At 40.6% G+C, this 144,179-nt stretch overlaps 1 protein-coding gene, 1 long non-coding RNA gene and 1 pseudogene across 2 annotated transcripts; 1 reads left to right on the forward strand and 2 right to left on the reverse strand.

Moving 5' to 3' along the window:
- Positions 1 to 47,287: 47,287 nt before the first annotated feature.
- Positions 47,288 to 49,663, reverse strand: GAS1 (growth arrest specific 1). The gene has a single exon (XM_070795075.1). The coding sequence runs from the start codon at positions 49,661 to 49,663 to the stop codon at positions 48,620 to 48,622; it is 1,044 nt and encodes a 347-aa protein (XP_070651176.1). The 3' UTR covers positions 47,288 to 48,619.
- Positions 49,664 to 50,659: 996 nt separating this feature from the next.
- LOC139184605 (uncharacterized) lies at positions 50,660 to 116,222 on the forward strand. Its single transcript, XR_011568152.1, has 3 exons — positions 50,660 to 51,656; positions 72,823 to 72,887; positions 115,487 to 116,222. It is a non-coding gene; the product is annotated as an uncharacterized lncRNA (long non-coding RNA).
- Positions 98,454 to 98,556, reverse strand: LOC139184700 (small nucleolar RNA SNORA70; annotated as a pseudogene).
- Positions 116,223 to 144,179: the final 27,957 nt, after the last annotated feature.

A 144,179-nucleotide genomic window follows, 5' to 3' on the forward strand; every position in this document is an offset into this window, starting at 1 on the left:
AATTCAGAGCCCATATCTACTCCCACCCCTGCCCTCACCTCCACCTTTATTAGATTCTTACACTCCAGGCCACTATTTCCCTTCCCTAATCACACCAGAGCCAGGTTATGGACAATGATAGATACTCCCTACCCCCCTGTGTCCACTGCAATTACTCAAACAAGCCAATCGTAAACTTGCTTGTACTGCCTCGCCCATTCCTTCCTACAGAAACCTCAGTGAAGGCCCTTGTCCACCTTTTCCTCCTGCTTCCCCTGCCTGCAGCCTGACCCTGGTGCTTTCCCACATGGCCCTGGGTAGTGTGGCATGCCCTCTCCTGTTGGGAACTGAGAGTAACTATCTATCCATTGATACTCATTATCTGATCTGTTGACCTTACCATTCCTGAAAGACAACCAAACTCACATTTTAAAACACCAACTCCAAGATGTGCTGAAGTTTCCTGGACCAAGATAATGTAAGGACTTCCTTTTGGCGCTACCCTTGCAATTTCCCGCCAACAAAAGTGCGTATAATTGTGTAACTTCAACCCATCTCAAAGTAGGGAGCTAGGGACACTTTCTAACATCAGACTCTCCTCTGGTAAATGTTGTTGCATACACTCTGAAATCTGCCTTTGAACAGAGTTGAGGGTACTAGCACTAACACCAGGAGAGGATCCAAGGGCCCTTCTTGGGTCAAATCCTTCTCCTGTTTAAAATTTCTGTTGTCTTCCCATTAACCTCATCAGCAGCTCCAACTTGTGTCACTTAAACAGAACACTTTTCATTCTAGTATGTAATCTAACAGAGCCTCTTAGAACATTTTTAATCATTACTTGATTTTTTTATGAAAGTGATAAAAGTGATCAAGTAAAATATTTATTTTGTATAGAAGTATATTTGTACAAATCATAAAATTCATTTCTAACATCAGTAGCATGTTAAGATACGGTTTGACTTTTTCCCAGTTAATATGACCCAAGTCCTCAGATGACTATAAATTAATTGTAAGGAAAAACATTGTTTGTTGATGAATACATTACTAAATTATGTGCTATATTTGATTTGGTTTGGGTACAAATACATCTTACATTGCAGATTAAACTGAACTAACTTGTCACAGCTTCACAATTGACATAAAAGTCTCTTGCTGCTGCTGCTGCTGCTAAGTCGCTTCAGTCATGTCCGACTCTGTGCGACCCCACAGATGGCAGCCCACCAGGCTCCCCTATCCCTGGGATTCTCCAGGCAAGAACACTGGAGTGGGTTGCCATTTCCTTCTCCAATGCATGAAAGTGAAAAGTGAAAGTGAAGTCGCTCAATCGTGTCCAACTCTTAGCAACCCCATGGACTGCAGCCCACCAGGCTCCTCCATCCATGGGATTTTCCAGGCAAGAGTACTGCAGTGGGGTGCCATTGCCTTCTCCAAAAGTCTCTTAATGGCCTTATATTTGGAACTCTTGAATTTTGCAATTAAAATTATGATGGTGTTGATTTTTAAAACAATTTTTCTGTTTGACTTCTAAGATATGAGAAAAGAAAAGGTCTCGGATCACTGTCTACAACCAGTATATAAATGAAATGCTATGAGTGTCAGGAATCTTTAAAGCTAAATTGGATATAAACACCAATGTCTTCTTTCCACAGTGTATTCTGAAGGGTGTTTTTTTTTTTTTTTTTTTTTTTTTGTCAGACCGAAAAAAACTGACATGGTGATGATCATCTGGAGGTGATTTTTGAGAATTTTTTTCAAATTTATGCTCCTCACTAGTCTGTCATGTTTTGATACCTTTGTTCCTTATAATTCCTCCTCAAACCAAAAATCCATAGACTTTGCATGACTAAAAGCCAAACAACTTTCAAACCAAGTGACAGTTTTCAGCACAGTCATTGGCCTCCACTAATTATCAGTCATGCTCACCACCCTTTTAAGAGAATGAAAGCAATAGCACATTTGTTGGTTATTTTTAATAAAACTTTAAATGTATCCTATAAAGTCTTTAATGACTTGATCTCCAGGAACACCTTCCTGATTCCCTGGAGGAGTCTGTGATCCAACTGTTAGAAAAGGGCTAAAGTTTGAGCTAAGTTACTTAATAAAGCATATGAAATCCTCATGCTCTGGCCCTCTCAAGCTCTCCCCTAGTAACACGTGCATTTGCTCCCCAAACAGGCTGCTTACAGTCCCCAGAATATACCTTGATGTTTGATACCCCTCAGACCTGTGCAAATATGGGTCCACCACACTTCATCTGAGTCCTACACCATGGTCACCTTCCTTGCCACCTGAGTGCATGTCTGCCAGTGTCTTATTCATTTTCGTAACTATATGGGTGAGCCCAGCTAGCACCCTGCAGAAAGCAAATATCCACTAAATTTTGTTTGAGTGAATGAATGAATAAACAAGTGAATGAGTTGAAGGCCAAAAAATAATAATAATAATAACTGCTGAAGTGGGATGCCTGCCCAATGCATCCACGCCATTGGGAAAATGGCTAAAGAGATAGCTTAAGTGGCTGTGTTTATGCCTGGTGACATTCTTGGCCATATCAGATTAGACCAAAGTGATGTGTCGCTGTATGGAACCAGGCATCAAATCTTTATACCAAGAGTCTGAATTAAAAGGTCTAGAAGTTGTAGTCAGGGTGGTGTTGGATATTGGAGCTACAAAGTCTCATATAAGTGGGTCCATAGCCATTGCCATTGGAAACCACTGCTAGAGGCAAGCCAAGGTCATTGAGAAAAGAGCCCAAGAGATGCCGAGGAAGCGCTATCCCAGAGACGCAAAAGGAGGTGGCTCAGAGGGGAGACTAATATTAGAGATTCTAGGGCTCCTGAGACTGAGTCAGTGCTCTGCCTCTTGATCCAGAAAATCTGTGAAAACAGAGCTCCACACCAAGTCTAAGATCTCTATGTAGCATGAGAAAATTCCAGAAAATCTGAAAGGAAAGGAAGCAACTCTCAATGCTTTTGATTACTATCTCCTCAACAGACAAGTCCTGTTATAGTGCAGCCAATATCTCCAGAGAAAAGACTGAGGACAACCACTGGTCACATGTTCTTTAATAAATACCGTGTGGTCCATTTCTAGTCTAGACAAATTCTGCCCTGATACAAATTTACATGGCTCAGCAACTGAGCACACATTCACGCATATTATAAAACAGCCGAAAGAGGTAAACAAATGTAAATATTAGCTACACATAAAAGTATATAGAAAACAATAGTATCTGCAAGGAGAGCAAAATTTTAAATGTATTCTATCATTGCAGTAAGTTAAATCCACATAGGTGCATAAAAATCCAGAGATCATAAAGAAATTTAAATTGTTGCTGTAAGGTGGATTATAAAGTAAATGGAATTATTAATTATTTTGTGGTTGATGTGTAAAGTTGTTTGATAATAATTCAAACTGAAAACTTTTCAAAGAAAAAGCTCTCTCTATCTTTCCAGGGACCATTGTGAGTCCTCCGGCTGTAACACATCCCTTCTCACATGTGAGAAGGGATAGCATAGCCCTGAGTGTGAGTCACACGACTCACACATACCTGAGTCAGATGCAAAGCATCACATACTGTATGATTCTATTTCCATGAAATACTCAAACTAGGTAAATCCATAGAGACAGAATGCAGACTGGTGGTTGCCAGGGGCTGGAGGGAGGTGGAAAGAGGAGAAAGTGCTTAATGGGAGCTGGGTTCTATTTTGGAGTGATGGAATATGTTGGAACTAGATACAGGTGGTGCTTACTAAATGTACTAAATGAACAACCGTTCATCTAACTTTAAATTGGTTAATGTTATGTTAATGTCACCTCAGTACATTAAAAAAATTTTCAGTGATGCTGCCTTGGCCCCACCCTAAAAGACCTAACCCAGTGTGTCTAGATCAGGCAAGGCTCTATATTTATAGTTTCTTGAGTAAGTCTTATTCTCCATCAGGAATAAAAACCTGTCATCAGAGATCTCCCTCATGCTGCCTGCCTAATTTGCAATGCAAACAGAATAACTATGAAATCTATATAAAGTGCATAGAGTCTTCATCAATGTTGTGATAGGACTGGAGCTTATAAATGCAAAATTGAAATCATCAAACCCTGACTGGTGGTGGACAGAAGGAAGTGCACCCCCACCCATGACAGTCATCAGGAGATGTGCCACCTTGCTGACAACTCAGAAGCATTAGGGCGTGTCTGAGGATGCAGGGCTATGCTATCAGTGGCACCATGCTCGAGCATTCCACAAGACCAAGAGTTGTTGCCACTGCTTTTGTTCTCTCCCATCATCTTGGTGTATGAGTCTTAGAAGTCTGTTAACTGTGCCCAAACTTTAAAATATGGACCAATGCCATCTTTTAAGAATAGTGGGGTGGGTCAGATCAGATCAGATCAGTCACTCAGTCGTGTCTGACTCTTTGTGACCCCATGAATCGCAGCATTCCAGGCCTCCCTGTCCATCACCAACTCCCAGAATTCACTGAGACTCACGTCCATCGAGTCAGCAATGCCATCCAGCCATCTCATCCTCTGTCGTCCCCTTCTCCTCCTGCCCCCAATCCCTCCCAGCATCAGAGTCTTTTCCAGTGGGTCAACTCTTCACATGAGGTGGCCGAAGTACTGGAGTTTCAGCTTTAGCATCATTCCTTCCAAAGAACACCCAGGGCTGATCTCCTTCAGAATGGACTGGCTAGATCTCCTTGCAGTCCAAGGGACTCAGCCCTCCCTTTTCCAGGGGATCTTCCTGGCCCAGGATCAAACCCAGGTCTCCTGCATTACAGGCAGATTCTTCACTGTCTGAGCCCCCAGAGAAGCCCCAAAACCAACTTTTAAGAAGGGTGTTTTTTCTAATCACTGTCTAGAGACGAGATACAACATTTTTCCGACGATAGGGAGAACAGACTGACTATCTGCTGTCCTCAAAATTGTTTCAAGCTGGATCTGATTTCTACCAGCAGAAAAAGTTTTATGGAGGGGCAGATCATTTAGGATCTGAATAGTTTTCACTACATCAGAAGTCATTGGAAGGCAGTCAGTTGGTGAAATGGTAGAAAGGCAAGAGGCTCCAAAATGTGTTAAAACACAGCACTCCCTGACATAGAGAATAGGTAAAAAGGTAACCCCCAAGTGGAATCAAGGGAGAGTGTTGTGCAGGGTACTCACTGTAGACTCCTTTGTCCTCTGCAGAGCTTATTCAGTTGCCCAGAGAAAACTCAAAGATTTGCAAAGGTGTTTTGAGGCAAAATGCAGTATTTTGCTTGGTGATATCAAGTTAAAGAAAACCTCTAATCATGGGATTCTTTACTTGGATATTAGGGCTAATTATTTTAGGGTTGTCAGTTCTCCAAAAGGTCCCTTTTGGGGAAATACATCTTTGCCAGAACTTAACTAAATGTATGCACATTAAGACAAGATTTTTTACCTTCTGATTTCAGAAATATGTAAAATGACGAGGATAAAGTGGGTCTGGTAATACTCCACTTTTCCTTTCAGCAGTTTAATCACACGGGAGGTCTCGCATTTCATCAGGGTGTGAAATGCCTTATATTTCTCCTGGTTTCTTTTTTCTTCTTGCACAATGAATGCAAGTCCAAGAACGTGAATAAGGCCTCTCCCCACCACACACATGCCCTCCTCCCACCCCCTGCCAGCTACCCCTGCTCTGACCTCCCAGCCTCCCAAGGACACTGTGTTCCTCCTTTGCAAGTTACAGTGCCTGCAGCCCCGCTGTCCCCTCTGCGCTTCCCTGGCCACCGCGGGGGCGCCAGTCTCCTTTCGGGAAAGCAACCACCGAGAAAATCCTCTCTTCCACCACCTTCACCTCTGCAGCCTCTTATCACCTCCACCTGTGCCATCACCGACACCACCTCCACCGGGGTGGAGGTGGACCGGCTCTCAAGGCCACTGCAGGCACAGCACAGAGACCCCGATTTCTATGCACCCTGGAAAGGGTGATTAATTTAAAGTGAGTGGAGTCTGTTTCTTTAAGACAAGCTCATAAATCGTGAAAGATCACCACTTCTTTTCAAAAGCCTCTCCACGGTCTGAGTTTCCCTTCTGGGTCAGTAAAGTCATTGAAGCTTTAATGGCATGCCATGGCAGATTACACGATACAGCTGTCCCAGCACCGTGAAAATTAAGTTATGCCCCGTGTCAGCAAGGGGGTTTTCCCCTTTCTTTTCTCTCCCCTCCCCCACCCCTTTCTCTTTTTTTCTCCATTCCTTCCCACCCCTGTCCCTCTCCCTACTCTTCTCTCTCTCTCTTTTCTCTCTCTCTCTCTCATTTTCTCTCTGCCTCTCCTCCTCCCCACTCCCTGCCTTTCCTCCTCTTTCCTCTTTCCTCTTTCAGGGTCCTCCTGAGAAGTGCACATCCCATACCCGGGAGAGATCCAAGTTGGCCTGCTATTGAGCCCCAGTAAATGGAGATGATGGGCCTTTCAAAGAAGAGCTATCGAAATGGTGCCCTTTGTTCTCCACCCCACCCCCACATTTTTTTTTTTTTTGCTTCCGTTCCCCTCCTCTTTATCCTCTTCCTCCTCCTCTTCTCTCTCCTGCCTACCCTCTGAGTTGAACTCCCCAGTTTGCGGTAGCAGCTCAGGTATTAACTCACACTTTCTCTGGGCAGCCCTTGTGCTTGCGGATGACCCTCCCAGGTCAAGAGCAGTGGTCAAACCTTAGTTTCCTTGCAGAGTTAACCACTGCCCTAGCTGTGGCTGCTGCTCTTTTCTCTTCCCGGGAGAGGGGATGTAAAGAGAATTGGAGCAAACTCTGAGCATCATCTCTCCACTCACACTCCCTGACGTGTAAACACAGCACAAGGAGCATACCAGATACCTATAGGACCTCTCAATAGCACTCTACTTCTCAACAGTAGTATATATTCTTATCCAGAGGCACAAAATTACATCCTAACTTCATTTCAATATAGGCTCCTCTACTAAAAATAATTTTAAATGCTATCTGAATAAAGAAACCCACATTCTTCTGTTTGCATATTCACAACATCTCCCTGGAAGGTGGGGGAAATGTTTACAATGTGAGAAATCAGATCCATCATGTTTCTCCAGTGAGGTGAAAGGCAGGAAGGAGCAGTCATTTTAGGGAGAGCCTGGAGAGCAGTGTCTATTGGTTAAGGGGCCCCCTCCTCCATGGGACCCCTGTGCCCACACTCCTTAGTCTCCATACCACCTGGGTCACACCTGAGGAAAAGTTTTCCCACTAAAGAGCTATGAATTAAATAAAGCTACCTCATGAAGTTGAAAGAAACTGTTGACATGGAAGCAGTGATCACTCTACAGTGAAAAACAAAAGAGTTTTATAGAAACTCAGCTGTGATGGTAACATTTAAAGCTGTCACATTTTATATAGTTATTAGTTTTTAATTAGGTGCTTTTGAGGGAACATCTAAAACTAGAAAGAAGTTTTTATTTTCTTAGTCTATGAACCAAACATAAAACAATAATAATTGGTTAGAAGCCTATATGAAGGTTGCAAAGTGACTCCTTATTTCTTGGAGGACAATGGGTACCCTGGCATTGGAGAGTCCCCTGAAGCTCAGCCTTGTGGGTAGAGACATGGTCATCCATGTGTGCAGACCAGGACCCCTACCCTTTATCTAAGTCTCAAGGAAGCAGGGGGCTTCACAAGCCCTAACCTTCCTTCTCCTTTCCCCAAAGAACTAATTTTTATGCAAAGTACATCATGTGAAATGTCAGACTGGATGAATCACAAACTGGAATCAAGAATGCCAGGAGAAATATTAGCAGTTTTAGATATGCAGATGATACCACTCTAATGGCAGAACGTGAAGAGGAATTAAAGAGCCTCTTGATGAGGGTGAAAGAGGAGAGTTAAAAAGCTGGCTTGAAACTCAGCATTCAAAAACTAAGATCATGGCATTTTGTCCCATTACGTCATGGCAAATAGAAGGGGAAAAAGTGGTAGCAGTGGCAGATTTTATTTTCTTGGGCTCCAAGATCACTGCAGATGGTGACTGCCACCATGAAATTAAAAGACTCTTGCCCCTTGAAAGGAAATCTATGACAAACCTTAGACAGTGTATTGAAAAGTATACCTGTGGTGGATTCATTTCAATATTTGGCAAAACCAATACAATATTATAAAGTTTAAAAATAAAATTAAAAAAAATTAAAAAACAGAAAAGCAGAGACATCACTTTGCTAACAAAGATTCAGATAGTCAAAGCTATGGTTTTTCAAGTAGTCATGTATGGATGTGATAGCTGGACCATAAGGAAAGCTGTTGCTGTTGTTCAGTCACTCGGTTCTGTCCAACTCTTTGCAGCCCCATAGACAGAATCACACCAGGCTTCCCTGTCCTTCATTATCTCCCTGATTTTGCTCAAACTCATGTCCATTGTGTCAGTGATGCCATCCAGCCATCTCAACTTTTGTCGTCCCCTTCTCCTCCTGCCTTCAATCTTTCCCAGCATCAGGGTCTTTTCCAGTGAGTCAGTTCTTCGCATCAGGTAGCCAAAGTATTGGAGTTTCAGCTTCCCCATCAGTCCTTCCAATGAATATTCAGGACTGATTTCCTTTAGGATTGACTGGTTTGATCTCCTTGCAGTCCAAGGAACTCTCAAGAGTCTTCTCCAGCACCGCAATTCAAAAACATCAGTTCTTTAGTGCTGAGCCTTCTTTATGGTCCAACTATCACATCCATACATGACTGCTGGAAAAACCATAGCTTTGACTAGATGAACATTTGTTGGCAAAGTAATGCCTCTGCTTTTTAATATGCTGGCTAGGTTGGTCATAACTTTTCTTCCAAGGAGCAAGCATCTTTTAGTTTCATGGTGGCAGTCACTACCTGCAATGATTTTAGAACCCAAGAAAATAAAGTCTGTCACTGTTTCCATTGTCTCCCCATTTATTTACCTTGAAGTGATGGGACCACATGCCATAATCTTCATTTTTTGAATGTTGAGTTTTAAGCCAACTTTTTCACTCTCCTCTTTCACTTTCATCAAGAGGCTCTTTAATTCCTCTTTGCTTTATGCCATTTGGGTGGTGTCACCTGCATATCTATGGTTGATATTTCTCTCAGCAATCTTGATTTCAGCTTGAGCTTCATCCAGCCCAGCATTTCACATGATGTACTCTGCATATAAGTTAAATAAGTAGGGTGACAATATACACTTTGAGTGTTTGAGGGTCTCCTGAGGAGGCATGAGTCAGCAGTGGCCTGCCGTGGGGACAAGGGCTCTGGCAGCAGTAGTCCTGGGAGGCTCAGCATGCGGCATAAGTTCTCTTGAAGGAGGTCACCATTAGCCCCACTATAGAGCCACAGGGCAGGTGACTCACAAACTGGAGAACAATTACACAAAAGAAGTTCTCCACTGCTATGACAGTTCTAGGCCCCACAACAGACTTCCCAACCTGGGGATCTGGCACAGGGACTGAGTATCCCCAGGGAATCTAACTTTGAAGGTCAGCAGGATTTGATTACAGAACTTACCCAGGACTGGGGAAACGAGAATCTCGGGCATGAACAAAACACTGTATGAACCCCAGGACCAGGAGAAAGGAGCAGTAACCCCAGAAGACACTGAGCCAGACTTGCCTGTGTATGTTTGGGAGTTTCTGGTGGAGGCATGGGTTGATAGTGGCCTGCTGTGGGGTCAGGGCCACTGACTACAAAGAAGGCTGAGCACTGAAGAATTGATGCTTTCGAATTGTGGTCCCGGAGAAGACTCTTGAGGGTCCCTTAGACTGCAAAAAGATCAAACAAGTCAATCCTAAAGGAAAACCACCCTGAATACTCTTTGGAAGTACTGATGCTGAAGCGCCAATACTTTGGCCACCTGGTGTAAAGAACCAACTCATTAGAAAAGACCCTGATGTTGGGAAAGATTGAAGGCAAAAGGAGAAGAGGGTGGTAGAGGATAAGATGGTTAGATAGCATCACCAACTCAATGGACATGAATCTGAGCAAACTCTGGGAGATAGTGAAGAATAGGGGAGCCTGGCATGCTGTATTCCATGGGGCTGCAAAGAGTTGGACATGACTTAGTGAATGAACAATAGCAACTATGATCCTCAGGCTGCTGCAAAGCAGGTATGAAGGCTTTCCAAAGAGGGAATCGAACTAAAGAATGGTGTGAGCTACCCAGAAGCGCACGCAGAGAAGGGGAGCTTCTCAGGCAGACACCATAGTGGTACTCACGTTCAAATGAATGTGGTCTTCCAGGATTTCATTGAAGTCTACTAATTGCATAGCGGTATCTCAAATATGATGCTACCTTAAAAAATTCCAACTCACCTGCATTAGTGTGGATTCTCACCAGTAGAAGATGCTGAAGGACATGGGTGCAAGCAGATAATTTGGGGTGTGACCCTCAGAAGGAGGGCCAACATAAGGGTGAATTGTCAAGGTCACCATTGTGGGCAATGTAGATCAATTCCACCTAGATTTCCTGAGAAGTGTTCCAGGTACTTCTGCTTGAGGACAGGGGCATTGATCCGTGGGCTCCATCTTTTCCACTGGTCAAGGGTGTCTCTCACGTATTAGTCTCTCTGCTCTTCTGAGCTGGGCATTCACCAAGAAAGGTATCATGGACCAGGGGGAGCCCAGAGCAACCATCCAGATGTGCAGAGTGTGCTGGAGAAGGGGCATCAAGAATGGCACACCCACTGGGAGTCACTCTCCCTGTAAACACATATTTTCTAAGGACTCCCAAGCAGAGGCACTGTCTACGCTTTAGAAGGAAGGCTTGGTAAAGGAGCCTTTTGCCCATGGTGTCTGCCTAGTAAGGAATACATGCAGAGTTTTAGCTCAGGAAAGGTTTTTTTCTCACAACCCCTACATGGTGTAACCCAGTCCTCCAGTCCCCAATTTGTTTCTAATCTTCATTTTTTACCTTTCTTTATATCCCATTTCGAGTTACCACTTGAGGACTAGGGAACCAAATCCCGCTTTGTAATGATTCTAAAAGGTTCTCAACTATTAGTTGGGTTCCTCTGAGAAGCAGAACCTGAGATGTGGTTTAAGAGCATATAGTTTTTGTTTTTGACTTTTTGAGACGTAAGGAGATGCAACAGGCATGGGGAGGTGACACAGGAAAGGGAAGGAACCCACAAAAGGTTGCATTAGTAAGTCAGCTAATACCAAAGATAACTGATTCATAACCTCATCATAAGGCTCTAGAAATGGTATAAAACATCTACTGCAAAATGACCCCAACTAAGGGGAGAAAGGATAGTGTTACTCATGACCCACATTGTGTGCCATGTTTAAAGGGCACCAAGCTCCGTGGTTCCAGCAGCTCCCCAGCAAGGTGCTGCCCTGGGTATCAGGCTGAAGTACTTTGACATAGAGGAGGCTGAGGAGACACTTGGTGGACCCATCAAGTCGGCTGCAATCTCCCATGCACCTTGACCTTCCAAGAGACAGACTTTTGGGGATTGAAGCTCATTGGGATAAAATTCCTCAGGGTTCTTCTCCTAATGAAAACCTAAGCTGTCAACTGCTCAGTGATACTCTTGATTACCCCTTTTTCTTCCCTACTTATTTGCTTAGCTCTTCACTCTCCTCTGTACTGTTGTGCTTAGCCAGCAAGTGACAAGGTTCTACATTTCTAAGGCATGATATTTTTCATATATTGCCTGTTATGTATAAGCTCCCAACTGCCTGTTCATCCTAAAACACTAAATGTTTTAAATCTAGCATTTTCTGCTTAAGCTTAAGATGATATTGGAAGAGATTCGTCTGTAAATGTCACAAATGACAAAGAGCCTTCACCACCCGAGGGCTCCTTCTCACAGGTACTGTTTTGATCACATCTCAGGAGTCATAAAACAGGCTCTGGAGACGCACCTGTGCTTGTTACATAGATTCTGAGTGACTGCGATGCCGCCCACCTGCAACAACACCCAGACTCCTCATGCCCATCGGTTTTTGCTCCCAAGCCTAGATTATGTGGCTTTGTTTGTGTAGCACATAACTTCACAAATTACCTTATGGGTTGTAATTTGAATCAGAGAACATAAATTACCACCTTTGTTCTCTGGCAAGTGCCAGCAGAAGAAAAGGGAAGTGACTTTGCTGAGTAACTGGCAGCTACCAGAAATTTAACATCTCTTTAAGGTGCCATTAGTAAGCTACTAATATCAAAGGCAAATTATATGACGAACGATATTTCTGTCTTGCTGAGAAAATGAACACAATGTAACTTTAGACAAAGCTTTTTTTAAATTCAGAATTTCACTAGCTATGGTTGAAGAAGCTTGCCATTTTCATTCTTTTATTCTCACATAAATGTTTTAAGTTATTACAAAAATATCTCTCATAATCTCAATCATTAAAAAAAAAAAAAAAAAACAACTTTGTCACCCCTCTCTGAAAGGCTTAGCTTCAGGTTTATTTTCAATAAGCCCTGTTTTCATCTCTATTTGTTGATCCTGGTAGAGAAAGGCAGCGTTTTGTCACTAAAGTACACCAATAGTTACAGCAAGGCTGGTTTACAGAAAACATTCTTTCCCTGATTTTGTTCAAATGCAAGTGCTGATACAATTTGATTAAAGTAGCTGTAAAATATGCTGGGTATGTGGGAGGTAAGAGTATGGAAAGAGTTTGAGAAATCCTAATCCTGCAGCTCTCAAGACTGTGAGAGTTGGACTCCATCTGGTGTAAATGGATTAAAAATCTTCTCTCATTTCAAAGGTTTGATCTCAACAAGGGCTTGATTTGATGAAATCAAAGTGGCAGCTTGGATTTGAAAACTATTTAGAGTGGAACTTCCTAAAGTTTACATGTGAGGCAAGAATTGGCAGAGGTATGAATGTGGAGTGACCATGTATTTATATGTGTGTTTCACTGGAGGTCTGTTTGCAGAGAGAAGGGGCGAGGGGGGGGCGGGGCGGAAAAAAAAGTTGAGAATGAGGATAAGTGTAAGTATCAGGTTATTTGCTTAACAGAAGGATACAGAAGGATGTTTTTATAATTCTTAGCTTGGAAGGTGAAAAAGTGTGTTAGCTTTTAAAGAACAGAGTCTCCTTCTGCAAAAGCCATTTTTTTCTATTATCTCTCCTTTCTTCTTATTCAAGCCCTGATATTTACTCTCAGGAATTTGTACTTCAAGTTACCTTCCTCTTGACTGTGTGCTATCTTTAGTGACTAATACCCCAAATAGGCACAGGAGAGAAAACAAAAACAAAAAAGTGGTCCAATGATACATGGTAAATGGAGTGTGGGACATGAAGACAGCCTACATATGTGGTCTTTAAAGCCTAAATCTTTAAAAGTTGCAAAGAGTGATTTCTTTAGAAAGGGACTTCACCTTCTTCCATTGAATTGGGGCAATTATATCTCACTAATAATGTGCATACAACCCTGTCTCTCTGGGATGGTGCAGAAGTATTCTGCATAGTCTCCCATCCCCCACTATACCACGCACAATATTAACAAAAACTCTGGCGATTTCTACTGTTGCCAATAGGCAAATTCTACACAGTATTTGCAATGGAAAAGGTATTGGTAAAAAATCTGGTTCAATATTCTGCATAAATTTTGAAATGATAGTAGAGGAGAGCAAGATGGCAGTGGTGGGTATGATTCCTGGTGAAACAGAAAGCAGCAACCCAAAGTGGCTTTGCTACTCAGAGTTAGCAAGTGAATGCAGAAATCTCTGAGCAGGATTCTTATACATAGGCATAAGAAACCACCAAGATGTAAATAAAGTACCTCTGTACATTTTATAAACTGTAAGTTCACACTGTGTTCTATATATACCTTGAACAAATAGAGGTTATTGAAAGCAATACTCTACCAGGAAAAAATAGAATGCATTTAAACTCTACAATCTGCTTTCATCCTTGCTGCCTTTACAAGTCATTCAACTCTCTGCTCTCCCTTTCATGCTTGCTTTCCCCTACAGTTATTTTATTACAAGCATATGGGACAAAAACTATTGTAAAGCAGGTAAATTTAGAATTTCCTGCATAAAGCAAATGACATAAATGTTTGCAATCTGTCTTCTATTGGTGCTACAACAAACTGTCACAAATTTAATGGCTAAAAACAACACAAACATTATCTTATGGTTCTGTAGGTCAGAAATCTGAAATGAATCTCATGAAGTTAATACTAAGGTTTCATTTAGTTGGTGGAAGAGAGATTCTATTTCCTTCCCTTTTTCAGCTTCTAGAAACTGTAGGCATTCCTTGGCTCATAGCCCCACCTCCTTCTATCTTCAAAGCCAGCAATTGGATTATTTCAACCTCCTTTTCAGACTCTCTCCCTCCTGCCTCCTCTCTCACTTATAAAGACCATTGTGATTATATTGGACCCATCTGGATAATCCTGGATAATCTCTCCATCTCAAAATCCTTAACTTAATCACATCTACAAAGTCCCTTTTTCCATCTAAGGTAAATAGTAACACATTCTGGGATTAGGATGAGAATATCTTGGCTATCTTTTATGTATCTATCACAGGTACATAAAGTAAAACACACATCCTGACAAAGCACTACTCTAAAATACAGGTTTTAGTATGCTAAATTTATTCTTTGTTACCTGAATTGAATTAGTTCTACTGTCTAATTTGTTTTCAATAGAAGGAAAATAGGAATGTGCTAACTTTCAAAGCTGTTTAATGAGTTACCCAAGTGGCTCCAAAGTAATGCTATGGTCTTCAAGGATTTAGGATTTTTTTTTTTTAAGTTCACAGTGGTAAGTGGACTGAAGGTGATATTCTTTGTAGTTATTTCCAATTTTGGTACATAAGGACAAAGTGAACAACCTAGCACTTTTGGAGAACTCTGTTTATGGAAATAATTAAAAAAATGAGAAAGTCAGTGTCAAGGAACTGGTTGGTTATTACAGATATTTGTGTCTGACTCATCTAATTCCATTTAATTATGAAAGAACAACTTTCAGAAGTTCAGTGGATAGTGGGATTTACAGAATGTTCCTCCATAAAAGTAACAGAAACACTGGCAAAATTTGTCAAAATCAACATTTTCATAACCCTGGAAATTAACCAAAGGCTGCAAGAATCTAACGAGGGTTTTTTCAAGAAAAACTGAAAAACATTATTAAGAACAGCAGAGATTGTGTTATTTTTAATTTGACTTACTGTCATTCCCTTCTCCCCAGCTCCACAGTAGCCTTAAAACCAACAGAGCACAACCATGGTGGCAGCTGTGAAGAGGCTGTGAATGAGACATCCACAGTGGACTTTGAAAAGCTCTGACATATTCCCAAGATCTACAAGGCCGTAAATATGTAGAGCCTGTAGGGTTGTGCTCATGACCAAGAAAGACCTGAGGGAGCCCCACACTCTCACTCTGGCTGATCTTGAAGCTGTACATAAGCAGGAAGTGAAGGCTAAGGCAGAGCCATAAAAATATTGGGACATCATTGGTATACCCCAACACAAACACTTTGAAAAGAATGGAAGATTTATTGGTTAAAAGGCTCTAAGGAGTCTCTAGGGAAATTGCTGCTGCTGCTGCTGCTGCTAAGTCGCTTCAGTCGTGTCCGACTCTGTGCAACCCCATAGACGGCAGCCCACCAGGCTCCCTTGTCCCTGGGATTCTCCAGGCAAGATCACTGGAGTGGGTTGCCATTTCCTTCTCCAATGCAGGAAAGTGGAAAGTGAAAGTAGGAAGTCACTTGGTCGTGTCCGACTCTCAGTGACCCCTTGGACTGCAGCCTACCAGCCTCCTCCATCCATGGGATTTTCCAGGCAAGAGTACTGGAATGGGGTGCCATTGCCTTCTCCAGGGAAATCTCTAACCAATCATTATCCAACCACTAAGCTAACTGAGCAAAGACTTGAGTGACTGCACACTACAAAGAATGCAAATTTTACAGAATTAGTCTAGGAAATTACTTACTTACTGAAGCAAGTAAGCAGCATCAGTAACAACAAAGCAATAAGACAGCGTGGGTTGGGATGGGGGTAATCTGATTTTTAGAGTTGCCACATTATATTATTTAAAATGTTCAGGGGCTTCCCTGGTGGCCCAGTGGTTAAGAATCTGCCTGAAAATGCAGGGGACACAGGTTAGATCCCTGCTCTGGGAAGGTCCCACATGTCAAGGAGCAACTAAGTCTGTATGCCACAACTACTGAGCTCGTGCTCTAGAACCTGTGAACTGCAGCTACTGAGCTACTATTAAAGTCTGTAAGCCTAGAGTCCATTCTCTGTAACAAGAGAAGCCACTTCAATGAGAAGCCCATCAAGCACAATGAAGAGTAGCCCCTGCTCAGCACAACTAGAGGAAGCCCATGGACAGCAATGAAAACCCACCACTCTCATAAAACAAATTCTAAAAATAAAATAAAATGTTCAGTTTTCAACAAGTTATAAGACATGCAAAGAAAGACAAAAGTTTGGTCTACATTGGAGGGTGGGGAGCAGGGGAAAACAAACCATAGAATGTGCATTTGAGGAGACCCAGATGTTTGACTCACTTGACAAAGACTTTAAATGAACTATTATAACTATGTTCAAAGAACTAAAAGAAATCATGTCTAAAGAATTAAAGGAATGTTGGACAACAATGTCTCACAAAGCAGAAATATCAGCAAAGATAAATTACATTAAAAAGTACCAAATAGAAATTCTTGTTTTGAAAACTAAATAACAGAAATGGAAAAAGTCCTAAAGAGACTCAACAGCAAAGATAAACTGGAAAAAAAAGATCAGAGAACTTGAAGACAGGTCCATTGAGATTATCTTGTCTAATGAATAGAAATAAAAAGAATGAGTAAAAATAACTGAGCCTCAGAAACCTGTAGGATATCACTGAGTATACCAATATATGTATAATGGTAGTCCCAGAAGGAGCTGAAAGAAAAGGAGAAATAGATGGAATATCTGAAGAAATATAGTCAAAAATTTCTCAAACTTGATGAAAAGAATAGTTTTTAAGAAGCTCAAAACCCCAAGATAAGCACAAATATATTTGTACCTATACACATCATAATCAAACTGCCAAAAGTCAAAGAAAATCTTAAAAGCAGCAATTCCTTCTATGAGGTCAGTATTAAACTGATACTAAGGTTACACAAAGACATCAGAAGAAAACTATAGGCCAATATCTGTTATGAATATAGATGCCAAAATCCTCAACAACTAGCAAACTGAATCCATGAACATATTAAAAAGGATTATACATTATGACTAAGTAAAATTTATCTCAGGATGCAAGGTTTGTTTGACATCTGAAAATTTAGTTTTATCAATAGAATAAAGAACAAAAGCCACATGATCATCTGAATAGATGAAGGACAAGCATTTGAGAAAAATCCAGCAGGTTTTCATGATAAAACACTGGACACACCAGGAATAGAAGAAAACTTCCCCAACCGGAGAAAGGCCATCCATGAAAAGTGCAGAATTAGCATCATGTTTAATGTATATGTTCTGAATGTTTTCTTCTAAGATCAGGAGCAAGAGAAGAATATCTGTTCTTACCACATGTAGTTAATATTGTATTAGAGGTTCTAGCCCAGACAATTAGGCCAGAAAAAGAAATAAAGTCCATCTAGACTGGAGAAAAGTAAACCCATTTATACTGATAGAAAGTATAATCTTGACTATATAAAATCCTAAATAATCCACAAAAATAGCATTTCATTGGGGTTGCAAGTTATAATGTCAATGTGAAAAAAGTCAATTGTATTTTTCTTTAGTATCAATGAACATTCTGAAAATGAAACATGAAGTTGAGAAAATAATTCCACTTTACAATAGCACTAAAAATAAAATGCTTAGTAATAAATTCAACAACAGAATTTACACACCAAAATATGCAAATTTATTAAAATAAATTAAGAAATCTAAATAAATGAAAAGACACACATGTTCATGGATCAGAAGACTTAATACTGTTAAAACGGGAATATGCCCCCAAACTGATCTACTGATTCAGTACAATTCTTATAAAATACCAACTGACTTTGTTTTAAAAGAAATTGACAGATTTTTAAAATTTCATGGAAATGTAAGGAATCCAAAATAGCCAAAAACAATATTGAGAAGGCAAAGGTTGAGAGATTCCAGAACTTAGTATTATTGTTGTTTTAGTTACTAAGCCTTGTCTGACTCTTTTGCAACCCCATGGACTGTAGCCTGCCAGCTCCTCTGTCCATGGGATTTCCCAGACAAGAATACTGGAGTGGGTTGCCATTTCCTCCTCCACAGGATCTTCTTGACCCAGGGATTGAACCTGAGTCTCCTGCATTGGCAAGAGGTTTCTTTATCACTGAGCCACCAGGGAAGCCTGGTGTAGTAATCTGTAGTAATCAAGACATAACAAAGGACATATAGATTAATGGAATAGAATTCAGGGTCCAAAAATAATCTCTTATATATTTATAGTCAATTGATTTTCTACAAATGTTCCAAGATAACACAATGGAGGAAATAATAGTCTTTCAACAAATGGTACGATATCCTTTGTAAAAGATTGGAGATGGATCCCTACCTCACACTACACACAAAACATAAATCAAAAAGGGACCGTATACTAAACATCTAAAGTAATAGCTAAAACTATTAAAACTTTTACAAGGAAACAAAGTTAATCTAATGAGTTTGGGTTAGGTAATAGTTTCTTAGATATTACAACAATATGAAAAAAAATGGACTTAAATTTTTAAAACTTTTGTGCTGTGAATAATAATATAAAAAGATTGAAAAGACTACTCACAGGATGGGAGAAAATATTTGTAAATCTAGGTACAAGGGACTTGTACTCAGAATATATAAAGAATTCATAACTCAACAATGATAAATAATCCAATTTAAAAATAGGCAAAGGATTTGAATGGATATTTTCCAAAGAAGGTACAAAAATGATCAATACACATGAGAAAAGATGCTTGATACCACTAGTCACTGGGGAAATTAAATTAGAATCACAGTAAGATTCCACATACCATTAGCATGACTGAAATAAAAAAGACATAATAGCAAATGACAATGAGGATGTACGTAAGTGGAACTATCTAAATCACTGGTCTAAATGTTAAGTGGTACAACTCATTTAGAAAACAATTTGACAGTTCCTAAAAAAGCTAAGCATAGAGTTACCATTTGAGTTAAACATAGAGTTACCATTTCCACTCCACTTATCACCCAAGACAAGTGAAAATATATATTCACACAAAAATGGATCTTCCCAACCCAGGAATCAAACCGGGGTCTCCTGACTTGCAGGAGGATTCTTTACCAACTGAGCTATCAGGGAAGCCCATAGTGAAAATTTATATTCACACAAAAAATGTGTATGTGAATGCTCATAGCAAGATTTGTAAGCCCAAAAGTGAAAAGGAAACAACCCAAATGTCTAAATGATGAATGGGTAAACAAAATTGGGTATATGTATATAATGAAAGAAGTAGACAGACACAAAAGGTCACATATAATATGATTCCATTTGTGTGAAAAGTCAATAACATGTAAATATATTGAATCAGAAAGTATATTAGTGATTCCTTAGGACCAGATAGAAAAGGAGTGTTGGGGCAAATAAGGAATGACTGCTACTGGGTACTGGGTTCCTTTTTAGGGTAATGAAAGTTCTAAAATGAGATAGTGATGATGATTGCACGATTCAGTGAACACTAAAAGCCACTAAACTGTATAGTTTGAATAGGTGAATTCATGATATGTAAATTGTCTTAATAAAGCTATTTATATATATGTTTCATATATATATATATGAAACAATGTATTTTACTGAGAAATGTATATACATATATATTGGAAAAATACCAGGTACAAGGAGCTTCTTAGCTTGTATTTCAACTCAACCATCAATCTTACCTGAAACCTTAGGGCAATCAGTTTTTCTCTCTTGGACTCAGTTTTCTTATCTGAAAAATGGGCTACTAGTAACATCCATTCTTCAGGTCATACAGAGTTGCTATGAGGCTTGAATGAGATTATTAGGGCGGAAGCAATGGTCAACTAGGTAGAGTTGGACACCACATAATGTTTTTAGGTGTATCTTAGACTGTAGAGTGTCGAGGTCAAGAACATGAAATCTAGGGCCAGGCCGCCTGTGTTTACTGACTCACAATGATAAAGAGCAAGTAACTTTACCTTTCAATGTGTGGTCTTCTGTAAAATGGAATCACAGTAGGGCTGCTTTCACAAGCTTGTTACAACAAAGAAATGAATTAATAAAACACATACAAACTTACAAACAGTGAAATTCAGTGGACTATGGGATGGATATGGATTCTGAGAATGTACTGCTCAATCTCTGAGTGTTAGAAGGAAGAAGAGGGAGGGAGAGGAGTGGTAAGAAGATGTTGGAGGGACCGAGAGAGAAAGCTGTTACATCAAATTGACATCATTTGAGATTATGAAACAAACTGTGATGGTGAGGAGTGACTTCAGTACATTAATATCATTCATTAATCAGCTATAGACATTTCTAGCAAAGAGAAGGAAAGTACTTCTTTGTCCATATCCTAGATTATTCCATGTTACCATATTGTTAAAAACAATGGTAAGAAGTATAAGAAAAAACTAGTCAAATAGCTTTGTTCTCATGTGACTTTGCAAATGTCATTCCTGAGAAAATCTGGAGCTTATAAAGAAACCATTCACTCATTTGAAGCTACTCATTAGGCACCTAGGTGGGCTGCTGAGGAGTAAGATGACTTTAACTTGTGGGCCCTAAGGCAGATGTCCAAAATGAAGTTTGACTCTCCTCCTAGAAGGATAAACTCACCAAGACCAGTTTAATGTTTCCTATGTTGTCTGGAATATAATGGAATGAATGAATGCATTTTTCATCATTGCTGGGAAATTTACATTTTCATATTGAACAGGCCCTTTCAGAACTCCATCTGTTTCTGCACATTTCATATCTTGAGCTAAGTGTTTAGTAAATGGGTCTTCAACAGAACAGCCTTTGCAGAGGAAGGCTAAAGCAGTCTCAGCCTCCACTTTGGAAGAGTTGAAGGTCCATTAACAGATACACGCATCATGGCATGAGGTAGAATGACACCAAAATCAACCCGAGGGTCTCAGAGAATCATGGAGAATTAGAAAGGAGAGCAAACTAGAAGAGGGAACTAGGGAGAGACCTAAGGAGATTGCAGTGCGGCTGGGGAGAGGCATTCCTGGCAAGCATGGGATGCATGCAGACCCGAGATGCGGGGGGTAATTCTGTTTGCCTGATATGCAAGGAACATACGAGGGAGGGATGAGAGGAAAGACTGAAAGATAACACAGTATTTAGCCATTCACCCAACCTCAGGTTGCAGTCTAAGAAGTCTGGAATTCATTTTTCAATTTATGGGAGGATAGTTTTTAAAGTTTTAAACAGAAAAATATTGTGATTGGATCTATGCTTTAGAAAAACTTGTTCCCTTTAAGACACTTTCATTTGGAAACGTTATTCTCAAATGAAGTGCCAGACACATTGTTGCTTCTGAGAAACTATTCAGTTTTGTCTTTATAGAGAAGGGAATCATCTGATTGTTTTCTTTTTCTATTTGGCTCCCAGGACACAAAGTGCAAACTGCCATTTGATTTTTACTAGGTTAAATGCATGGCCTGTATTTCTGCAATGGCTTTCTCCTAGATCTTGATCTTCCATTCTCATGTCTGTGTGCCATGATTCTGACTTTTATCCTTTACATTTTCTCTTTCATGTTATGGATTCAGGAAACTTATTGCAAATCCTCTGGTTAAAACGAAGTAGAGATGTCTCATTTTACATCTGCATCTACCAGTACGTACACTGGCATATAGTTTGTGGGAAGGATTGGATAAGCATGCATTTGAACCCAGTACACCAGTGAGGCAATAGCAATGTATGATGAGATCTGAGTTGGAATCACAGCAACACAAATGGATGGTGTACAGTGTGAGTCCTTAGAAATGTCAATGTTAGTGAGAGTTCAGTTCAGTTCAGTTCAGTTCAGTCGCTCAGTCGTGTCCGACTCTGTGACCCCATGAATTGCAGCACGCCAGGCCTCCCTGTCCATCACCAACTCTCGGAGTTCACTCAGACTCACGTTCATTGAGTCAGTGATGCCATCCAGCCATCTCATCCTCTGTCGTCCCCTTCTCCTCCTGCCCCCAATCCCTCCCAGCATCAGAGTCTTTTCCAATGACTCAGCTCTTCGCATGAGGTGGCCAAAGTACTAGAGTTTCAGCTTTAGCATCATTTCTTCCAAAGAAATCTCAGGGCTGATCTCCTTCAGAATGGACTGGTTGGATCTCCTTGCAATCCAAGGGTCTCTCAAGAGTCTTCTCCAACACCACAGTTCAAAAGCATCAATTCTTCGGCACTCAGCCTTCTTCATAGTCCAACTCTCACATCCATACATGACCACAGGAAAAACCATAGCCTTGACTAGACGGACCTTTGTTGGCAAAGTAATGTCTCTGCTTTTGAATATGCTATCTAGGTTGGTCATAACTTTCCTTCCAAGGAGTAAGCGTCTTTTAATTTCATGGCTGCAGTCACCATCTGCAGTGATTTTGGAACCCCAAAAAATAAGTCTGACACTGTTTCCCCATCTATTTCCGATGAAGTGATGGGACCGATGCCATGATCTTTGTTTTCTGAATGTTGAGCTTTAAGCCAACTTTTTCCACTCTCCACTTTGACTTTCATCAAGAAGCTTTTTAGTTCCTCTTCACTTTCTGCCATAAGGGTGGTGTCATCTGCATATCTGAGGTTATTGATATTTCTCCCAGCAATCTTGATTCCAGCTTGTGTTTCATCCAGCCCGGCGTTTCTTATGATGTACCCTGCATATACGTTAAATAAGCAGGGTGACAATATACAGCCTTGACATACTCCTTTTCCTATTTGGAACCAGTCTGTTGTTCCATGTCCAATTCTAACTGTTGTTTTCTGAACTGCATACAGATTTCTCAAGAGGCAGGTCAGGTGGTCTGGTATTCCGAACATCTCCTTCAGAATTTTCTACAGTTTATTGTGATCCACACAGTCAAAGGCTTTGGCATCGTCAATAAAGCAGAAATAGACCTTTTTCTGGAACTCTCTTGCTTTTTCATGATCCAGCAGATGTTGGCATTTTGATCTCTAGTTCCTCTGCCTTTTCTAAAAGCAGCTTGAACATCTGGAAGTTCATGGTTCATGTATTGCTGAAGAGCATGGCTTGAAGAATTTTGAGCATTACTTTACTAGCATGTGAGATGAGTGCAATTGTGTGGTAGTTTGAGCATTCTTTGGCATTGCCTTTCTTTGGGATTGGAGTGAAAACTGACCTTTTCCAGGCCTGTGGCCACTGCTGAGTTTTCCAAATTTGTTGGCATATTGAGTGCAGCACTTTCACAGCATCATCTTTCAGGATTTGAAATAGCTCAACTGGAATTCCATCACCTCCACTGGCTTTGTTCGTAGTGATGCTTTCTAAGGCCCACTTGACTTCACATTCCAGGATGTCTGATGTCTGGCTCTAGGTGAATGATCACGCCATCATGATTATCTTGGTTGTGAAGATCTTTTTTGTACAGTTCTTCTGTGTATTCTTGCCACCTCTTCTTAATATCTTCTGCTTCTGTTAGGTCCATGCCATTTCTGTCCTTTATCGAGCCCATCTTTGCATGAAATGTTCCTTTGGTATCTATGATTTTCTTGAAGAGATCTCTAGTCTTTCCCATTCTGTTGTTTTCCTCTATTTCTTTGCATTGATCGCTGAAGAAGGCTTTCTTATCTCATCTTGCTATTCTTTGGAACTCTGCATTCAGACGCTTTTTTCTTTCCTTTTCTCCTTTGCTTTTCGCTTCTCTTCTTTTCACAGCTATTTGTAAGTCCTCCCCAGACAGCCATTTTGCTTTTTTGCATTTCTTTTCCATGGGGATGATCTTGATCCCTGTCTCGTGCACAATGTCATGAACCTCATTCCATAGTTCATCAGGAACTCTATCTATCAGATCTAGGCCTTTAAATCTATTTCTGACTTCCACTGTATAATCATAAGGGATTTGATTTAGTGAGAGTTAGTGAATGCCAATGTTGGTGAGAGTCTTAGATGTGTGGTGTGGGCAGACCAAAAAGTCAAAGCTGCTTGATGTCATGAATCAAAGACCAGATGACTAGATTTCTTTGAGAATAGTGGCAGCCTTAATATAAGCAAAAAATATATAAGAGGAAGAAAAGATTTTTATGTGAGGGTGATGAGGAGGATTCTAGAAATGTTGACTCAATTGGACACACCCAGTGGGCAGACAGAAGTGGGGGGTGGGGGGCAGTCATAAGGGCATCTAAGCTTGTGGCATAGCTTGGGAAATCACTTGCATAGAGATGGGAGTTGAGGGAATGCAAGGTGGTGAAATTTCTGAAGAGGAGTGAATAATGAGTGAAAAGCAAAAAGCTAAAATTGGGTCTTGGTCAATATTTACACTACAGGATGAGAGAACTGAGAAGAATCAGAATAGTACACCCATAAGAGAACCAAAATGAACATGTGACAAGACAGGCAAGAGTGGAGACAGTAACAAGGAGGAATCTGTGATCAGTAAGAAAAACCACTGGATTTATTCATGAGCAAATCACTGATAACTTTTAAGAAAACTATTTCAGTCAAGTGATGAGGTAGGTAGAAGTCAACTTCGAGGATTTAAGAAGTGATTGGACCTTGAGAAAGTAAAGTGTGTAGGTATAGACCAGTAGCTCTCAAACACAACCAGCAGGCTGGATTGAGTATGTGAGACACATGGGCAGGTGAGTGACAAGAGTACTAAATCTTCACAAAAGCCACAGCGAGACAACCAGAATTCTGCATCTGCAATGGGAACATGTCTCGTGTGTGCACATGTGAGCATGTGAGCATGTGTGTGTGTGCGCACATGTGGGAGTATTTTGTGTGTGCGTGCTTGCACATGTGTGTCTGGTGGAAGGCAAAGGTTCTTTATTCACCTGCTGTGCTGCAGTTCATGGGTGTGCAAAGAGTCAGACACGACTTAGCCACTAAACAACATGAACGTGCGTACATGGTCTCACTTTTATTAAGATGGAATGTCATTCATAAAAGGCTACCTTATGGTTTCAAACGGTCCTGACTTTCTTGTTTTGAATGGCTTTATTTTTTAAAACAATTTTAGATTTGTAGAAAAATTAAACAGATAATTTAATTTTACTCATATACCCACTCTCATAGTTTCCCTTCTTACTGACATCTTACATTTGTATTACATTTGTTGTAATCAATGAACCAACATGGATAAATTATAGTCCATAGTTTATTTGAGCTTCCCAGGTGGCACTAATGGTAAAGAACCCACGTGCCACTGCAGGGTAGGTGAAAGAGATGTGGATTCAATCTTTGGGTTGGGAAGATCCCATGAGGAAGGCATGCAACCCACTCCAATATTTTTACCTGGAGAATCCTATGGACAGAGGAGCTTGGCAGGCTACAGTCCATAGGGTTGCAAAGAGTTGGACATGACTTAGCAACTAAACAACAACAACAATAGTTTATTCCGATTTGCTTAGTTTTTGCCATATGTTTTCTTTCTGTTTCAGGATCCCATCCAGGATATATTACATTTACTTGTCATGTATCCATAGGCTCTCCTTGGCTGTGACAGTTTCTCAGAGTCTCCCTGGTTTTGATGACCTTGACAGTTCTGAGGGAGTAATGGTCAAGTATTTTGATGTTTTACTTTTAACATGGCAAAAAAAAAAAAATCTAACATAACACTTGCTAAACATTTTTTTCCATGTGATATCTCTTAGTACTCACAGTACTTCCTGTCTGTGTAGTATTATATTGTCATGATTCTGCAGGTGGGGAAACTGAGGCTTTTTCTTTCTCATGAAACATTTAACAAAGCTGAGTTGGGATAGGAAGTTGAGGACAGAAATGTACAATTTGAAAACTGGTGAACAAACCTTTACTACCTTGCACTGCTTTTCTGGATGTTTCCAATTCCTCCCAATCCAGGAAGGCAACTGAACTTTTTCTGATAGGTTCACACTTTTAAAAGTTGGTAGATTGTATGATGGCTGATCTTTAGACATCTGCTTCTCACTTCTCCAAACAGGTCATTCAAAGTCCACGTTGTAACAGAACATATTCTGCAGAGACCTAGGAAGGCTGTTGCCGTGTCAGATCCTAGGGTGTCTGCAGAAAGCCACTCTCTGCAGGCTGAATCTGGGCTCAACACCCTTCTGTCCACACTCATACCCAGCATCACAGTCAACTCAGTGTCTGACCATTTTTTCAACAGCGAGCATATAATCATTCAAAGGCCCAGCCCAAAGCAACCTCTCTGAAAAGATCTTATGAAATCATTTCTTTTTGCAAATCCATAAAAATCACCTCGGACTCTTTATCAATAGGGAGGCTTAGAGGGAGAGCAGAAGTCATTGGATTATGATGTGCTCATTTTAATGAAATTCCTCTCCTGCTGAGATGTTCCCTGCAGATTTTCCATATTTCTGCCTGGGAAAGGTTTGATGCTTTCCTGCTAGTGCCAAGAGTTAATTGAAAACATTTCAGGATAAATTCTACTCAGGGGCCAATGCTTCCAGTCCATCGTTATTCCTAGCAATAATAGAGGAGTAATACAATTATTAATAGGCATGCTGTATCCTCTTAAAATGGCCGTGATTTAGGAACCGTGTCTTCAATATTCTTTCTAAAACTCCACACAAAACCCTGAAATAAGAGGCTGGGAACTTAGAAGAAAAGTAAGCTTGGCTGCTAAATTATATATAGTTTGGATCTTCCTGTTTGGAGTGCATGCCTGGTGGTACATGGTTGCTGTTTTAGTCTCAGAGTTCTATTTTCAAGTCTAGTATTGGGTTTTGAGCAATACATACTTATGGATATTAAAAGAAAATGTCTGTAAACATTGACAAAACAATTTAAAAAAACAATTTGTAATTGTGTGAGATTTTGTGACAGTGCTGGTCTGGGCAACTTACATTGTGGTAACCTCTATCAAAATTGAATTCGATTTAAATTGAAAATACAGCCTGTTTTATTCTCTATCTGCTATTTGACGGTCTCCAAAACTTTATTGAATAATATGGAAAACTAATAGTAATTGTTGTGAACAGAAATTTTTATTTTCTTTACTTTTCCATGTGGTTGAAATGTTAATTCCTTTATTAACACCTTTCCATCTTGTTTGAAAAACCAGTGGTCAAACCGTTTTTTTTGAAACTTGATCTCTGTGGCCCTTCTAGAAATGCCAGGATAACTGAGCAAATTAGAAACACATCTCTGCCCTTGGTGTTGCTTGTTAAAAGGAGCAATTAACAGCATCCAATCTTCAAATCTTTTCCTTTTTTAGTGAGGATTCACAGACAAAATGTCTATGAAAGAATGGGTAAATCATAGAGTATTAGCAGCACAGTTTTTCAGAGTGATACTATAGCTTTAAATCAATATAGGACATTGAGTCAATCAATCATTGTGCCATCTTTTTGTTCTCAAAAACTGTATGAATCTTACACATATTCATAAATTTAAGAAATCTTTTAAAATATTCTCATGTAATCATTTTCTATGTAGGGAAAATTGAAACTTGTGGTATAAGACAGTAAGAGACAGTAGGGGCTAGAATTCTCGTCTGTTCTTAGATATTCTTGTTTGCCTTCCCTTCTAGAGTATAAGCTCAGTGGAGGCAGGGACAGTTCAATCACTGCTTTTTTCTCCTATGCCTAGAAGGGAGCCGAGTATTCATTGAATCAGTGAAATAATTTTCTGGCTCTTCTTGACTCTTGCCGTTACTTGGGGAAATAAACCCAATCAGAAGTAATTTTCTCCTTCATTAAATTATGATGGTGTGGTTTTTGTGGAGAGGAGGTCTACAACAAGATCATTTTAACTAATGATGCATAATAAGCACTTTGGGGATATTCTTAGATGTTAGCTAGAAATGTTATTGCTTCTACAGTGAGAATTTTAGGCTCTCCATAAAACTACACCAGAAGATGCCTCTACCTCATTCAGTAGATTTTGCATGAAGTCCCATCACTCCTTTAACTCATATTGATGTTCCTCAGAATGTAATCAAGAGATGCCTGTCAAAAGCACAGATTGTCATTCTTCTGCCTTCAGTGATTCTGGTTGGGTCAGTATGAGAGTGGAGCCCAGGAATCTGCACTTCAAGCAAGTTCCCCCAGATAATTGTTATGCATGCAAAGGTTTGGGGAACACCAGATGAGTTTTGACACCTGTTTATGTCAAAACTTTGGAAGGAGCTACCGTCATGCATAATGTAGTATCATGATATGATATGGTATTTGTGTTAGAGGAAATAGACTTTCTCTAAAATGAAGCCTAACTAAAGAGTTTACCAACTGTACCAGAATTCTCAACAAAAGAAATCAAAAATTTAACCACAACCCTGTCACCCTCTAAATGCAACTTCCTTTCTTTTAAAATTTCAGGTTTATTAAGATATAATTGATAATCAAAATTATAAAGTATTGCAATGTTCATAGTGGTGTTTTGATACACAGACACATTTTGAAAGAATTCCCTTCACTCAGTTAATTAACATATCCATTACCTCATGGATATACCTGTATGTATATATCTATAAGAAAACATTGGAGTTCTATTCTTGTATCACATTTCAATTATACCATAAAAGTGTTATCAGTTCTAATCACCATTACATTAGATGCTCAGGTCTTATTCATCTCATAGCTGGAAGTTTGTATCCTCTTATTAAATTCAGCTCCTTTTCAAATACCCTGTATTAGTTCGCTAGGACTATCATAACAAAGACCACAAAATACGTGTCTTAAAGAACAAATTGTCTCAGGGTTCTGGAAGTTGGAAGCTAGAAGTCTGAGACTGAAGTGTCTTCAGGCTTGTTTCTTCTCAGGGCTATAAGCAAAAGTCTGTTCCATGCCTCTCCCCTGATTTCTGGTGGTTTGCTGGCAATCTTCAGATTTCCTTAGCTTGTGGTAGCATGACTTTAATCTCTGCCTTCATATTCACATGCTCTCCCTGTATGTGTGTGCCAGTATCTAAATTTCCCATTTCTATAAGGACACGAGGTATGTCAGTCCATTCCAGTATGATCTCATTTAATTTCACTACATCTGCAACAACATTCTTTTTTTTTTTTTTTTCCAACATTATTTCTAAATAAGCTTTACATCCCAAGGGACTTGGGGTTAGGATTTCAACATATGAATTTACGGAAAAAGCAATTCAACCATAACCTCCCATCCTGGATAAGTAGGCACCAGGAACACTTAAACTTGGGGGGCCCATCTCAGGCCCAGGACAGCTTGTCACCTTCCACAGCCTGGATGCACAGAAGTGTCCCTGCAATGGGAACCACATCAAGAGTGGGACAGACTGTCCAATAGCATTACAGACTCAACAGGTGGGTAAGAGCCATCACTGGGGAGTGGAGTCAATGGAAGAGGAGTTATGGAAAGCAGAGGAGCAAAGACTGAACCAGAGGAACTAATGAGGAAGTCGGAGAAATTGCTGCTACCAGTGACATCTCCGAATTTCTGGATCTAGAACTTTAGGGGTGCCAATGACGAGGGAGATGGGGAAATTTGCCTTGAAATTATGGTGAATTAGAAAGTACATCTTCATTTTCATGTAGCTCATATTAATATTTATTTGGATAGTTGGGAGAGAACTGTGGGGTAACTCACACCACCTCCTGGCCATCCCTCTATTCTGCTATTCATTGTTGACCAATGATGAGGACAATGATGATTGTGCCATTGTCTTCATAGTATGTAATATAGTTCCTGGCACATAGAGACACTTAATATTATTGGTTGCATAAATAGCCCAAAAGGGCTAAGACTTCACTTAAGACCAAGTATGTTTGTTTCCTGGGGAAAACATTCTCACTGGTGGCATCACAAACAAATTAAAGTCAGATGGCATGCCTGGAATGTGCTTAGTTGACAAAAAGAGTGTATGTATTCCAAAAGGTCTGGCTTCGTTCTGGGATGTTTTATACAACCTCAAATGAAAAAGGAATGTTTAAAATGAAACTCACCAAGGGAAACTAAATGTCAGCGCCATATATAAAGAATCCTTCAACTTTATCACTAATGAAAGCTACATCTGCCTCCTTCCCAGTGGGCAATGTTTATATCCAAAGGTGGAAAAGAGAAGTTCTAGAGACCTGATACATTTGAAATGGACTCTATTCCTACCACTGGGTAGCCTGGTTTGTGGGTCCAATAGTCATAATATAGCACTTCAGATTTGATGGGCATCTATAGTATATTATCCCCTGGTGGCTCAGGGGGTAAAGCATCTGCCTGCAATGCAGGAGACCTGGGTTCGATCCCTGGGTTTGGAACATTCCCCTGGAGAAGGAAATGGCAACCCACTCCAGTATTCTTGCCTGGAGAATCCCATGGACAGAGGAGCCTGGTGGGCTACCATCCATGGGGTCGCAAAGAGTCGGACGTGACTGAATGACTTCACTATAGTATAGCATTAACTTCATAGGATGAACTCATTTGGTTTGCATTTTTCTGTTCGGCAGAGGTAGGGTTCAAATCATCCCCATTTCCTAGTAATAGTAACAGCTGCCATTCTTTGACCATCTGCCCATATTCTTGTACATTAAGATATGGAACCTCCATTCCTGTTTCTATAGGGAGTCCCTGGGTTTTCTATAAGAATCCATCAATTCTCATGGCATCATTTTTTTTCTAGTCCCCTTAAAGTCTAATTTCCTATGTTTTCTGTATTCTCATCCCCTTCTCTGCATCTTGGATCCGTTTATTTACACCAAGGCTAACCTGCAGTGACAAAAATCTCTTTCTTCCTGAATCACATTTCCATCACTTAACAAAAACCAGGAGCATCAAGGAGAGTATATTTTTATGGGAGTTTTATAAATAACAGCAAAGAATATGTATGTAAGTTCCATGTGCTGTGCTGTGCTTAGTTGCACAGTTGTGTCAGACTCTTTGCAACCCCATGGACTGTAGCCCATCAGGCTCCTCTGTCCATGGGGATTCTCCAGGCAAGAATACTGGAGTGAGTTGCCATGCCCTCCTCCAGGGGATCTTCCCAACCCAGGAATCGAATGGGGGTCTCCTGCATTACAGGCAGCTCCTTTACCAGCTAAGCTACCACGGAATTTAAAATGAATAACAGATATTCCTTGTTGTCTGTAAGTCCATCCACTGTTTCTGTGACACCATGTTCCATCTTTTGCCAGGCTGCTGTGTCTTACCTTGGTCTCCACTTATTCTTTTCTCCTCTAACTTCTGATTTCCTCACTACACATTACGGTTACTTCTCATAAAAAACATTTGAATTACCTTTTTATGTTCTCAGGTCAAGCTTTCCATTCTGAAGCCTCTTATTCTACCCAACAACTTATCCCAGTTCTCCCTAAATAGGCCATTTCTTCCCTAAGAGGAATTTTGGTTCTAGCTGGAAAAATAAGTTTTCTTACTTTGCTTTTATTTCATAGCAATTCACTAATGGTAGATATAATTGATTACCTAATTTTTCTATTTTCCCCCCAAAGCCAGTGGTATGTATTGTTAATTCTAAGAAAAGATGGATTGAAAAGAAAGATATGAGTAGCAAAACAGAGCAAATGATTTATGACACAGCTTGGAAGTGGTGGAGGGAAGAAAGTATTAGGAACAGTGATTTTTTTTTTTTTAGGAGGATAATGTAGACTAACTTTAAACATTGAGAAAAACTAATGAATATATGGGTTAAATTTTAAGATAAACACTAGGAAAAATAGAAATGAAATGTATAACTTTCAAACAATTAGGAGAGTTAGGGCGGGAGGCGGGGCACACAGCAAAATGACAGACACATGGTAAAATTAAAACATAGGGTTTCCCTGGTGGCTCAGTGGTAAAGAATCCACCTGCCAGTGCAGAAGCCACAGGTTCAATCCCTGATCCAGGAAGATCCCACATGCTGGGGATGTAGCCCATGTGCCACAACTAATGAGCCTGCGCTCTAGAACCCAGGAGCAGCAACTACTGAAGCCCAAGTGCCCTAAAATTGTGCAACAAGAGAAGTCATCACAATGACAAGCCAGTGCACCACAGAAAAAGAGTAGCCCCACTGTCCAAAACTAGGTGAAAGTTAACATAGCAATGACCCCCCAGCAGAGAGAAAAACAAATTTTTTTTAAAAAGTGAGCTAATAATTTAGTTCAAGAACTCAAAAAAGTAAGAAAGAAAAATGAAGTAGAAGTAGAAGTAAGAAACCAACAGTGATACAGCAAAAATTAACAATAGAAGAAACAATCCCAGCATGAATTTCACAGATGAAACTCAAGAAAACATTGTTTGAAAAAATAACAGTATGAGCAAAACATCAAAAGAAAGAAGGTGCATAAAAGATTAATACAGAAGGAAGACATAAACATAAAATTTAGAGACTAGAAATCTGAAAGGGACTAATGTATACAATGCAATATTAATGTTTTAGAAATCTAGGTTAAATTGATTTTATTTTGTAAAATTATAAATCACCAACAATAGCTCATCAAGTATAGTAGCTCAGTCATCAGATCAGATCAGTAACTCAGTTGTGTCTGACTCTGCGACCCCATGAATCGCAGCACGCCAGGCCTCCCTGTCCATCACCAACTCCCGGAGTTCACTCAGACTCATGTTCATCGAGTCAGTGAGGCCATCCAACCATCTCATCATCTGTCGTCCCCTTCTCCTCTTGCCCCCAATCCCTCCCAGCATCAGGGTCTTTTCCAGTGAGTCAACTCTTCGCATGAGGTGGCCAAAGAATGGGAGTTTCAGCTTTAGCATCAGTCCTTCCAAAGAAATCCCAGGGCTGATCTCCTTCAGAATGGACTGGTTGGATCTCCTTGCAGTCCAAGGGACTCTCAAGAGTCTTCTCCAACACCACAGTTCAAAAGCATCAATTCTTTGGCGCTCAGCCTTCTTCACAGTCCAACTCTCACATCCATACGTGGCCACAGTAAAAACCATAGCCTTGACTAGATGAACCTTTGTTGGCAAAGTAATGTCTCTGCTTTTGAATATGCTATCTAGGTTGGTCATAACTTTCCTTCCAAGGAGTAAGTGTCTTTTAATTTCATGGCTGCAATCATCATCTGCAGTGATTTTGGAGCCCAGAAAAATAAAGTCTGACACTGTTTCCCCATCTATTTCCCATGAAGTGATGGGACTAGATGCCATGATCTTTGTTTTCTGAATGTTGAGCTTTAAGCCAACTTTTTCACTCTCCACTTTCACTTTCATCAAGAGGCTTTTGAGTTCCTCTTCACTTTCTGCCATAAGGGTGGTGTCATCTGCATATCTGAGGTTATTGATATTTCTCCCGGCAATCTTGATTCCAGCTTGTGTTTCTGCCAGTCCAGTGTTTCTCATGATGTACTCTGCATAGAAGTTAAATAAGCAGGGTGACAATATACAGCCTTGACGTACTCCTCTTCCTATTTGGAACCAGTCTGTTGTTCCATGTCCAGTTCGAACTGTTGCTTCCTGACCTGCATACAGATTTCTCAAGAGGCAGGTCAGGTGGTCTGGTATTCCCATCTCTTTCAGAATTTTCCACTGTTTATTGTGATCCACACAGTCAAAGGCTTTGGCATAGTCAATAAAGCAGAAATAGATGTTTTTCTGGAACTCTCTTGCTTTTCCCATGATCCAGTGGATGTTGGCAATTTGATCTCTGGTTCCTCTGCCTTTTCTAAAACCAGCTTGAACATCAGGAAGTTCACAGTTCACGTATTGCTGAAGCCCGGCTTGGAGAATTTTGAGCATTACTTTACTAGCGTGTGAGATGAGTGCAATTGTGCGGTAGTTTGAGCATTCTTTGGCATTGCCTTTCTTTGGGATTGGAATGAAAACTGACCTTTTCCAGTCCTGGGGCCACTGCTGAGTTTTCCAAATTTGCTGGCATATTGAATGTAGCACTTTCACAGCATCATCTTTCAGGATTTGTAATAGCTCAACTGAAATTCTATCACCTCCACTAGCTTTGTTCATAGTGATGCTTTCTAAGGCCCACTGGACTTCACATTCCAGGATGTCTGGCTCTAGGTGAGTGATCACAGCATCGTGATTATCTGGGTCATGAAGATCTTTTTTGTACAGTTCTTCTGTGTGTTCTTGCCATCTCTTCTTAATATCTTCTGCTTCTATTAGGTCCATACCATTTCTGTCCTTTATCGAGCCCATCTTTGCATGAAATGTTCCTTTGGTATCTATGATTTTCTTGAAGAGATCTCTAGTCTTTCCCATTCTGTTGTTTTCCTCTATTTCTTTGCATTGATCACTGAAGAAGGCTTTCTTATCTCTTCTTGCTATTCTTTGGAACTCTGCATTCAGATGCTTATATCTTTCCTTTTCTCCTTTGCTTTTCACTTCTCTTCTTTTCACAGCTATTTGTAAGGCCTCCCCAGACAGCCATTTTGCTTTTTCGCATTTCTTTTCCATGGGGATGGTCTTGATCCCTGTCTCCTGTACAATGTCACGAACCTCATTCTATAGTTCATCAGGCACTCTATCAGATCTAGGCCCTTAAATCTATTTCTCACTTCCACTGTATAATCATAAGGGATTTGATTTAGGTCATACCTGAATGGTCTAGTGGTTTTCCCTACTTTCTCCAATTTAAGTCTGAATTTGGTAATAAGGAGTTCATGGTCTGAGGCACAGTCAGCTCCTGGTCTTGTTTTTGCTGACTGTATAGAGCTTCTCCATCTTTGGCTGCAAAGAATATAATCAATCTGATTTCGATGTTGACCATCTGGTGATGTCCATGTATAGAGTCTTCTCTTGTGTTGTTGGAAAAGGGTGTTTGTTATGATCAGTGCATTTTCTTGCCAAAACTCTATTAGTCTTTGCCCTGCTTCATTCCGTATTCCAAGGCCAAATTTGCCTGTTACTCCAGGTGTTTCTTGACTTCCTACTTTTGCATTCCAGTCACCTATAATGAGAAGGACATCTTTTTTTGGGGGGGTGTTAGTTCTAAAAGGTCTTGTAGGTCTTCATAGAACTGTTCAACTTCAGCTTCTTCAGCGTTACTGGTTGGGGCATAGACTTGGATTACTATGATATTGAATGGTTTGCCTTGGAAACGAACAGAGATCATTCTGTGGTTTTTGAGATTGCATCCACGTACTGCATTTTGGACTCTTTTGTTGACCATTATGGCTACTCCATTTCTTCTGAGGGATTCCTGCCTCAGTAGTAGATATAATGGTCATCTGAGTTAAATTCACCCATTCCAGTCCATTTCAGTTCGCTGATTCCTAGAATGTCGACATTCACTCTTGTCATCTCTTGTTTGACCACTTCCAATTTGCCTTGATTCATGGACCTGACATTCCAGGTTCCTATGCAATATTGCTCTTCACAGCATTGGACCTTGCTTCTATCACCAGTCACATCCACAACTGGATATTCTTTTTGCTTTGGCTCCCTCCCTTCATTCTTTCTGTAGTTATTTCTCCACTGATCTCCAGTAGCATATTGGGCACCTACTGACCTGGGGAGTTCCTCTTTCAGTATCCTATCATTTTGCCTTTTCATACTGTTCATGGGGTTCTCAAAGCAAGAATACTGAAGTAGTTTGCCAATCCCTTCTCCAGTGGACCACATTCTGTCAGATCTCTCCACCATGACCCATCCATCTTGGGTTGCCTCACGGGCATGGCTTAGTTTCATTGAGTTAGACAAGGCTGTGGTCCTAGTGTGATTAGATTGACTAGTTTTCTGTGAGTATGGTTTCAGTGTGTTTGCCCTCTGATGCCCTCTTGCAACACCTACTGTCTTACTTGGGTTTCTCTTACCTTGGGCGTGGGGTATCTCTTCACGGCTGCTCCAGCAAAGCACAGCCATTGCTCTTCAATGTGGGATAGCTCCTCAGTAGACCAATAAATAAAGTGAAAAAACTTTTCCTTAATTTCATAAAGCATATACTAGAAACCTATATCAAGCATCATAATAGAAACAGAACTATTTCTCCTAATGTCAGCAAACAAGGAGAATGGCCACCTTTTATCATGCCTTCCTATTTAACATTATACTGGCAATTCTAGCCAGGTAAATATGACATAAAAATTAATTACGAGGCATAAATACTATAAATATTAGAAGGGCTTCCCTGGCGGCTCAAACAGTAAAGAATCCACCTGCAGTGTAGGAGACCTGAGTTTGATCCCTGGGTTGGAAAGATCCCCTGGAGGAGGGCATGGCAACCCACTCCATTCTTGCCTAGAGAATACCCATGGACAGAGGTGCTGTCCATGGGGTCGCAAAGAGTTGAACACCACTGAGTGCCTAAACACAGCACAGCACAGAAAGGAAAAAATTGTATTAGCAGTTTTCAAAAGTGGCATATGAATTCCTGGAGGGCCCTCAATAACTTTCAAGGTTTCCATGAGGTAAAAATTGTTTTTATAATAATCCCTAGGCACTATTTTCCTTTTTCACTGGATTGACATTTGACTGTTGGAGCAAAAGCAATGGTGACTAAAACGGATACTGATTTGGCATACGTCAAGGCAATAGTACCAAACTATGCGAGTAGTCAGACTCCTCACTGCCTTGCACTACTACTAAAAAAATTTGACAGTGCCACCTAAGAACCTCTGTAGTGAAACAATAGAAATTTTGTTTAAACTCAACACTACACTACATGTCTTTTTAACATTCCGTATGACAAAATGGGGAGACCATGTATTTTTGCTTCGTTAAATGTTTTACTCAAGGAAAAACACCTGTTTGTTTGTGTGGCTGTTTGAGATGTGAACTGAAGTAGCCATTTTCCATTAAATACTGCTTTTATGTGAAAGAATGAAAGATAAACTATTTTTATTCAAACTTGGATATTTGGCAAATATTTTTGTTGGAAATAAACACTGTCATAGGAAAATAACAGGATTTGTTGTCAACATAACATTAGATCTTGCATGCAAAAATGAGAATTTTGGAAAACTTGTATCTCTTACTATGAACCTAATATATTTCCACTAATTAGAGAATTTTATGATGAGATTGGTGATGATATTAACAAGCATTGTTTATTTTATACTATAAATTAGTGTGTGTTGATATTTGAATTATCTTCATAATTCAGTAACAAATATTTTTCAAAAGGGGCTTCCCTGATAGCTCAGTTGGTAAAGAATCTGCCTGCAGTGCAGGAGACCTGGGTTTGATCCCTGAGTTGGGAAGATCCCCTGGAGAAGGGAAAGGCTACCCATTCCAGTATTTTGGCCTGGAGAATTCCATGGACTATACAGTTGAAAGAGTTGTAAAGAGTCAGACACGACTGAGCAACTTTCACTTTCATTTTTCAAAAATCAAATAAATTTAAAATCATGCATAAAGGAAAGTTTCATTAAAATGGCAAGATAGAAGAATTAACATCATAGATTATGAAATATTTATGGATATGATTTCAGATTCTACCTAACAATTAAGCTTTAAAAATCTACCACTTATTGAGTATTGTAGTATATCAAAGAAGAATGTCCATAATTATCTGAAAAGACAATTAAATTATCCCTGTTTTACATATATATACACACACACATATATATAGTGTATCTCTTATATCATATAAGATTAGATTGAATGTAGAAGCAGATATAGAAATTTAGCTGCCTTTTCACGACTTTTTAAAAAAAAAGACATTTTTCATTAAAATATATTATCTTAACATGTATAAGTTTCTTATTCTTAATTACTTATTTTGCATTTTTAAAAGGCATTTGTTTTGATTTATAATATGGTAAATATGAGTATGGGGCTTCCCAGGTGGCTCAGTGGTAAAGAATCTGCCTGCCGACGCAGGAGACGCAAGTTTGATTTCTGGGTCAGAAAGATCCTCAGGAGGAGGAAATGGCAGCTCACTCCAATATTCTTGCTGGGATAATCCCATGGATAGAGGAACCTGGCAGGCTACAGTTCATGGGGTTGCAAAGAGTCAGACAGGATTGAGCAACTGAGAACAGCACAACAGCAAATATGGATGTACAGAGCCCGTGGGGTTTGCCCAAATAAGGTCTGGCCTTTGCCCTCAGCTTCTGGAGGTTTTTATTTGCTTGGAGGTCTTGGATTAAACAGGTAGTAAGGAAGTTATTTAAGTTGGGGATCTAGCCACATCTTATAGTAGGAGCTGGTTTTACAAGAAAGGCCAATAATGTGATTCATGGGTCACATGGAATCAGTCGACCTGGAGACTGATATCAACCATTTGGGCAATCAATCAAGCAATCATGTATACATAATGGAGCCCCAATAAACACTCTGCACACGGGGCTCAGGCACGCTTCCCTGGTTGGCTGTAATCTATATGTATTTTCACATATACCCTGACCCCATGAAGAGAGAGCATGGAAGCTCTGCTGACAACTTGCCCTGTTTCTGCTCTATAAACTTTTTCCCAGTGAGAAACTGTGAGCATAACAGCTCTCAGTGAGTTCTGTGAGTCCTCCCAGTGAATTACTGAATCTCAAAGTTGCAACTGATATCAGAAATCATAGCAGGGTTAGAAATTGTGCCCCCCTAACTCTTCACACCCACATAGACAAAAATCTCAGTAATTTTTAAAAGTATAAATCTTCCTTAAACCAGAAAGTTTGATAATCATTAATACAGTTTTATATGTTTAAAATATCAAGGAGCATCTCCTCCCAATAACTAAAGCCCATAAGAGCTCAACAGGTGATTAGATACAAGATCAATGTTCAAAACTCAAGTTTTCTACATGCCAGCAATAATGAATTAGGCAATGTCATTATCATCATCACCATCATCCAACAAAAACTACGAAGTGCCTAGAAATAAATCAGAAAGAAGTAAAACCTGAATAAAAAAAGTTGAAAATGTATAGTAAAATCTGTTTATGGATCTGTATAATATTTATCTAACTGGAAAGATGGAAAGACTATTATAGAGCTACCAGTTGTCTCTATATCAATCTATGAATTACACCCAATCCCAAAGTTTCAATGAAAGCTTTTGAAAGAAATATCAGAAGCTAATTCTAAATTTTCTCTGAAAGGCAAAAAGTACAGTATTATGCAAAGTAAAACATTTTGAAGCAGAAGAAAGTGAAATAATGGTCCTACTATGTATCATATCACATTGTAAATTTTTTGTGAATAAAAGAGTCGGCTGGTATTTCAGGTCTTTTCTTGCCTTTTGGATCTAACATTCTATAAATTCTGAAAATTAAAGCTATAAACTACTCTCTAACCTTTCTTTCTTCCTGTCATTCCTGCAGAACTCAAGGGCCACATTTGTAACTGTGGGAGTGTTTACAAATTGGTTTCCATAATTCTTCCCATCTCTGAGTGCATGCTCCTTGGCAATTGGACTTTGCCTTTCTTCTCATCAAGACGCAGAGTCTACCTCTCTACCCTTGAAGCTGGGCCTGGTCTTGTGACTTGCTTTGTCCAATGGGACACTGGCAAATGTGATGCAGCTTGAAAAGTGCTTGCACTTTGGTGCTTTCTTCTCTTGCTGCTTTTGGAGTACAGCTGTCATAATAAGAAACCTGGGCCAACCTGCTAGATGTAAGGAACACATGTCTCAGCTGCTTCCATCACACCAGCCAATTCCAAGTCATGTGAATGAGGCCATCAGGAATATACCCTCCCGCTATCTGATCCCAAGCTAACCACAGCCAAGAGAGCCCAGAAAAGGTCAGCAAAGAACTGCCCTGTTGAGTCCACCGTCTAAATTGCCTACCAACAAAATCATGAGCAAATAAATGATAACAGCTGTTAAGTCACTAAGTTTTGGGGTGGTCTATTGTGAACAGAAGCCATGTAATAACCAGTTTCCTGCGAGCACCCTAAATAGCAGTCCTTTTGAAAAAAATACTATTTGTTACAGTAGATTAATTCTGGCAAAAATAAAAAAATGTCAATTGACAATGAGACAAGGGGCTTCATTTGACCATTTAAGTGATGTGTATCTGTTGTCTATTTATAGAGCTTACTATGGTTATTTAAAAAATAATATGTAGTACGCAAGTTTGTGATTGATTCATTTACTTGCAGATAATTTGTTCTGCCAGCATATAATCATATGTTTTCATTTAGGCACATGTCAAGAATTAAGGTATGTTTTAGTTCCTAAAAGTGCTGTAATAAATTTTGGCTTAACTTTTCTATCAGAACTTTGCTAGAAGACAACCATACAATGAACTGAAAATTATGGGATTTAATTCTTCCACTTGTAAAACACATAAAAAACCCAGAATGATTAGTCATACATATAAAAGTTTGTATTTTCCCACATATATCTGTGAGGCACGAACACATTTTGAGAAAGGAAAGATAAACAAAACGCTTAGTGAACAGGTATAGAGAAAGAAGAGGGTGTGGTCATTCTTTAATACAGAAAGAATGATCTTGTTACAAGACCGAAAAGCACAGGGAACAAGATTCAGAAAACAGATTTATATGTTGGCCCACACTCCTTGTGGGCAGGCAAGTTCACTTTTTAGTTCACTGCTATATACCTTGTATCTAGAGTGTCACTTGGCACATTGTAAGCACTCAATAAACACTGATTGAATGAATGAATGAATCAGTGAATGAGTTGAGTGAATAAAAGATCTCTTGAGACAGTTCTTGTTCTAACAAGAAGCAATGTTTTTATGATTTATTTTCATTTGTCATGTGTCCCATTGGACAAATTACTCTGCTTTTTGAAACAGAGTAATTTTACAGTTTGAATTATTTTAACCTTAGAAAAAGATCACTTCATGAGAATTTGAGGTAGACTGAGCGTAAGGGTAGGGAGGTCATAGTCCTCTGAAACATAGGTAACACTGCTAGCTATCAAAGGTGTGAAATTACTTTTTCTTATTTCTTCTATAGGGTTCTGAATATTACTAAACAACATTTAAATTTGAAAATAAGTAATATATATTCATTGATAAAATTTGAGAAACATATAATTATATTGTTCTTACTAGGAGGTATTGGGGGCAGGAGAAGGGGATAACAGAGGATAAGATGGCTGGATGGCATCACTGACTCGATGGACATGAGTTTGGGTAAACTCCAGGACTTGGTGATGGACAGGGAGGCCTGACGTGCTGCAATTCATGGGGTCACAAAGAGTCAGACACAACTGAGCAACTGAACTGAACTGAACTTACAGCGTCAGACTTTAACCACCAGACATATCCATAACTGAGCATCATTTCTGCTTTGGCCCAGCTGCTTGATTCTTTCTGGAGCTGTTAGTAATTGCCCTCCGCTTTCCTTAGTAGTGTATCAGAACCTTCCAACCTGGGTCGGGGGGGAGTTCATCTTCCAGTGTCATTTCTTTTTGTCTTATCATACTAAGGAACAAGAAGAACTAAAGAGCCTCTTGATGAGGGTGAAAGAGTGTAAAAGCTGGCTTAAAACTCAACATTCAAAAAACTAAGATCATAGCATCTGATCCCATCACTTCATGGCAAATAGAAGGGAAAGAGTGGAAATAGTGACAGATTTTATTTTTTTTCTTGGGCTCCAAAATCACTGCAGATGGTGAGTGCAGCCATGAAACTAAATGACTCTTGTTCCTTGGAAGAAAAGCTATAACACACCTAGACAGCATATTAAAAAGCAGAGATGTTACTTCGCCAACAAAGGTTCATCTAGTCAAAGCTGTGGTTTTTCCAGTAGTCACTCATGGGTATGAGATGTGGACCATAAAGAATGCTGAGTGCCAAAGAATTAACGCTTTCAAACTGTGGTGTTGGAGAAGACTCTTGAGAGTCCCTTGGACTGCAGGGAGATCAGACTAATCAATCCTAAAGAAAATCAACCCTGAATATTCATTTCAAGGACTGATACTAAAGTTGAAGCTCCAATACTTTGGCCACCTGAGGCGAAGAGCTGACTCATTGGAAAAGACTCTGATCCTGGGAAAAAACTGAAGGCAAAAGGAGAAGCAGGGGCAGAGTAGTAGATAGCATTACCAACTCGATGGACATGAATTTGATCAAACTCTGGGAGATAGTGAAGGACAGGGAAGCTTGCTGCAGGCCATAGGGTTGCAAAGAATTGGACACATCTTAGTGATTGCACAAGAACAACAATAATTATATAAGAAAGAAAGTTATAATTACCTGCAATGCCACATTTTGAGAATCAGTGTGATACAAAAAGTATGATTTCAATCTCTTGACACAAGCAGACCTAGATTGTATATACTGAGCACACACACATGCACTGGTCTCAAGCATTTTCATATTTAGGTGTCCATGTCCAGAAGCTTTATCATTCCATGCTTCTGCTTCTATTACGATGCCTCTGCCCTTCTATTTTCCCTTCTGAGATTCCTTTCCTGGGCACTTGTTCCTCTGCCCACTGCCCTCTTCTCTCTATACTTTCTTTGGGTGCGTCTCTCTTAGAGTCTTAACGATGACCACTCTATAAGTCTGACTCCTGCCTCAAGCTTCAGCCCTGAAGCTGGTTTTCTGTAGTGCACTGCCAAATGGATATTCCTTATATCCCCAAACACAACTAGCCTCTGAATCTTTCTTTCCTGAGGACTGCTAGCCTGAAACCTAGTAGTCCAGCGGTTGGTCTTCTTCCCTGAATGTTCCATGTTTGACCCATCACAGTGATCTGACTTTTTTTTTAACTGGACCTAGCAGTAACTGTTGTCCCTGTCTCTGGTCTTCATGCTTTAAAACCACCATGTACTCTGTTCAAGAAGGTGAACTTCTGGAACCTTCAGCTGGGAGTTTGCAGAGGTTTCCTATAATGGACACTGGGCAGGATAAAGTCAATGCCTAGAATGACTTTCAAGGCTCCTATGACCTGGTATTAGCCCTTCTTCCAAGCCCTATCCTTGTTACTTCCCACTTTACATTTTGTTGGTGACACAATCACACATATAAACATAAGCAACCATGCGCATGTGCATGCATACACACACACACACGTGTGCACGCTGTTGTTCAGTCCCTCCATGCCTTAGGACGTGTGGTTCCCTCTGATGGAAATGTCTTCTCCGCTATTCTTGCTAATGTCCATTTCTGTCTTCAGACTTAGCTCCAAGCTTGTCTTTTTCTCCAAGCTTTCCTTAAACCCAGGCTAAGTCATCTGATCATCCTCCTCTATGCTCGCCATGTGATGTTGAAAGGACATGGGTGTCTGTATCCCCATCCTGACTGTCAGCTTGTCCAGGGATGAAAGTACATCATACACACAATGGTAGCTCCTCAACAGATATCTGTAACATTGAAGCAGATTCTTTTTGTTCACCCTCCACTCCCCTCACTTGTTCAGGATTACAGGCAAAGGTCTCCATCATCCTAAGAGCTTACATCAATGTTCGCTATAGAAGGATGCACCAAACAGGCATAACTACTTGACAGGTAAGAGGAGACAAGGGTTAAAATTAAAGGTTAGATGACTGGAACTTTCATAAAAGAGGTATCTATCTAAAAGTCCTCAAATCTCACTGAAATGTTCCTTATTATGATACTTGGTAGTTGTGAGAAAATGACTCCATTCTAGCACCCGAGAACCCACAAATATCTTATATTTAAATATAGAAATAAACAGAAAAGTTCATAGTGATAACCAGAGAATATAAAGATGTCCATAAAGTCTGGAAATAGATAATAGGACTTATTTTTTTTGGTAATAGATTGAAGATGTCCTTGACAACGTGTGTTTACACCTGTTTGCAGACTTACCCTGCTTGCTTAAGGGGAACTCAGTAAAGCTACTACAGTATATATCAGCACCATCGAGAGAAACTGTCTTTGATCCACATTCTAAAACTGGACTTGCAGCACTACCAAATCACCCAAATATAAGTTTGACAAATGCCATGTCAAAAAAATGTAGATATATGATTTTCTTAAGGAACCGAAGCTCCCGAAATAAGGTAAGGAAACTTTCAATATGTCAGCAGCCTTTCTTGCTTCTATTGCATGCATATTACACAGGGTTTGGAGGTAGCCCTCCAAAATATTAGCTGAAAGCTTTCTCGCAAAGCAAATCTTTCCCACATCCTTCCCTGCAGTTCCTCTTTAAGAGGTGTCAGCATGGCTGAAAGAATGAAGTGGCTGCACATTGTTTGGCAGTGCTATTATGTGCTTAACATTTCCATAACAAAAGTGCCACTCGACTTCTCCCCGATTAATGCAGCTGGAGGGCTCTTGTCGTCCTTTAATAAAACATTGTTGAAATCATTTATTTAGAGCCCCTGGTTACTAGTGGGAGAATGACCATCTTTGTGCCAAAATATAGTGTATACAGTCCACTATTTTGTAGTAGATCATTCTGTTATTTAAGAAATTGATTAAATGGATGACTTAGAAGGTATTTATGCTAATAGCACATTACTTATGTCATTCAAATAGTCAAGGGTGAAGCTTTTCAACTGTCCAGCAGAAGCAATCTCTCCAACAGAATACAGTAACTTCTGACTTTACTTAACTCACAAGGCTGCTAGACCCACTGGAAGCCCAAGCCTCCTGGAACTGTTCCTGGGCCATGGGCATTGTAACAAGATGCTTCCCAACAACCTTGCTTTGGGGAGCTGGGAGAGACCAGGTCAACTGACCCTGTTTCCGAAGGTCCTTGGTGTAAAATGTCAGAAACCAAATCATGTGTGCTTTTCTTTTTCATGGGATCAAAAAGGGTCACATGAGGAAGTTGGAGAACTTCCACTGTTGAAACCTGTGAGCTAATCACGCAAAGGCAAAGTTGAAAGTGGGAAGATTTTCAGTGCTGAGTCTGCAATCTTGGAAAGTTCTCAGGGTACACTCCTCTCTTTTCATTTTATACAACACAGCATTGCTGGGAGGAATCGGGGTGCTGGAGTGGTGAGGAAGGAACCTCCCACTCTACATGGTTTCTCATGACTCTTCAATCCAGAGAGACTGCTGGTTATGAGTTGTCTTCACCCTTGTGGACTCCCCTGGGAGAGCTGCAGTGCACCCCAGACGTGTCAGAGCATGGTGGTCCCTGAAGCGTGTGGTTTCCTTCGTTATGGACATTCGTCAGGACCCTGCCCACGCTAAGGGATATCCTGCTACTTAGTGCAAGAATTTAGTTCCCTCTGGCCATTTCCCACTTGACACACGTGTATTGCCCGCGTACATTGCTAGATATTGTTGAAAATAAACAGAGACCTTATGTTATGTCCATTGTGGTCATACACAAAAGCGTTGCCGTGTGCTTGGGTGAGCAGTGAAGCCTGAACCTCCTTCCATTTACTGTATGGTCACTGTCAGCTCAATGAACTGCCCCCTTGTTCTCCACCATTGTCCCACACTCCCTTAAACATTTGTCACTGAAGTGCCTCCAAAGACAAATCAACTGTCACGGAGAATGCAAACCTGCTAACAGGGAAATGGGAGCGGCCGGGAGGACACAGATTTTCCATGAACTCCAAAAAGCAGTTGCTCTCACCCTGGAAGACTTCTGTTAGAAGTCGGGTGCTTTTTAACACTACCCTGGAAAAGCCAAGGCTCCCTTGCCTTCAGTAATGGTACTTCCAGGCATTCTCCATGAGACATTTGGCCTTCTCAAATGTCCAAAATTCCAAAGGCTCCCCTGAGAGCGTGAGATATTACAGATGTCAACATCTGTAAAAATCTTTTCTGCCCAGGAGCAGATGGCAACCTATAATCCAGGAACCTAACATCTCAGCAACCTGTTCTGGAATTCACTAGGTCTGCAGAGGGCTGAGGGGGGCTCCTAGGCTCCAGAGTAGAACTGTTTAAATTAAAATGGACCACCGATCAATGTTCACTTTCTCCAAAGAAGAAAGCAAAAAGCCTCGAGTCCTCGCGCTCCCCAAGAGTGAGTTGTGTTGATTTACTCCAGGCAGATGCTTTTGACAGGACCCTGTAAAATCAAGTCGTGAGTTTATTGTAGCAGTTAATTATCAGGCCTTTTCTAGTGCTAATGCCTTTTACTTCGTACTGGGGAAAACTGGGCCTTTTACTGGGACAAAGACTTAACTTTTAGTCAAGAATGTGTTAAAATAACAGGAGGAGATGATTTAAATATATTTAAGGACAAATGCAGAAGCATTTGCTAACTCTTGGTTTTGTAAAGAAAGCTGATTTCATTTACAAGTCTCTTGGAATACTCTTTGTTCACTTACCAAAGAAACAACGCTTTCAGCTTTATTTTAACAATATGTTTACTCAACCATTCAGGTGACCCGGTTCTAGCCACACACCACTCTCCTGGGCTGACTGACACCACAACTATCTCAGGCTTTCTAATGCCATACATATATGAATCTTGGTTTTAGATGAACTAAGAAATGCCTCGAAGCCGAGCGAGTTAGAGGCAAAAGAAACTTCCAATGTAGGGGTGGGAGTGAGTGGGAGGAAGTTGGAAGGGGGCATAGCTTTGTTAATTACTTCAGGCAGCAGAGAAATCTGGTTATGTTTTCTCAGCACATGTTAATATCATATAAAGAGACAGGAGATCTTGCTAATCTGTCGACCCCTCAGACAAAGTTTATTTGTGGTGACTTTTAAACTCCTGACTTGCCTTCCAATCACCGAGTTTAAAATGAAAAGCTTTAAATAAACACCAGGAATAGAAGATAAATAAACTTTTTTTCCCCCTTGCAAGTGCCTAGCTTGGCGAGGTTCAGACTCAAATCCCCAGAGGACAGAGCGCTCTCTTTTGTGTTAATGTTTAAAAGATTTTCCAATGCCGGAGTTTATTCCTACTGCAAACATTTCTATTTACAAGGTCAAGTGTATCAGCACTCGACACAGCTTAAGAGTGTAATTATTTATCTAAGGGCGTTTGAGTGTAGATCAGTAGCTCTGGCAGGAACCCAGCCTTCAGCCCACTGCTAAACAACTCCTCACAACAATATTACAAGTTCTGGTAATTGTTCCTCTCCCCAGTGTGTTTACTTTTGCCCGCCTGAATGTTTTGTAACAAAATTTTGTACTTTTTCACCCAAAGTGTGAAAATGACTTTGAAGTTGAATCTCCCAGGTTTCCTAAGACCTATTGGTAACAGATGTTATTGGCATGTTTGATTGTAGGAGGACAAGGACTTCTAGTAGCCAGAGAGGAGACTCCAGAGGGTGGGGGTGAAGAGGGGGGGTCCCAGTGGAAAGGAAGGAGGGTAAAGAGATGTGTGGGTTAGCCCCAAACTATGCCAAGCCTCTCCACAAATGTAAATACCAATGGAGACCAGTCAAATTATATCTTTTTAGCTGCCTCATTTACAGATGTTTAATTGTTCATTAAATTGAAGGCAGAAATAATAGCCCTCATTTCTAGTCTTGTACTGTATTTTAATTTCAGTTGATGGTTGATAGATTCCCAGTGGCCCCTCCACCCTGCTTCTCACCCATTATTGGGTTAACCACAATGTGACTCTGGAAAGTAACTACACCATATTCATTATTTAAAACTCTTTACTGATGTACACATTTTAATAAAATCAAATAACCAAAAAATAAAAATACACAAAGCCACAGTTACTTAAAACATAGGATTTTTTTTTAAGTCTATAAAAATACAATGTTTAAGGCAGTTTGGAAATGCATTTATACATTTCTACAATGTTCATAAATTCTCTTGAAAATAAGAATGTTAACTTCAAATCTATAAAATACACTGTACATTTTTAAACTGTTCTAGATAGAGCAAACTTCACAATTGATGGTGGTTCTGGATCCCTGGTGACAAATGGATTCTTTACATTTCAGGCAAGAAAGGTGTACCATGGATGTGGATTTAAATTTTTTAATTTCTTTTTAAAAAATAAATTATTTCTGAAGCATACAATTTATAAAAATTCTATATACAAAATACAGCAACTGGTAACAAATCCCAGTTTTAATACATTTTATATACGAAGTACCAGGGGTGAGCGCCCTGATAAAAGCAGAGGCAATATATGTTCTCTGCATATTTGTACATACAATTTCTTGGTGTAAAGAACAAAAATGACAACAAAACAAACATCATAAAGAGGCTTTCATAAATGGCAGTGCAGAGCTCTTTTAAATAAAAACTTGCATTGTTCAACACCACTAGCAACTCTCTAGATAGCATTTTTGGATCCTTAATCCTAAGCAATGTGCTAAGAGATTTGAGTGGTGGCAATGAAATTAAAGTCAAGGGCTCAAAACTATCCAAACTCAGGAAAATTAACCCTTCTCATGCCCTCACCTCCCCCGCCTCCCCCCCCCCCCCTTACAAAACCAATTCTGGGCGCGGAAACCAAGAGTAAACGAGAATCAATTACGATTGCAATGTCCTCACTGGCCACAATAAAAGTCGATACCGGCACACCCCGACCCCCCCCCCCCCCAGAAGAAATACTAATAAACAGTCCCTATGCAAATATAAATCCTTCTTCAAAACTCCCGCTCCAAACCCAGTCCCTTGAAACTCTTAAGGCCCCACTGGTCATCATCCTCTCTTCGGAGTCCAGGACTACGGTTCTGTCCCCCTGCCAGGCCAGTTTCATCCCAGGGGTCTGGAGCTAGGCCGGCTTCTGCGGGGAGTTTCTGGAGCCTGGAATGGGGGCAGGGAAAGATGTCCAAAAAATCCTGCTCCGGAGAGGAGGCAAGGATCCTGCGACAAGTCGAGGGCGGGAGATCAGCTAGGCAGAAACCACCTAGAAAACGTTTTGGAAAAAAATCCCCGACCACCCCTCTGTCCCCGAGCCACAGGTGCCCCGTCGCCGACCCTCCCGTGGCCGACGGCGGGGGGCGCGAAGGCTAAAAGAGCAGCGGGAGCAGCAAGATGGAGGCGAACAGGGTCCAGGCGCTTCGGGGTGCCGAGCGGCAGCCGGCGCCGCTGCTCCTGCGCCCGGGCCCGTAGGGCAAGTCCCCGCGGCCGCCTGCCGCAGCAGCGCCGCCGCCCGGGCGCGGCGGGTGCGGGACCCCGTCATCGTCGTCCAACGGCTGCTCGCCGCCCGTGCCCCCGGTGCGCTGCTCGTCGTCGTACTCCTCGTCGTAGTAGTCGTCCAGGCCCCCGTCCGAGCCGCTGCTGCCCGGGCCATTGCCCAGTTCGGCGCCGAAGCACAGGCGGGCCATGTTTTCCTTGACCGACTCGCAGATGGGCCGTTCCAGGCCGTCGCACACGCAGTCGTTGAGCAGTGCCGCCTTGGGCATGGCCAGCATGTCCTCGATGACCGTGCGGCACTCGTCGGTGCAGCGCAGCCCGTTGAAGAGCTTGCCGCAGTAGGTCAGGTAGCGGCTGAGCGCCAGGTTGCAGCGGCTGTCGCGGTCACAGCGCCTCCGGGCCTCGGTGCAGCCCAAAACCCCGCCCGCGCCCGCGCCGGGGCCGCCTGCGCCGCCGCCGCTCGTCCGGGGCAGGCACGGCTCAATGGCGCGCTTGGTGGACTTGCAATTCTCGTCCTGCGCACAGTCACAGTCCTCCAAGGCGGGCCCGCGACGCGTGTGGTTGAGCTGAATGAGGGCCGAGATGCAGTGGCTGGGGCAGCGCCAGCGCGAAGAGAAGGAGGCCGCCGAGGCCGGGAAGGCTGCAGCTGCGGCGGCGGCCCCCGGCACGTCGCTCCCGCCGCGCTGCGCTAGCACCGGCGCGCACGCCTCGGCGTACTGGTTGTAGGCGTAGCTGCACTCCGGCTCTCCCTGGCACTGCAGCAGCGCCTGCCAGCAGATGAGGCGGCGGCCGTGCGCCAGCCCCGAGCCCCGCGGCGCCGAGCCCAGCAGCTGCAGCAGCGCCATCAGGCACAGCCAGGCGCCCGGCACGGTTCCCCTGCGGGCCCCGCCGCCGCCGCCCAGCAGCCCTGTGACCATCGCGGGCAGCGGCGGCCGCCGGGCGAGGAGCGGAAAGGAGACGAGGCGCGGGGAGCGGCGGACGCAAAGCCGGCGGAAAAGTTTGCCCCAGTCCTGCCAACTTCTTGCATGAGTGTTTTCATAAATCCATGCGCGACGCCGGCTGTTGCCCCACTGCTTGCAGAAGGTCGGCTCTCGCTTGGGCTGCGGGGTCTTCCTAGAAGTGCACGGCCGTGGAGAGCCCCTCCGGTCGGCCCCCGGCAGTGGCGGGAGGCGTTCACTGCCGCCCTCGGAGGTTGCTGGCCGCGGGGCCGCGGCGGGGCTGCGGGACCGCGCGGCGCCGCGGGTGCATTTTGCTTTGCCCCTGCAGATCCGTTGTGCGGCCGCGGCGGCTCCTTCCTCCCGGACTCAGTGCCGCGCCGCCGCCGCGGGTTCTCGCATCGCGCCGCTTCCTGGCTCGCGTCCGGGCGCTGCCCGCCTTCCCGCGGCCCGGCCGCCCGCGTCCCCTCCCCCTCCGCCCGCGGCGACCCCGGCCTCGGCTCCGGGGAGCTCTTTCCGGGCGGCACGGGGAAAACGGGAAACTCGGCGCGGCGGGAGGGCAGCGGCTCCCGGGCTTCCCTCGGCGGCGGCTTCTCGGGTGACAAGGAGCCCGGGGAGCGGATCCGCTGAGCCCGGCTGCAGACTCGCTCGCTGCGAGGCTTTAAATACAAAAGTGGGCCGGGAGCCCCCGCGTGGTGCCGCGGTGCCCCCTCATTATGCATGCATGGAAAAGCAAACAAACAAAAACATTAGCAACGCTCCTCCGGCTCGCCGAGCCCCGGCCCCGCGCGCTCCAAGCCTGCCCGCTTTCTCCTTTCTCCACTCTCTTTCGCCCTTTGCTCGGCCCCCTTTCCCGGCTTTTCGAGATGCTATTGGTCCCGCCTGTTGTTGTTGAAACTTTTTTTTTTTTTTTTTTTACGAGCCGCTGGAGTGGGGTTGCGGAGTGGGGGAGGGCGGGGAGGGTGGTGGGCAGCTCACATTCAGGCATTCAGGGCTTGAAAGGAACGGCTTAAGGAGCCTGACAGAGGCCCGGGAGCTCCTCCTACTCTTAAGGAGGCTCGGATGTGGAGCCCTTGCCCGCGCACGGAACCAGCGGGCCGGGCTCAGGGGCAGCTGTTTGCATCCGGCTTGGCCACGGTCCTTTTTGTTTGGTTCTTCTTTTTTTCCTTTCTTCTTCTTCTGTTTTATTTATTTATTTGGTACTTTTATTAATTCTGCCTGGCCCTCATCTGTGCTTTCGACTGAATTCAAAATTCAGTTTGTTTTCCGAGTTCCCCATCTTTGCCGGATCATCACGGCGGGGAGGAGAGAACCCAGAGAATTTAATGTGGAACTCTGAAACTTAAAAAAAAAAAAAAAAACCCAGACACACACAAGAAAGAGGCAAATGCTTTAGCTAGGGGGATATCAATATTCACCACCCTTTTCAGCCCCCACTCAGCACCCTGGTTCCCATTTACCGATCTGGCAGGTATGGCCCTGGAGCCAGGCATTGTCATTTTCAAGACAGAAATCCAATAAGTCAAATTAAATTTTTTTTTTAAGAAGGAAAGTTTCTAACGGACGGTGATGAAAAAACAACACATTAAAAATATTTAGGGATGTTGCGCAGTACCTTCTGGCCGCAGTCAGAACATAAGAGGAAGGGGATAGTTTGGCATCCTCTAAGGTTTCTATTCAAGCGTATGTTTCAGTCTCCCTCGGTTTAAGGGAAACCGCCGCCTACAGCAGCCTCTGCGATCCAGGCGCGGGAGTTTGCAAACTACCTTAACTGCGGCGCAACGCAGCCTTCGACCACCAGAGGCACCGGGCGTCTGCAGCCTGTCAAAAACTGGCGCTTTTTTCCTCCCCTTTCCGTGGAGAGACTATCAACTCCATCTGTCACAAAACTTCAGGCTAAATCTCTGGTGAAGCCGAGGCAGCCGGGGCTCCAGTACACACAGCGTTCGGCTGTCCGCCTCTCCCCAGGGTCCCGGTGAGTTGGAAATGGCAAAAGTTAGAATAGAGACACAGCGTCTGCAGACTTATCAGTCTGCAGAAAGCCTCCTGTTCCTGCGGAGCCTGCTGCATTCCTCAGAGGCTCAGGGTCTGCATTAGGAAGCTGCATTTCAGCAATTCCCCAAAACAAAACGAAACCAAATAAACCTTAAAAAGCCAGGGTGAAGTAAGACAGACCTCGTTGCTCTGACTTGAATAATGGAGAACGCACAAACAATAGCAATCTATATTTAAATATATTAAGTCTGCAACTGGATGGCCCATTGGAACAACCACTTCCCAGATTCTAGGGCATTTTTTGTTGTTTTTATTTTGTTTTGGTTATTTGGAATTGTAATATCCGTCCTGCCGGGAGGGCTTGGACAAGTCACACTCCCTTGACTTGAACCTTTCACATGTAAGGTACAAGGCCAGATTGGACCCTTGAAGAAGTCTTTTCACGTTTAATGCGCTGTGACTTAAGGCTCATAAGAACAAGGTCGGCAGTCAGCTGCATTTTAAACTGATGTTTGGTTTGTTGAGTTCCTTTGGAATAGTGGGTCTCAAACCTTAGTGAGCTTGAGACTCGCCTGGTGGCCTAGTTTAAAGCCACACTGCTGGGTCCTCTCCTGGAGTTCCTTATGCAGTAGGACTGGGGTGGGGGTGGGGAGCAAGACTCTGCATGTCTAACAAATTCTCAGGGAAAGCTGCTGCTGCCTGTTGGGAACCAGCGTTTGAGAACACCCTTTCTAGAGGTCCACATGTTTTGTTGTTTTTTTGTAAAAGTAGCCCCCATCCTGGCCTTGATAGAGCTCAGTGGGATTTCAGAAAGGCAAAGAGCTTTGAGAACTTTGGGGGAATCACCTCAGCACCTCTGCCTCATGGCATTTCAGGCCAGCATGGCTTTCAGCAGCTGGAAAGACCAAACTTTTGAAAAGGAGGCTATGATGATGAGATAGAAGGAGGAATGAGCCCCCTCCCCCATCGGCCCCAGAGACTGAGTACCTCCTTGCTTCACATCCAGGTTTTCATCGATAGCCACAGCCACCAGACCTCCAAGCCCTCTCTCATCACCCCCACACTAATCCCCATATCACTCTGTACATCCCTTAAGCTGACTTAAGCTTAAGTCATGATTCCCATTTTGAGCTTTTACCCCCACACCCCACCCCCTCAAATCCCACTTCAACTGGAGTCTCAATTTGTTCCTAGCAAAATCTTGCATATTCCCAAGCTGCTTTCTGAGCTGAGTCTCCACCTTCTTGCTCTAATTAAAACCAGCTGGAACATACAGAATAGGAGAAAATATTTGCAAACCCCATATCTGATAAAGGATTAATATGCAAAATATAACAGGAACTCATACCATTCAATAACAAAAAAAAATAAACAATTTGATTAAAAAATGGAGAACTCGAATAGACATTTTTCTAAAGACGACATACAAATGGCCAACAAATACATGAAAAGATGCTCAATGTCACTAATGATTGGGGAAATGCAAATCATACCACAAAAGCTATCCCCTGACACTTGTTAGAATGGCTGTCCTCAAAAAGACAAGAGATAAAAAATGCTGGTGAGAATATAGAGGAGAGGGAACCCTCATGCACTGTTACTGGGAATATAAACTTGTGCAACCATTATGGAAACCAGAATGGAGGTTCCTCAAAAAATTAAAAATAGAACTGCCATATGATCCAGCAATTGCAGTTTGGAATACTTTATCCAAAGGAGATGAAATCACTATCTTGAAAAGATATCTGCACTCCCATAGTCATTCCAGCATTTTTCACAGTAGCCAAGATAGAAAACTACCTAAGTGTACATCAGCAGGCTAAGAAAGGATCAATAAAATGTGGTTTTATGTATATACATATAATGGAACATGATTTAACCATAGGAAAAGAAAGAAAAAAGAAGGAAATCTTGTCATTTGTATCAACATGAATGTCCCTTGAGGGCATTATGCTGCGTGAAATAAGTCAGACAAAGAAAGATAAATATTATCTGATTTCACCTATATGTGGAGTCTTAACCAAGTTCATAGAAACAGAGTAGAATGATGGTCGACAGAGACTGAGGGTTGGGGGAAATGAGATGTTGGTCAAGGGGTACAAACTTAAAGTTATGAGATGAGGAAGTTCCAGGGATGTAATGTATAGCATGGTGCTGTAGTTAACACTACTGTGTTGTATACTTGAAAGTTGCTATGAGAGTAGAACTTTAATGTTCTCACCTTAACAACAACAAAAAAATGGTAATTATGTGAGGTGAAGGATGTGTTAACCAATCTTATTGTGGTATGCATTTCACAGTATACATGTTTATTAAATTGTCAAATTGTAAACTTTCAACTTATACAATGTTATACATTAATTATATCTCAACAAAGCTGGAAAAAAAATACATCCCAGCTAGCCTTTTGAGGCAGCCTTCCTCAAAAACGTTCTTCATTTCTGGCTGATTTTTCTTCCATAACCCATTTCCCACCAGCCCTGGAAATGGAGTACATGGGCTGCTGTTCCTCCCTTGTTCCCATTTCCAAACTATTCTCTCCCCTTCTCCCTGGAAACCTTCATCTTCCTTGAGTGGCTGTCTGCTACTCCAATAGTCACCCACTGACTCTTCCTCCATCAATAGTGTCTCTCTGGCTTCCCTTGTGGCTCAGCTGGTAAAGAATCCACCTGCAATGCGGGAGACCTGGGTTTGATCCCTGGGTTGGGAAGATCCCCTGGAGAAGGGAAAGGCTACCCGCTCCAGTATTCTGGCCTGGAGAATCCTATGGACTGTATAGTCCATAGGGTCGCAAAGAGTTGGACACAACTGAGCAACTTTCACTTCACTCACAGCGCCTCTCAACCAGGACTGCTCCTGGAAACCACAGAAGACAGAAAATGAGTAGAGTATCTCTTTCCTCCTCAAGTATGGTGTATAACCAGTACTGAAACTGAGGGTCATACAATAAACCTGTAACCTGGCTTCACTGACCAAGCTCGTTTTAATTTTTGCTACAGAAAACTTACATGTCCTCCAAGTATCACGTTCCATTCTAAGTCACTTCAGTCTTGTCCGACTCTGTGCGACCCTATGAACTGCAGTCTGACAGTCTCTGTCCCTGGGATTCTCCTGGAAAGAATACTCGAGTGGGTTGCCATGCCTTTCTCCAGGTGATCTTCCCAACCCAGGAACTGAACTGGTGTCTCGTACATCTCTTGCGTTGGCAGTCGGGTTCTTTACCACTAGCACCACCTGGGAAGCCCCAGGTGTCATGTAGCCCAAACAATAAGATGTTTGCCCAAGCTGTTTTATAGGAACTTGGAGTCAGCTGTGTACAGTTAGAGCTGTAGCCAGCTAAGACCACCCAAGCATCAACTGAGCATGCTCGGTTGTCTGCCTTGTGACCTCTTGACATCAAAGAACCAAAACTCTACCTAAGAACATACTAATGTGCCATTTTCTAAACACTTGTCTCATGAAGACACCTGTAGCTCAGATGTACCTGGGTAGAATGATGATTCCTCCCCCTTTTCTCACTTTCAACCCCCTTTCCCCATGCTCCCCACACCTCAGCTTTATCCCTTAAGTACCCTGAACCTTCACCTTTGGAGAGGCACATGAGAAGTGTTCTTGGGTCCCCTCATTTGACTGCCTTGTGAATACACGCTTTGCTATAAACCTTGGCATGTCAGCGTTTGCCTTGCCGCATGTCAGGCAGATGAACCTGGTTCTGCAACGGTACCACCCTGGGCACAGAGGAGAAGTTGGTCCATCACAGTGGATGCTGTGTCAGCCAGAGCTTGACCAGAGCAGGATTTGTGAGCAAGACAGACGGATTTATTATGGAGAGGGGAATTCCCACAAGGGTGATAGGTGGGCAGTGGGCGGTATGGTCTGTTGTTTCTGTATCTGGTGTTCAGCCTGAATTCACTGGAGTTGGCCAGATTGGTGGTTGGAAAGGAAAACTGGGACTTCAACTTGTGAGGAAAGCTGGACCCAGTTGGGGTGAACTGGAACTAGCGTCTTCCTCATCACTTCCAGTCTTGGTACCTCAGGGGGTAACTTGTAGGGGAAGGTGGTGGCTTCAAACCTGGAGCTGATACACACTTTGTCCAGGACTCAGAGAAGCCGACGTAAGAGAGTGGTGGGAGCTTGGGAAGCTCAGGTCAGGTGCTGACCCATCCCAACTAAGGGGAGATTTAAATCAGCAAGGAAGGGTGCCAGCTGCCACAGAGTCTACAAAGAATGTGGTGCTGCTGCTTCACTTCCTTCTTCCAAATCTAGTGCAAAATTCCCCTCATGGCTGACACCAACAGGGAACCGTGTCGGGGGAGGAATTCTGGGAACATAGCTCCATCTCAGCTCAGCAGACATGGTATAAAACCATTCCTGGTGCATTTGGGCATTCAGGCTTAATTTCCTCAGGGGTGCATTTCCTCATGGTTTCAGCATCTTACTCCCTGGTTTCTCTCCAGTCTACTCTTCATGACAAACTTGACCTCTTGAGTTCCTTGACTTCTTCACATAAATGCAACAGCTCTGAACTGTATCCTAGGCCTAAGCATTACCATAACTGTGTCACCTTGAGAGTTTCCAGTTCCGAATCTGTAATTGGAATGTCATTTCACTGGCTATCAACTCCTGTCTTTCCAGTCTGGCTCAGTGTTGTCACTTCTCACCTGCTCAAAATGTTCTTTATAATTACTTCTGCTGCTTTCTTAATGCACTTTCTACTGGATCATGCCCATCCACTTGCAATAGGCTATACTTCATTCTATCTTAACAAAACAAACCCTTCCTAGACCACAACTCCCCACTCAGTAACTACCCCATTTCTATTAAAACTTCTTATAAAAGTTGCTTTTACTCACTTTCTCTGCTGTCTCCTCAATTCACTATAATCAAGATTCATCACAGTATTTTTCTCATCAAGGATGACTGAAATCTTGCTCTATCCAACAATCACTTCTCAGTCCTCATTCTATCTGACATTTCAGTACCACATGACATGATGATAACCCTTCTCTTCAAAGTACTTTTTTGTTTGGCTTCTGAGACTCTGCATTCTCCTGTTTCCCATTGTACTGGCTGGGGGGCTCCTTCTCTCTCAAAACTCACTCCTTAGGTGATCTCATCCAGTGCCTAGATGCTGAGTTACATCCCTTGATTTGATCATTTCAATCCCAGTCTTCCTCTGATTCCCATGTATATTTATTCACTTGGTTGCTTAATGAGCATCACAAACTTAGCTTGCTCCAGGAGCACTTCTGTTTTCCCATCCCCAGAACATGTTTGTTGCCTGGTCTTTCTGTGGCTTGTATTTTCCAAAATTCATCTCCATCAATGTCCTCCATCCTTTTATGTCTGTGCTACTTATATCAAGAGGCAGAGTCTAATTTCTTTTCCCTTAAATCTTGGGCAGACATTAATGACTTTGACCAATATAATGCAATATTGGTGACTGACATTTCTGGGACCATCCAATGAGGGCGCAAAAAAACCCTGCAGCTTCTCCCTGGGCCTCTCAGAATGCTTGCTCTGGAGAAGCCAGTTACTGTGTGGGAAATCTGACTGCTTTCAGACCACCATGCTGTGAAGAAGGCCAGGCTTGCCATGTAGAGAAGATGTGTGGAGAGACAAAGGGATGGCTGGGGAGCTCCCAGCTTTTTCGCCATGTGAGTGAGAAGGTACAAGATGTGTGAGTGAAAAGGCCATCTTGGATATCTAGCCCTGTGGAATCTTTAGATGACTCTAGCTACAGCTGCCATGTGATGGAAAGCATATAAGAGAAATCCCAGCCCAAGGTCATTACTAGGATAAGGGGAGGTGAAGCAGCCAGATACAAAATTTAAGGAAGTGTTCACTTTCATAGTGATGCTGCAGGGACTTTGAGAGAGTGACCTTTACATCCTGTACACTAGACACTTCATTCACCTCATCCTAGTTCTGATCTTGCCCCATGAATGGACCACGCAGCTTACCCTGGTCAACCCAAAGAACCATAATAAAAAACCCAAGATGTTGTTTCAAGCCAGTAAATATTGAGGTAGTTTGTTATTCACCAATAGTTAATCATATATACACTTGCCATCATACTCAATTGCTTGAGTCAAAGATTTTCCTGGATTCTTCCCTTTTCTTTACATCCCACATCCAATTGATGGCCCATCAAAGGCAGTCAATAAAATATTTGATGGGTTTAATGTGTGAAAATCAAACTTATTGCTTGTCTTCTAAATTAGCCAACTTCAGAACTTCTAAACCATTTATACTATAGAAAAGAGAACAGAGAACCAGAGAAGTTAAAAGAATCAGTTCTGAAGTCTTGAAATACAAAATAATATTCCCAGAGTGCTGTGTGGTTCAGTGTAAGAAAAAAAGGTTCAATGTTAAGCATCACCTACCTGTTGGTGCTTAGCAATATGGCAGAGAGAAGGCCATGAGAAGCAGAACTCTGCCCTTTCAGGGACTTAGCAATATGTCATTGGGGAGCGTCTAGGATGCTTACCTCTTAGCTGAAGGCTTAAGTCATAGGTCCCCACTCACCTGTTTTAATTTATTTTTGTTTTTATAAGTAGAGAATGTGAGTACTTGGTAGCAGACATCCAGTAGAAACCAACAACATCTACTCTAGAATTCTATATGCTACCTTACATCCTGAATGTCTACCCCTTTCTTCCTAAAAGTCTTCTCTGTCTCTCTCCATTGCTTTCTTAAAGAATGAATTCTTGGGAACAAAATAGGATGGGAATCTCATATGGATGGGAATCCCATTCATGCACAATAAAGTTGGATTATTCCCACAGCTGAAGATGCGGGGCCTTTTCCAAAACTCCATCTTTCCTTCTAACCCCCTCAAAGACCGTCTTATTGATTTCATTTAAGAAAACGTCTCTCTCATCCAGCCTTTCTGTGTTCCCATTACCCTGGCTTCTTAGAAATTTTCACCATTGCTGACCACTAGGTGCTTCCTAACTCTTTCTCTAAATCAGAGGTTCTTAACCAGGGAAGTGTCTCAGAATCACTTGGGAGGTTTCTTAAAAATACATATACCCATATAAGTTCCATTACACTTGAATTCTTCCCTAAGGGCCCAGGAGTGTGTATTTTGAGGAAAAAAATTACAAAGGTTTATTTCAGGTCAAATAACCCTGCAAGTGGTTCCCAGATGGGGGAATTTCATAGATCGGTTCACTTTTAAAAAAATTGGATTGTCTTTGAAAAAAAGATACCAACTTTTGAATTCTGTCAGATATTAACAAATAAAAAAATCCTTACTACCAACTTTTAACATTAGTGTTTTATTAAATAAAGACAACTTTGAAACCCCCAAAGCAGTGTGGGAATAACTTGAGAATGAAAGTGAAAGTGAAGTTGCTCAGTCGAATATTCTTGAGAATAGAAGCTTTTAAATTGAATGCATTTAGATTTTTTAAAAGCTTAATACATTGTTCTATATTTTCTTATTTTCCCAGAAAGTTTTGACACAAGGGAAACCTCAGAAGTTTTTGCGAGTCAGCATTTTGGAATCACTACTCTAAAGTAATCTTCCATGCTGCTGCTAAGTCTGACCAGATCACTACTCTACTTAAAGACTTCCAGTACTTCTTTGGGCTTACCTGGTGGCTCAGGCAGTAAAGAATCTGCCTGCAATGTGGGAGATCTGGGTTTGATCCCTGGGTTGGGAAGGTCCCCTGGAAGAGGGCATGGCAACTCTTTCCAGTATGCTTGCCTGGAGAATCCCCATGAACAGAGGAGCCTGGTGGGCTACAGTCTGTGGGGTCACAGAGAGTTGGACATGGGCAACTAAACACAGAACACAACTCTAGGAAAATGCCCAAGGTCATCACCATCACTACAGTTAGTAATAGTTTGGAGAAATATATTTGTGTATATTTGTGCAAAAGATATAAAACATTTAGGAATAAATTTTATAAGGAAGACTTTGGATGCATGAGTAGTTATAAGATATTACAATGAGAATGAAAATAAGACCTGAATATATACATAAGGTATTCAAAAAATAAAATGCTAATTTTTCTAAATAATATATAAATTTAATGCAATCCCAGTTGAAATCTCAACAGGGTTTTTCTTAGAACTGGATGAAATTATGTTAAAATTCATATAGGAAAGTTGATTACAAATACCTAAGAAAATTACAAAACTCAAATGAGAGGTATCATAATGTTGCAGGAAGGGGGACCCCTTCCAGGGCCTGAAACTGGGATCTTGTCTAACACTTGGAAATGAATTGTCCAAGGAGACACATGTGCTGACAAAGCAAGAGATTTTATTGGGAAAGGGCACCCAGGTGGAGAGCAGTAGGGTAAGGGAACCCAGGAGAACTGCTCTGCCACGTGGCTCACAGTCTCAGGTTTTATGATGATGGGATTAGTTTCCAGGTTGTCTTTGGCCAATCAGTCTAATTCAGAGTATTTCCTGGTGGCACACGCATCGCTCAGCCAAGATGGATGCTAGCGAGAGGGATTCTGGGAAGTAGACAGACACATGGTGTCTCCTTTTGACCTTTCCCGAACTCTTTGGGTTGGTGGTGGCTTATTAGTTCCGTATTCCTTACCAGGATCTCCTGTCATAAAACAACTCATACAAATGGTTACTAAATTAATATCAGGTATTTAATACTGAATATTTACCAGTTTACATGAACCTGGAATTTATTGTTTAATTTAGAATTATTTGATTTGTAAGCACTTATCTTTCTTTAAGCCAATTAAATAGAGCTCATTTACAAATTAATCTCAAAAAGATTATCCAGAGATAAAGACATACTGAGACATATTTAGACAGACACAACTGCAAGATCTAGTTTCATTTTCTAAGTTTAGTCATGAATTAGATATTATAATATAAATTTTACTAGTTTATAAAAAACAGTTGGAATAAATAAAACTTTTAAAGGCTTTCCATTTTTCCTCAGTGTCAGGGGTTAGAGATGGTCTAGATAACTGTTCCTGAGAGCCCTGGTCTCAAGGCACAGAGAAAGAAAATCAAGTTCTAACAAAATGGTGGCAGGTCTAAACCAAATGGTGGCCAGACAAAGCAAAATGGCCATCAAAAATTACAACACAGAACACAAAGTTAAAACATACACATATAAACCTGGCAGTCCTCACCAGACACTCCCTTAAATACAAGAATACAGTCTCTCAGAAAACCTCCTATAGAGACACAGAACTTCAGATCCAAGTACTAACATTTTAAGGAAACTATATCAGGTCTTCAAAGATTTTAAAGGGAGGAAAGGAAGCCAGGTTGAAAGAAGAAGGGGAAGGAGGAGGGAGAGGGGGGTCAAAGAGGTGGCCTTACAGACATCTCCTGCCACCTGCAGATATCCAGGCATTATGGGACTTTACCCTGGGCTCCAGAGAAGGGAGGACTGGAACTCAGCTCTACCAGAAATCAGACCAGAACAGAACCAGAATTCGAGTTCTCTGCCAAGAGGAGATCATCAGTCTCCAATCCTCAGCTCAGGCTGAGGCCCTTCGACCAGATTCCAGTGTCCAGGACCTGGGGGCTAGAAAATAGGGGGAGGATAGGAAGGGTTAAGGAGAGGAAAGAGGAGAGAAGGGGAGAGAGGTCAATAAAGTCTCTTGTTCCTTACTGGTCAGGGCACTCTGGCCAGTTGTCCGCGTCAGGAGGAGACCAGGGACAAAAAGGTCCCAGTTGCAGCTGCTGAGTCTGGTCCATTGGCAGGCAAGCTGGCCCCTGAGTACCCCGAGTGGTCAGAATGTCAGTCTCAGCAAAGAGTCCCATCAGAGTCGCCATTTGTTGCAGGAAGGGGGACCCCTTCCAGGGCCCCAAACTGGAATCTTGTCTAACACTCAGAAATGAATTGTCCGAGGAGACACATGTGCTGACAAAGCAAGAGATTTTACTAGGAAGGGGCACCCGGGTGGAGAGCAGTAGTGCCGGAGTCTAGCTCCGGCGGCCAGGGAATCAGCCTGAAGGGGTGAGCCGTGTTGGCCGACGATGATGTAGCCTCTGACTCATAGCATGGAACTGCATGTCTATTTCAACCTTCAAGTTTTCTTTTATACTTTGACAAAAGCTTTAGGTCAGAGGTTTGACATTTTTAGTTTCCCCCACTCAGATTTTCTGTCTCCAGAAATCATTGTTGTCCTTCAGAGTTCCTGCTTCAGTGATTCTCTCAGAATCGGCTTTACTATCTATTATCTACTTTCTCTTATGTGTCCCATACTTAACTTGTGATTACATTGTAACTCATGCTACATTCCTCAGTTTATTTCTTATCTTTCTAAATCCTGTTTGCTCCTAGCATCTTAAGATCACTATCTCCTAAAAAGGCTTCTAGCTATTCCTAATTATTCCTAAACCTTAAACTCAGCAAACTTCTTTTGCCATAAACATTCCCCTCACAAACAGGTCTCAGATAATAATCTTTCCTATGGCCTCAAGCTGCGGCCTACATGCTCATCCTGGGACATTCTTTGTAAAGATCCTTGAACAAATGTCAATGGTTATTTTATAGATTATTTTCTGGGCACAACTGCAGAAGGCTTTGTGCTTTCTCCTGCTCCTCTCTCAAGAACAATAAGCACCTTAACATTCTTTCCAGCCAACTCAATCGAAGAAAGGAAGAAACAAGTCAGAATCACAAGAGCTAACCCCTTCATCCTGGGACCGTGCCTGTGAGATGAGGAGAGGGGGTTGGGGGCCATGCCTCCATTTTGTCAGTAATGCCTAACGCAGCTCCCAGCATAGTAGGGTAAGGGAACCCAGGAGAGCTCCTCTGCCCCATGGCTCACAGTCTCGGGTTTTATGATGATGGGATTAGTTTCCGGGTTGTCTTTGGCTAATCAGTCTAATTCAGAGTCTTTCCTGGTGGTGCACGCATCACTCAGCCAAGATGGATGCTAGTGAGAGGGATTCTGGGAAGTGGACGGACACACGGTGTCTCCTTTTGACCTTTCCCAAACTCTTTTGGTTGGCGGTGGCTTATTAGTTCCGTATTCCTTACCAGGGTCTCCTGTCATAAAACAACTCATTCGAATGGTTACTAAAGGGCCTAGGGTGGGCGGTTTTAGTCAGTGTGCTTCCCCTAACAATAACATACGATACAGCCTTAATAATTAAAGCAATATGGCGCTGATTAGACCATAACCTTTGTCATATATTTATTTCACAAAGTTTATGATTTAATCAGTGGAAAAAGTATGGTCTCTTAAATAAATGATGCTAGGAAAACTGGTCATCCATTTAAGAGAAAATGTAAAAATTAAAAAAACAATTAAATAGAAGCTTAAATATAAAAAGTAAAATAAAAACCAAATGTGAAAATCTAGGCTATGACATATATCCTGGAATTTAGTAAGACTCTTATAACCAAAATCAGAAGTTATCAAACAAAAACAAACATATTTGACTATATAAAAAATTAAGAAGTTGTGTATGGAAAAGATAACCAGAGACAAAATCAACAGACATACCACAGGTCTGGAAAGAATGTTTATGAGGGAGATGACAAAAGGCCAATTTTTTTAGTAAGCAAAGAGCTCTTAGAAGCAAAAGATAATCTAAGAGAAAAAGGGGAAAGATGTAAATAGACAGTTCTAGACAATTAGAAGTGCAAATCCAAATGTCAACAAACAAGTGAAAAGACATTTAAATTAATTAGTAGTTAGATCAAAGGAAGTGAGAAAACAATGAGATACTGCTTTAACAGCCAAGAGACAGGCTAAACATTGTGGAAGCGCTGTGACAGTAGTTCTCCTTAGGATACCTCTGAAGGAAGTGCACCATCAATGTTGCTGATGGAAAAGCAAATTCTTTTTGGAAGCAGATCTAGCTACACCTTTAAAATGTAAAATAAATGTAAAATACAACCACTGGGCCCAGCCCAGTTCTGAGAATCTTACCCTACACTCCTCCCAAAAAAAAACTACAGAAGAAAGAATGCTATGTTTATTTATCCTAGCAATCTCAATAGAAATACTTTCTTTTCCCCCAAAATTTCTAGACAAAGTGCTAGAACCTCATTTGGTCTAGGTAATGGACCCATGTACCTTAGGGGTGAGAGAGAGAGCAGGCTCCCTGAAGGAAAACCCAGGGTGTCATTAGAAGAAAAATTTCCTCCATCAATGTGTTCCACAAGTCAGCCCTGGTCTATGTGTCCTGTGAGAAGGTAGGAGTAAGCATTTGGATTCTTTTATAATAATTTGGAAGGATAATTTTATACGTGTTGAATTGACCAATAAAAATTGGGGGCTTCCACTTTGTAGGTATCATTTCATTTGGGTGATATGGTATCTTCTCTGCAGATAGGAACTTTTCCAAGCTAGAGTGTATGGAGACCAAAAGCACTCACCTTGAGCAGATAAATGTCTGCCAGCAGTACAGTATGCTGGGGGACCTGACACGGATGGTGCTTGTACTTATGAAGTGACTCTTCCAACCCTGAATAGAAACAATCAATTAATTTGTTGCAAGAAAGTGTGAATGAACTTCTGTCGTTTCACACTGTCTTTACAAAACCCTCTTGGTAAAGAGAGGATAGAGCTGATTTTGCCCCACCCCTTCAGGAAGATATCCACAAAGACACTGGGACCTCAAGATCATGGTTTAGACCATGCATCTGTATTTATTTTTATTAATATATTTTTTAAATTTATTTTTAAGTGATAGATGGAAAAATAACCCAGTCTTTCACCACAAATTGTTGGAGAAGTTCTGTGCTATATGTTGATGCTAGCTGTTTTCTCTTGTTTTTGAGGCAAATAAGTTGTTAGTTGTAGGAACTTAAGGGCTCACCAATGTCTGAAGATTAATAAAAACGTAGGAAACAAACTTCTGATTCTTCAAAGAATGTCATTAATAGTTACAGGATGCCAAGTGACAGCACGACCCAGATTTTCTGATTCCTCATAGAGCAGACAAGAGCAGCTATTCTCTGGGGGTGGGAAGTGTACTCCACACTATTGCTTTGTGAGATCAAGATACTGGCTGGGTGTCAACAAGAGGAAATCCCACTGAATCAGCAGGCACTTCAATTCTCATGAAACTTGACATTCAAACTTTATGAAAGACAGATATTAATGAAACAGAAATTTAAAGTCCAAATAGACCATTTGAAGCATAATCTGCTTTACCTTCCCTGGCATGCAGTTGGCAGTCAGTATGAGTCAGTTCAGTTGTGTCCGACTCTTTGTGACCTCATGGACTGCAGCACTCCAGGTTTCCTGTCCAACACCAACTCCCAGAGCCTACTCAAATTCAAGTGCATCAAATCAGTGATGCCATCTAGCCATCTCATCCTCTGTTGTCCCCTTCTCCTCCCACTTTCAATCTTTCCCAGCATCAGGGTATTTTCCAATGAGTCGATTCTTCACATCAGGTGGCCAAAGTATTGGAGTTTCAGCTTCCCCATCAGTCCTTCCAATGAATATTCAGGACTGATCTCCTTCAGGATGGACTGGTTGGATCTCCTTGCAGTACAAGGGGCTCTCAAAAAGTTTTCTCCAACACCACAGTTCAAAAGCATCAATTCTTCGGCACTCAGCTTTCTTTATAGTCCAACTCTCACATCCATACATGACTACTGGAAAAACCATAGCTTTGACTAGATGAACATTTGTTGGCAAAGTAATGTCTCTGCTTTTTAATATGCTTTCTAGGTTGGTCATAGCTTTTCTTCCAAGGAACAAGTGTCTTTTAATTTCATGGCTGCAGTCACCATCTGCAGTGATTTTGGAGCCCCCCAAAATAAAGTTTCTCACTGTTTTCATTGTTTCCTCATCTATTCGCCATGAAGTGATGGGACCAGATGCCATGATCTTAGTTTTCTGAATGTTGAGTTGAGTTCTGAATGTGCCATCAGTATAGTTTTCTACAAAGAGTAATTTTTCCAAGATAGCACCTTATGCATATTTGGACATGACATCTTAAGTTCTTCAGTAATTAGGGCCAATTCTTTAGTGGACATGGTAGGATGTTTGAAAGCTGTGCCAAGCCTTGTTGTAAAATCTGTTTTTTCACTATTGATAAAGAAGAAACTTTTTGTAAATGTGTCATAAATATGGATAAACTGTTCTCTAAACATTAAAACATAATTTGTGAGAGAGCTTCTCAATTATCTTAAAATTTTGCTTTTTTCCCTTGTAAAAGTCTAAGCAAAGGCAATAGGCTTCCTCTCCGCATTCCATCCTCCCCCATCAAGAAAACCTTGTCAACAACAAAATTATCTATCAATAAGTTAATGTAAAATTTATGAGTGTGTGGTTAATGTTTCTCAAAGAATTTGGGATAGGGGCATTAGAATTGCTTCTATTTTTATTGCTAAATATATATAATTATCATAAAGTATCTTGGGGGGAAAAATCTATGATCTTATTGACTGATAGTTGATAAACTGTCTAAGGCTCTTTTGAAATGTGAATCCCAGGACTGTACCAAATGTATCACAAATAAGTTCATAGTCTTCCTACATTTTAAAGCTGCTTTCATATTTACCTGCTCCTTTGTTACTGACTTTGATTCAGTTGAAGCCAACAGGTATTTATGGAATGCTTAATTATGTATGTCAGAAAGCTGAAGCATTTTAAAAAAGACTCTTCCTACTTTCTACTTTGTTCTGTTATCATTATTATTAATAGACTTTACTTTTATAAGTACTGCTAAGTTTACAGAAATATTGATTGGAAAGTATCAAGTTCCCATGTATCTCCTGCCCTTTTTTCCCTGGCTTGTTCCCCATTTTATTTACATGTTTTATTAGTATGATACATTTGGTACAATCGATAAACAAATATCAACAGTTGTTATTAACTAAAGCCTATAGTTTACCTTAGGGTTCACTCTTTGTGTTGTACATTCTATGGGTTTTGACAAACGTATAGTTTCATATATTGACCAGTCTGTATCATACCATTATTATACAGAATAGTTTGACTGTACTGACAAACCCCCTGGAAACTTTCTGTTTTAACCTAAAACTGATGTTAAATTGAATCATGGATGTTAAATTGAATCTTTTCACTTATAGCTTTATTATTTAAAGTTTCCACATTTAGTATTTCTTTTTAAAAATGTTTATTTATTTTTAGCTGCACTGGGTCTTTGTTGCTGCATGCAGGCTTTCTCTGGCTGCAGTGAGGGGGGCTACTCTCTTGTTGCCGTGCATGGGCTTCTTGTGGTGGTATTTCCTGTTGCAGAGCACGGGCTCCAGGGCATGCAGGCTTCAGTATTGTGGTTCGTGGGCTCTAGAGAGACCACAGGCTCAGTAGTTACAGCATATGGGCTTAGCTTCCTTAAGGCATACGGAATCTTCTCAGACCAAGGCTCGAACGTGTTTCCCCCGCATCGGCAGGATTCTTAACCACTAGACCACCAGGGAAGTCCAGTATTTCTTTTTTCTTCTGTTGAAAAAATAGTGAGGCCACACATACCATTTGAATCCAAAATTTGTACACATGTCCCTAAATGATTAACCATTTATATTGATAGAATCTTTCATATAATTCAGTTACCCACCTCAGATATATTTATTGAGTTCTTACCTGGATCAGCACTCTGTTCCAACAGTCTTTTGATTAGGGGTGCTTGTGATAGGCAGCTTTATGCCATAGAGCTTCATTTCATGCAGAGATACATGTTTAATTACCAAAGCTCCTTTCACCATGTTTTCTTTGTCACTTTATTTTTATTATTATTCAAATGCATTTTTGAATAGGAAATATATGTATATAGTGCGAAACATACAAGGTATAAAAACATTCACATATCCAGAAAGACTCCCACTCACCTTTGCACCCACATACTCACCTCCCTCAACAACTGTTATCAAAGCTTTATATGTGTCCCCAGAGATATTACATATGTATACAAAATAAATCTTTTAAAATAATAATCTTTGCCTTTTTTTCACTTCATAATATATTTTGGATGCTGTTCCAAGCACTGATCTATTACTTGCTTATCCTTTTGATGAGTGCATAGTATCCCATTTTTTTGATGTTCCATACATTATTTAGCCAGTCCTTTACTGATGAACAAAATTCATTTTTTGTGGTTTCAATGCAGCAGTGAGTAACCTTGCACATATGTCTTTTTATAAGTACTTTAATACAGCCAGAGGATACATTTTAGGAAGTGACATTACTGCATCAAAGAGGAGGTACATTTTAAACTGTGATAGATCCACAGTTCTATTTATGATAGTGTTACAAAGCAGGTTCACTGCCCCTGTGGACACAGAAGCCAGTACCATGACACCAGCTTTTGAGAAAATGAAGAGCTTTATTGTGAGGTTGACCAGCAAAGAGACAGGAGGCCAGACTCCAATCTGTCTCCATGATCCACAGTTCAGGGTGAAATTTAAAAGGTTGGGGAGTTTCAAATTTGGAGGCTGATTGGCTAGTCTTGAATCAGTTCATGTAAGCTATGAACTGATGTATGGACTGATGTTGGAAGTCAGATTTTCCATATTGACCAATTTCTTGCTTCACAAAGGGCTCTGGTGGCAACATTTCTATTTGAGTTAGGTGGGCTGGGGGTTCTTAGTTCCAAGGTCATCCTGGAGACATGGCTTTTTAACTTGCACAGGTGAAGTGCTATTCTCTAAAATAACTCGTGTTGATTAATCAATCAACCTATTTAAGGAGGCAAAACCAGTTTCAGCTGGTTTCTGGGCTGTTTCAATGGGTCAGCCATTTTCCATAGAAGTTGTGTCAGCGTACGGGAGTGCTATCTGCTTGCATCATCACCAACACAACATGTTATTAAACTTTTGGATCTTTGTCAATCTGATAGATGAAAATTATACCTCATTGTAGCTTTAATTTTAATTTCTCTTATTATGTGTAAGACAAACATTATTATTTATGTCTTCAGAAAATTAATAAGGTAAAGATTGATGGCATTTAAGTTGAAGGCAGTTAAGTGATCCAACAACACCTAATAAGTGAGAATGCCCAGAAAGTGATCTGCTAAGCTTGCCACCTTGGCCACCATTTCACCTTGTTTCCATAGCACCCAGCACAGTGTGGGGGATGAAAGGTTGCATTTCCTGGGAGTTTTCCTATCCTTGGTCTTAGTAGTTCTCAAAAAAGGTGTTGAAGAATGCCTGTTATAAAGGGAAATAAAACTCCTTACTAAAATGGCAAGATCAATGAATTCTAAAGAATCCTCCCAAAATCCCTTTAAAATCTTAGGTATTCACCCTCACCTCTGCCCTGAGATAGATCTGAATCAATATTAAGAAACTTGATACTTTCCAATCTATCCTGAATCTGAGTAACCACAATGATTGACATAAAATTCATGTTCTAGACTTCTAGGAGAGGTGAATTTATCCTAATACTGATGACACATATTTGAAAAAACACTCTTTCTTTTCCACTTCCTACTCAGAAACACTAGTTTCCTCTCTGTATGTGACTTCAAACTTGGACCTTTGGTTTCCTTATCCTCTGGGACCCTGAGAACCTGTGGTTTCCGAGTAGCAGTTAAAGACTTTGCCTTCATTCATGATGTATATGCATATATCATTGGAGTTTGTTGGCAGGTGTAGGCTTGTCCCTGACTTGTGCTGTCTCTTGATACTCCTGTCCCAGTTTGCTGCCGAAGGAGGATTATTCACCCTGATCATCATTTGCCTGAAGTCAGGGTTGGGTCTTGGAATATGAGAAAAGACAGAGCCATCTGGGGAGGAGTGGGTTTCCCAGGGCAGAACAGCTTGTGGTAATTTGACAACTGTTAAGCAAATCAACAAAGCAACTAAATGAAGCAAACTTTCTGGAATAGAAGTACTGTCAATCCTGAATTATAAATTTTCAGTTATTATCCTTTATTTACCAAATATTGAGCACCTACTATGTATCAAGTACTGTTCTACGTTTTAAAGATATAGCAAGTGACTAACATGGGAAACATGCCTGCATATAGGGTTGTTTGGGGGTTCCCAGGTGGCACTAGTGGTAAAGAACCCACCTGCCAATGCAAGAGACATAAGAGTAGTGGGTTCGATTCATAGGTCAGGAAGATCCCCTGGAGGAGGGCATGGCAACCCACTCCAGTATTCTTGCCTGGGGAATTCCATGGACAGGGGAGCCTGACAGGCTACAGTCCGTGGGGTCGAAAAGAGTCAGACACGACTAAGTGACTAAGCACAGCACCAACGCAGGGTTGTTTTATCCAAAGGTCATTGTAATTGTCTTTCCCCATTCTTATGGTGGATCTGAGGACCTAGTGAATCATACCTAGAAAAGAAGCATCCATTTCTAGTAAACCACAGCTGCACTTAGACTCAGCCTTATCTCTTTGCTACAAACAAAAGAAGTGAGCTGAATTCTTTCCTAACACAGAGCACATCGTCTAGATTCCAGGAAGAAAAGTCTTTAAGATTCTCAAGTCCATCTGGGGGAAGCATAAATGACAAGGAGAAAAAGCACCGGTTTGAAAGCTGGTCAGCCACTTTTCTGCCAAGGGCTTGTCAAAATTGCTCAAGAGAAAGAAAAAAGAGAAACAAGTGCACATATACATTTTTTAAGTAGCCAGCAACCAAGACAACACCAATTATTCAACCACAGTAAAGAAACCAGCAGCCAAACCACACTGATTATTTAACCGCGTATCCAAGTGCTGAACACAGCCATAGCCAGCCACGTTAATTTAATGTAAATATCCTGAGTAACCAGCCCCTGTGGAGGCAAGTGTTGCAGCAAAGGACAGGGCCTCACCTTTCCTTGTCTTGGCTCCAGATGTTTGGAGCTGGAAAACTGGCTATAATCCAACTAATATCCCACCCCCTCTTTTTCTCTGTTTTGCATTTTTGTTTCTCTAAAACCCTGATTCATTTTTTTTCTTACTGATCCACTGGTCTCATACGCACACACAAACTCAGGGAAACATTTCATTTGGTGAATTCTGTTCTTTTCCTCTTGATTTGTACCTTTTCTTTCCTTTCCTTTTCATTTCAATCGTCCTTCTTCTTTTCAACCTCATTGCTTTCATTCCTATGTATTTGATTCCTGTTTATTTAATTTTTACTTATCATCATATATAAAGTTTATTCTTAGTAAGTGTTTATAAGGAAAACATAAACTTTCTTCTTTGCAACTTGCAACTGCAGAAATTTCCACTAGGTTGAATTTTACTGTAAAATAGTTCCTTTCACTGGGAAATACCCAGACTTGTGAGCCCGGATGTCCAAGTTTGAAAACATAGTCCTATTTTCACTGGCCACAAATATAAACATCTGACTCAAGGTCAGCCAACCCATTGGTGTCTATCTTCTGCCTTACTCACTGGTATCCAAAGCTGCCAAATAAGAAGATCAAGTCTGCTGTGCTGTAAGGACTCTCAAGCTCCAAGGAGACATTACACGAGTAGGTGTCCCAATCCATAGTTCCACCTGAGTCAGTCTTCCAGTCATCCCAGGCCAGGTGTCAGATGTATAGGAAGCAGCATCAGGTGCTTCCAGTCCCCGGCTCTCTGGACATGCCCCCTCCAGCTGCTTAAGTCTTCCCCACCCAGATCTCAGACACTGTGGAGCGGAAACCTAGTCCTCTCTGTCTGAATTCTTGTGCCGCATCTGATTTCTTGATCCACAGAATCTATGAACATAGAAAAATGGTTATTCTTTAATGCCACTAAATTTAAGCTAGTTAGTTACATCGTGATAGATAACTTGAATCCCAGCTCAAAGGCTATTCTGAGAACTAAAGAAATGATTGTATGTAAAAATGCTTAAAACTAGACCAGTGCCAGCCACATTGTAAGTTGACCTTCCTCAGTGGTAGCTTTTATCATTACTGTGATAAAATTTCCACTGATAAATATAGGAAATTTGAAGAATTATTTAATAAAAATGCTCTTCTCTCACTCATCTTTAAAACTTCATAAGAAAATCGAGCAGAATTATGGAATTTGTAAGTTGTATTGTACTCCCCAAGATCAATGTCCTTACAAGCTCGGATAGAGAGAGACTGCACAATGATTTTCTAATAAATTGATAATTTACAGTCTGATGTGATAAAGGTCCGGAAAAACAAAGCCCTCTGTACCACAACAGAATTTTTCCTTAGAGAAGGTCCAGAATCCTGCTCACTTTTATGTTCCTCTGAGCACCCAGCAACAAAGCGGACTCCCTACCAATGTTTGCCTCGCTGACTTGATCAATGCAGTTGTGTTCATTATCTTGCATAAACTTCTGGGAAAACATTGCTTTATTTAGTATTTTCTCTATTTTTGCTTTTAAATTTGTAATATTTTCTGAGACGCTGATTGGTAATCTCATAAAATTTAAATCGATGTTTATGGATTAAATAGCCAGTATTGTTAAGAATGTACAGTGCAGTGTAAACACAAAACTCTTGCACAATCTTTTCCTGGACTTGTGCTTTTTTGAACTGGGTTCAAATCTAAACTGAGCAAGGCCACACAGGGCGTTAGAGCAAAAAATGTAAAGCTGGAATGCACTGAACCCCCTTGACTGGGGAAGATAGACCTTGGAGGAGGGAATTTTAAGGACATGCTTTTTATTTCTGGTCACCTGGCAAGCCAATCTACGAAAACATACCACACAAATGTGTTTTTCAAGCCACACACATTGTCTTAGTTAGAAAAACAACTTCAAACATCACATAGTGTTTTGGAAATTATTTGCTGAAAATGTCAACATACCCCCTGAAAGAAAAGCAGTTGCCTAGTTTTTGGACAGTTCTCATGTGCAGATTTCTTAAATTTGAAATAACAAAATAGTTAATATGATTATTTGGAGATGTATCACATTTTTAGATGGCCTGTTGAATGCTTTGCTCTGAATAATTAAATGTGTCTCATCTTATGGCGAGCAGTCCCTGTGGGTAGAGGGCAGACAGGAAAGGGAAGAAATGCCAGTAGGAGGAGCAGAGGGGCAAAGGAAAGACAAAGGGAGGGGAGAGAACAGATAGAGAGTGCGGATGGCTTCAGCAAACGGTACTCTGCTTTGAAACTCCTAGTCGCCACAGTTTTACTACAGCAAATATTAGTGCTTCTGTTTACATTTACAGTCAGTACAGAACAATCTACATATACAAAGTGAAAATTATTTAGGGCTGGTTTTGCTCAGTCAAAATGAAGTCTGGGGTAATTGTATTGCTTCTGAGTTCCTATGTATTGACCCAGTTTGGAATGTTCCTTTGCAGGGGCTATTGACTTTATGGATCAGAATCACCATCATGAGTGTGGGAAGCATGACCTCAAGTTTCAGGTAAGCAGCCTAGAGAACATTTTTGTCTCAAACAGAGAGAGCACACATCAACTAAACATCCATATGCAATTGATTTGGCTACTTGCACTGTAACTTTATTTCAGTGGCTTGCCCAATATTCTCTTGCAAAACTATATCCTTCATGGATTACCACCATTATCAATGAATAGCTTTTACTAAACATTCACATTTACAGTATATGTCATTGGCTGGACATAAAGTGTATGTTACATGGAGAACTGAGCTTACGTGTGCATTGTGCCCTTAATCCTACCGATTTTATCGATGAAAGGTTGAGATGCTCAGTGCCATACAGTGAGTAAGCAAAAGAACTGGGATTTGGAGCTAGGTCTAGCTGACTCTAAAATCTACCTTATTTTACATGACATGATACACAATGCTTACTTGGAACAGTTGGTATTGGGAAACTGGTCTACTGGGGTCTTAAATAATCCTTTCGTCTTTGTAGTCTCTAGCTTAATGTTGGCCAATTATTCCAGCAGACAAACCGAGCAGGTTGGAGGAGGGGGCTGACTTTGGTATCAGCTTGTTGAGACTGGCAATCCAACCCCAACTTTGATACCATCACAGTGAAGTCAGCCTGGCACAGCCCCCACTTGCCAACTGCCTCAGAATTGTGGTCTAGCCACAAGCCAGACACCATAGGCTCTCAGACTGGTGAAAAGGCTGGGCAAAAGGCTTGGAGAGAAATGGGCGACCTGTAGACTGTGGGTTTTCCAGGCCTGCCAAGCTTTGCTTTCTTAAAGAGAATGAAAACTAAGTAGTTGGCTGTCTTGGATTCAGGGTAATGATCCCAATAAATTCACATGTATCAAGTGACTCTTTTTGCATGTGTAGGCAGCACTGGAAATAAATAACTGAAAAGAAATAATTATTTGATGCTATCTCAAATGTCTCTGTTCCCAATTTTGCATAAAAGCTTGTTGATGACTTGAGTCATCCTGATGTATGCGTGGGACCTATAAATATATATTGAGCACTCATGGTATAATGTGTCAGGAGCCATACTTTTTCCTGAATTTATTTTGCACTCAGTGTTCATATTAACTAAGCTAACACTCTGCCATGGTGCCAGATGTGGATAACGGTGATCTTTTTCTCTATTCCTCCAGCCTCAGAGAGGGTCTCACATTGGCTCTTGCCAGCCTCTGGGTTGTACCACCATTGTGGGCTCTGCTTCTTAGCTTCTATCATCTTTGAAAGTATAAAAGTGTTAGTTGCTCAGTCGTGTCTAACTCTTTGTGCTCTCATGGACCATAGCCCACCATGCTCCTCTGTCCATAGGATTCTCCAGGCAAGAATACTGGAGTGGGTTGCCATCCCCATCTCCATTTATCATCTGTGGAAGGAATTAAATTTCCTCTATTTTATACACCTAGAGTGGTTTGTTTTCCTGGTTGGACCCTGACAGATATAGTTTTTATTCAGAATTTGTTTTATATGTATATGAATTGCCTTTGATATAAGATTTTAGTAAGATCTAGAATGGGAGTCTTTCAGTTCTACAAATGTTCTGTGGGTTCTTACTATGTACAAAGTGGTTACATAGGTAACAATTTACTGATTGTTACACAGTCAGGGTCTAAAAATTTGAGATCAGCAAAAAGTTTTTTTTCAGGTCAGTGGAATATAATTGACTCAATCAATTTTCTGCCTGCATATAATAAGAAGATACTTGGAGATGGAAACATTTATGAATGTTCCTGTTTGAACTGTGTCAAAGTCAGGGCTTTTTCTATGATGGTGTCATCAGATTGCCTACTGGTGTGTATTCTCAGAGAATGTGAGCAAGTTCATTCAAACTGTAATTTATACTGATTATCTTGCAGGAAAAGTTAGGATCATATTCAGAAAGGAGGGTAGTACACATGTTTCCTCCCACCCTCAATACAAATACATGAGGATTGAATCCAATGGGCCGTTAAGAACTTCCAGATCATCAGTCATTGATCTATGAAGCCTATGAGGTCCACCCACCAGATAAATTTACTAGTAAGGATGGGAAGAGACAGAATAAGGGAGGCATGAGAAGAGCCCTTTGTAATTTTTCATGACATTTAAGTGAGCAAATAAGCTAGTGGTTAGGATAATCCCAAATAAACTGTGTTGACTAATTTTGTGCATTTTATTTACCAAAGAACATGCCTGCAAATTCTTATATTATAAATCATGATATATTGAGGGATGCCAAGAAATCATGGATTTTCACTGACTAAAATCACCTGATTTCTCAGGGAAGTGGAAGTTAGAGCTTGGAATATCTTTAACCACTCTTCCCTGATACTGCCAGAATCTTGCTTTTATTCAGACCTCGTCCTTGTGTTAGCCTCAGAGAGGAAGAGGCTAGAAGATGTAGCAGACCCAATGTAGTAAGAAGAGCATGAAAAGAAGGAAGGAGTGGAAGAGAAAGAAAGAGGAGGGGTGGAAGTACAGAGTAACAAACAGTCAAGGAACTGTAATGGGTAAGGCCACAGCCATTCCAGATGCTGTTGCCTGAACGCTTCCTGCTTCCCTCCATTTCCTGCTTCTCCTATTGCCTTAGCAGCGGGAATGCAGCCCTCCTTGTTGCCCTGGCCCTGTGAGGATGGGTTAAAGGACTTTAAATTTGTTTTCATCTCTTTGCTCAGGTAGGAAGTAAGCTTCACTTCCTTATCTTACCTATCCTTATCCTTTTGTACTTAAAGTATACTTTTATTTTTAAAATGTTAAATATGCAAACCTTTCTCATCACCATTTTTCTTCTTGAAATTCAGCCAATTTTGTAGACTGATTGGCCACCGGTTCTCCATTTTCCTTACTGGATATGGGACCCAAACCATTTCCAGCTCCCTTTTATGTTTGCTCAGCTAAAAATACAATTCACCCCTTTCCACTTCAGCAACTGAAGAAGTTGAAATATATAGTTTACTTGCTTTGTTGGGCTTCCCAAATGACTCAGCAGGTAAAGAATTCACCTGCAGTGCAGGAGACACAGGAGGTTTGAGTTTGATCCCTGGGTTGGGAAGATCCCTTGGAGGAAGAAATGGCAACCCACTCCAGTATTCTTGCCTGAGAAATCCCATGGACAGAGGAGCCTGGCAGGCTGCAGTCCTAAGGCCTTCGGAGTCAGACACAACTGAGTGACTGAGCATAGCACAGCACTTGGTTAAAAAGTAGCACATTTGTATATCAAATTAATTTGGTTCAAATTGAGGACAAACGAATATTGAGCCAGCTTGGAAATGATATTTAAGGCTCTTTCCCCCTCTTGGGGGACACAAGATACCAAAACTTCACAACAGATTGAGATTTCAATTGGTAGTTACTGAAGAGGGCACCCCTTTCCACTTCTTCCCCTACTTTCCTCTTTAAAGAATTTCCTGAACTGACTGAATTTAGAATAGAAAATAATAGTAAGCATTACTTTGGAAACAGTGTGGTCTAGTTGGTGTCGAAAACTTTAAACTTTTAAATGTTCTCTTTGTGAAGGAATTTGCTAATTATCCAGCAGATGTTTTTTCTTTTTATCCCTTATGCGTCATAGTTTCCTTAAAATTCTCTCCCTCCTTTCCTTTCTTGCTCTGGCTCTGGCTCTAGCTCCATCTCCCCCTCTCCCTCTCTTTTCAAGTAGTGAGGACAGGTTCAAAGAATGTGCAAAGCTTATATACCTCAGAGCCAAAGTCCTAAGGCTCTGTCTTGATGAGAAACCCTCTTACTTTAATTATAACCTCTTCTTGAAGATTCTCTTCCAACTGAGTGATTTGTGTGTCCTGGAACTAATTTTATTAAGTGGGTTGCAACATTCAATTGCTTGTTTGGATTTCATGACTCTGCCTAAACCTTCGATGCCCCATTAAAATAATCAAATATTGGATTACGAGTACCTGTATTTTTTTCAGAGGATTTAAAGCTGAGAATTCCTTCACAGTTCTGGGAATGATCAGAGAACTATCAAAACAACTCAAAATCTTGGCTGGGAAGTGATGTTCTTATCCTTGAAAGAAAAAAAAGTACCCAAAGGCCAGCAGAATATTAAAGTCACCTGGTTATTTTGCATTCATCTTAGTCAATATTTTGAGCCACTCATATCAGGTTTTGAAATAGAGTTAAATGTCTTTGTTTAGTTATATAATTTGTTTATCTTTCATAATATGTTTCAAAATGAACTCTAATTTATGAATTTATTATTGGTTTATTCTTAAAGGTTAACTATCCATTTTTCCTACATGGTATATTTACATAGCCTTGAAAACAAGAGCCCTGCCAATGCAGACTCATTTCCCAGGGACCTGGTGTAAACCAAGTGGGTCACATCTGCGCAGGTAATTGCCTCCATATCGTGATGGAAATGAGACTCTCAGCAGCTCATTCCGGCTCCACTCCTTCCACCTGGGCTGAAGCTCCCAGACAGGCTTTCCCACTCCCTCTGCCCTGCCCACACCTGTTTAAAAAACAGATGCAGGAGCGTGAACCCAAGAAGTTACAGTGAGAAAATGTAGTTAGTGTGAGTGAATTTTATGATTGCCTAATTTTGTGGGATTACTGAGCAAATAACTTGTTGTACAACTGATTCCCGGGAAGACAAAAGGCTAAAAGTACTGAAAGGTTTCTATACGGTAGGTTATGAATCAAGAGATCTGCTATAGTCATTCTTGGTTCCACACGAAATTTTCCTTTCCTAGACCGTTTTGCCATGAAAAGCATTTGGTGGTTCTTTCCTGTATACACCACCCCGCCCCAGCCCACACATCTACCAATGCTGTTACTACTCCTTCTATTACTGCTACTACTCACACACACACACCTTTCCCGAGAAAGAGTCGCAGCGCTGAAGACAGGACTTGCCTGAGTCTCGGAATATTCTAAACAATGAGGCCAATCACTTCAATTTGCAGACGCATGGATGTTGCTTGGAGGGTTCTTGAAAACCTGCTGTTCTTTTCAGCACCACCTGCATTTGGTCTTTAGAACAGAGCTCTAGTACTTCCCAAGAGTTCTGGTCAATTTTCAAATTTTTAACTTCTTTAATTAGATGAATGATGACTGGATATGGAATCTTCAACAAAATATTTCTTGATATTACTGTAACTTTCTTATCCCAGAAAGGGACCATCTTAGATGATTCTTGCATAAGAATTTGAATTATTTGGCCATATCAAATTGGGTGATAAAAATGTGTAGAGTTAAAGGAGTGAATTGACCAAAGCTATATGGTCATTTCTGCAGATGGTAGAGAGGACAATGGAGGAGGCAGTTGGGATTCAGGGGTGGAAGTCTTAGTGCTCTGTGTGGCAAGTGAAAGTCCACTGTGAGAGAGGCAGTCTGATCATTATTCCTCTTATTTCTTGTAAGTTTAGGTGATACTCTCTCTGAGGCTCAAGGTATGTCCTTGTGATACATGTCAGTTCAACTCAGTGTGCCTCCATCATGTGAAGAGGGCTAGACGGCTAGAGAGCTATATTCTACAAGACTTAAAATGTCAAAGACCAGCAATCACGATTCCCTCCTAGTGCCCCCTTCCTGCCAGAGAGCATTCTGAATTGGAGGAAGTATAGTGCTGGGTGGGAAAGAGGACAGACCCTAGGAGGGGCCTGTAAGGAAGATGGGTTTCCCCCAAAGTGTGTGGAGTTTAACACCATGGAGATTAGGTGAAGAAATCATTGAGAGAGGTGTAAGTTAGCAGGCCAAGGTTGAGTATGTCCCCAAGGATACCCTTTGTGAAGATGCTTTTCCTTCCAGTTATGTGTGCTTTCTCCTCAAACTATGGGAGAAAATGGATTTAGAGTACAGTTATAATTTTTCTCTTCTAGGATATAGTTATCTTGCATATCCTTCCTTTATACCTGCAGGAAAGTCTGACCACCCCTTCAATCTTAAGTGATGCCCAAAGTGGAGAAGAGGAAATAGGAAAATGAGGGAAAGCATGGACATGTATCCAATCAGTATCCTAGCCCAACCAGGAGCCATGGTTCAAGCAGAGAAAGGACAACACCCTTCCAGCAGATTATACCTGGTAGTGACCATCAGGAAACCAAGGTTCCCCGAAGGATGGAGCCATTGGGAGGAGCATTCCAAGTAGACATCCATAAACATTCTGGTGAGCAGAGACTATTAGATTGAAGACCCAGGAAAAAAGAAAAAACAAAAGTGAGGGAGAAGAATTTGTTAAGAAATATATTATCTCCAAGCTCTCCTCCACCTGAATTTATATCTCATAGTTTCACCTTCAAGCTTCAGTTTAGAAATAAAACTTCTCCAAGAAGTCCCACAACTTCATATGATGTCCTAGATATCTTATAGGATATCGGACTTGGTTTAAATTATTTTTAAATCCATCCAAATGCCTTTTCCCTGCTGACAGCTCCATGCTGCCCACTCATATAAAAAGACTCACCAGGAGAATAAATTATTTCTTCCCTTGTCAGTGGTAATTTGTGTTCACTAAATTACCTCCAGATCTACTTTCCTGAGTCAAAAATAACTTCATAGTTTTTTTTTCTTCCTTCCATGTCCATCTTGGAAAGACATATAGATTTTGAAGTTAACCTCTCTGCTAGATACTCAGAAATAATTAAGCTCGTTTTCTTCTTAAGTCAGCCAGATGTTTCATTTTAAGATGGAACAATACATGGTTTATTTGACCCAAGTTCTCATGGAAAGGCCATTGCTTTCACTTTGATAGTCCTATTTTGTGAGAGGTAAAAATGAAAAACATCTTTAAAAGAATTCCTTTTTTTTCTGGGAACAGTGCTTGGTCTCAACAGGAAACCACATTTTTAAAGAACATGTAAGTTATTACTGATGATGCTCCAGAATCTGATCAAACAGTTTAAGCTGCAGACATCACGGTGGGATTTTACCACATTGTTCTTCATAACTGTTAAAAGAGATTGAAATGTCTTATGATGTCAAGGTCTGTTTCTGGCAAGGCATCTATTTACACAATTTCTTTGTCACTTTAGCATTTTCTTCTAATCAAGCTGGGCTAATGTGCTTAGGGTACCTTTTATTTTTGTCTTAAAGAATGCTAATAAATGGTTAAGGGTATTTTTTACAACATGGTGAGTGTTATTTCACAATGTTTCATTAGCTACAAATCCTCAAGTCACTTTTAAGAATTCCAGATGCCCTACTGTAGGTATTTTTGCAGCTGTTTTGTAGGAAATCATGAAAGTGCAACTCTCTTCAACAAAAAAAGGCCATATCTCATTCCTGCAGGGATCAGTCTCTTTACTATACTTTATAGTAACAAAAGGGCAATGTAAGGACAGCTGTGTACTGTACAAATTCTATCTGCCTGCAGTTGGGATAGTTAAAATATCTTCTAATTTGTAAGATGGTTTGATTTTACATGGAAGGAAGACTTTCCTTTGAATATGCTCTGAAGTAAAATTTTTCTTCCTGCTATTTGTAAGGTAAAATTGGACTAAAGAAATCTGTCTGAATCCAATGCATTTGCTGTTGCAATTCAGTTTTTTTGTTGTTCTTTGTGTTTAGATTTATAAGTGGAATTCATTCATTCTTTTACCTGTCACATAACATGTTAATCTAATTGTCAATAACTATTGACTCTTCTTAAGATCACATATTATTTCCTTTACTAAAACAAAATTTAAACCTTGAAAGTTATATTCTGAAAAAAAAAGTTGTATTTTGTGGATATTGTGGATATTTATTCACCAATATCGTTTTATATCTCAAGAGTATTTTGGAGTGCAGATGACCACAGTTTGTGATAGAAAGTTCCTTTCATTACTTTCAGTATCACACAATCTATGTCTTCATTATCAGACAGCATTACGTGTTATTGTTGTTGTTTTTCAGGCACTAAGTCATGTCTGGTTCTTTGTGACCACATGGACTGCAGCACCCTAGACTCCCCTGTCCTTCACTGTCTCCCAGAGTTTGCTCAAATTCGTGTACATTGAATCAGTGGTGCTATCCAACAATCTCATCCTCTGCTGCCCACTTCTCCTTTTGCTTTCAATCTTTCCCAGCATCAGGGTCTTTTCCAATAAGTCAGCTCTTAGCATCAGGTAGCCAAAGTATTGAAGCTTCAGCTTCAACAACAGTCCTTCCAATGAATATTGAGTTCATTTCTTTTAGGATTGACTGATGTCATCTCCTTGCAGTCCAAGAGACTCTCAAGAGTCTTCTCCACTGCTGCAATTTGAAAGCATCAGTTCTTCAGCACTCAGCCTTCTTTATGGTCCAACTCTCACATCCATACATGACTATTAGAAAAACCATAACTTTGACTATACAGACCTTTGTCAGCAAAGAGATATGTTTTTAAATATGCTTTTAGGTTTGTCATAGCTTTCCTTCCAAGGAGCAAGCAGTCTTTTAATTTCATGACTGCAGTCACTGTAGTGATTTTTGGAGCCCAAGAAAAGAAAATCTGTCACTGCTTCTACTTTTTCCCCTTCTATTTGCCATGAAGTGATGGGACTGGATGCCATGATCTTAGTTTTTTAAATGTTGAGTTTCAAGCCAACATATTTACTCTCCACTTTCATCTTCATCAAGAGGCTTTTTTGTCCCTCTTATTTTTTACCATTCAGTTTAGTTCAGTTCAGTCACTCACTCATGTCCGACTCTTTGTAACCCCATGAATCGCAGCACACCAGGCCTCCCTGTCCATCACCAACTCCTGAAGTTCACTCAGACTCACGTCCATCGAGTCAGTGATGCCATCCACCCATCTCATCCTCTGTCGTCCCCTTCTCCTTCTGCCCCCAATCCCTCCCAGCATCAGAGTCTTTTCCAATGAGTCAACTCTTCACATGAGGTGGCCAAAGTACTGGAGTTTCAGCTTTAGCATCATTCCTTCCAAAGAAATCCCAGGGCTGATCTCCTTCACAATGGACTGGTTGGATCTCCTTGCAGTCCAAGGGACTCTCAAGAGTCTTCTCCAACACTACAGTTCAAAAGCATCAATTCTTCGGCACTCAGCTTTCTTCACAGTCCAACCAACTCTCACATCCGTACATGACCACTGGAAAAACCATAGCCTTGACTAGACGGACCTTTGTTGGCAAAGTAATGTCTCTGCTTTTGAATATGCTATCTAGGTTGGTCATAACTTTCCTTCCAAGGAGTAAGCGTCTTTTAATTTCATGGCTGCAGTCACCATCTGCAATGATTTTGGAGCCCCCAAAAAATAAAGTCTGACACTGTTTCCACTGTTTCCCCATCTATTTCCCATGAAGTGATGGGGCCAGATGCCATGATCTTCGTTTTCTGAATGTTGAGTTTTAAGCCAACTTTTTCATTCTCCTCTTTCACTTTCATCAAGAGGCTTTTTAGTTCCTCTTCCCTTTCTGCCATAAGGGTGGTGTCATCTGCATATCTGAGGTTATTGATTAGAGTGGTATCATCTGCATATCTGAGGTTGTTGATTTCATATCTGAATTGCAATGTTCCTGGTGGTCATTTCTTTCAAACAAAATCAGTGAGAAATGTTGCAATTGAGATTTAGGGCTCAATGGCCTTCTTGAAATTCACATTGCTAAGATTTTGGCTACAAAGTCAAAGCTAGGGTATGAAGATTCCATTGGTAGGACCTGTGATATAAGGAAAACTGGACTGAATCCAGATGGAGGATCAGCCTGTGACTCTAGCTATTTCTAGTTGTTGGCAATATTACCGAGAGTTGATTATTTCAACTCTCACATTTTATGGATGAGGAACCAGAGGCCCTTAAACACAAAGCTCTACAGCCAATTAATAATCAGGTCCCTGAGGGTAACATTTTTGCCCTTTTGTTTTTCACTTTTATTGCTTAAACATAGGTTTATAGATCTCATAATGGGTTCATGTGAGTGTTATTCATTCCCAAAACATGCAAAATGACTTAGTAAAGCCATGGGCATGCCAAGCTGTAAAGACAGTGAGTACCCATAGAAGATTTGACATCTAGTGAGAAGGTAACTTACTGAACAAGGATTCCAATGCACGGAGGCACTGCCCTGATGAGGCAGACATGGAGATGGGGAATAGAACAGAAACAAGAGAAGTCATGTTCAAGGAGGCAGGAAAGTCCTTCTGGAGAAAAATGCTTTGTGACCCTTGAGGTGAAAGTTGAGGTGACTTCTCCAGGCAGAGGGAATGACATCGGGAATGTGCTGGAGTATTATCTTTGTTACTCAGCTTAGAAGAGTGGAATGGTGGGGGGAGAGGCTGGAGGTAACTGATTTTTTAAAGAAGATTCTAACAATGCCATTCTCCCACTGCTAGCACCAACCCAGCTGGTCTTACACAGCAATGACTCACCATCCCACCCCCTACAGGGACTCATCAGAAAATGACTCTCCCTGGAGAACTCTTAAAAGAGAAAGGAGAAACAACCCCCTCTCTTAATCTCCGTGTGAGCTATCTCCAAAATATTTAGTTTAGAAGGATTTTCAACTCCATCATCATTTTCCTCAAAACTATTTACTACAATTATTGCTTATAGTACTAGTTGTAAGATAGTGAAAGTGTTAGTTGCTCAGTTGTGTCCAACTCTTGAGACTCCATGGACTGTAGCCATCCAGGTTTCCCTAAATTGAACAATAAATTCAGTTCCACTAAAGTTCTGGGCTTGTGAAATGTTTCTGCTTTTCTTTTAAAAATATATTCTATGGGATGTTTTTTTTAGATTTAAGGAACTGATTCCCTTACATATATTCATAATCTTTGGAATAACATGATTCTTAGCCTAAATCCCTAGTTTTCTAAGTAGAGAAGGAAATTATCAGGACCTGTACTTTCATCACAGGTGGATGAAATAAGGTAATACATTTAAGGTGCTTAGAACAGCCTGGCATGGAGCACATGGACAAAAAATAGGAACACTTTCCTCTACTTGTGAAGAAACAGGTAAGGCCTACTTTATGAGAACTTTGGTTGAACTGCATGCATAGAAAGATTTTGCCAGTTAATTTTACTACTGCCCTTCTTGACAACCATCCTATGAAACACAACTCAGCTGTCAGTGAGGACGTGGGGTACAGGTGAATTAAGTAAGGATTCAAGCTTTGCAATACTTAAGGAAAGCAACAGTAAAAATTATTAAAATAGAAGCTAAAAAGACAATAGAAAAGACCAATGAAATTAACAGATGGCTCACTGAAAAGATAAACAAAACTGATAAACCTTTACCTAGATTCACCAGGAAAAAAAGACAGAGGCCTCAAATAAAATCAGAAATAAAAGAGAAATTACAAATGATACCACAAAAATACAAATGACTGTAAAAGGCTACTATGAACAATAAGAGAGCAACAAATTGGACAACCTACAAGACATGGATACATTTTAAAAAACATACAGTCTTCCATGACTGAATTATTAAAAAAAAAAAAATAGAAGGTTTGAATAGGTTGATTACTAGTGAGGAGATTGAATCGGTAATCAAAAATCTCCTAATAAAGATAAGTCCAGGACCAAATGGCTTCACTTATCCTTCTCAAACTCTTCCAAAAAATTGAGGAAAAAGGAATGTTTCCAGACTTATTTTCCTAAGTCAGCATTCAGTTCAGTTCAGTTCATTCGCTCAGTCGTGTCTGACTTCTTGTGACCCCATGAACCGCAACACGCCAGGCCTGTCTATCCATCATCAACTCCCGAGGTTTACCCAAACTCACGTCCATTGAGTTGGTGATGCCACCCAACCATCTCATCCTCTGTCGTCCCTTTCTTCTCCTGCCCTCAATCTTTCCCAGCATCAGCGAATTTTCAAATGAGTCAGCTCTTCCCATCAGGTGGTCAAAGTATTGGAGTTTTAGCTTCAACATCAGTCCTTCCAATGAACACCCAAGACTGATTTCCTTTAGGATGGACTGGTTGGATCTCCTTGCAGGCCAAGGGCCTCTCAAGAGTCTTCTCCAACACCACAGTTCAAAAGCATCAATTCTTTGGTGCTCAGCTTTCGTTATAGTCCAACTCTCACATCCATACACGACTACTGGAAAAACCATAGCCTTGAATAGGTGGACCTTTGTTGACAAAGTAATGTCTCTGCTTTTTATATGCTGTCTAGGTTGGTCATAACTTTCCTTCTAAGGAGTAAGTGTCTTTTAATTTCATGGCTGCAATCATCATCTGCAGTGATTTTGGAGCCCCCAGAAATAAAGTCAGCCACTGTTTCCCCATCTATTTCCCATGAAGTGATGGGACTAGATGCCATGATCTTAGTTTTCTGAATATTTAGCTTTAAGCCAACTTTTTCACTCTCCTCTTTCACTTTCATCAAGAAGCTCTTTAGTTCCTCTTCACTTTCTGCCATAAGGGTGTTGTCATCTGCATACCCAAGGTTATTGCTATTTCTCCTGGCAATCTTGATTCCAGCTTGTGCTTCTTCCAATCCAGCGTTTCTCATGATGTACTCTACATATAAGTTAAATAAGCAGGGTGACAATATACAGCCTTGACATACTCCCTTTCCTATTTGGAACCAGTCTGTTGTTCCATGTCCAGTTCTAACTGTTGCTTCCTGACCTGCATATAGGTTTCTCAAGAGGCAGGTCAGGTGGTCTGGTATGCTCATCTCTTTCAGAATTTTCCACAGTTTATTGTGATCCACACAGTCAAAGGCTTTGGCATAGTCAATAAAACAGAAATAGATGTTTTTCTGGAACTCTCTTAATTTTTCCACGATCCAGTGGATGTTGGTTCTGGTTCCTCTGCTTTTTCTAAAACCAGCTTGAACATCTGGAAGTTCATGGTTCATGTATTGTTGAAGCCTGGCTTGGAGAATTTTGAGCATTACTTTACTAGCGTGTGAGATGAGTGCAATTGTGCGGTATTTTAAGCATTCTTTGGCATTGCCTCTCTTTGGGATTGGAATGAAAACTGACCTTTTCCAGTCAGCATTACCTTATACCATAACCAGACAGGTTCCTCCGTCCATGGGATTTTCCAGGCAAGAGTACTGGAGTGGTGTGCCATTGCCTTCTCCAATAACCAGACAAGGACACCACACACACACAAAAAAAGAAAATTTCAGGCCAATAGCTCTGATGAACTTAGATGCAAAAGTTCTCAACAAAATATTAGCAAGCTGAATTCATCAGTACATTAAAAGGGTTGTACACCATGATCAAGTGGGATTTGTTCCAAGGGTATAAAAATAATTTAACATCCATAAGTTGCTCAATGTAATAAGCATTAAGAAAATTAAGAATAAAAAATCATATGATCATCTCAATAGATGCAGAAAAATCATTTAAGAAAACTCAACATCTATTCAGGATAGAAACTCTCAACAAAGTAGGAATAGAGAAAATGTACCTCAGCATATTAAAGGCCATATGTGATAAGTCCACAGTTAACATCATATTCAACAATGAAAAACTGAAAGTTTTCCTCTTAAGATTTGAAACAAGACCAGGATACCTACTATTACCACTTTTTTCAACATAGTACTAGCGGTCCTAGCCAAAGCAATAAAGAAAGAAAAAGTTTCCATCAAAACTGGGGAGGAGGGGGGCTGTGGGAAAGAACAAAGTGAAACTCTCTGGACTATGTGATTTTATACAGAGGAAATCCTAAGGACTATACCAAAACATTGTTTGAACTAATAAATTAAATACAGTTGCAGGGTACAAAATCAATATACAAAGATCTCTCATATTCACTTTCAGCAAACTCAGAGAGAGAAATTAAGAAAGAAATTCCATTTACAATTTTATCAAAAAGATTAAAATACATGGGAATAAATTTAACCAAAGAGATAATAGGCCTGTACACTGAAAATTATAAAAGATTGAAGAACACACAAATAAATAGATATTCCATGATCATGGATTGGAAGAATCAATATTGTTACAATGTCCATATTACTCAAAGCAATCTGCACATTCAGTGCAATGCTGATCAAAATCCAATGGTATTTCTCAGAGAAACAGATCCTAAATTTTGAATAGAACCACAGAAGACTCCAGTCAGCCAAAGCAATATTGAGAGAGATTAACAAAGCTGGAGGCATCATTGTTCCCTGATTTTAGACTATATTACAAATCTATAGTAATTGAAACAGTATGGTATTGTCATAAAAAAAGACATATAGTTCAATGGAAAAGAATAGAGAGGCCACAAATAAATCCCCACATATATGGCCAAGTACGTAGCCAAAGGAGCAAGAATATAAAGTTGGGAAAAGAGTCTCTTCAATAGATTATGTTCTGCAAACTGATGACAGACCAGGCAAAAGAATACAACTGGACTACTAGCCTATGCCATGTGCAAAATTAACTCAAAATGGATGAAGGACTTAAATATAAAACCAGAAATCATAAAACTCCCAGAAGACAATATTAGCAGTAAACTCCTTGACACTGGTCTTGGCAAAGATTTTTCATATCTGATTCTAAAAGCAAAGGAAAAAATAAGTAAATGGGACTACATCAAACTAAGAACCTTCTGCATAGCAAACTGTCAACAAAACAAAAAGAAAACCTGTTGAATGGGAGAAAATATTTGCAAATCCTTTATCTGATAAGTGGTTATTATCTAAAATATATAAAGTACACATAAAATTCAAAGTGAAAACAAAACAATTTGATTACAAAATGGGCAGAGGATCTGAATAGACATTTTTCAAAGATAACATACAGATGGTCAATAGGTCATTTAAAAATGTTCAGCATCACTAATCATCATGGATATGCAATTCAAAATCACAAAGAGGCATCACCTCACACGTGTTAGAATGACTAAGATCAAAAAGGCAAGAAATAACAAGTGTTGGTGAGGATGAGGAGAAAAGGAAACACTTGTGCACTGTTAGTGGGAATGTATACTGGTACAGCCACTATGGGAAATAGTATGGAGGTTCCTCAAAAAAGTTAAAAGGAGAACTACCAGAAAATCCAGCAATTCCACTTCTGGGTGGAATCCAAAGAAAAGAAAAACACTAATTTGAAATCATATATGCACCCCTATGTTTATATATATATAATATTATATACACACAATGGAATATTACTTAGCCATAAACAATGAAATCTTGCCATTTATGGAAACATGGATAGATGGACCTAGGAGTATTATGCTAAGGAAATAAAGCAGAGAAAGACAAATACTATATGATTTCACTTATATGTAGACTCTAAACACCAAACCAAACAAACAGAACAAAGCCAGACTTATAGAACTGACTGATGCTTGCCAGAGGGGCAGGTTTTGGTGGGGAACAAAATGAGTAAAGGAGGTAAAGAGGTACAAACTTCCAGTTATAAAATACATAAGTCATGGGGATGTAATGTATAGCATAGTGTACATTATGATAATATTGTGGTGCATATTTGAAAATAACTTATTCACACATACACAAAGTTCTAACTTTGTATGGTGGCAGATGGTAACTAGACTTATTGTGGTGATCATTTCAGTGTGCACAAATATTGAATCATTATGTTATATACTGCAACTGATATAATGTTATATTTCAGTTATACTTCAAATAAAAAAAAGAAAATTCCAGGAGATAGTGAAGGACAAGGAAGCCTGGTGTGCTGCAGTCCATGGGATCGCAAAGAGTTGGACATGACTGAGCAACTAAACAACAAAAATAGAAAAAAGATGGAGTCAAGCATCATTAGTGAGGTGAAATATTTAAGATATATAATTTTACTTAACTCAGGTAAACATAGTAACTTGACCTATGTTAATAAGGAGCTTCCTAGCAGGGAAAATTGAAATGTCTGCCTTAATGAAGCAGATTAATAAATTTGTTATTAGAATTTAGAATGTTAATGATTCATCTAAAGTGATTGTGAATAGCTTGTTTTCTTAACTGGCTTTAAAAAGCGTCTGATTTTTTTTTTTTTACACTATTAATTTATTTAGCTAACTTTTCCTCTCTGGACTGTGGAACTGTAAACCAGTTCAGCTGCTGCTCAAATATTAACCAACTCCCAAGTAAAGTCTATGCTAATGATGCTATAAGAAATTTAGGGGTAACAGACTCATTCATTTGCAAAATATTCACAGACATGGAAGATAAAATAGTTTGTTACTCAGTTGAGATGCTTGGAAAATATGTTCAAAGGATCTCACTCTTTCCTTTCGAAATATGGAACATTACAAAACACATGTGCTTACGTGGCTTAGATACATGAGCTAAGAATGTTTTTAAAGTTAAAAAAAAAAAAGATTAGAGGAAGGAAAAGTCCTTTAATTGAAAAGAATCTCCACCTATATAAGGAGAATAACATTTCAGTATCTGAGAGCCTACCATGACCTGCACTGAGACAGAGGAGGCAACATTTGAATAATCAATGGAAAGTTTTTGTATAGTCAGTAATTATCCCTTTCCAGAAAAGCAAAGGGAAGGCCCACATTCCATGTCCCAATCTGGCTCCGTTCTGTGCACTCAGACTATTTCACTGAGGCCTCTGACTGCATCCCGGTGACACGACCCACACAATGGTCACAGTCACCAATGCAGTGCTGGCGCCAGCAAGCTTTAGTTTGTTAAGGAAAAATACTATTTTCCATGTATGTTTAAATAATACAGACACATAATATAAAAAAAAAAACAGAAGCTCTGGGTCTGTAATTTGATTCTCAGCCTTTGCAAAATAGGCAAAAATCCAAATATTTCTCTCTGCTAAAAAGAGTTTAAAATACGTTTCCAGGGATAACTTGGCTGGAGAGGCTAACTTGGAATTGGTGAGCTGAAAAGTTTGATTAGGTGGCGATCTGCATTTCTGAGAGAGAACCAAAAGGGCTCTTGGAATTAGCTGAGATCCAAAGGGAAGGTGGGCTCTATAATAGAACTTTCCAAGTTAAAATCAAGTGCTCATGTGTGGTGGTGGTGGGGTGAGTGAGGGAGTTGGGGGGGATTGAAGGGGGTAGGACACATTATTTTTGAAGTTTTAGACTTAGATCATGGAACAAAGTAAGGTAATACAAGGCCCACTATAAATCTGGCTCTAGAATCCTTTGTAATTAAATCTCTAGGACTCCAGATATAACACCTTGGCTGGAAGCTGTATTTCAATAGTGGTCCAGAAATGTATATCACTTGCCAGCTAGGGAAGCATCATTCTCTGAACACATATCACCCACACTGCCCTGGATCCTTCAAGTCAGGCCAGTCACATCCCAGGGGGCTCAACAGGTGAATCTCACACCAGCAGATATTTTAGGTAATCTCTCTCGAATTGCTCTCAGCATGCTTGTTCTTGTCTTCACTCCCTGAATCCAGCTGTCTACATTCCAATAGTAGTCATTCTACATTCCTATAGTAGTTATTCTCCTTTGGGTTAAGTGGATTGGAGCTCAGCACTCCCACTTGACTGTCAGACTTACCACTGTAGATCCCAGACTGAAAAGTATCGCCTCTGATTGGGTCTTTTCCCCCTCTCCCTCAAATGAGTTTCAAATATCTCTTTGGTAGAAATAAACAACTTCTCCTAAGCCTTATGAAACAAGAGATAAAGATGACTAATACCTGTTCTCTACTTTCAAGGAACTTACAATCAACTGTTTTAGGTAAGATATTGACAAGGAAATAGGGCTAATATTATGAATCTCATGTTATGAGTGCAGGATGAGGGGATGCTCCATTGCCAAGATAAGGGAAAGAGCAATTCTCTTTAGAAAGACCAAGAGTATAATAGTTATGAAAAGATTTTGAGGGAGCTACAACTGGTGTTTGCTTTAGTTATTTATTGCTGCCATTAAAAAATAATCATAAACTTAGTGACTTAAGACAAATTTATTACCTTCAAGTTCTGTAAGTCAGAAGTCTGACACTGGTCTCACTGGACTAAAATCGAGATGTTAGCAGGGTTGTTTCTTCTGGAAGCTTTGGAGAAGAATCCACTTTTAAGCTCATGTACATCATTGACAAAGTTCAGTACGATGTGGTTGTAGGATTGAGGTCCCCATTTCCTTCCTGCCTCTCTCCATTCCTTACACATGATCCCTAAACTTCAGAACCAGAAATGGCATCAATCTTCTCAGGCTGCCCATCTCTTCTCCCTCTGTCTCTTCTGCTTCATCTTTCTGTCTTCCCCTCTGCCCTTAGGGACCAGATTACCTTGGGTTTACCTGGGTAATACAGGATACTCTCCTTTATCTTAAGGTCAGCTGATTATCAAGTTTAATTTTATACACAATCACAGGCAGAACCCAAGGTGGTAGAATTCATGGGAGCCAAGTCTTATCTAGTAACGTGTTTTTATGATATTAAGCAAAGGGGTACAGAACAGAATTCAAATCATGTCCATATTAAACAGGTGCTAAGTTGCTTAGTTGGCTCAAGTTTGGAAACACAAGGTAAATCAGAATCCATTTCTTGCTCAAAGTCTCTCCTAGAGAAGAAGACAGACTTCTTTTCAAACAATTTTGATACAATAAGCTATTTGCAAAGTGACAACCAACATTAATAATTTTGTGGTTTTATTTTGGTAGGCTATGTTTGTCTTTTGAATTTTATAAGTTGTATTTCATCGTGTATTTAGGACCATGATAGGGGCTTCCCAGGTAGCACTGGTGGTAAAGAACCTGCCTGCCAATGCAGGAGACATAAGAGACATGGGTTTGATCCCTCGGTGCAGATCCCCTGGAGAAGGGCATGGCAACCCACTCCAGTATTTTTGCCTGGAGAATTTCCATGGACAAAGGAGCCTGGCAGGCTATGATCCATAAAGCTGCAAAAAGTCGGGCTGAAGTGACTTGGCCTGAACACATGCACACAGGATCATGATAAAAGTTTTGAGGACCACTGAAATGCATGCATGCATTGGCCAAAGACAGGGCAAAATGAGATAAACTCTAAGAGAGCCCCATCCTTGATTGTCCCCTTGTCCTCACCTGCAGTACTGACTCTGACCTCCCATCCTGGTTTCAACTTGCCACTCAACTTGAAATATTCTCTCCTTTCCATCATAGCACTGAAATGGTAGAAAATCAGATAATAAGAGCAACATTCCATTTGGCACTTTGAAACTCATGTCTCATTTGCATCTCCTGTGGAGCAGTCTCTGTTCTCCAACATCCAGTCTTCCTTCCTCCTCTGTCACCTCTGCCACTCAACTGATATATTTGATAAGGGAATTGAGGACCCGAGGGCCTCAATTTTATTCATTTTGGAATATCCTCTTAGTCTGCCCATACCAGACCTAACAGTGTTATAGATGGTGAAGCCATTCAATAAAGTTGTAGTAAATTATTATTTTTAAGGCAAAAATATTAAAAGTAAGTCTTTGATTGGTTTTAGAATTTAAAGTGAGTGACAGGAAATGGCGTTTACTACCTGAAACTTTTCTCTTTTTCATGCAAAGAAGAAAGCAAGTGGTTAAGTGGTGAGGTATGAGCCTCAAAAGATTAGGGAAAACAAACACAATTGAAGAAAATTTCCTGTGATTCAAATGCAAAATAACTGAATAAATGTCATCCTGAAATACCCTGTGGGATACAGTAAGTCCCCTTCATGCCAGTGTGTGTATGTGTGAGAGTGTGTGTTCAGTTGCTATGTCTAGTCTGACTCTTTTTCAACCCCGTGGACTATAGCCTGCCAAAATCCTCTGTCCATGGGATTTTCTGGCCAAAGACAGGAGTGGGTTGTCATTTCTTCCTCCAGGGAATTTTCCTGACCCAGGGATGGAACCTGTTTCTTCCCTGTCTCCTGCATTGCAGGTGGATTCTTTATCGCTGAACCATTGGGGAACTAACCCTCAGGTTGAGAATGTTCAAAGAGTTGGAGTCAAACCTGCGTTCCATCAACAACAGGAGCGAGTGAAATTGCAACTTGCCCTTCCATCTTCGATTGCTGAGGATCATTCAGTTCTACCATCTCCCATCTCCTCTCCCTCCTCCAGGCAGTAACTCTTCTTGCCTGTTCACTCGATGCCAGTCCCTGTATGCCAGCTATTGTATTGTACTACTATACTTTTCTAAGTACTGTACTGTAAAATTAAAAATGTTTTATTTTTTGTTTGCTTTTTCTGTACTATATGTATGAAAAGTATTGTAAACGTATTACAGCACAGTACTATATAGCAGATTGTGCTAGTTGAATTCCTAGGCTAAATTTGTTGTGCCAACAAACAAATTGGACTTACAACTGCTCTCAGAACAGAAATCATTCAACTTGTTCATAAGTAGGGGACTTACTGTACAGGAGTTGTGAAAGGTGAGTAGGGCCATTGTACACATTCTGGAAAACCAAACATTTAAAGCAGACATTGAGAATATTTGGTTCCATATTCATCCTTCAGGGCATTAAAATTGCCAGTCAGTTGACCTTAAAATAGGAAGCTTATGGCTCAGTGGTAAAGAATGCACCGGCCATGCAGGAGCCATAAGAAACACAGGTTCAACCCCTGGGTTGGGAAGATCTCCTGGAGGAGGAAATAGTAACCCACTCCAGTATTCTTGCCTAGATAATCCCATGGACAGAGGAGCTTGGCAGACTACAGCCCATGGGATCACAAAGAGGCAGACATGACTAAGCAACTGAGCACACATGCATCAAGGTGGACCCAACATAATCAGAATGATCCTCAGAAATGGAAGGGAAGGCAGAGGGTTAAGAGTCAGAGAAGATGTGATGAGGGAAGCAAAGTCAGAGTGCTATGACCTGAGGATTCCACTTGTCACTGTTGGTTTCGATGATGGATGAAAGGGCCATGAGTCAAAGAAGGTGGGAGCCTCAAGCAACTGGAAAAGGCAGGGAAACACATTCTCCTCAAGAGCCTCCAGAAAGGGACATAGCCCTGTCTTGAATTTAGCCCAGTGAGAAATGTGTCAGACTGCATTTGTGTTGTCTCAAGCTACTCAATTTGTGGTAACTTGCTACAACTCTCACAGGAAACAAACAATTATATAATTAGTCAATGTCCTGTTGTCTGTGGTGGACAGCCCACAAGATGCATTGTGGGAAAGCAGCCCTCTGATTGGCTCATGCTCCATGAATAAGGCTAACTGACAGACTCCAGGATGTCGTGGGGGAAAGGTCATTGTGACTCCCCAGCCATGGAGCCCCAGACTGCTGGGCTGTATGGGACAAAAGCCCAAATCCCAATCGTTGCAGAAGTTAAAACTGATATCATACAAGCCGAGTTCAGCACTCAGATGCTTTTACTCGTACATAGAATCTTTTTTTTTTTTTTAATGTGAATTAGTTTCCAACATTTAAAGATTCTCTTGCAGGAAGAGGGACTCCTTCTAGGGCAAGAGAGTGGGCTCTTGTCTAACACTCAGAAATGAATTGTCTGAGGAGACACACGTACTGACACAGCAAGAGACTTTATTGAGAAGGGGTGCCTGGGTGGAGAGTAACCGGCTAAGGGAACCCAGGAGGACTCCTCTGCCACATGGCTCACAGTCTTGAGTTTTATGGCCAATCATTCTAATACAGGGTCCTTCCTGCTGGTTCATGCATTGCTCAGCCAAGATGGATTCCATCGAGGAGGATTCTGGGAGGTTGGTAGGACACATGGATTATTGTCTCCAGTCTCCTTTTGACATTTCCTGAATTCGGCTGGTTCGTGGTAGCTTGTTAGTCCCATGATCCTTACCAGGACCTCCTGTTGTTAAGACAGCTCTTGCAAGTGGCTACTATCTTGCCTGGGTATGGCGCAGATGGTTTCAGTGCTTCCCCTAACCATTTCACGTAAGCATCAGGATTTCTGACTTTTCTTGGAAAAAGTAAATCAGAAAATGTTGCCACACTTGAATCCCATGGGAGTGGAGTCGTGGCTGCTCTTTAGACAGCACACTTGCACTGTTGGCTCCATATGCTCTACTCTACTGTCTCACACCCTCTCCCTGTCACCCTACCACACGGCCCGAAGGGACCAGTGTGCAATCCCTGGTACTCTGCTTGTGTACAATACACATTTCAGAACTGGCTTATTAGGGAAAGATACTAAAGGGAATCTAGCCACTTTCAATGCTTTTATCATACATGATAGCAAAGAATGCCTTCATTGATTTCAGAGACAAAAAATCCCAATAGTTTGATTCATTCCTCCATTCCATCCAAGTTCTTAGCCTAAGCAATACCAAGAAACACTGGCATTGGTGCCTCACAGGGAATTTCCAGATCTACTTATGATTCTCATTCTGATCAGCTAAACCTTTGCTCCTTTAAGAATTTATAGAAAACTGACTTCAACAGGTAAGGGAAGCATTTTCTAAAGGATATGTATATAAATCAAGCTGGAGTACTTTCAAGATGATAGACAATGAACTCAAACAAAATGTCAAATGGTCTGATAGCATTTTCACGTGTACCCAGCCAAGGTTTAGAGAAATCCCTGTGCACTTTTATTGGATTAACAACACGTCAGCTCTGACATCAGCTGCAACACAATCTGCTATTGCAAAATGCACTTAGGAACCCTGATGCATTAATTGTTATGTTTGGCTTTATTACACACTTATCTTTTTCCTCATACCTGAAAGCTAGTGGTTATGGGCTAGAATTTTTGGAGAAGTGATACCTTAGAAGCTCACACTTGAAACAGCTCTGCACAGTGATGGAATGTCATAGTTACAGGAACAAGAGAGGAGAGTTGGCTCACAAAAGGGTCAGTGTCCTGAGTGGCTGGGTAGGAATCCACTTTTTCCACCTCAGGCTCTCATCTTCAGCCTACATGTAGTGAATAACCAGCCATACATGTGCAAAAGAGCGGTTGGGCTGGGCTTTGACACGGCCTCTGTGGGTGTGATAGATGTGCAGAAATCCAACCCTTCCCAGGGGGGTCAGGTGGAACCATCAAGACAAAGTGAAACAACTCTGTCCTGGAAAAGAACTTTTTTTCCCCGCTATTTGTGCCAAAGCGTTACAGTATCCCTACTAAATTGGAAATCTATGCAAAGAAAGAAAAAGCCAAAATGAAGCCATGAATTGAAATACTCTCTGCATAGAATACATTTAAATTGTGCAAAAATTTCTGTATGAAGAAAGAGAAAGAAAAGAAAAAAGAAATGGCATTCACTTCTCATTTCCAAGGGCGAGTTGAAAACATCTGCTTTCTGGATTACAGAGTGAGACAGTATCCACGTCTGTGAAAAAGCAAGATCTCTAAAATCTTTCCTTTGGAGGCTGTGGATAAAACAAACAAGGGGAGGATGAATTTCCCTCTGGTCTGCAGAGGCTTGCCTGAGCAGACAGAAAAATAGAGTACGTGCCTGCCCACCATCCCAACTAATAAAACTTGTGAAATATTTTTTCCATTGTCTTTTCATTGCTTTTCATTCTCTCCCTGTCTTCTTACATCTCTTAAGCAGTGATTCTGATGGGACGTGGGTTTATTTGAGCCTTTGATAAAACACATACCACTACGCTTTTCCCCAGCCCAGGACTCAAGGAGTTTTGAGAAATACCTATAAATTTTCCTAATTGCTAGACAGTTTTTCCACTTCTAGGCCAACTGGCTTCCCTTAGCCATAATGTCGAGCTCTGACCTATGACATGAGGGGCTCCTAATTGATGACTACCAAATGCTGAAAGGGGCTTTGGTTTTACTCATTTTTCTTCATCTGATTCTCAGCCTTGGGGCAGGCTGGCTTTTTAGTCCTGGTCTGAGTGGGCAGAAATGTGCCAATTCAGAAGGGAAACTGGGAAGGGGACAACTGTGTGGGCTTGTTGTGTGCCAGGCAGTGTGCTGAATTTTGCCTTACTTTATGGTCACAAACACTTGAGAGGTCAATTTTGTCAGTCTCGTTTAGACAATTAAGGATGTCAGATAAATAAGTCGATCATCTTAAGCCAGTGAGTGGCAGAGCTGGCAAACCAAACCAAAGTTGCCTGCCTCTGAAGCTTTAGTTATCTACACAGCTTTGATAAGTAAAGGGTCTTGAAACTTCTTAAAAGATACTTTGATGCTTGCTCTTCGGAACTTTTTATCACTTATATTGTCCCTGCTGCTGCTGCTAAATCACTTCAGTCGTGTCCGACTCTGTGCGACCCCATAGACGGCAGCCCACCAGTCTCCCCTGTCCCTGGGATTCTCCAGGTAAGAACACTGGAGTGGGTTGCCATTCCTTCTCAAATGCATGAAAGTGAAAAGTGAAAGGGAAGTTGCTCAGTCATGTCTGACTCTTCGCGACCCCATGGACTGCAGCCCACCAGCCTCCTCCGTCCATTGGATTTTCCAGGCAAGAGTACTGGAGTGGGGTACTCTTCTTAATATCTTCTGCTTCTGTTAGGTCCATACCATTTCTGTCCTTTATCGAGCCCATCTTTAAGTCAAATATTTTCTCATCTGCAACTACAAGTGTTATTGATTCTCTGATGTCTGCTTCTCAAAACTAATGTGAGAATTATGAACAACAGAGGTAAAGCATCTAGAAAGTGCCTGTCACTTGGTAAACAGCTGGCAATCATATAGCTTACATTTGTTATAGTTGTTAATATACAGGCTTTCTAGGGGAGCAGTGGGGTCTTTGACAAATGGAAGCTTCCTTTAAGCATGCGTTGGTGTAACAGACAAAATTCATACATTCCATCAAGCCTATTAAGGGTCTTCACCCCATCACCTTGAGATTCCATGAGATATTATCAATAGGCACAAATAAAATTTTGAAATTAACTGAATTTGAAGTGTTGCAAGTCAGATAAGAAGAAACAATATTAAACAAACCCTTCTCATTCCTAAGGAATGGGTGAGTTTACTTAACCATAAGTAAGGTTCTCCTTCCAAGCACTTCTTTTCTCCTCCCTGTGAGCTCATTTGGCTTATCTTTTTAGCTAGAGGGGAATTTCAAATCTGTCAGTGTTACTGACTGGATAAATAGCTTGCAAGGGAAGGACAGTTGGAAATAAGTCTAAACTGCCATTTGTTGACAGTTTGAGGTTTATAAGTTGTCTAGAAAGTTAAAAAAAAAAAAAGACTGAAATGTTAATCATGGGCAAAAGTAATTCATTCACAAATTCAATCAACTTTTATGAAGTTCCTGTGCTTGGTGCTGGGAAAACAAGGTCAAACAAGTCAGGGGCCTGTCATTCTGGGATTAGACAACCTAGTATGAAAGACATGTGAGCAAGTATATGTAAAAAATCTATTGATATGGCCCAAACTGTATTTACACAGTGATGTTGAAATCAGGATGACCGCTGGGATTACTGCTATTCATTGCTACCAGTGACTGAGCACTTCCTTTGCACCAGGTTTGTCTTAAGTTCTTTATCTGCACTGTTTCTTTCTTTGTTTTTGACAGGAAAGTAGGATTTATTGGTGGGTGTGAGTAAGGAGGGTAAGGCTCTTGTGAGTTCAGGGCCCACTATTTGTTCAGAGGGCCACAATTAAGGATGTATTTGACCCCACAGCCATCTGGGATGAGTCACTTTTCTGCAACCATGTTTTCAAACTCATCCGCCTTAAACTTAGTAAATCTCCACTTCTTGGAGATGTGCATCTTCTGGTGACCAGGGAACTTGGCCTTGCAGAGGGCCTCAATCACATGCTCCTTGTTCTGCAGTTTGGTGCAAATGGACATTATGACTTGGCCAATGTAGACCCTGGCCACTGTGCCCTGGGACTCTCCAAAGGTACCTTGCATACCTGTCTGGAGCCTAGACTGAGGACAGCATGCCAACCATGAATGTTCACTATAAAGGACTGTTTCCAAGGTCCCTTACGGCAACCTGTACAGGCAACAGGCTGCATACACTTACCTAGGAGGCTGCTGTTTGCAGCTTATCTGCTCTGATTTGCATAAAAATTCTTTCTGATCATTCTGGTTGTTGTGTCCAATTTACAGATGAACACACTGAGACCCAAATGTACACAACTAGTTAGTGGAAGGAGCTAGAATTCATATCTAGGACTTCTTAAATCATGAAGCTCATAGACCTTATTAAACCATGGTAGAGGTTAAAACAGTGAACCCAGGTCTCCTGCATTACAGGCAGATTGTTTACTGTCTGAGCCACCAAGGAAGCCCAAAATGGAGATTGAAATGCAAAAAGTAATTAATTCTGTTGCCAGTGCTGAGTCATGTCGGGGCAGGGGAGGGAGGAAGGATAAGAAAAGGCTTCAGACAAGAGTTGACCCCCTGTGGACATTTCCTTTGTAGAAAAAGACTTCTCAGAAGCAAATATGTGGTCCATGGTCCTATAGCATATTTTCTAATGTGAGAGAGAAAAAAAAAAAAAAAAGGATGGAGGCAGAATGGTATCTGAATAGGCCCAGCGCCCCTGGAAAACTGCAAACCTCCAATGTAATTGGCATTCAGGGACCTGGGATTGCTTGTTCTGCTAAAGTACTTGAAATTTCATGAATAAAAGGTTTTCTATGAATACAAAATTATTGTGATTGTCTACATTAGACCACAGAAACACTATAAACACTCAAAGAGAAGGGGAGATGTCTGAACCTATTTGTTCAGCATATGAAAGAGACAGGGAACCTGGATACTTTTGAAATCACTTGTAAGGAAGTTTCCTAACCAGACATCCAAGACCAAGAAATTCTTTTAGTCATATCGGATTCTGTTCTTTTGCATAAACCTTGACTTGAGTGGTGCCATAATTTTCCATGAAGTAATTATCAGATTTTCTTAGTCGGTCCAGGTTTTTGGACATCAGGTAGACATAGAATTGAGAGGCTAATTTTAATTCTTCCTATTATTTTAAAGTTTCCCCCAATAAAACTACTTAACAGATGATGGTTCCCTGGTAGTCTAGCAAATGTTCCATAGGCAATTTGGTAGCTTAAGAGAACAAAACAGAATTTCTCTGCCTAGAACATTTTGGCCCATCTCTTCATTGTTAATTTATAAATCATATTGTTTTAGGTGCATCTTTTATATTTCAAATTTCAAAACAAACTTCAAAAGTTAAAGTGTGATATTATTCCATTTATGTGAAATATCCAGAATAGGCAACTCCATACACATAGGAAACTTCGTAGCCATTAATCAATTGCTCCCATTCCCCTTTTGAGATGATGAAGATGCTTTGGAACTAGGAGGTGGTAGCTGCACAATACTGTGAATGTACTAAATGCCACTAAATTGTTGCTTTAATATGGATAATTTCAAGTTATGTAAATTTTATCTCAAAAAAGTATGAAAGCCAAAATAAGAGCTCTTACTTTCCTCTCTGAAAGATTACACATTTGATATACTTTTCTTTCCTCTCTAGACTTTTTCTTTCTCATTTTAACTGATATTGTTTAGGATTTAAGATAAAGATGGCTTTTTTTTTTTTTTTTTTTTAACAATACATCAATAGTTTTCTATTTTTAGACATACTCTTGACATTCGTGTTATGCCTCATGTGCATTAACTTTCTAGTCTAAATTCTGGATTTTTTTATTTCATTGTCCACTAGTATTTGAAGAAAACATTATCGCTTCCCCATTCTTGAATATGTTGCAGCATTCTTTGAGCAACTTTTAAAGTAAGAGTATATGTATTAAATGTTTTCTGAAGCCTTTCACTCCTGAAGATGACTTTCAGTTACTTTCACTTACAAATGATAAATGAAACTTTCGCAAAGAGTCAGACGTGACTGAGTGACTGAACAACAACAATCATCAGAGAAATGTAAAATCAAAGCTACAGTGTCAAAATGATGACTAACATCAAAAAGTCTACATATAGCAATGCTGGCGAGAATGTGGAGAACAGGAAACGCTAGTACATTGATGGTGTTGTGAACTGGTGCAGCCACTGTGTGGTGCGGACACAAAACATCATGGAATGTCCTCAAAAACTAACACAACTACAGCAATGGCACCGAAATTCCACTGCTGGGTGTATATCTCAAGAAAACGAAAACCCTATTTTGAAAATATTACATGCACTCCGCTGTCCATAGCAGCATTACAATAGCCCACTTTTAGAAGCAACCTGAGTACTCATGAACAAATGAGAAAGAAGCTGTGGAAGAATCATAGAAACAATAGAATGTTGTTGTTGCTCTTGTTCAGTTGCTAAAGTGAAAGTGAAGTCGCTCAGTCATGCCTGACTCTTAGCGACCCCATGGACTGGAGCCTACCAGGCTCCTCCATCCATGGGACTCTCCAGGCAAGAGTACTGGAGTGGGGTGCCATTGCCTTCTCCTGTTCAGTTGCTAAGTCATGTCCAAATCTTTGTATCCCTATTAACTGCAACATGCCAGGCTTCCCTGCCATTCACTATGCCTCTGAGTTTGCTCAAACTCATGTCCATTGAGTCAGTGATGCCATCCAACCAGCTCATCCTCTGTTGCCCTCTTCTCTTGCTCTCAGTCTTTCCCAACATCAGGGCCTTTTTCAATGAGTTGGCTCTTCACATCAGGTGGCAGCTTCAGCTTCAGCATCAGCCCTTCCAATGAATATTCAGTGTTGGTTTCTTTTAGGGTTGACTGGTATGGTCTCCTTGCTGTCCAAGGGACTCTCTCAAGAGTCTTTTCCAACGCCACAGTTCGAAAGCCTTAGTGCTCAGTCTTCTTTATGGTCCAACTCTCACATCCTTACATAACTATTAGAAAAGCCAAAGCTTTGACTGTATGGACCTTTGTAGGCAAAGTGATATCTCTGATTTTTTATATAATGTCTTGGTTTGTCATAGCTTTCCTTCCAAGGAACAAGCCTCTTTTGATTTCATGGCTGCGATCACCATCTGCAGTAATTTTGGAACCTGAGAAAATAAAATCTGTCACTGTTTCCACTTTTTTCCCACCTATTTGCCATAAAGTCATGGGACTAGATGCCATGATCTTAGTTTTTTTAATGTTGAGTTTTAAGCCAGCTTTTTCACTCCTCTTTCACTCTCATCAAGAAGTTCTTTAGTTCTTTGCTTTCTACCTTAAGAGTGGTGTCATTTGCATATCTGAGGTTGTTGATATTTCTCCTGGCAGTCTTGATTCCAACTTGTGCTTCATCCAGCCAGGCATTTCACATGATGTACTCTGCATATAAGTTAAATTAGCAGGGGAACAATATACAGCCTTGTCATACTCCTTTCCCAATTTTCAACCAATCAGTTACTCCATGTCTGGTTCTAACTGTTGCTTCCTGACCTGCATACAGATTTCTCAGGAGACAGGTAAGGTGGTCTGGTATTCCCATATCTTTAAGAATTTTCCACAGTTTGTTGTGATCCACAGTCAAAGATTTTAGCATAGTCAATGAAGCAGAAGTAGATTTTTTTGTTTTGGAATTACCTTTCTTTTTCTATGATCCACTGAATGTTGGCAATTTGATCTCTGGTTCCTCTGCCTTTTCTAAATCCAGCTTGTACATCTGGAATTTCTTAGTTCACATATTGTTGAAGCTTAGCTTGAAGGATTTTGAGTACTACCTAGCTAGCATGTGAAATGAGTGCAATTGTACAGTAGTTTGAACAGTTTTTGGCATTGCCCTTCTTTGGGATTGGAAAGAAAATTGAACTTTTCCAGTCCTGTGGCCACTGCTCGGTTTTCCAAGTTTGCTGGTATATCGAGTGCAGCACTTTAACAGAATCATCTTTTAGGATTTGAAATAGTTCAGCTGGAATTCCATCATCTCCACTTTATTTGTTCATTGTAATGCTACCTAAAGCCCACTGACTTCACATTCCAGGATGTCTGGTTCTAGGAGAGTGACCACATCATTGTGGTTATCTGGGTCATTAATTTCTTTTTTGTACGATTCTTCTGTGCCTTCTTGCCAACTCTTCTTAATCTCTTCTGCCTCTGTCAGATCCTTGTGGTTTGTGTACTTTATCGTGCCCGTCTTTGCATGCAATGTTCTTTTGCTATCTCCAGTTTTCTTGAAGAAATCTCTAGTGCTTCCCATTCTATTGTTTTCCTCTATTTCTTTGCACTGATCACTGAGGAAGGCTTTCTTATCTCTCCTTGCTATTCTTTGGAACTCTGCATTCAGATGGATATATCTTTCTCTTTCTCCTTTGCCTTTCACTTCTATTCTGTTCTCATCGATTTGTAAGGCCTCCTCAGACAACCACTTTGCCTTCTTGCATTCTTTTTCTTGGGGATGGTTTTGGCCATCACTTCCTGTACAGTGTTACAAACTTCTGTCCATTGTTCCTCAAACACTCTGTCTATCCGACCTAATCCCTTGAATCTATTGGTCACCTACACTGTATAATCATAAAATATTTGATTTAGATCATACCTGAATGGCCTAATCTTTTCCCCTACTTTGTTCAATTTGATTCTTAATTTTGCAAAAGCACTTGAAACACAGTTAGCTCCCACTCTTGTTTTTGCTGTCTGTCTAGGGCCTCTTCATCTTTGACTGCAAAGAATATAGTAAATCTGATTTTGGTATTGACCATCTGGTGATATCGATGTGTATGGTCATCTCTTGTGTTGTTGGGAGAGGGTGTTTGCTATGACCAGTGCATTCTCTTGGTAAAACTCTGTTAGAGTGTTACTTCATCATCATAAAAGATGAACTTCTGCCATTTCCAACATGGATGGACCTAGAGGGTATTATGCTTAGTGAAATAGGTCAGACAGCGGTGAATACTTTATGCTTTCACTTATATTTGGACTCTAAAAAATAAAGCAAATGAATGTATATAACAAAACACAAACTGATTTACAGATATAGAGAACAAACGAGTGGTTACCAGTACGAAGAGGGAAATGGGAATGGAGGAGATCAGAGTAAGAGATACAAACTACTATGTAGAATAAATAAGCAACAAGGGTATATTGTTCAGCCAGGGAAATATAGTCATTATTCTGTAACAACTTTAAATGGAGTATAATCTCTAAAAGTGTCGATTCACATCTGAAACTAATATAATATTGTAAATAAACTATATGTCAATTAAAAATCTGGTAATTTATTTCCATTTGTTCATCTCTGCAGAGGAAATTTATATTTTACCTCTGGAAAACTGAGGAATATTTTATTAGCTATTGAGTGGTTTAAGTAAAGAAATAAAAAAATTAGATTTTCCCTAACTTATTTTGCTAATACAGAGTTTCTGAGAAATAGGAAGAAATAAGAAAGGAATTGGAACCAGACATATGAAGAGTTTCTTTTCTGTTTGTCCCTCTTTCTTCTACTGAGACTGAGGCTCTGACAGTTCTGATCTTGGGTGTTAAGAAAGCTTTCAGGACTGAGGATTCTTGGAAATCAGGGAGGACAAGGGGGATGGGAGTGTACATGTCTCCTGTATCTATAATTATGCTATTCATACAGTCTCATTTTACACTGATGATATGATAATGATAGTGATGGTTTTTATATTTAACTGTCTATTATTTGTCAGATTTTGTGCTAGGTTTAACACACGTTATCATACTTAATCCCTGTGATCACCTTCAGTTCAGTTCAGTTCAGTCACTCAGTCGTATCCAACTCTTTGAGACCCCATGAATTGCAGCACGCCAGGCCTCCCTGTCCATCACCAATTCCCAGAGTTCACCCAGACTTACATCCATTGAGTCAGTGATGCCATCCAGCCATCTCATCCTCTGTCGTCCCCTTCTCCTCCTGCCCCCAATCCCTCCCAGAATTAGAGTCTTTTCCAATGAGTCAACTCTTCACATGAGGTGGCCAAAGTACTGGAGTTTCAGCTTTAGCATCATTCCTTCCAAAGAACACCAAGGACTGATCTCCTTTAGAATGGACTGGTTGGATCTCCTTGCAGTCCAAGGAACTCTCAAGAGTCTTCTCCAACACCACAGTTTAAAAGCATCAATTCTTTGGCGCTCAGCTTTCTTCATGGTCCAAATCTCACATCCATACATGACTACTGGAAAAACCATAGCCTTGACTAGACGGACGTTTGTCGGCAAAGTAATGTCTCTACTTTTGAATATGCTATCTAGGTTGGTCATAACTTTCCTTCCAAGGAGTAAACGTCTTTTAATTTCATGGCTGCAGTCACCATCTGCAGTGATTTTGGAGCCCCCAAAAATAAAATCTGCCACTGTTTCTACTGTTTCCCCATCTATTTCCCATGAAGTGATGGGACTAGATGCCATGATCTTAGTTTTCTGAATGTTGAGCTTTAAGCCAACTGTTTTCACTCTCTTTCACTTTCATCAAGAGGCTTTTTGATGATCTAGATTCACTTTCTGCCATAAGGGTGATGTCATCTGCATGTCTGAGGTTATTGATATTTCTCCTGGCAATCTTGATTCCAGCTTGTGCTTCTTCCAGCCCAGCATTTCTCATGATGTACTCTGCATGTAAGCTAAATAAGCAGGGTGACAATATACAGCCTCAACATACTCCCTTTCCTATTTGGAACCAGTCTGTTGTTCCATGTCCAGTTCTAACTGTTGCTTCCTGACCTGCATATAGGTTTCTCAAGAGGCAGGTCAGGTGGTCTGGTTTGCCCATCTCTTTCAGGATTTTCCACAGTTTATTGTGATCCACACAGTCAAAGGCTTTGGCATAGTCAATAAAGCAGAAATAGATGTTTTTCTGGAACTCTCTTGCTTTTTTGATGACACAGCGGATGTTGGCAATTTGATTTCTGGTTCCTCTGCCTTTTCTAAAACCAGCTTGAACATATGGAAGTTCACGGTTCACGTATTGCTGAAGCCTGGCTTGGAGAATTTTGAGCATTACTTTACTAGCGTGTGAGATGAGTGCAATTGTGCAGTAGTTTGAGTATCCTTTGGCATTGCCTTTCTTTGGGATTGTAATGAAAACTGACCTTTTCCAGTCCTGGGGCCACTGCTGAATTTTCCAAATTTGCTGGCATATTGAGTGCAGCACTTTCACAGCATCATCTTTCAGGATTTGAAATAGCTCAACTGGAATTCCATCACCTCCACTAGTTTTGTTCGTAGTGATGCTTTCTAAGGCCCACTTGACTTCACATTCCAGGATGTCTGGCTTTAGGTGAGTGATCACACCATTGTGATTATCTTGGTCATGAAGATCTTTTTTATACAGTTCTTCTGTGTATTCTTGCCACCTCTTCTTAATATCTTCTGCTTCTGTTAGGTCCATACCATTTCTGTCTTTTATTGAGCCCATCTTTGCATGAAATGTTCCCTTGGTATCTCTAATTTTCTGGGAGAAATCTCTAGTCTTTCCCATTCTGTTGTTTTCCTCTATTTCTTTGCATTGATTGCTGAGGAAGGCTTTCTTATCTCTCCTTGCTATTCTTTGGAACTCTGCATTCAGATGCTTATATCTTTCCTTTTCTCCTTTGCTTTTCGCTTCTCTTCTTTTCACAGCTATTTGTAAGGCCTCCTCAGACAGCCATTTTGCTTTTTCGCATTTCTTTTCCATGGGGATGGTCTTGATCCCTGTCTTCTGTACAATGTCACGAACCTCCGTCCATAGTTCATCAGGCACTCTATCTGTCAGATCTAGTCCCTTAAATCTATTTCTCACTTCCACTGTATAATCATAAGGGATTTGATTTAGGTCATACCTGAATGAAATATTAATTGTAAACATTCCAATTTTATAAGGAAAGGAAGCAAAGTATGGGGTTGTTAAATAACTTATTCAAAATGACATAGCTGAGTCTGCTTGGCTAGGGTACAGAGTATGCAGTTTGATTCTAGAATACATGCATTTAGCCATCTGTCTCTCTAGATCCGGGGGGAGTGGGCAAGTATAATGAAAAACACCTTTCAGAAGTGCAAAAGTTTAGGTCCAGAAAGAGTAAGTAATTTTCCTAAAATAAATAGGAAAATTGGTACTTTAACCTTTGTCTAATTTTAACTATACGAAGCTACCTCTAGATGGTCAGAATCAGATAACCTTAAACTTAAGAATCAGAAGTAGTCTCAGAGATTATATCATTTCAGTGCCTAGTCTCTCATTTTACAGATAATCTATAATCACTAAAATCTCTAACCCAAACCAATCAGAGGTCAGTTCTACAGAGCAAGACAACTTTATATATCAAAGGAGAGTTATTGTTTGAAATTTTATTTCTATCGAAAAAAAATGAAGATGAGGGATCCAGTTCTTGATGGCAGCACAGCTTTTTACAGAAAATTCAAGTGCCTCATTGTTTCTCTGCAGCAAGAAGACAACTTGGGAAAGGATTCTGTAGACACTGAGCCCATTGTAGAGAGCTGTGGGACCCAGAGATTTTCATGAGAGTGAACATGCCCTTCGAGATCAAAGCAGATTGTCTTCTAAGAGGCGTCCAGTGGGCCATCCTCTGAAAAGTGACCCACTGTTCAGCATAGCTCTTTCCAGCACACTGAATTGGAGCCAGCTGGTGCCTGGAACGTACCTTGTATGTCACCTTCTGATCTCCGTCTAAAGGCCAACTGTATGTGATTAAGCATAACAGACACAGAGCTTGTGTTAAGCCCCGGATGTAACTTGTTGAGTGAAGAGCAATTGACTTGAAAATTGGACAAATGGATTAAGTTTCTTCTCTTAGTCTCTCTCTTTCTCTCTTATTTTTAATAGAGCAAGATTGTATCCTCTGGGCCTAGTCAGTCAGTGCTTGCTGTTTCTGAGAAGGATATTCATGAGCTGCTGCACTTCAGGGATACTAATTGGGATTTGATGTGAAATTTTTACCCTGACATGTGCATCACCTAAGGAGGATGGCAACAACTGGCATCAAGCAAAAGTGTGTTTTGGTTTTTCCCCGTATAGTGACCAAATAATTTAGTGTTTTGTTTTTTTTTTTTTAAAGCTCTTGCTGCTTCTCAAAATTGCTTGCACATTGGAATCACCTTGAAAATTAAAAAAAATACTGATGCCACTGCCAATCTATTCTACCCAACATATTTTAATTTAACTGGTATGAGGTGTGGCCTGAGAACAGGGAATTTTAAAGCCCCTGAAGCAATTCTAATGCACAGCAGAGTCTGAGAACCACTGGAAACCACTTTTAAGCCCCATCACTCTGATGAGGCGCCAGCTGCAAGCATGTTTTATACCAACATGTTTGCAGAGTATAAACATCACAGTGCAAACTCTTGCACCCAAGAACCCTGTGCTGCTAGTGGACAATCTTTGGAAAAGTTTGAATTTGTAAACTGATAATACATATAATTCCATGGGCTCCATATGGTTCCTGTTATGCTGAGGGAACTATACACATTTGCCTTGCCCCAGGATGAAAAGATAAATAACAGATGTGGTTAATTTTTATCATACTTGTAGTGAACAATAATAGAAAAATAAGAAATGAAGGGGGCAGTGAGAAAAGTAAATCACATGAAAATAAAACTTAAATCAACTATACTAGGTTATATCTTTGGATTTTAAAAATCCAGTTATATAATAGATAAGAAATAACTGTATCATATAATTCTTCAGTTCAAAGGGAGGCAGTCTCTACAACGACAAGAAGCAATATTAAAAATTTGGATGTTAATAGAATAATCTTAAATTGTTGATGGTAATGATAACTAAAATTTATACTTTACCATGTGGTAAGCACTGTACTAAGCATTTTACACATACTAACTAATTTAATCCTCATTACAACCCTGAGATAAATACCATTTTTATTTTACAGATGAAGAAACTGAAGCCAGAGAATTTAAGTAATTTGTCCAAGGTGACATGTTTACTATGTGGTGAAGCCACGAACTGAGCCCAATTCAGATACCATTCAAAGACATTCTAAAGGTCCTGGTGATGACCTGGTGACAACTCCTTCACAGAGAGAACACTGGTCCCATCTACAGAGATGAAGCAGAGTGTACAGCTGGAAGAAGTTTTTGGGAGAATTGCTACTAAGATTTAGGATGGCTGGGAATAAGAGTAATACTAATGCCAGGAACTAACATATACTTTGTGCCAGGCACTGGGTGAAGTTTGGGTGTGATTCACAGATTCTCTACTTTTTTAGCTGTGAATCTCTTACTCCTGATGGTCCACTTAAGTCAACATGTGGTTGGCTAGGGTCTCTGTTGTTGTTCTGTCACTAAGTCGTGTCCAGCTTTTTGTGACCCCATGGATTGCAGCACACCAGTCTCCTTTGTCCTCTACTGTCTCCCAGAGTTTGCTCAGATTCATATCCATTGACCCAGTGATGCTAACTAACTGCTCATCCTCTCCTCCCCCTTCTCCTTTTGGCTTCAATCGTTCCCAACATTAGGGTCTCTTCCAGTGAGTTGGCTGTTTGCATCAGGTGGTCGAAGTACTGGAGCTTCATCATCAATCCTTGCAATGAATATTCAAGGTTGATTTCCTTTAGGATTAACTGATTTGATCTCCTTGCTGTCCAAGGGACTCTAAAGAATCTTCTCCAGCACGCTTCCCTTTGGAGACTTCAATTTTGTGCATATTAGGTCACGTGATGTGGTCTCACAACTTAATGAAGCTCTGTTTCTTGTTTTTGTTTTGAGAAACTTTTTCCTTTGTATTTGACTTTAGATGGTGTCTCTTGCTATGTTCTCAAGTCAACTGTTCTTTCCTTTTGCAATGTATAATCTTTTGATTGATTTTTTTCTCATCATTATGGCTTGCATTTTCTTGCTTCTTTGTATGCCTGGTAGTTTTTGATTGGATGCCAAAGATGCTGGATATTCTTGCATTCTTTTAAATATTCTTTATTTTTTTCTATGGGATGCTGTTGAGTTACTTGGAGGCACATTGATTTTAATATCTGTCAATTGGGACCAGGGTAGTATTTAGTCTAGTGCTAATAATCCCCATTTCTGAATATTCTATTCAATGCTAAATGAGTTATATTGTTTGCCTGGTGGTAACAGACACTGCTGCCAGTCTGTGTGCATGCCAGGTACTGTTGTATCTGAGTCTTTGGAGGAGATCTTTCCCCAGACTTGAGTAGTTGCCTCACATATATGCACTGCTCACTATATTGAATACATAAAGGAAAACCTCTAGAGATCTCTGGAGTTCTCTGTCTATGCAGCTACCCTCTTTGTGTGCCGCCTGTGAACTCCAGCCACCTTACCCTGTCCAGATGTTTATCTTCAGTTCTTCGATTTGGGGACCTGCCTGTGCTCTCCATTCCCATGCTGTGGCTTAGAATCTCTTGCAAGGTACAAATATGAAACAATCCTAGGCCTTATCTTATTTTTTCTGTGTCTCTTAAGAATCACTGTCTTTTGTCTCTGATGTCCAAAGTGTTGAAAACCATTGTTTCAAATATTTTTTCTATTGTGTTTGTTTGTTTTTTCAGGTGGTTTTATAGATCCTGTTCCTCATACTCCATCTAGACTGGGAATAGAAGTATGAAAAATCTTTTTTTTTAAACAAACAAACTTTTTGTTCAATCTTACCAGAGGTTTGTTAATTGTTAATTTTATTAGTATTTTCAAATAACCCACATTTGTCTTTCTGAAATCTCCTTATGGTATATTTGTTTATTCATAATATTTTATTTATATATTTATGTTACTAATTTCACTTATTTTTATTATCTACTTTCTGATTGGCCCAGTATCTTTACACAGACATAAATTGGAAACACTCCCACTCAGATTAACCCCCGGGCAGCTGGTAACTCAGCTCAAGTAACTCAAGTGGCTCTTGTCTGGCATACAGCATAAGTAGACTCACCTACATTGAGGGAGTTTCTTGCCTGGCAATAAAGTTGAGTGTTTCCTGAAGAAGTGAAGAAACATGAAAACTCCACATATCAAGAGCTCTAATCTGCAAGCATCCTACTATGGATTAAGTATTCAATTGGCAAGGAATTGTGTTAATTAAGTCATGATCAGTCACAGGGGAATAGAGCTCAGGACTGGACTCAGCTTAGAATCAAGATTGGGAGCTGGTGAATTTTCACAGAAAACATAATGAGCTCTATACTCTACCATGTCCTATGGCAGGAGGTGCACACAAACAGCCATTGCTCTAGAAATTTAGAAGGTGGAGAATTGGTTCATCAGTGGCCAGGGTGATCAAGAAAATCTTCATTATGTGAGGGGAATATCTTAAAACTAGTATTGAATGGAAATCTTATTAAATGAATACTTCAATTTCTTTTTGAATACTTCTCAAGAAGATGATCCCTATCATCACTGGCCTAAGTGTCTATGCTTTTTATTTTTTCTAAAGTTCTGGATTTTTTCTCACAAATTTCTATAAGATAACATTCCTAAGCCCTGTGGCACTAACACTGTTCCCTAACATAATTATTGAGTAGCTGCTATTTGTTTTCTCAGAACCTAACATACTTTCTTACAGAAAGACTGCATATATCTTCCATTTCCTACACAGATTAAAGTTTTGAATGTGATTCTTTGGTTACAGATAGTCTTTCAAGATTTGTAATCAGGCAAAGGCCACATAGTTTTGTGCCATTAAATCAAATAGATAAAGTCACATGTCATATGCCCTCCATTAAAAAATAAGGAGGTGTTTGTTCCTTCCCTATTCATGGCAACAGTCCTGTGTGTGTGCTCAGTTGCTCAGTCATGTCTGATTCTTGGCAACCCCATGAACTGTAACCTGCCAGGCTCCTCTGTCCATGGAATTTTCTAGGCAAGAATACTGGAGTGGGTTGCTATTTCCTACTTTCGGGGAATCTTCCTGACCCAGGAATGGAACCTGTGTCTCTTGCATCTCCTGCATTGGCAGGTACATTCTTCACCACTGTGCCACCTGGGAAGCCCAGCAACAGTCCTGGATAAGCCAAATGTGCTGCCATTTGCTGTGGGAGAGGCTGTGGTAAATATGGCCATCTTCAGAAAGGTCACAGTCTTGTGAGGAAGAGTTACAAACCAAAATATCTAGCAATGACCTGATTTTGTTGCATTTACATGAATGCCTTTGATAGTTATGAGGACCTATCTGCGGCGATTCATCACACAGAGGCACTATGGATAACAGGACTCTCAAAATACAGTTCTCATAGATGTTAAGTCTGTCTTGATGAGCCATAACAACTGGGAATCACCACCTTTATTGACCTTTACAAACCCACTTGCATTTACATGAACATGACTTGAATTATGGCATATCTGGAAAGAAAAATCAATACAAGTAGAAAAGAAAGTGTTGGCCTATTGCTTTCTCTATAATATCTTAATAATTCAATTATTATACAGGTTAGTGAAATACAGTAAACTAATTATAAGGAAACCAATTCTATTGTCTAAGTTGCATGATGTGTGTATTTATTTCATTTGTATATCATAATCTATGACATTATTGAATGACACTTTGTACCGAAGAATATGCTATGTGTCTTGTATATATTGTCTCATTAAAGATTTGTAACAATCCCATGACACAGGTATGGTCATCATCCTTATTTTGTAGAGGAAAAAATTAATACTTTAAGTAACTTCATGATTAGGCATGGTGGATGGGGTAGAGCCAGGATTTGAACAAGAAAAGTTAGACTCCATTATGATTGGTTGCACTCCACTTGCCATGTTAACTGCCATGTATGATCACTTTGTGATGTAAAGAAATACTGAATCACTGTATTATGCACTGGAACTAACATAGTATTGTTTGTCAATTATTCTTGAATAAAACAGGTGATTTAGATATCTAAAAAGATAGGAACTTAGCCAATAATGGCATATATATGCTTATATATGTTTGTGTAAACTTATAATGTATATATATTTGTGTGCTTAGTTTCTTAGTCATGTCCAGCTGTTTGCAACCCCATGGATGATAGCCCGCCTGGATCCCACTTCCCAGGTGGTACCAATGATAAAGAATCAACCTGCCAATACAGGAGACATAAGAGATGCAGATTCGATCCTTGGGTTGGGAAGATCCCCTGGGGAAGGGCATGGCAACCCACTCTAGTATTCTTGCCTGGAGAATCCCATGGATAGAGGAGCCTGGCAGGCTACATACCATAGGCTTGCAAAGAGTCAGACATGACTGAAGCGACTTAGCACCACTAATACCACCATATATGTAGTATATGTACAGTTAAATGCTGAGTTCCAAAGAATAGCAAGGAGAGATAAGAAAGCCTTCCCCAGTGATTAGTGCAAAGAAATAGAGGAAAACAATAGAATGGGAAAGACTACTGATCTCTTCAAGAAAATTAGAGATACCAAGGGAACATTTCATGCAAAGATGGGCTCGATAAAGGACAGAAATTGTATGGACCTAACAGAAGCAGAAGATATTAAGAAGAGGTGGCAAGAATACACAGAACTGTACAAAAAAGATCCTGACGACCAAGATAATCATGATGGTGTGATCACTCACCTAGAGCCAGACATCCTGGAATGTGAAGTCAAGTTTGCCTTAGGAAGCATCACTATGAACAAAGCAAGTGGAGGTGATGGAACTCCAGTTGAGCTCTTTCAAATCCTGAAAGATGATGCTGTGAAAGTGCTGCACTCAATATGCCAGCAAATTTGGAAAACTCAGCAGTGGCCCCAGAACTGGAAAAGGTCAGTTTTCATTTCCATCCCAAATAAAGGCAATGCCAAAGAATGCTCAAACTACCACACAATTGCACTATCTCACACGCAAGTAAGTAATGCTCAAAATTCTCCAAGCCAGGCTTCAGCAATATGTGAACCATGAACTTCCAGATGTTCAAGCTGGATTTAGAAAAGGTAGAGGAACCAGAGATCAAATTTCCAACATCCACTGGATCATCAAAAAAGCAAAAGAATTCCAGAAATACATCTATTTCTGCTTTATTGACTATGACAAAGCCTTTGACTGTATGGATCACAATAAACTGTGGAAAATTCTGAAAGAGATAGGCATACCAGACCACCTGACCTGCCTCTTAAGAAACTTGTATGCAGGTCAGAAAGCAACAGTTAGAACTGGACATGGAACAACAGACTGGTTCCAAATAAGAAAAGGAGTACGTCAAGCCTGTATATTGTCACCCTACTTATTTAGCTTAAATGCAGAGTACATCATGAGAAACACTGGGCTGAATGAAGCACAAGCTGGAATCAAGATTGCCCGGAGAAATATCAATAACCTCAGATATGCAGATGACATCACCCTTACGGCAGAAAGTGAAGAAGCACTAAAGAGCCTCTTGATGAAAGTGAAAAAGGAAAATTAAAAGTTGGCTTAAAGCTCAACATTCAGAAAAGGAAGATCATGGCATCCAGTCCCATCACTTCATGGGAAATAGATGGGGAAACAGTGGAAACAGTGTCAGACTTTATTTTTCTGGGCTCCAGAATCACTGCAGATGGTGACTCTAGCCATGAAATTGAAAGACACTTACTCCTTGGAAAGAAAGTTATGACCAACCTAGACAGCATATTAAAAAGCAGAGGCATTACTTTGCCAGCAAAGGTCCGTCTACTCAAGGATATGGTTTTTTCAGTAGTCATGTATGGTTGTGAGAGTTGGACTATACAGAAAACTGAGTGCCGAAGAATTGATGCTTTTGAATTGTGGTGTTGGGAGAAGACTCTTGACAATCCCTTGGACTGCAAGGAGATCCAACCTGTCCATCCTAAAGGAGATCAGTCCTGAGTGTTCATTGGAAGGACTGATGTTGAAGCTGAAACTCCAATACATTGGCCATCCGATGCAAAGAACTGACTCATTGGAAAGGACCCCGATGCTGGGAAAGATAGAAGGTGGGAGGAGAAGGGGACGACAGAGGATGAGATGGCTGGATGGCATCACCGACTCAATGGACTTGAGTTTGGGTAAACTCCGGGAGTTGGTGATGGACAGGGAGGCTTGGCATACTGCAGTCCATGGGGTTGCAGAGTCAGACATGACTGAGCGACTGAACTGCACTGAACTGAATTTAGAATATAGAAAAATAGTTAAGGCAGCGTTTGTGCATGCATACAAGCTCAGTCATGTCTGACTCTTTGTGACCCCATGAACTGTAGCCCACCAGGCTCTTCTGTCCATGGAATTTTCCAGGCAAGAATACTGAAGTGTGTTGCCATTTCCCACTCCAGGGCATCTTCTTAACCTAAGAATCAAACAAACATCTTCTGTGTCTCCTGAATTGGCAGGCAGATTCTTTACCACCTCACCACCTGGGAAGCCATGGCAATATATATATCATCAAAAATTATCAACTGTTTTTCTTCTCCTTAATTTATCACTGTGGCTCAGATGGTAAAGAATACACCTGCAGTGCAAGAGACCAGATTTCGATCCCTGGGTTGGGAAGATCCCCTGGAGGAGGGAATGGCTACCCATGCCAGGATTCTTTTTGGAGAATTCCATGGACAGAGGAGCCTGGTGGACTACAGTCCAATGGGTCACAAAGAGTTGGACATGACTGAGTGACTAATACACAAACACACACACAGATAGACACCTATAAACACATGTATAGACATACATATACATACGGATGTTCCAATTCACTGGGAAGGAAAGTGTGTTTCATTTTGTGCTGTTCCATGTCAGGGCATATGTATGTGACTGCTACTGATGGGAAAGAGTTTCATTTCAGATGAGGCCTCTACAGGAACCCCACCTCCCAGAACAAAACAAAGTCCCTTTCTGGGCACATTGCTTACATTTCCAAAACAGACTTTTTTCCATGCTGGCTCATGTGAGAACTTGCTATGAACACATCTCTGTCCCTTTCTGGACTTAAGCAAGATTGGGGGACCTCTGTCTAGAGTTCCCATCAGTGCTTGAACATGGGGGCTGCTCTGCAGATATGTCAACATATGCCTGAATGTTTCTTTCCAAGTGAACTCTCATCTGTTCAGTAAGAACTAATTTGTGCTCACTACTGGTTTCCCTTTGAGATGGAGTCCTATTAACACATCTTGATTTTTAGAGGGTGAGGGATAAATGGGAAAATGGGTGCATTCCCTTTGTATCTTTATTTACTTAAAGTTTTGTTTTCAGGCAAGGGAATTCAATATATGCCTTTCCCCAGGGCGAGAGGCTCACAAAGCAGAAGGAATGTCATTTTTCAGCCGAGAGAAATAGAGGTAAGTCAATCTGGTGCCTACATGCTCTGTGAATGCTGGCGGCCAGCCAGAGTTCAGGTCTTAATTAAGCAGATTAGGCCAAAGAAAGCACAAATGCAAACCCAGGCAAATTACCAAAAATTGCTGTTATTCCAGCATTCCAACACACAGGATTTCTGAATATAAACTGTCCCCCCAAAACATTGTTGGTTAAGACTGAGGATAGCAAATCCTCTGGCTGACTGCAAGTCTGTCTGCTGGAACTTCAGATATATAAGCTCCGATCTGAGGCTTTTCCACACATGCCGGGCAGGAGGGCCTCTGGGACTGTGTGTGTGTGCGCACACGTGCATACGCACATGCACACTGAAGATTCATCATGTCAAAAGCAGTACTCGCCCTGCAGTCCTTGTTAGAACAACCATATCACACAATGGTTTCTTTCTAAATAAACAGAGGAGGAGAGCTGGCCAATAAGGCCCTTTTTAGGTACATCAGGCCAAATTCAATCAGCAGTCCCTGCACAGACAAGTGGTCTTCTATGTTGGCTGGCTTGGGGGACAATATCATCCATCCCGTACACAGGCCCCCATAATTGCATCTCATTCCTGATTCCTGCAAAAAAAAAAAAAATGACCCCCTCTTCCCATGGTTTGCAAAACACATGGGAAGGAAATAGCAGATCGGAGCTAACTGGGCAAGAATTCTAACCAGATGATAGAAAAATGCTTTGTCAAAGTAAGAGTTCTTTGAATTTTTAAGAGCCCTGTATAATTTAATACACAGTCTTTTCAAGATGAAGTCCAATATGCGGCCAGCAGAACTCTCTGCCATTATTTCAGAACATTTTGCCAATTCTTTCATTTTGGATTGTCCAGAAGAGAATCCAAAATACAACATTCTTTATTAGTCCTGCCCCTACTTTTCTTTTTGGCAAGAGTATAAAAGAGTTTGCCACTTAAGCAACACAGTAAAAGACACAATTGAAGAAAAAAATGCCTTGTATAAGTGTACTGTGTTTTCATCTTTATTAAATAAACCCCATAAAGAAGTGATTTTTAAAAAGTCTATTAACCTACCATTGGTTTGCTGGGGGAGCTGGCTAGTGTCTTGCTCCCTGAGTCAGTGGCCCCTTTTATTTGTTTCCATGTTATTTGCCATCCTCCTTAGGTGATGCACATGTCAGGGTAAAAATTTCACGTCAAATCCCAATTAGTATCCCTGAAGTGCAGCAGCTCATGAATATCCTGCAATAGTCACTTGCAACAGGAAGCACTCTTCAGAGGTTGTTGCTCTTGACCAAGACTATGGATGAAGTGGATACAAGGCTATACCCTGAGCACTTCCTTGGGGAAGAAACAACATGGGGAGCTGTTTGCCTCTTAGAAGACAATCTTGCTCTATTAAAAATAAGAGAGAAAGAGAGAGACTAAGAGAAGAAACTTAATCCATTTGTCCAATTTTCAAGTCAATTGCTCTTCACTCAACAAGTTACATCCGGGGCTTAACACAAGCTCTGTGTCTGTTATGCTTAATCACATACAGTTGGCCTTTAGACGGAGATCAGAAGGTGACATACAAGGTACGTTCCAGGCACCAGCTGGCTCCAATTCAGTGTGCTGGAAAGAGCTATGCTGAACAGTGGGTCACTTTTCAGAGGATGGCCCACTGGACGCCTGCTCTTTGGAGGTTTTTGTCTGCAGGTGTGAAGGCACCGTTTGCCTATTTTGGTAGAGCCTGCCTCCTGACTTCCTAACCATTATCTACCCAGGTGACTATATTCTCTGCCAAGGTAAGTCTACTGGGGGACAAAACTCTGTATTTCATGATTATCTTCATTAAAAAAAAAAATGCTCTTCCCTTTATTGTGAGTATTTGAAAGCAGGAAGGTAATTTCATAACAAGATTAATTCACAGAAAGGTAAGAATGACTAATAGCATTTTGAGGAATACCACTTCAAGTAATTTGTTCATACTTACAGAATAAGGACATACATTTCTTTGAGCATTTCATCTGTTTGAAAATAATCTATTCTGTCCCTGTGTGTCATTCGAAACCCAGTTTTAGATTTCAAATATGTTATCATGATAAAGTTAATCCAAAAGGATAAATCTTTATTGACACTACTCTAAGGACTAGGATAGATAAACAAGACCTCTTCAAACCCACAGATCATATCATATTGGAAACTGATTGCTCAGATCACTCTGTCATATTCTTATATCTAAAGCAGGACTGAGGATTAAAAACCTTCCTACGGTGTCTTTGAAAGATCCTTTCTTTGCATGGATGATGGGGCAGAGTGGCTTAATATCAGAAAGCATGTTCTATAGAATAAAATAAATAAGTACATAATTAATTCCCATATAATCTATTCCCTTCTTTGCTTGGTCAGAAGTTCCTACCATTTGATTCTCTATCTGTGGAGTGAATATCAAAGAGGTACAACAAGACAGCTATTCACATAGGAGGGGCTTTCAGAAGACTCCTAGCTTGGGCGGACACAAAACTGTAGAAGACAACAGTCAAGACAAGGGTAAAATGAGCTGGTGAAAACCTAAAGGTAATGGACTGCTGCTGCTAAGTCGCTTCAGTCGTATCTGACTCTGTGGGATTTTCCAGGCAAGAGTACTGGAGTGGGTTGCCATTGCCTTCTCCAAAAGGCAACATGAATTAGGAGTTAAAGCCTCAGAGATCCAAATGGCTTTCCCAGTGAAAAATTCATGTATCTTGACCTAAGACAGGAAATGAGGAGGAGAAAGAAGCCACCAAGCAGAAGAAAACTTAAACATTTGAAGAGAGAAAGTCAATATGCTCCAGACGCCTATAGTGGAGACATTTCGGGAAAAGTTCCAGAAGTGTGTTATCAGTGGAATTGTGCCCTTCCTGCAGAGCCCTCTGGAGGACCAATAAACCTCATTGCAGGTCACCATGCTGGTTGGATTCTCATGAAGAGGGAAAGGGAATGGGTAGAGCCATGGAGGAGGAGTGATGCCTCCAGGAATAATTTTCAAGAACATTTTATGATAGTGGGATGAACATATTCAGTGGTGACCAAAGATAGAGAGCAATTAACACTGAGAAGAAAGATTCATAAATTTCGAGTAGAAAAATCTGATTTGGAATTCCCAATTTTGCTCCCAACTATTTTAAAAGGTCCCTCCTGATGCTGTCTATCCCTATTGTGAAAACTCAAGTTGTCTGCAAAGTTACAAATGCCTCACATACCACGGTGCTGTGCTCTCTAACTCCCAGGATAATTATTCCTCTCAAAGCAAGGAAGTCACTGATAGAAATACAGTTAACATTATTGGACAGCAAATTTGCATATATTCCTTCTGGGAGAATTAGTCTGAGGCAGTATAACTTGAAGGATCTCTATAAAGAGTAAATATAGATTGAGACTTGGCTCTTGTTTTCCTCAATAATCGAGAAAGATGATGGGCCGTAAGTGTCCTGCAAATGTCCTTTCTCTTCCTAGAACCTACGAAATCACTCTCCCTACCTCAGGCCATCTGGTGTTTGCATTATACTTTCATGTGGTTTTTCGCTCACAAGACCAAGTCTTCACCCACCCTCGCTCATGTCAGGAATTTGATTCCAGCAAGGCTTTGTCCAGCACTTCCGCTCCTCCTTTCACATGTTTCTTGAAGCACCATGATTTCCCTGAATAATAAAAGCTTTTTTCCTCCTTATTGTTTTTCTTCTATAGAACCTCCAGATATGAAATCAAATGTTGTACATAAACTGTGTTCCTACTTTACTTGTGTATTTATTATTTATTCATAGGTATTGGTTGTTTGTGTGCATGGCTTAGATGTTCTCTGTAGAAATATTCTCTTTTTTGGGTGTCAATAATGCCCATGTTCAGTTGTAACCTATTTAAAGGTAGAAAGTATACTCTTTAGCAAGTAGTTTTTAAAATGAATCTCTCTCTCTCTCTCTCTATATATATATATATTTCGTATATATTTCAAAACACTCAAGTGTTTTGTTCAGTGGTTTTTGTAAGTTTAATTTGTTGATTTTCAAAATGGTTTTCTGCTCAGAGCGCACAATCACAGAGTAGAGACACTACACCATCATGAAAAACCCACAGCTAAACTGTATTTGATAACGAACCATTGGGTGCTGACAATGATATTCACTCATACCTGCTTTTTTGGTTCTTTTAAAAATGGCCTTCAATTGTAACATGATCTTTGATACTGTTTTTAAAAAGTGAAAAACAATTTATAGTAACTGGCTTTCAGCAATTTGGGGTGAATCATTTCAGATAAATAAAGACAGAGAGCAGAAGAGATGAATTGTCTCTATAGTTCTCTGAAAACCAAGAGTCAATGATATTTACGAGGCAAGTGGGGAAGGCATCCTCCTTTATTTCCAGTGTTATAATATCTCACTGCATGGTCAGATTTTTAGGGATGTGGTGGGGCAGCCCTCTGTTACTCCCACTGCAGAGTTCCACTGATAAGCTGTTTGGAGCTAACAAGACTGTTTTTAGATTGGATGTTTGAAACTGAGCCCGGTAGCAGAGTTGTAGTCCTGGATGAGACAGACTAGTAGGAGACACAGTGTGTAGCTGATATTTGCCTCTTCCTGACCAAATGCTGCTGCATATGAATGAGCCTCTAAAGAAACACAGTGTATCTCTTGGGGTGGGGGTGTGGGTGTGGGTGTCAATAGAAAGGTTGACATGATTTTAGGTGACTCCAGACTGCAATTGCATGGCCTGAGCAATACCAATGGAGGAGGCTTCCTTTGCTTCTGAGCTCTCCTCCAGAGAAGCTTCCACCAGAATGGCAGTGACCATGGTAGAGAGATTCATGTTTCCTTTGGTGGTGGATGGTCTAGACCATCAGACACACTTACCTGATTGAGGCCCCCGCTTCTCTCCCTGCAGGATCTCTGCATTGCACTGGCCTGGCTCCAGACTTCCTGAATCTGGCTACAACAAAAGCAACAGTCCCCCAAAAGGAGCCTTTTAGTCAATGGTTTAAATTCCTGGTTTTCTGTCCCTCAAGGGACAATGAAAGGGGCCTGACCTCTTGGTCACCTCAAGAAGGTTTGGAGTTCTCTGGAAAGAGGAGAAAGACAACCTTTTAACAGTTTGATTGGATAGCTGGAGTCACTACACAGGCACAGAAAAAAGACTGAAGAGAAATAAGGTGGAAAATTTAACTGTATGGTGAAATTTCAGGTGATCTCCTTTTACTCTTTGTAAAATTCTCTACAATAAGCATGTGTTTTAAAAACCACTAAAAATAAATAATGTTAAAATATGCACCCAAAACCTGAACACAGTAAAATACTTTAAGTATGTGCTTATGTACAAAAATTCCAAACAAATCAAGGTTGTCAGAAATCACAAAAGATAATTTAATTCAAATTAAAGATGTGAGCTATTATCATTTTCAGATATTTACAGAATAGACTAGCAGGACTGAACTGTTTGTGGACGAGACATGATAACTTTGTTTCCTGCTGTGTCAGTTGTTTCTCTGTCTTTAACCAAGATTATATTTCCAGAATATCTACTTCTCCATTTATCCTGCCTTTTATTTTTCCATGGTTGCAATCTCCTGTAATTATGGGAAAAAGTCTTTCCTAGAGCAGCAGCTCTGAGATTAGCTAGTTTGGAGCCAACCTGAGTATTCCCAATTGGTGCTCATTATCTTCTTTGTAAGAACACAGTTTTCAGGACAGAGTTAGCTCTGCTCTGAGACTTTAAACAGCTGGAAAATGCATGACTTGACATGCATTAGATCTGACAGCATGTGAATCCACTGTTCAAAAGTACTTAATACCTATTTAATTTTCTTTTTTTGGGCATTTTATTTTCTTGTCCTTAAATAATCACCACAGTAATCAAAAGCATTTATGAATTACTGAAGTGGAACTCGAAATACTTAAGAGCCGATTGATTGCTTGGATAAACAAATGCCAAAGTTCAGGAGAAGGTCAGAAAGTTGAGTGTTGTCTTTTATTTTGAAGAGCTCAGTCTTTAAATTGCACACATTTGTCCTTGAACTGTCTGAATTCATCTTGAAAGGGCCGAAATGATCCCCAAATTAAGTCCTCTTGTACCTTGTTGATATACATTTATTTAAGAAAACATGAGACCCCCATTTTGTTAATTTTTAAACACTAATCTATGTTTCAAGATTTAATAAACAGTCTTTGTTAATGACCATTTTAGTCATTTATTCATTCATTCATTCTAACCTTTCTGGATTACATCAGAAAATAAAACAAACAAAAATGTCACTATGGAGCTTAAATGCTAGTCAGTGTAGAATAAACATAATACATAAGTAAAATATATGGTATGATAGGTTCTATGGAAAAAATAGAATAGCACAGGGGAGATGGGGAGAAAACAGACAGCAACTTGAGATGGGGCAGGGGGAGTGGGGATTCGGGTCAATCTCATTAAGAGGGTGACTTTTAGGTAAAGACTTGCAAAGGGGAGCAGGTTAGTCAAAAGAAGGGAGTGATCCAGGCAGGCAGAATAAATGGTGCAAGAGTCCTGAGAAGGGGAGGAGAAAGGGAGAAGGGGCTGGGCACAGGACAGAGGTGCAACTGGAGAGAGAGGGGGCAGGGGCGCTGGTATGGAGGGTGACCTCAGAGACAGCGTGGGGGAGGGGTTAGAGATTGTGTAGGGGCTCCTAGGCCACCACGGAGAGCTTGACTTTTCCTTTCAAAGGGGAGCCATTGCAGAATTTTAGAGGAGGACTTGACCTGACTTCCAGGGATCACCCTGGCTGCAATATTGAGACTGGATTGAAGTGGGCAAGCTTAGGAGAAGGGATACTAGATAAGAAGCAATCAGAGTGCTTATGATGGAGCTGCTTAGAGCAGATTGGTGGCAGAGGAAGCAACGGGAAATGGTCAGACTGACCCAATTATCCAGGTGGAGCTAACAGGGCTTGCTAATGCATGGGAGGCAGGTGTGAGGGGAAGACAGGAGACAAACCAGGTTGTCCAAGGACTCACCGGCTCAGCAATGTGAAAAATGGGGCTGCCTTCCAGTGAATCTGTGTTTCTGTTTCAGAGACTCAATGGTAAACTTCTGGAAGACAGGGACCAGTGTCTTGTAAACTTCATTTGTTATTTTTGTTGTTACAGCACTAAGTCATGTCTGACTTTGTGATCTTATGGACTATAGCATGCCAGTCTCCTCCGTCCTCCACTATCTCCTGGAATTTGCTCAAATTCATGTCCTTTGACTCAGTGATGCCATCTAACTATCTCATCCTCTGCTGGCCCCTTCTTTTGCTTTCAGTCTTTCCCAGGATCAGGATCTTTTCCAACGAATCTGCTCTTCACATCAGGTGGCCAGAGTATTGGAACATCAGCTTCAGCACCAGTCCTTCCAAAGAATATGCAGGGTTTATTTCCTTTAGGACTGACTGGTTTGATCTCCTTGCATTCCAAGGGACTCTCAAGTGTCTTCTTCAGCACCACAGTTCAAAAGCATCAACTCTTTGGCAGTCAGCCTTCTTCATGGTCCAACTCTCACATCCATACACAACTACTAGAAAAACCATAGCTTTGATTATATGGACCTTTGTCAGCAAAGTGATATTTCTGTTTTTCAATACAGTCTATGCTTGTCATAGCTTTCCTTCTAAGAAGGAAGCGTCTTTTAATTTCATGGCTGCACTCACCTTCCACAGTGATTTTCAAAAAAACTCTGTGACTGCTTCTACTTTTTCCCCTTCTATTTGCCGTAAAGTGATGGGACCAGATGCCATGAGTCTTAGTTTATTGAATGTTGAGTTTCAAGCCAGCTTTTTCGGTCTCCTCTTTCACTCTCATCAAGAAGTTCTTCAGTTCTTCTTCATTTTCTACCATTAGAGTGGTACCATCTACTTATCTGAGGTTGTTGATATTTCTTCTGGAAGTCTTGATTCCAGCTTGCGATTCATCAAGCCTGGCATTTTGCATAATGTATTCTGCCTGTAAGCGAAATAAACAGGGTGACAATGTACAGGCTTGTTGTACTCCATTCCCATTTTGAAACAGTCCATTGTTTCATGAAAGGTTCTAACAGTTGCTTCTTGATCTGCATGCTTCTTCATCCTGCATATTCTCAGGAGATAGGTAAGGTGGTCTGGTATTCCCATCTCTTTAAGAATTTTCCACAGTTTGTTGTGATCTATACAGTCAAAGGCTTTAGTGTAGTCAATGAAGCAGAGGTAGATATTTTTCTGGAACTTCCTTGCTTTCTCCATGATCCAATGAGGGTTGGCAATTTTATCTCTAGTTCCTCTGCCTCTTTGCAACCCAGCTTGTACATCTGGAAGTTCTTGGTTCATGTACTGCTTGAAGGATTTTGAGCATAAACTTGTTAGCATGTGAAATGAGTGCAACTGTATGGTAGTTTGACCATTCTCAAAGAATGGCATTGAAATGAAAGCTGACCTTTGAGATTGGAATGAAAGCTAACTTTTTCCAGTCCTGTGGCCACTGCAGTTTTCCAAATTTGTTGGCATATTGAGTGCAGCACTTTAACAGTGTCATCTTTTAGGATTTGAAATTAGCTCGGCTGGAATTCCATCACTTCCATTAGCTTTATTTGTTGTAATGTTTCCTAAGGTCCACTTGACTTCACACTCCAGGATATCTGGCTCTAGATGAGTGACCACACCATCACCATGGTTTTCTGGGTCATTAGGATCTTTCTCATACAGTTCTTCTATGTATTCTTGCCACCTCTGTTTAATCTCTTCTGCTTCTGTTAGGTCCTTGCCATTTCTATCCTGTATCGTGCCCATCTTTGCGTGCAAAGTTCCCTTGGTATCTCCAATTTTCTTGAAGAGATCTATAGTGTTTTCCATTCTATTGTTTTCCTCTATTTCTTTGCATTGTTCACTTAGGGAGGCTTTCTTATCTCTACTTGCTATTCTTTGGAACTCTGCATTCAGATGGGTATATCTTTCCCTTTCTCCTTTGCCTTTCACTTCTGTTTTTTTCCTTCCTCAGACAACCATTTTGCCTTGTTGCATTTTTCCCCCCCTTGGGGATGGCTTTGATCATTGCCTTCTGTAGAATGAGATGAACCTCTGTCCATAGTTTTTCAGGCACTCTGTCTATCAGATCTAATCTCTTGAATCTACTTGTCACTTCCACTGTATAATTGTAAGGGATTTGATTTATACCTGATTCATACCTGAATCACCTAGTGGTTTTCCCTACTTTCTTCAATTTAAGCCTGAATTTTGCAATAAGGAGTTCATGATCTGAGACACAATCAGCTTCAGGTCTTGTTTTTGTTGACTATATAGAGCTTCTCCATCTTTGGCTACAGAGGATGTAATCAATCTGATTTTGATATTGACCATCTGATGATGTCAATATGAGAGTTGTCTCTTGGTTTGTTGTAAAAGATTGTTTGCTATGACCAGTGTGTCTCTTAATGAAACTCTGTTAGCCTTTGGTGTGCTTCATTTTTTACTCCAAGGCCAAACTTGTCTGTTACTCCAGGTATCCCTTGACTTCCTACTTTTTCATTCCAATCTTCTATGATGAAAGTGGGGCTTCCCTGTTGGCTCAGAGGTAAAGAATCTGCCTGCGATGCAGGGGCCGCAGGAGACAGGGGTTTGATTCCTGAGTCAGGAAGATTCCCTGAGGGAGGGCATGGCAATCCATTCCAGTATGCTTGCCTAGAGAACCCCATGGACAGAGAAGCCTGGTGGGCTACAGTCATAGGGTCACAAAGAGTAGGACATGAAAAAAGCTACTTAGCATGCACACGTGCATGATGAAAGGGACATCTTTTTTTGGTGTTAGTTCTAGAAGTTGTTGTAGGCTTTCATAGAGTCGATCAACTTCAGCTTCTTCAGCATTAGTAGTTGGGGCATAGACTTGGATTACTGTGATGTCAAATGGTTTGCCTTGGAAACAAGCTGAGATCATTCTGTCGTTTGTGAGACTGCACCCAAGTACTGCATTTGTTGTAGTCTTTTGTTGACTATGAGGGCTACTCCATTTCTTCTAAGAGATTCTTGACCACAGTAGTAGATATAATGGTCATTTGAATTAAATTTGTCCGTTCCTGTCCATTTCAGTTCATTGATCCCAAAGATGTCAATGTTCAACCTTGTCATCTGCTGTGGAATTCTCCAGGTCAGAATACTGGAGTGGGTAGCTGCTCCTTTTTCCAGGGGTCTTCTTAATCCAGGGATCAAACCCAGGTTTCCCACATTGCAGGCAAATTCTTTACCATCTGAGTTACCAGGGAATCCGAAGAATACAGGAGTGGGTAGCCTATCCCTTCTCCAGGGGATCTTCTGGACCCAGAAATTGAACCGGGGTCTCCTGCATTGCAGGCGAATTCTTTACTAGTTGAGCTGCCAGGGAAGCCCTTCTTACTCTATAGTCAGATGTTATTTTATCATCTGAATTTCACAGGGTACTTTTTCAACAGGTGCAAGTCCAGAGAGATAGATGGAGGAAGGGGAAGAAGATCAGTTCACACTTGTGCTCTAACTATCTTGTTCTCTTGCTGCAAGGCAGCATGGACTTAATCCAGAAGACACAGGAAAAACACTTTTGAAGCTTTTAAGGGGCTCGTCCAGTAACAGGTACTTGTCTATTGATACAAAGCTACTCACATGTTTTACATTTCAATGTTTATTTACACAAGTTTACCAATGTGCACTTCATGCAGCGGTCTCCAAGGGAAGCTACAGCCTGCCACCACTAGAGATTAACAGTCTCTTCTTTTTTTGCCAGGTAGGCAGAAGCAGCATCTCATTTTCATCTACATTTTTCTCCCTACTGGTGAGACTGAGTCCGTTTTCAGTCCAATGTTCATTGGACTGGACAGAACATTTCAGTCCAATGTTCATTAGCCATTTGTATTTCTTTTTTTAAAAAAATTATATATTAGGTCTTTGTGGCATACAAGCTTCTCTAATTGTGGTGAAGAGGCTCAGTTGCTCTGTGGCATGTGGAATCTTACTTCCCGACCAAGGATCAAACCCATGTCCCCTGCATTGGAAGGCAGACTCAACCACTGGACCATTAGGGAAGGCCTGGCCATTTGTATTTTCTTTTCTGCATTAATTACTCATATCTTTTGACCCCTTTTCTACTGGGTAAATTTGTCTGCCTTTCCTTTAACAGTTGTATATTTTGCAAATATTTCCTCCCAAGTTGGCTTTTAAAATTTGCTTGGCTTCCCTGGTGGCTCAGAGGGTAAAGCGTCTGCCTGCAATGCAGGAGACCTGGGTTTGATCCCTGGGTCAGGAAGATCCCCTGGAGAAGGAAATGGCAACCCACTCCACACTCTTGCCTGGAAAATCCCACAGACAGAGAAGCCTAGTAGACTACAGTCCATGGGATCGCAAAGAGTCACACACGACTGAGCGACTTCACTTTCACTTCCATTTTTTTTAAAATGTTTTTTGTGGTATCTTTCATAGTGTATGATATTTTCCTCTTAAAGTCATCAAATCCAATTTTATTTTCCTTTCTGGGTTCTGGTTGTTTTTTTTTTTATCTTCCTTAGGAAAACTTTTCCATATGAAGATTGTAAAGAGCTTTTCCTTAAGAGGGACCTCAGATTTTCTTCCCTTTGCTAAGTTACTTTTATGCTATTTAATTATATTTATGTCTATTAGATTATTCAACTAAATATTAGAACTCTTCAACTTTTTATTATGCAATCATTTAGCCCATTTTTGTACACTCAATTAAAAAAAAAGTCACAGCAGTTAATTTAAAAAAGAAGTTCTCCTTTACTTTCTTCTAGTAAATTTATAATTATATATTATGTATATAAATTATACATAAATTAATAATTTTGGTTTTTACATTTGGCAATCTGAATTTTTTTTATATAGTATGAGGTATGTTGCTGCTGCTGCTAAGTCGCCTCTGTTGTGTCCGACTCTGTGCGACCCCATGGATGGCAGCCCACCAGGCTCCCCCGTCCCTGGGATTCTCCAGGCAAGAACACTGGAGTGGGTTGCCATTTCCTTCTCCAATGCATGAAAGTGAAAAGCAAAAGCGAAGTCGCTCAGCCATGTCCGACTCCTTGCGACCCCATGGACTGTAGCCTACCAGGCTCCTCCGTCCATGGGATTTTCCAGGCAAGAGTACTGGAGTGGGGTGCCATTGCCTTTTCTGAGTATGAGGTATATTCATCTGAATACTTTTTATATAGTATGAGGTATGAAAGTAACTTTATTTTCTTCAAAGAACAGCCAACATTATTTTCTGAAAAACAAACAAACAAACAAACACATTATCATGTGGCCTTCATCTTAAATTCTAGTCCCTTAATCCAACAGCAATAATTATTGAGCTCTGCTACATGAAGAACTCTGGTAAACTCAGAGTGGTGAAAAAGACAGAGAGTTTCCTGGGCTTCATCAATGTTTGGCTTGGTTAATATCATTAGTTAGATCTTATCTTGTTCAAATGTAATGGATCGTTAGCTTTCTAAGAATGGCAATACTACCGTTAATAGGTATTACATATTTGTATAGTTGGAACTATATAATGATTTTATACAAATGATTTTATACCTACCACACATATTTTATCATATAACAGGAACCAAAATAAAAAGATAATTTATAGATTTCCAGCTTTACCATGTCCTCATTAGTCACAGAAAAGCGCTCATCCGTGCATCAGTGGCAAGAACAAGAGTAGTCGGGAGCCACCTTGTGCACTCACAAAGGAAACGAAGTCCTCCTTCTCTCTCCTTGCCTCCAAACTGATAGAGGACAGGGAGCGGGGAGAAAGAGCATTACCATGTGTTACAAATGGCCACAAACAAGAACACTTCCTGCTTCCCTTGCTTCTCCTCTACCCCTACATTTTCCATAGGGGCATCCTAGTGAAAAAGTCTCATGTTGTATTAGATCCAACAGAAGTGGGAAGGAATGTTTTACTAACTTAAGAAAACTTTCTGATGAATAAGAGTATTCTTTTAATAAATAGGAAGATATCAAATGTATCCAGGTAAAGACTTACAATTGTGATTTGAACTTGAACTTCAACAGTATATGACTTTTTGTTAGGCAGGTATAAGGGGAGCCAGGCAGGTTTTGCATTTCAACAGTGCTTTCTCTTTAGGAGCATTTCTTATAAGTGATGGACACCTCTCAGTGTCCAAACTAAGTGTCCTAAATTGAGTTATGCATATAAAAACTTTCACAATTCCATGGGAAAGCAAATCTTTATTCCACATAGATTTTTTTCTCCTCCATTATCCCTTCATGAAATCTGTTTCAGCCAAGGAAATAGAATGAAGGCTTTCAGATAGAACAGAAGATGAGAAAGGAGACACATTATTACTGAACTCAGCTTGCCTGCTCACCTCTCAAAAGGCCAATCATTTGAAAGGCAAGTGTTAATAGAAAAGAAAGGTGCTTTAATTAGAAAAGCCAGAAACTGGAGAGAAGGTGAACTCATGTCCTGAGAGCAACTCCAAAGATTCTGCTCAGCCATAACAGTTTCTGTATTTTTTTAATATTATTATTTTTCTTGGAGTACAGTCGCTGCTTTACAATGTTGTTTTGGTTTCTACTGTACAGCAAAGTGAATCAATTATAGGAAGATATATATATATATTTATATGTTTATATATATATATGTTTATATATATCTATATATCTATCTATCTATATATATATCTTTATATATATCTATCTATATATAGTGAATCAATTATAGGAAGATATATATATATCTTTATATATATATATCTATATATATATCTACATATCTTTACAATGTTGTTTTGGTTTCTACTGTACAGCAAAGTGAATCAATTATAGGAAGATATATCTATATATATCTATATAGATATATCTTTATATATATCTATATCTATATCTATATCTATATCTATATATATATCTCCCGTCTTTTTTGGATTTCCTTCCCATTTAGGTCACCACAGAGCATTGAGTGCAGTGAAGTAAGTCAGAAACAGAAAACCAAATTTAGCATACTAACACATATATATGGAATCTGAAAAAGCAGGTATAAACGATCTTTTTTACAAAGCAGAAATAGAGACACAGACGTAGTGAACAAACGTATGGATACCAAGGGGAAAAGAAGGGGCAGTGGGATGAATTAGGAGACTGGGATTGACATATATACACATTGACAATATGTATAAAATAGATAACTAATGAGAACCTACGATATAGTGCAGTTTTTAAAGGGGAAAATGGGGAAGAATCGCAGTGACTCATCCAGGCAGGAGGTTAGGTTAGAACAATGCATTGTTCTCCATTGAGTGCAAACTGGCTGACTCTTGCTTCAGATGTTATTTTGCCCACATGATCTGAGGATTGTTAAGGGCAATGTTGAGGGTAGACAGCTACTCATTCTTTAACTGCTTGATCCTTCATTCCTACTTCTTTTAACTTAGGGAAAGAATCCACAGGATAGGCAAGGCGTGCTGTCCATTCAGGAGAGCATAAGTCAGGAGTTAGGTTAAATTACCTCATGATCTAATCTCTATAGTTAGTTTTTTTTTTTTTTAAGATTAGAGGGGAACAGAAATGAGCAAATAGGAAAGGAGCAAAAAGAGCTGCTTTCAGCAGTATTTTGAGTGATATCTTACAATATTTGTGACCTTGAGAGGCTCAGTCTTTGATTTTCATGGGATCTTGTTGACTTTGGACGCTCCTCCTGGTGACTACTCTGCAGAATGCTTCTGCCTCTCACCTCCTTCACTCTCTTCCAGTCCTCCATTCATCAACGGAATCCGACTAAACAGAGAATGACTGAAAAAAACCTACTACAAAGGCCAAACACAAAGAGGCTGGACCTTTGAGAGGATGAAGTGTAGAGGAATAAGGAATAAGGTCTGAGGATTAGGACAGACACTGGACAGAGGATAAGATGGTTGAATGGCAAGACTGACTTGATGGACATGAGTTTGAGCAAGCTTTGAGAGTTGGTGAAGGACAGGGAAGCCTGGTGTGCTGCAGTCCCTGGGGTCGCAAAGAGTCGGACACGACTGAGTGACTGAACTGAACTGCCAGCTGTAGGACTGGGAATGCTGAGGCCAAGAGTCAAAGACTAAGGTCTTTCACCACACAGTTTATGTTAAAAAATTTAACCAGTTGGTCCTGATCAACCATAACAGGAAGGACTTCCCTGGTGGCTCAGACAGTAAAGCATCTGCCTACAATGTGGGAGACCCGGGTTTGATCCCTAGGTCAGGAAGATCCTCTGGAGAAGGAAATGGCAACCCACTCCAGTATGCTTGCCTGGAAAATCCCATGGATAGAGGAGCATGATAGGCTATATAGTCCATGAGGTTGCAAAGAGTCAGACACGACTGAGCGACTTCACTCACTCAACCATAACAGTGTCATCCTAATTGTCAAACCTCAGGGATGGTTGGGCCACCAGGTCTGTACATCAAGGGAGCACTCTGTGGGGCTCAAGGAAATGACAATTATTTATCAACCAATATGTCAGTATTTCAATATTTAACAACCAGTATGGCCTTCCCAGTGTGTGCCAACTGACTGCCAGTCCTGCCGCATTCTTGGCAAGAATCAGGGGAAGATGCTGAATGGATTAGAGAAAGATGACCAGACTTGCATCTCTTGTGGACTTTGTATGTCAAGAAAAGACCACATGAACCTGAAATAAAGGCCTATCTGCACATTTGCTGGAAATCTGTGTGTCACTTCATCACCAAAGAGGCAGATCCTGTCTGTAGGAACCACCCTTTGCATCCATGGTAAGAGCTGGAGTTACGCAGTGACAGTCAAAAAGAAGAGTCTGGAGCTCTGATGTAACTTGAAAATTGTGCTCATTTCTATTACAAGTGAGCTCTGATATACTTCCCTCACTTGCCTCATACAAATAGCTCTGATAACAGCTCCTGCTTGGAAGGCACTTTACCTTCTGTGAGGTGCCTTCAATGGATATTGTTTATTTGGGTTCCAACAAAAATGTTGTGATGTAATGTGTATTATCCCCAGGTTGTAGATGAGCAAAGTGTTGCCACCATGGTATCTTGCCCAATGAATCTGTGATTTAAAACAAAACCCACCCCTGGCTTTGCTCTTTTAACATTATGCCAAATGAATCACACATTTTTAGCTAGAAATTATCTAGGATTTAAAAGCCTAATAACATTGCTTAAGCTATTTAAAGAATGAGGGGCAACCATAATCAATTGCAGAAACACTTTTCTTCCTTTAGACCAAGGATTCTTTCCCATTTTTTACCCTTGCCAGCTCAGGAAACCCACAGGACTGGAAAAGGGAAGGGGCTGATGAGGAAGTCAGTTTAGATCCTGGGGCCTTTAAAGAGGCTCTAAGACTGGAAAAATCTTAACATGTGGTCCTGAAAATAAACCTCAGAGGATGATGCCTGAATATGTTTTTGAAACATCACCAAAATTTACTGATAATCTGTAATTTGAAGTTAGCACTTTTAACGTATATCCAACAAATTAAAGTTCTCTGGGAACATATTTATGCTTGTCAGTTTTGTACCAGCATACCTCAGCGATGTTGCAGGCTCTGTTTCAGATCCTAGTGGTAAAGCTCATATCATGATAATTCACATCACATAAATTGTTTTGTTTCCCAGTACATATAAAAGCAATACTTACACTGAACCGTTGACTATTAAGTGTTCAATAAGTTATATCCTCTGTCGTCCCCTTCTCCTCCTGCCCCCAATCCCTCCCAGCATCAGGGTCTTTTCCAATGAGTCAACTCTTCACATGAGGTGGTCAAAGTATTGGAGTTTCAGCCTCAGCATCAGTCCTTCCAATGAACACCCAGGACTGATCTCCTTTAGGATGGACTGGTTGGATCTCCTTGCAGTCCAAGGGACTCTCAAGAGTCTTCTCCAACACCACAGTTCAAAAGCATCAATTCTTTGGTGCCCAGCTTTCTTCAAAGTCCAACTCTCACATCCATTCATGACCACTGGAAAAACCATAGCCTTGACTAGATGGACCTTTGTAACAATGTATTACTTTAACTTAAAAATATTTCATTGCTAACCATCATCTGAGCCTTCCATAAGTAGCAATGGTAACATCAAAGATCACTGATCACAGATCACCATAACAAATGTAATAATGATGAAATATTACAAGAATTATCAAAATGTGATAGAGACACCCAGTGAGCAAATGTTGTTGGAAAATGGTGCCAATAAACTTGCTCAATGCCAAAGGGTTGCCATAAGCTTTCATTTTATAAAATTAAATATCTACAAAACATAATACATGAGGTATGCCTATATTTCAATGGTGATTTTCGTTTAGGAAAATATTCTCCATTCCTTGTAAATTACTGAAACCTCTAAGGGTTCAAACTAAAGGGGTTCTCACTTAGATTATTTACACAAAAATCTTCGTAATCCCATAGAAAAACAAATCTCTATTTCAAAAATGATTTTCATGTTTAAAATCTTTAGGGAAGGAAGTTTAAGTACTACAAAAGGTATACTAAGAATGAAATGGTGGGGAAATTAAGGGAAGTTGAGGGGAAAACTAAATTGATGAGCTTACTTCGCAACAGTTTTGAGCTACTGAAAACTCATCTCTCTACACCTGTTCCCTTGTCCCTTCCTATATGAGAACTTCATCCAAGAAGTGAGGCTATCTGTTACCAACCGTGTCCATTTGTTGTTTCTCATTAAAACAGAAGATTTTCTATTCATTTCAGGGATTTAAACTCTAGTAAAATTTTCAGTGTTTCCAAAGCTACTTGATACTCTCTGTTATTCTTCTGAGATCAGTATAATCCCCTAATTTAAGTTTATTTTCCTCTGGTTTCTTAAGTGTGAAAATCCACCATAGCAATTTTCTTGGAAAGTTCATGGACACAAATAGTTTTTTTTTTTTTAAATGTGCTTCATTAGCTCTGTAATTATTTTTTTGAACACTGACTTCATTTTATAAATTTAGATATTCTCATTTCACCCATTTTCTGTGCCCTCAAGGTGGCCCAACTAGAAAGGGAATAGGTGAATTTGTTGATTTTTGTTCTATGAATGTAAGCACAATCCTCTCAGCCCAAGGGCACATGCTCTGCAGGCCTCTTGCCCTTTCTGGCATGAGGTTTTGTACCCTGCTAAGACAAAAATCAGTTCAAATCCCCTGAGGACCGAAAGATCCAGATAAGAGGGCACAGCAATAGCCAAGAGAGAAGAAAGCACAGAAGGAAATATTTGGTAGATCTCTAAAACTTTAGTTTTAAGCCCAAATACTTTCTTGAAAGGCACCTTTGTGTGAGAGGGCTCATGGGTTTTTTTCTTATTCCTTTAGTTTCTTTCCAAGTCCTAGTGTGTGACTGTTGTTGGGTCATCAACTCCCCAACACAAAAGAAGGCGCTGAGGTTCCCAGGGCTTTTCCGAGAACAAAAAGGAGCCTGCCTCATGCTGATAAATTACTGGTGTTAGCACCTGTAAGTCTGTTTCACATTTCACTCCAACCTTTATTCACGGCTGATAACAGCAACTGAAAATGAATCCTGACAGCCTGTTGCGATTTTACAGTATCCAACAGGAAAGCCCAGCTAATTGTGAGCATATGATTTTTTTCAAGCACCAAATTTTATATTTAGTTCACTGCTCTGATAAACCTACAAATTCAGCAGTAGCTAATCATCAAGGCATTCATTGTTTTGCTCCCATAGTTTGAGCAAGTTGCAGTTTGTTTTCTGAAAAGCAACTTCTGCTAAGCTGGGAAGTCGTGATTGTTTCTTCATGGACTGTCCCTGTGGAGGTGTTTTTTTACTAAACTGCTCCAAGAAAAAAAAAGCTGTTGGAATACCAAACAAAGGCCCCTGTGCTGGAGTCTTGCAGGAAGGCAATTCCAGTGGTGTCTAGTTTCAGGCCAGAATACTAAGGTCATAATTTCAGGCCATCGATGGCTCTCCCAGATGTCTTTGGTCAAGTTAATCACAGTTTGCCTGAAGGTTGCTTTTTTCAGGTAATCCATCCTAGTGTGATTGTAAATCAAGAGCTCCTTCTAGCTGAAAGTTGGGAGCTTTTAGCTCAGCCTCAGACTGGGGACAGTTAACACAGAGCACCTAATCTCTATCTTTTTCATTTTGAAACTGAAGCCAGTTCAGTCACTCTTTCACAAATGTTGAAAAAAAGCTCAAGAAGTTTACATGTCAAGCAAGCCCGTGAGTATATCATCAGTTGTGTCAGCAGGAACATGTCAAAATTTCCGAGGACTCAGTGAGACTCATCCCTGCAGTGGGTCCTCTGCTAGCTGAAGGTTTTCATCCCAGTGGTGCAGACTTTATGCCACACCAGGATTCCTCAGCTAGGCCCCAATGGGGTGCCGAGTGAACTGGCCAAGTGCTCCTGTTGCTAGAAAAGAAAAAGCATATTTTTCTGTTTTTCCTGGATTTTCTTCCTTATCCCCTTGCTGCTGCTGCTGCTGCTAAGTCGCTTCAGTCATGTCCGACTCTGTGCGACCCCATAGACGGCAGCCCACCAGGCTCCCCTGTCCCTGGGATTCTCCAGGCAAACACACTGGAGCGGGTTGCCATTTCCTTCTCCAATGCATGAAAGTGAAAAGTGAAAGGGAAGTCGCTCAGTCCTGTCCGACTCTTCACGACCCCATGGACAGCAGCCTACCAGGCTCCTCTGTCCGTGGGATTTTCCAGGCAAGAGTTCTGGAGTGGGGTGCCATTGCCTTCTCCCCCTATCCCTTTACAGCCCCTCTTAAGAATACGTTGTTTTTCTCTAGCCTGAAGTTGATCTTTTCTTGATTCTTATTTAATTCCTATTTAGATTAGAACACCTTAATAAAGAGACTCAACAAAGTTGGAATAGAAGTAAACTTTCTCCGGCTGATCAAGGCCGTCTACGAAAAAGCCAGAGTGAATGCTTTCTCTGAAGATCAGAAACAAGACAAAAATGTCTATTCTTGGGACCTCAATTCAATATTGTACTGGAAGCTCTAGCCAGAGTTGTTTAAAAGAAGTGGAAATTAAAATACATCCAGGTTGGATAGTCTTGGGGATCCCTGGACTTGTGACCGATATCCCCAAGATTTCCTACCCCTGGCCTGCTGCTGCTGAGTCACTTCAGTCGTGTCTGACTCTGTGCGACCCCATAGATGGCAGCCCACGAGGCTCCCCTGTCTCTGGGATTCTCCAGGCAAGAACACTGGAGTGGGTTGCCATTTCCTTCTCCACCTCTGGCCAGCTGGTTACAAATTCAGGGGTTCCCACAACTATACTGGGGTTTGATAATTTCATTAGAACAACTCACAGGACTCAGGGAAGTACTATTTTAGGTCACAGCCACAAATCAGAACCAGCTAAAAGGAGAGACACATCAGGTGAAGTCTGGGAGGATTCCAAATGGAAAGTTTTCATTGTCCCTGGGTATATACCACCCTCCTAACATCAAAGAGTGACCATACTCAAAGAGCATCATCCACCAGGGAAGCTCCAGTATTCAGTTTTTATGGAGGCATTACAAAAACAAAATTGATTGAATGATTGCCTCTGTGGTTAAATTCAATCTTCTGCTCCCCTCCCCTTCCCGGAGGTTGTGCTGTACCATGTGGCTTGAAGCCCCAACACTGCAATCATGTGGTTGGTCTCTCTGAAATGACCGATCCCCATTGCAAGTCATCTCCTTAGCATAAACTATCTAGAGGACCCCCATAAGTCACTACATTTGCACAAACTATCAGGCGTGGTCCAAGGGACCCAACGTGAGTAAAAGATACTTCTTTCACTCAATAAATTCCAAGGGTTTAGAGCTTACCACCCAGGACTTAGGGATAAAAGTAAGCCAAGTTCTTTTTACACAGAAATAGAAAGGACCAAGAATAGCTCAAACAATGTTGAAAAAGGACAGAGTAATAGGACTTAAAGTTGTTGACATCAAAATTTACTTTGTTGTTGTTCAGTCACTGTCATGTCCACGTCTTTGTGACCCTATGGACTGTAGCATGCCAGGCTTCCCTGTCCTTCACCATCTCCTGGAGCTTGCTCAAACATATTTGAATCAGTGATGCCATCCAACCATTATGTCCTCTGTCATCCCCTTCTCCTCCTGCCTTCAATCTTTCCCAGTATCAGGGTCTTTAAGATAGTAAGAGTGTTGTCCTGGTGTGGAAACAGACATATAGTTCAATGAAATAAAATTGAGATACAGAAATAAATCCTAATATTTAGGGTCAAGTGATCATCTACAGTGTACCAAGACAATTTAATGGGGAAATTCTCAACAAATAGTGCTGGGAAAATTTGATACAAAATGGAAGTTGAACTCCTACCTCACACCATATAAAAATTAACTCAAATAAGTTGAAAACCTAAATGTAGACGCTAAAACTGTAAAACTCCTAGGAAAAAAAGGATAAATCTTCATGACTTTACATTAGACAATGGTTTCTTGAATATGACTCCAGAAGCACAGGTGATGAAAGAGAAAATTTATACACTATACTGAATCAAAATTATAAACTTTTATGCTACAAATAAGAGCATCAAGACGGTGAAAAGATGATCCACAGGATGGGAGAAAATACTTATATCTTATATGCAAATCATATATCTGATAAAGCATGTGAATGCATAATATATAAACTCACACAATCCAACAATAAAAGGACAAATAACTCAATTTAAAAATAACTAATTTTTTGAATAGCTATTTCTGGAAAGAGTATACTGCTGCTGCTGCTGCTGCTACTGCTAAGTCGCTTCAGTCGTGTCCGACTCTGTGCGACCCCATAGACGGCAGCCCACCAGGCTCCCCCGTCCCTGGGATTCTCCAGGCAAGAACACTGGAGTGGGTTGTCATTTCCTTCTCCAATGCATGAAAGTGGAAAGTGAAAGTGAAGTCGCTCAGTAGTGTCTGACTCTTATCGACCTCATGGACTGCAGCCTACCAGGCTCTTCCGTCCATGGGATTTTCCAGGCAAGAGTACTGGAGTGGGGTGCCATTGCCTTCTCCGGAAAGAGTATATACAGATGGAAAACAAGCCCACAAAAAAATGTTTAATATCATTAGGGAACATGCAAATCAAAACATAACAAGATATAACTTCACATTTATGAGGATGGCTAAAATAAAAGGGATAGGTAACACAGAATGTTGACAAAGATGTGGAGAAATTGGAACCTTTATACATTGCTGCTGCTGCTGCTCAGTTGCTTCAGTCATGTCTCTTTGTGACCCTCTGGATTGTAGCCCACTAGGCTCCTCTGTTGGAGAAGGCGATGGCACCCCACTCCAGTACTCTTGCCTGGAAAATCCCATGGATGGAGGAGCCTGGTAGGCTGCAGTCCATGGGGTCATGAAGAGTTGGACACTACTGAGCGACTTCACTTTCCCTTTTCACTTTCATGCATTAGAGAAGGAAATAGCAACCCACTCCAGTATTCTTGCCTGGAGAATCCCAGGGATGGTGGAGCCTGGTGGGCTGCCGTCTATGGGGTCACACAGAGTCGGACACGACTGAAGTGACTTAGCAGCAGCAGCAGCAGGCTCCTCTGTCCATGGGAGTCTCAAGGGGAAAATACTGGAGTGGGTTGCCGTGCCCTCTTTCAGGGCCATACATTGCTAGTAAGGTTGTAAAATGGTGCAGCCACTTTGGAAAACAGTTTGGAAATATCTCAAGATGTTAAATATAGAGCTACCTTATAACTCAGCAATTCTATTCCTTGATGTATCCCAAACAGAACTGAAACATATGTCTACATAAAAACCTGTAAATAAAATTTCACAGCAGCATTGTTCACAGTAGCCAAAAAGTAGAACAATCAAAACATCCATCAATTGTTGAGTAGATAAACAAAATGTGGTATAGCTATAAAGTAGAATATTATTCAGCCAGAAAAAGAACTGAAGCACTCATACATGCTATGACATGATTGAACCTTCACCATATTATGCTCAGTGAGAGAAGCCAAACACCAAAGTCCACATGTTGTATGTTTACATGTATATGAAATATCCAGAATATGCAAATCCAGAGACAAAATATAGATTAGTGGTTGCTGAGGATGGATTATGAATGACCTCTAAATGTCATAGGCTTTCACTTCTGGGTGATAAAGATGTACAGTGAAAAAAATAGATGATGGTTGCACAATTCTGTGAGTATTTTAAACACTCCTGAATTGTACACTTAAAAATAGTGAATTTTATTTGATAGATCTATATATAAAGTATATGTACATATATAACATATGTAAATATATCTTAATAAACTGACATTATAAAAACCAATAATTGCTTCTTGAGCCAATCATATCTTATTTTCTCAAGAAGGAATGCTTAGGTGGTGTTGTTGGGGCATGAGCAGGATCATAGTTCTTGAGTTTCAATGGTTATGGGTTGGAGGGCATTGCTACATAGGGTAGTGATTAAAGAGGAGATGATGGTTCAAGGGGAGATGCTGGTTCAGGGAGGAAAAAGATGACTTTAGTTGTGCATTAAAGATATGACAAATTACTGTATTCCATTCCAAAAATAAGTAAACAAATACATTGCACACAGGTAGGAAGAAACATAAAACCAACTTGTCATTGCATATATATCCTAGAATTATTCTTGCCTTAATTCTGCTTAATCTTTGTGCTCCACCTCAGCTGATAAGAATGAGGTCTTGTGAGATAAAAGAAAACAAGCAAACACAGGTTTACCTCTCGCCAACAGTCAGAGCTCCTGGATCACGCTTTCTGAGTTGTCTGATTGAATGACCTTTCTCCATGAGCCTGCTGTATCCAGCCTTGCTTGGTCCTCTCTTTTTTGTCTTTAGGGGCCAGCTTCCTCTTCCTGCCTTCCTCTCCCTTTGAGAGTAGACACATAGGAGGCCAGCATGTCTGCCTCAGTGTTTCCTATTCAACCTCCCTCCTGGGGACAGCTTTAGTGCACTTCACAATATTGCTCCCTTTCCTGCTGCTGTCAGAAGTCAGAGCATTTTATAACACAAAACACCCATGTTAATGCAAAATAAGTCATTATATGTAAACAAAGTTTGAAATAACCTAGCAGTTATATGTAGCCACATTGAGTTGATCTGACCATGATAATAAACTGTATTTGAAGTAACTTTCTGAGTAATATTCTGAGTCTTCAAGAGGAGCAGCGCATTCTAGATGTTACAGGTCATTCTGCAGTAAAGTGATAGATGACTGGTTCTGGTGGCAAGTGGCCATGGTTCACCACCACAGAAAGGCAGCTTCCTCTGACTGGGAATAGATACTTACTCTAACACTCCAGTACAGCTCTTCCAAATATTTATAAGAGAAAGCAATATCCAGTTGCATTTCATGTCCTACCACAGGAGAAAGTTTAGGGAATTAAATATAATTAAGCAAGCTGATGTTTTAGGATGATGGTTTAATTGAAGTGTGCTGGGAAGAGGCCCTGTGATTTATGGTGTCAGGTGTGATACAGTCCAAAATGCAGAAGGTAGGAATGGAGAAGAGGCATTCAGACTCTCTGAATCTGCTTCCTTAAAAATCCCTGCAGAAGGAGAGGGTTATACCAGATGACACTGGCATCTTGTTTACTCCTGAAGTCCATGGTTAAGTGCTTACTTGGTCACTATGGTAGAGCTGGGGGGACAGCACATCTAATTGACTTGGTTATCAGTAGCGACAGCAGATTTTCTATGAGATGATGTTCACTGTAGTTTCTACTGTGACTAACAGTTATAAAGTTTACATGAGCAAATAGAAATGTGACCTATGTTTTATAATAATCGTAATCAAATCTCTTTTTGATCAATTTATACCAGTGCTAATTCACATACTGTAAAGATTTATGGACCATCATGTATTCAAAAATTAAAATGTTTTCTTCTTTGGAATGTCATGATGCTTTCGTACAGAGGGCAGCTGCGAGGCCCAGTTGTGGGAAGGTAAGTGTGACATCTTTGGGAATATTGTTCTCCATCTCTATCACCCAGTGCTTCCCACTGGAATTACTACTCTGTGGCAACCCACTCCAGTGTTCTTGCCTGGAGAATCCCAGGGACGGGGAAGTCTGGTGGGCTGCCATCCATGGGGTCGCACAGAGTCGGACACGACTGAAGCGACTTAGCAGCAGCAGCAGCAGCAGTAACCTACTAACCTCTAGGCTTCAAAACATTATCAAGTTCAATACTCTTTAAGCCTTTTTGAAATGTTTCAGACATATAAGAGTGTAAATAAAAACATGATGATCCTCTTGTACTAACCATCCACCTGAAGAAACAAAACATTACAAATACAGATGAGATATTCATAGCCCTTGCTCTGCTGCACCCTTCCTTCTCTGAGGGGATCACCACCTGGCGTGACTTTTCTTTCTTCTCTAATTACGCCTTACGCCTAACTCATTAATGCAGAACACCACAGAACTGAATGATTCATTAAACAGCAAAGAACGTGTGTATGCCAAAAGATCCCATGTACTGTGTGGATTACATGTGTAGATTACATGTGTGTGTAGAAAGATGATGTGTGCATGTATAGAAAGCCTACATGTGTTGTTTATGTTAAGAGATTTTGCCAGATAGTTTTCTAAAAGCTATTTATTTGGAATTGAAGGTTTCTACATCTGAAACACTATTTCAAAATCTTTAATTTTCTAGAATATTTTGAAGACCACTGGCCTTGGGATTTTAGTCATTATGTTTCTGCCATGATTGCGTATGTGTCCTTAGCTAAATGTAGAGCTCTGTAAAATATCTTAGTTTCTTTGTCTATGACATAAAAACGGACAAATAAACAAACTGCCTGGCTGGATACTAGTGAATTGAGTATAAGCCTGACTTGTATCTTCTTGGACTTACTTTCTAGTTTGGCAAAGGAAAAATGGTCCCCAGAAGGGGGTAAAAGGAGACTTTCATTTATTCTGCATTTCAGAACAACCATAAAAAAAATTGGGAAGTAACAGAGGGAAAAAAATGAAAGTGATCCAGTTCTGTGGGGTTCTGTATTCAGATAAGAAACCTTCCAGGAACTCAATACCCCAATATTACTTTGTACAAAAGTGGATGAAACAAATCACTTTAAAAGAAAATCAGAATCACACATTCTTCTCAAAAGTAACTTCTCAAAGTCAGAGTGAGCAAGACTAGATGAAACAAAATAGTTGTTATGAAATAAAGTTTGGAACACATCCTTTGTGAAAAACAAATTGTAGCTCATAGGAAAGACTGGGTCTTAACAAAACTCAAAAGCAAATTTGGACCAAATTAAAATACACAAGAAATTCATATCTGTTGCCCTGGACTTTGGGATCTACTTTGAACTCCAGTCCTATATATTCTCATGGATTTTCTTCTTAAGCCCATAAACTCTCAGGGGGGTAGACTAATGGCCTCTTAAAGAGGCACCTGAATTCCCCTTTGCCATCACCATAAATAAGCAAAGCACATCTCTAGCAAATCTCTAGATCATCTTAGAGAAACTAAATCCTAGAAAAGAAGGAAAGGAAGAAAGGAGAGAGGAGAAAGAACCATGACCCAAGCAAACCTTCAAACATTCAAAATTTAGAGTTAGGGACACTGTGGCATTGGACAAAAATAAAAAAGCAAAAAACAACCAATCAAACAGAAAACTTCCATCTTGTGCCAAAACATGAACTCCTGAGACTTAAAAAAAGAGAAAGAGAGAGAAAAGAAAAAGTTAAAATAAGCAAACAAACAAATCTTTGGTGTAAAGGCAAACATTGGGCTGCATTCAATGACTCCCTTTTAGATCAATTAATGCCACTGTTTATTTAATTCTGAATTCCGTCACATGTGGCAGGCAGGCACGCTGCTCTTCTTTTCAACTGAAACAGCGCAAAACATAGTCTGGATCCAAGGAAATCTTGCCAAAATCCCTGGCAATGTATCACTTTTTTAAGCCCTGTTTTGCTTTTGTGCTCATGGTAACGTTCGCAGCTGTTGAACGTGGCTTCGGGCTGTCTGACTCCCTTGAGAGAATTTATGTGTTTTTCAACTTCCTTTCCTTATTAGGAGGCAGGAATCTGCGACACCTATTAGAACAAGTATGCATAAAGGGTAATGACCGTGCAATTTATTAGTGGTCTGTTCTTCCTCAAATGAGCCCTTGGCCCCCAGCTCCAGGAGGCCGTGCCCATGTTTGAATCACCTCTGCTTTCTCGGCAGCAGGTGGGCATAGCAGCCTTAATCAAGGGAGTGGGAGAGACATTGGCCTCTGGGAAAGCAGTTTGTTTCTTCCAAAGCAAGGCATGGAAGGGCCTGGAATATCACGGTTTGAATTGCATGAATATGAAGTACTAGCTGACAAAGTGGACAGGATGTATGTAAAGAGAAAAATGTGACCTACAGACTTCATGACAGCTCTGCAGCTGGAGAAAATGCCTCAGATCCTTTGTCTTTTCATTTTTCTAAAATGCGGGCTGTTAGGGTAAATTTTTTTTCTTTGAGGCCTGAGTTAGGGGAATGAGCACTTTCCAGGAAAGTATGGGAAATTTTTGCTTACTCTGAGTTTTGGCGGTGGGGGTTGGGTGAGAGCAGTGAAGAACAACCATTCGGGGGAAGGATGATTTAGAAGCTACGTGTGGGCTCCTTTGGGCTGATCCCTCACAAAAATCTGTCAACAGGAGGCAAGAAAGAAGTTACAGTTTCTAATAGATTCACATTGGCAGCCTAGAAATACCAGGCTGCACTCTCTCCTTCCAGGGATCATGGTAAGGTTTGGAGTCCAGACAGAAAGTTCAGGAGAACAAAATGCTTGAGGACAAATTCATTTCTCTTAAAATCACATGTATGTTCAAGAAAGTGTAATTCATATGTTTTTGATTCTTTCACATTTAGCTTACCAAAATGTTTTGGGCAGTCGTGTACACAAAGCTTGTTAAGTCATTTTTCTTCAAGGCAGGAAACCATTTTAGGCCACAGAAGGTAGATACTAACCCCAGGAGGGCCAGGTTCAAACTCAGCCTCAGGGCATGACTGGGCTTTGCTGAGAAATATCAGGACGAAGAACATGTTCATTTCACTTGTGTAGTTTTTAAGTGCAGATAGTTGGGGGGCAATGAGCCAAAGGTCTTTTGAGCTTTTGAGCATGATCTGTACTGTGAAGTGAAGAAAATAATGTAAATGTACTCTAACTAGCATGGTAAACAAGTCAAAATTTGTCCAAAATCAATTCTCTTTTTTCCCATGAATGCTCAAAAATTCTTCTCCTCTAACATCATCTGTGACCCTTTACATCACAGACTTGTTTTCATATCCCTCTGGCCCAGTACCTAACACGTTCTACAAGGCTCTGCAGAAACTGACCTAAGCTGAAATGACATGTGTTTTCAATGTACTGATCATATACAGAGTGCTATGCCTATGGCTTAGATGAAGTGATGGCCAACAGCCTGTGCTGTTGAGATTAGAGAAAACACATTCTGGTGGAGAAAGTAAAAGTGATACATGGGAGGAAAACCTACTGGTAGAGATAAGCAGGTAGGAGGGTGTTGGAAAATATTGGAAGATGTACTAATTTGCTGCCTCTCCTCCCTAATGTTCTTGGTCCTTTTTCATTTTTAACATAACACTGGAATTAAATGGAAAGAAACCTCATTTAAGGTTTATCCAGGGTAGAAGGAGAGCATTTCATTGTAGTGCTTCACGTAACTGACTCGGATCTCCCAACATGTTCACCCCAAA

The sequence above is a fragment of the Bos indicus genome, chromosome 8 (genome assembly GCF_029378745.1).
Source record: "Bos indicus isolate NIAB-ARS_2022 breed Sahiwal x Tharparkar chromosome 8, NIAB-ARS_B.indTharparkar_mat_pri_1.0, whole genome shotgun sequence".
NCBI classification, from domain to species: domain Eukaryota; kingdom Metazoa; phylum Chordata; class Mammalia; order Artiodactyla; family Bovidae; genus Bos; species Bos indicus.

What these genes read in the sequence shown, in the direction of transcription:
- GAS1 (XM_070795075.1), bottom strand. Translation starts at nt 49,663, where the DNA reads ATGGTCACAGGGCTGCTGGGCGGCGGCGGCGGGGCCCGCAGGGGAACC.